This window comes from Argopecten irradians, chromosome 10 (assembly GCF_041381155.1).
Source record: "Argopecten irradians isolate NY chromosome 10, Ai_NY, whole genome shotgun sequence".
Taxonomy (NCBI): Eukaryota; Metazoa; Mollusca; class Bivalvia; order Pectinida; family Pectinidae; genus Argopecten; species Argopecten irradians.
This window is the reverse complement of record NC_091143.1, coordinates 22,840,867-22,948,719: the sequence shown is the minus strand read 5'-3', so window position 1 is coordinate 22,948,719 and position 107,853 is coordinate 22,840,867. Positions and strand designations below refer to the sequence as shown.

The window sequence follows — 107,853 nt, the reverse complement described above, 5'->3', positions numbered from 1 at the left end:
CAGCATGGAAATTAGAGTAAGCACCATCTTATTTGCCGAAAATAAAATCTTGTTTTTCAAATTTAAGACTTAATTATATAAATTATTAGTAATTATCGATATTCTTAATTGTTCAATCAAATTTGATACATGATTGTTTCTGGATATTTTTTACAAAAAGTACATAGATTGTTGTTTGATTTACCAATATGATTTTGTAGTTAGAATTCTGTGATTAATTCGGAATTGTAACCATTGAAGTTTGGAGCTGTGTTTATAAATATTTCCCCATTCATCTCGATCAATTTGAAAATTTTGATTCCATTTATTTTGTGAAATAGGTATTACTTCGTTTTTAATAAGAACAGTATATATATTTTCAACGCCTTTTTTACAATTGAAAATTAATATGAGATTTATTGGTATGTTGGGAAGAGCTATATATATTTTTCAAAGTCAAAATTGTGTTGATTGTTTTCTATGACATTGTTAATAGCGTTTTTTTTATCTAAGATGAAAGTTTCAAAAGATTCTGGAAATAGCTCAAAGTTCCACTTGTAGTACCGATTAAACTTTCGAAAATACTAAGTTGCAGTTCATTATATGTGTTCTAGTTTACGCGAGCATATTAATAAGGCGCAAAACAAAGTGCCCGTGTTCGATTTAATTGTTTTCTTTTTATTCCTATTGTGTTGATAAACGTAATTAATGTATGTGTTTACACTATACAAGCTTTCTATATACAAATCGACAAGGCCAACTAATGACAGAAATATATGCTATAAGAATATACAGTATATCAAGGACTACATCGTCCTTGACCATATATATACCATCTGGTACACGGATTTACATACATAAAAAGAACACTTCAAAGTATTTACGCATCAGAGAGATGGCTTATATAGGCATAGCCTGCTGCCCAATCCTTGTTAAATCGAATGACTTAATAAAATATTTTGAAATGAAATGTATTTACTCATGGTTAATATACACTGTATAAAACACATAAAACATAAAACTGCATTTATAAACATACGTGTATACCTTAATACCTTAATTTCGTTCAGACCCCGATGAAATCATCAATGATTAAATGAACGAAATTCACATTGATTTCTTAGAAAAGTTGACGTTACGTTCACAAACACGTAACGCCACAATTAATATCTACTGACAAGGGCAGACAACTATGTCTAACTACAGAATATTCTATTTGTGCAGTAATGAAGCATGGAAAAATAGAAATACTATACAATGTATTCATGTTACAATATTACGGACAGAATTTGATACTATAGTCTTTGTCCCAAACTGACCTACACCAAACCTTAAAGGGACACTTCAATGAGACTAGTTCTGTTACATAACCACGAAGCATGACATGAATCAAAATGTATTGTTCTACATTTCTTATGAAACATATAACAAGAAATATTGACAAATTTCACGACATTGTTAAGTATTTTGATTGATACCGTTGAAATTCCAAATCGTTGATCAATAAGATTAAGCAGGTACAACATGTACGCTGTACCCATACCCGAGCCAAAGTCACGCACGTTGAACAAATGCGATTCATAACCCCTGAGGAGTTGATGAAATTATTTTTAGACAAGAACATGCATCTAAGAAGATAAACGCACTACTGTAAGAGCAATTTGAGTGGTTCTAGACAATTTTTTTTACTACACTGGCAAGGGTCAGGTTTCCGCCATACAAGACATCCGACCACTATGTGTAATGGCGGAAAGTACGCGAGTTAGAACATTTCACATACATTTCACTACGGTAAGCTTTTCTGGCATATCACCGTTAAACCAACTACAATGTAATCTAATTTCTGTTAGAACTGGTTCGTTTCCGAAATATGTGCAAATTTTAATGTACTCTTAGACTGAATTGCCCCTTTAAGATTGTTTAACACAAATCTAGCAATAGATACTACGATTAAAAATATATTTCAATATTTTCCTTATGAAATCATACTTACATGTAGGAGTAGGCCCAGTCTCTCCTATAACACAAATTAAAGCAAAACTTGATGCAAATGAATCGGTAAATAATTCATATAACACATAATCAAAGAAATGAAATAAGAATATTTCAATAATTTTAAGTAAAATCGGGTGACCGAAAGAATAAATACGTCAAAATAAATTACGAATTCAAATCCCCTACCCCCCCACCCTCCCCCCTCCCAACAAATTACCCGTACTACCGGTGATACCATCTGCTCCTGTACTGCCGGTGACACCATCCGCTCCCGTAACGCCAGTGACACCCACTGCTCCCGTACTGCCAGTCAATCCCTGTGTTCCCGTACTGCCAGTCAAGCCCTGTTGTCCCGTACTGCCGGTGATACCATCTGCTCCCGTACTACCGGTGATACCATCTGCTCCTGTACTGCCGGTGACACCATCCGCTCCCGTAACGCCAGTGACACCCACTGCTCCCGTACTGCCAGTCAATCCCTGTGTTCCCGTACTGCCAGTCAAGCCCTGTTGTCCCGTACTGCCGGTGATACCATCTGCTCCCGTACTACCGGTGATACCATCTGCTCCTGTACTGCCGGTGACACCATCCGCTCCCGTAACGCCAGTGACACCCACTGCTCCCGTACTGCCAGTCAATCCCTGTGTTCCCGTACTGCCAGTCAAGCCCTGTTGTCCCGTACTGCCGGTGATACCATCTGCTCCCGTACTACCGGTGATACCATCTGCTCCTGTACTGCCGGTGACACCATCCGCTCCCGTAACGCCAGTGACACCCACTGCTCCCGTACTGCCAGTCAATCCCTGTGTTCCCGTACTGCCAGTCAAGCCCTGTTGTCCCGTACTGCCGGTGATACCATCTGCTCCCGTACTACCGGTGATACCATCTGCTCCTGTACTGCCGGTGACACCATCCGCTCCCGTAACGCCAGTGACACCCACTGCTCCCGTACTGCCAGTCAATCCCTGTGTTCCCGTACTGCCAGTCAAGCCCTGTTGTCCCGTACTGCCGGTGATACCATCTGCTCCCGTACTACCGGTGATACCATCTGCTCCTGTACTGCCGGTGACACCATCCGCTCCCGTAACGCCAGTGACACCCACTGCTCCCGTACTGCCAGTCAATCCCTGTGTTCCCGTACTGCCAGTCAAGCCCTGTTGTCCCGTACTGCCGGTGATACCATCTGCTCCCGTACTACCGGTGATACCATCTGCTCCTGTACTGCCGGTGACACCATCCGCTCCCGTAACGCCAGTGACACCCACTGCTCCCGTACTGCCAGTCAATCCCTGTGTTCCCGTACTGCCAGTCAAGCCCTGTTGTCCCGTACTGCCGGTGATACCATCTGCTCCCGTACTACCGGTGATACCATCTGCTCCTGTACTGCCGGTGACACCATCCGCTCCCGTAACGCCAGTGACACCCACTGCTCCCGTACTGCCAGTCAATCCCTGTGTTCCCGTACTGCCAGTCAAGCCCTGTTGTCCCGTACTGCCGGTGATACCATCTGCTCCCGTACTACCGGTGATACCATCTGCTCCTGTACTGCCGGTGACACCATCCGCTCCCGTAACGCCAGTGACACCCACTGCTCCCGTACTGCCAGTCAATCCCTGTGTTCCCGTACTGCCAGTCAAGCCCTGTTGTCCCGTACTGCCGGTGATACCATCTGCTCCCGTACTACCGGTGATACCATCTGCTCCTGTACTGCCGGTGACACCATCCGCTCCCGTAACGCCAGTGACACCCACTGCTCCCCGTACTGCCAGTCAATCCCTGTGTTCCCGTACTGCCAGTCAAGCCCTGTTGTCCCGTACTGCCGGTGATACCATCTGCTCCCGTACTACCGGTGATACCATCTGCTCCTGTACTGATCGTGAACTACCATCGTGCTCCCGTAACGCCAGTGACACCCACTGCTCCCGTACTGCCAGTCAATCCCTGTGTTCCCGTACTGCCAGTCAAGCCCTGTTGTCCCGTACTGCCGGTGATACCATCTGCTCCCGTACTACCGGTGATACCATCTGCTCCTGTACTGCCGGTGACACCATCCGCTCCCGTAACGCCAGTGATCCCACTGCTCCCGTACTGCCAGTCAATCCCTGTGTTCCCGTACTGCCAGTCAAGCCCTGTTGTCCCGTACTGCCGGTGATACCATCTGCTCCCGTACTACCGGTGATACCATCTGCTCCTGTACTGCCGGTGACACCATCCGCTCCCGTAACGCCAGTGACACCCACTGCTCCCGTACTGCCAGTCAATCCCTGTGTTCCCGTACTGCCAGTCAAGCCCTGTTGTCCCGTACTGCCGGTGATACCATCTGCTCCCGTACTACCGGTGATACCATCTGCTCCTGTACTGCCGGTGACACCATCCGCTCCCGTAACGCCAGTGACACCCACTGCTCCCGTACTGCCAGTCAATCCCTGTGTTCCCGTACTGCCAGTCAAGCCCTGTTGTCCCGTACTGCCGGTGATACCATCTGCTCCCGTACTACCGGTGATACCATCTGCTCCTGTACTGCCGGTGACACCATCCGCTCCCGTAACGCCAGTGACACCCACTGCTCCCGTACTGCCAGTCAATCCCTGTGTTCCCGTACTGCCAGTCAAGCCCTGTTGTCCCGTACTGCCGGTGATACCATCTGCTCCCGTACTTCTGGTCCTGGTTCCATCTGCTCCTGTACTGCCGGTGACACCATCCGCTCCCGTAACGCCAGTGACACCCACTGCTCCCGTACTGCCAGTCAATCCCTGTGTTCCCGTACTGCCAGTCAAGCCCTGTTGTCCCGTACTGCCGGTGATACCATCTGCTCCCGTACTACCGGTGATACCATCTGCTCCTGTACTGCCGGTGACACCATCCGCTCCCGTAACGCCAGTGACACCCACTGCTCCCGTACTGCCAGTCAATCCCTGTGTTCCCGTACTGCCAGTCAAGCCCTGTTGTCCCGTACTGCCGGTGATACCATCTGCTCCCGTACTACCGGTGATACCATCTGCTCCTGTACTGCCGGTGACACCATCCGCTCCCGTAACGCCAGTGACACCCACTGCTCCCGTACTGCCAGTCAATCCCTGTGTTCCCGTACTGCCAGTCAAGCCCTGTTGTCCCGTACTGCCGGTGATACCATCTGCTCCCGTACTACCGGTGATACCATCTGCTCCTGTACTGCCGGTGACACCATCCGCTCCCGTAACGCCAGTGACACCCACTGCTCCCGTACTGCCAGTCAATCCCTGTGTTCCCGTACTGCCAGTCAAGCCCTGTTGTCCCGTACTGCCGGTGATACCATCTGCTCCCGTACTACCGGTGATACCATCTGCTCCTGTACTGCCGGTGACACCATCCGCTCCCGTAACGCCAGTGACACCCACTGCTCCCGTACTGCCAGTCAATCCCTGTGTTCCCGTACTGCCAGTCAAGCCCTGTTGTCCCGTACTGCCGGTGATACCATCTGCTCCCGTACTACCGGTGATACCATCTGCTCCTGTACTGCCGGTGACACCATCCGCTCCCGTAACGCCAGTGACACCCACTGCTCCCGTACTGCCAGTCAATCCCTGTGTTCCCGTACTGCCAGTCAAGCCCTGTTGTCCCGTACTGCCGGTGATACCATCTGCTCCCGTACTACCGGTGATACCATCTGCTCCTGTACTGCCGGTGACACCATCCGCTCCCGTAACGCCAGTGACACCCACTGCTCCCGTACTGCCAGTCAATCCCTGTGTTCCCGTACTGCCAGTCAAGCCCTGTTGTCCCGTACTGCCGGTGATACCATCTGCTCCCGTACTACCGGTGATACCATCTGCTCCTGTACTGCCGGTGACACCATCCGCTCCCGTAACGCCAGTGACACCCACTGCTCCCGTACTGCCAGTCAATCCCTGTGTTCCCGTACTGCCAGTCAAGCCCTGTTGTCCCGTACTGCCGGTGATACCATCTGCTCCCGTACTACCGGTGATACCATCTGCTCCTGTACTGCCGGTGACACCATCCGTCATCCGCTTCCCGTAACGCCAGTGACACCCACTGCTCCCGTACTGCCAGTCAATCCCTGTGTTCCCGTACTGCCAGTCAAGCCCTGTTGTCCCGTACTGCCGGTGATACCATCTGCTCCCGTACTACCGGTGATACCATCTGCTCCTGTACTGCCGGTGACACCATCCGCTCCCGTAACGCCAGTGACACCCACTGCTCCCGTACTCGCCAGTCAATCCCTGTGTTCCCGTACTGCCAGTCAAGCCCTGTTGTCCCGTACTGCCGGTGATACCATCTGCTCCCGTACTACCGGTGATACCATCTGCTCCTGTACTGCCGGTGACACCATCCGCTCCCGTAACGCCAGTGACACCCACTGCTCCCGTACTGCCAGTCAATCCCTGTGTTCCCGTACTGCCAGTCAAGCCCTGTTGTCCCGTACTGCCGGTGATACCATCTGCTCCCGTACTACCGGTGATACCATCTGCTCCTGTACTGCCGGTGACACCATCCGCTCCCGTAACGCCAGTGACACCCACTGCTCCCTACACCAGGTATTGTGCAAATATGTAGTATGATATAGGCCAGTAACGTCCGCGATTTCTGAATAGAGAAAGTATTACGGGAGCAATCTTCCACGTTATACTTAAGTGATATACACGTGTAACTAAAACACAAATCTCCCTTGGAAAAGGCAGCTTTCGTATTACTTTCGATTACGACAAAATTCTTTATATTTGTTTTAAAAATGAATATTAAGAATCATGGCTGATGCCCAACGATCATAAATGGATATGGAGACCTAAGGATATTCCTACCCAAGGGTTATAAACAAGATGTTTGTTTAAAAATGTTTTCTTCGAGTATATCAATAGCCTTCATATCCGAACCATATACTTTTACAGATTAATTACCAATTTTCAGGTACAGTATGATATCACGAACCGCCATTTTGAATAAAAGTTCGAAGAAAAAGCGCGAATGCAAGTCAATATTCTCCATCCTTGAAATTTGGTATGATACTTCAAACATAAATCCTGTTGTTTGTGATCTTGATAGTAAAACCAGCCCAATTTCTGAAAATAACGTTAGAGTTTTTTATCCGCGGAAATAGTAAATTTTTGTTGCAGGGACGTGACAACGGTCGAAACAGCCTCAGGAGGGACAGGTGTGCAACGTGTCTTTTTGCCGCCCCCTCCCCCCTCTGTAACCCAAGAAGCTTCATTCTAATTAAAACAAAATCCCTTCATTTCACTTCTGAAGAATATTTTTTGAAGAATTTGCTATTATTCGGAAATTTCTCCTATTGGGCCCGCCCCTTGGGGACCAGACCCACCGTTTATACAAAATTGGTTTCCGTACACACTTGGGGCTAATCGTACAAACCGGGCTACGCTATTTACGCTTCTTTTACATAGAAAAATGTCGTCTGGGGGAACGTACATGATAAATATTTACTCGGTGTTCAATTCACGGTCAAGAATCCAAATATTCAAGTTGCCCACGGAACAGTAGAGTTTTTAGCCAATGCGTAGAAGCAAAATTTATGTTTTATTGTATTATACTTTGTCCTGTATTTCGCGCACAGTATAGGCGGATATGTCATATTATGGTTGAAATGTATGATTTTTGTTATATTATTCAAGCAGATATATATCTAAACGAGAAAACAGAGCTAAAAACCGGATTCAGTTCATAAAAATTATCGCAGATTTCAATGATTAGATGACTTTTTCTTGATGAATGTTACTGTTATAACTATATTTTCTAAATTACGCACGCGAAAAACGCTTACCAGCATAGTGAACAACATACAAGGCAGCGGATACATTTTAGTTCCAAATCATTTCTTCATTTTTCAGTAGACTGCTGCCCTATCGCCATGATCGAACAACTAAATATAGGTTCTTATCTTTTGTTCTATTTTATTTTCTTCTTCGAAACGTCTCCCTTGACACCGCCTGACACGATGTATGATTGTGACCGGTAAGGGTGTGTCTGCTTGATGTCTTCGTTAATATACTTATATAACTATAAACAGGACAAGAGTTTCCACTATACAAGAAGATATAACCACGAATATACCGCAGTCTCCAAAACAACAGCATGCACATGGGAGGCCGTCACTTACATTACCCTGGCCTGTTAGATGATTCAAACCAAAACAACAATAATCAAAAAGGTTTTTTTTAATGTAAAAAACAGATAAATATCCGCGCAATATTTTGTTTGTTAACATATCGTAGATTCTAAAGTAATAGTTTTCTCATCTGGTTTGATTATCGCAGAAACTTTAATTTTAATTGTAAGAATTTTTCCATACATGTGTAATGTTATATTTTCCAATATGGTATTAGACAATTTATCAAAATCTTCTGAGAATAGAATTTGCTACTATATAAATATACTATATAGGTTGAACCTGTGTTTTGAATTGGAAATACAGTGTATAAAGAATAAATTCAGCCAACGTTTTCGCATTGTAATGTCCAACCTATTCTGATTTTATAGCCATAACTGAAAACAGTTCAAACGCTTCATCTGTGAACACAGCGGATATAAAAATTTTGGGAAACATTCTCGTTTATATAAATTTTGAACCAATCACATTTCTAAGCAATGCATTATCTAAGATGACGGATAAGCGACTTGGAACTAAAACATCCTACTCCTCATTCGGGTTTTGGAAAATGATTTAATAAAACTATAAAAAAAAAATCCATATAAAATTGGACTTACCTGTGGTAGTTGTCGTCGGCGTTGTTTGTAGTTGTAGGTTGTGGTTGTAGTGGTGGTTGTAGGTGTGGTGGTAGTGGTGGTCGTAGGTGTGGTAGTGGTGGTGGGAGGCGGTGTGGTAGTTGTGGTGGGAGCGGTGTGGTAGTGGTAGTTGTGGTGGTAGTTGTTGTTGTAGTTGTGGTGGTGGTGGTGGTTGTCGTTGGGATATCAGGATCTGTAGTTAAGTAAATTTACAAGAAACGAATCAAAACATACAAGAAAAATATTGGTCATTTGTTAACAAAGGAGTAGATATCGGATTTTTTATATCTATACAAATGTAAAATGTCCAATAAAGTAATTAAATGGACGTACCGTAGATATACATTTTGCAGATTGAAAAACGATGATGGTCAAAATTGTTTTGTAGTCTCAAGGTTTACCATAACTCAGATGTCATGCATTAATTCAATAAAAGTCTGAGCACAGCTCAGACCAAAATGTATTTACTGCCAAATTCCTTGGAAATATCTTGACGGGATAACTGTTTTCTTATTATGCGTAAAAATAATACACTGAATTTCATTAAATATTATTTGGATTGAAAATAAGTCACTTACTTAAGTCAATTGTTGCCTGGATGGAAAAGAAGAAAGCTTTAACGATGTAGAAGTAAAACGTCTGACCCACGACCAGTTGTTCCCCGCCGATATAGGATATGAGGGTTCCATTCCGGGCCGAAAGACGCGTAGATATAACTGATCGGGCCTGTAGACTGGTCATAACTCATCCCAGGTAGGTTCTGGAGTTAATGAGGAGGGGACTTCCCACGATATCCACCTAAGGTCAGGTAAAATGGAGCTATTAGCTACCTGTCTAGAATGAATTCAAGATGTGTATGGAATAAAACACATTTTGTTACGAGTTTAATGTTGACCAGGTTTAAGTCTTGGTCCCCAATGGCGATTAGGAAGATTTGCGAATGCATTGCGCACAAAATAGATCCAGATAGAGATTGAAAAGTGTTTTGATTGCGTTAAAGGTGGTATGAACGGAATGGGATACAGACATATTCAATGTAGCGCTACTGTATCCCATTGAGCGTTCATACCACCTTTACGCAGATCAAAACACAGTTCAATTTATATACATGTAATCACATAAATAGGTCCTATTTTTACAGGTTCGTGATCAAATTTTAAAACGATGTTGGATGCTAAGCTAGTTAGGACTATGGATTGTCCATGATGGGCCGTATAGATGTAAATTCCGATTGTTGAATGTATAAACTGCAGTTTTGATTTGAAATATAAGTTAACAATGACAGCTTTCCATTATTTATGAAAAAAATTCCAGTTTTTTCATTTGTGATAACAATATAACAAGTTCATTTCGAATAAAAAAAATCAGATAAACCGAGGGCGGAAACGACCACCGATATATGTATCGTTGTCAGGGGAGTGATGCGGTCCGAAGTGGAGCCAGCCGCCATATTTGATTTTCAACCGAGGAAAGTTACTGTGATATAGCCTGTTGATGGTATGACCGTTGAGCTGTTGAATGTTTTTAATGTATGTATCGGTCTGCGAATGAGATATAGACTAAATTATTCATATTCAATATTTTTATTTTATAGTACGGAGGATAGACAAGTGTTTGCATTGTTTGTGTAAGCTTATTTTGAATGCAAAGACAGGGGGGTAAAGCTGATGATACTGTTTCGGAGAGGCTACCTGTAATGGGTTTTTTTTTTCTAGAATCCTGTACATGACCTGTTTACCTATTATTCGCTTAGACGCTCCCAGAGTTGTTCTCCGACAATCAGATATTCTGTATATTTAGGTGAGATGAGTTACCGTACACACATACTGACGTAACTATGGAATTTCCCGAACATTTGTGATTTAATTGGATCTAATAAAAACTCTTTATTGTCATTTTGAAATCCGTCAACTTATGACGCAAAAATTTATCGAGGCGTGAACTAAACGTTGTCCGAACCTGCACTCCGTTTATGTCCATACGTCATTGCGATTATACGCCAATATATTTACATATGCCCTAGGCTATATATAGTCAATGGGGAAGAGTTGCGTTCAAATTAGCGTAAACGCAACGACATATGAATACAAACCCAGAGTAGGATCGGACTACTTCTAGTTCACGGCTTCGGTAAGATTTTGCGTCATATGATAATCTAAATAAACTTTTGAATTACTTAATTTACACTCAAATGTTAAATTATGAAGGCGTTATAAGTGATGGCTGAATTTGAATATTCCGAAATGAAGACGAATGAAATAACTAATGTAATGATTAACGCAATGATGAATGAATTCATATACAAAGCCTTGTCCAATTTATTCCAATGCTTTAAAGTAAACTAATAAAATGTTGTTGCGTGTCTTTTTCATCAATAAAACGTATGTGATCCAGCAACGCACCAATCGATTTGTCCAAGTCATGCATTTGCTTTTAAGACAGAGAACAACACAAAGAGCTGTTTGAGACCATGGAGGTGTAGAATATTCCTGTGTCTTTCCAAACTCATAAAAAATGTTCAACTCACTCATCTGGTTTCCTTTCAGATCTAAAAAAACAAACCATTTTCAGAATAAAGATGACACGGACCTTGGTCAGTAACCCTGGGCAACAAGGCCCCTTGTATAAAATAAAGAAAAAGCAATATGCATGGAGGCGCAATTAGTCTATCGGACTGGCTGTGAGATTTTTCCAGACCCTGTCCAGCTTCACAATACCGGGTATAAACACCCTCCATTTGTCATGAAGAAATTAAGAGGAAGCTTCCATCTTTCCTGTCGTGTCCTTGAACAGACGCCTTTCTCAACGCTGATGCGGGTTTCTTCAACCACTCAAACCGCAGCGTTCTCTCGTTCTGATAATAAAGCTTCTTCATCGTCTCTATTGTCCGGGTTCTTGTTTTTCTTCTTACACGTTTTTTCCCTCCCTTTGCCAATAGCAGAAAGTGTCTCCGGTTCATCATGGGTATCAACTAGGGACCAGAAACTACCTCCATTCCTTTCCCAGTCCTGGTAGTCAACAGTCTGGGACTTGTCTGTATCTGAAGGTGCCTTCTTCCTCTACCTATCCTGCTTATTTGACATGTTGCTGTGGTGTTGTGAAAAAATTATGTGGGAAGGACTAGCACGCTTATTTTTTATATAACCGCAGTACAGATGACCCACATGCGCAACACAACCGTTTTTTTCCAATATTAATCTCCACAATCGTAATGTTTCCGTAACAATCGCAATTCTTCCAATCTCATTTCTCAATATATGCGTTTTATAGATTCCGTATTAATTGTTCGATACATATCCGCAATGTTGGACCAATTATACTCTTCATGAGAGAGCATCCAGAATCGCGAATTTTTGCTTTTATTTCGTAAAAATATCCGCATTTCGTTATCATATGTACTGGAAAATTTGTTATTTTTGGTCAATTTTGTTGCGGATGACAACGAACGGACGAAATTTATTAACTCAATTTGTGCATTATTAATCCGCTCTTCAGTGGGAATTTTGCTAATGCTGAAATATGAGTAGCAATAATGCATAGATTACAATTTTCATTGAAGCCATTTGAAAGTTTTACAAGCTGCCATGTTTTTGTGCTGGAAATCAACGGAAAAGTTTGCATGAAATATTTGAACAATGATTCCCATAAAATACTGTGTGCATCAGAAAATATATCGGCGCAGAAATGAAGATGGATTTCTAACCAAATAAAAGACTTCCTGACTCCAGACCTGAACTAGAGGCCTATTGGACATGTAATCCTCACCTGTTTCCAGGCTAAGAATACAAGCTACCAACTTGAAGGCTTTAGAATTGAACTTAATCTATCTTTTTTCTACAGAAGGATCTTAAAAAATGTGTTACATTTTCCATATTTGGTCCCAACCTCAGGCCCCTGGGAGACCAAACAAACCGTTTATTCAAAATTGGTTCCCCTTCACCCAAGGAAGCTTCAGACCAAATGAGAATTAAAACGCCTTTCATTCCCACAGAAGCAAAAAAATGATTGGCTATATGTCCCCTATTGGGCCACGCACCTTAAATCCCGGGGGTACAGATCCACCATCTGTAAAAAAAAATCTATTCCCCTTCACCAATAGACCAGATTAAAACTAATTCCCTTCAATCCTACAGAAGAAGGATTTTTAAAGAATTTGCAACATTTCCCCTATTGGGACCTGCCCCTCATGCCCCTTTGGGTAAGGCCCACCATTTAAACAAGATTGGTTCCCCTTCACATAAGGAAGCTTCAGATCAAATTAGAACCAAATCCCATTCCTACATGCAGAAGAAGGATTTTAAAGAATTTGCTGTATTTCCCTTATTGGGCGCCGCCCCTCATGCCCTAGGGGAACAGGCCGACCGTTTATAGAAAATGGCTCCCCTTCACCCAAGGAAGCTTCAGACCAAATTGGAACCAAATCCCTTCATTCATACGGAAGAAGAAGGATTTTAAAGAATTTGCTATATTTCCCTTATTCGGCCCCGCCCCGTTAATACAAGATTGTTTCCCATTTACCCAAGAAAACGTCAAACCAAATTTGGTCAAAATCTATCCAGTCATTTGTGACTAGAAGGAAATTTTGTGAAAAGTTGACGGAGGATGGACACCGCGCCATGAAATAAGCTCACCGATCCTTCAGGCCAGCTGAGCTAAAAAGTACATAAAGACATACCGTTTGGAGTCCTACAGCAGCGTTATACTGAAAAGGCTGCTTGAAGATGAGTGTATAATGACCCCCTGCGGAGTCTACCTCCCACAGTAAGATCTTCCCTGTGATGCCCTGGCCGAGATTCCTGTGGTTGTAGAATTGCACCTGGGTCAAGTTGGACGGAGCAGGCAAAGGGAATGCGAAGTTGATCCAGGCTGAAGGTTCACTCCCTGGTTCTTGGTAGTAAGTGGTATCCCGGGCCCACACTCGACCCGATCGTGCCCAGAACAGTCTCTGTAAAAATCAACATTTAAACAAAACTTTGTCATAAGTGTATCCCGGGCCATTCCTTGCCCCTCAAAACATTCGCAGATCGGTTTATGTAGCAATTTGATAACACTTTTTAATTTGAAGTGTATCCTTGGCGAACACTTGCACCTAAGAAATGATGATAACTTCTCTCATTGATGGTTGACCTACAAGTAGCATCACTGCGGACAATTCTACTCAACCTTATAAAAAGCAGTTTAAACTTGAACCATATTTAGTAAAGCTTGATTTCAAAGAACGTGTTATTATTAGTAAATTTAGAACCTCGACTTTAAAATTTCCTATTGAAACTGGTAGATGGGCTGGTATACCACGTGATAACCGTATTTGTTTACTATGTAATGACGGTATTGGAGATGAATATCACTACTTATTTCAATGTAGTAATGCAAGTGTAACTAATAATAGGCATAAATATATCCCACAATACTATTATACAAATCCAAGTTTATTAAAAATGGGAGGCATGTTTTGAAAACTGTAATCGAACTCTATTAACGAGAGTGAGTTATTTTCTTAAACAAATAGAACAGTTATGTATTTTAAATTGATCAAAAAGTACAGTGTACTTGTTATATACACCTGCATTTATATCACTTGTATGCTATTACTTATTATGCTGTGATATAGCTGATTATATATGTTATATGATATAGCATTGAATAATACAATTGTATAACCTACTACATTTTATGTTCAATTCTATTTATACTCTGTACAAAGTATTAAGCGTTCAAGTTCTATTAAAGCTAAAAGTATGAACTTAAGTAAAATTTAAAATATGTTTAGAAGTTATGCAATTGTATTATACTGCTATGGCTACGCTAAAGGTCAATGATATGAAGTATTAAAACAATATACCATTATAATATTAAAAATTGATATGGATGTTGTTCATACTACAATCATACATAACTAACGATTGACCATTGATTAATACTCTCCAATGTACGTAAAATATTTCATACACGGATATGTACGCTTGAGTGTATTATTATTCACACTGTACTATCAGTTACCCTGTCTGTCATGTATGTTTTGTATAAATTGACCTCTTGTGGCACACAAAGAATGTACCCAGAGTATATTAATAAAATCTGAAATCTGACTATGAAATAATTTAACCTAATTTTTGATGATATGCCGAAAATCTGAAAAAAACGCCCATGACTGCGTACATGTGTTTACACTTTCAAATTCAATGACACAGACTCTTTGGGGTCTGTCAAAATCAATCATTTTGTAATATTTCTCCGGAATATTATTATCTTTTATATTTTCTTCCGTCAATTGCATAATTAACATGTATCATAAAACTAACTGGTGTTTTCGCCTATATATCGGTCTGATTACCACCCATTACGTACCATAATTAATGGAACGAACAATGAAAACTCACAGCTGCCTCCTAAACACTTCAAACAAACTGATTTATTATTTGTTATTTGTTATACCTTTTAATGTTTTGTCTGCTTCTTTTAGGTAATAAAACCTCCAGATTTTCATATTAAATATTGTCTAACCTTTGGTTCATCAAATGGAGAAAAAAAATCATCAAAATGTACATTCTCAATGACTATCATTATACATGTACATATGGTATGTATAGTTTTTCATACTAATAATATTTCAAGTATTTCGTTGTTGAATTTATAAGAAATCAATTGGTAAGAATTTTGGCCAAAACGTAAAACTGATTCATCTTAAAAAATTACTCACGTGCAATTGTGACGTCGAGTCCACAGACAAGTGACATAATGAGAGGGATCATCACTACGTTCTGTAAAGGATGGCGACCTAGGGTAAAGAAACGAGATGACAAATTAATATTGGTAATTAGCAAGTCTTTGTAAGAATTGTACTGGTTGGCGACATATTATCGTATAGAACATATTATCGTGATTTTTGTTTTGCTGACTTTTGAATAATAATAAGTCATGGCCAGATATTTTTGCCAAATAAAAGTATTATTTGGTTATTTATAACACTCAAATTTCTTTTGATATTATAAGAACGATAACGTATTTTGCAAGTCGGACTTTAGCAAGTCTTCTTAAGGCTATACATTACCCGCCAATTTAAGTTAATTCATTTGTCACTCTTAGTAGCTCGTATATATTATAAATCTAAAATATATTTTGTAAGTTTATGCATGTTTTGTACTTTTTCCATATAAAATAACGCAGTTGTCGATAAACAAAAGGCACAATTAGCTCCCAGTGACAGAACAAGGGAGGAAACTCATAACTATTAACTTTTACTGCGCAATAATATCAGCAGATATAGTTCGTCAATGCCACCGAAACAAAAGCATCTATAACCGTTGTAATAACTTTCTTTTGCAATTATCTTCCTAACATTTCATTACATTAATCGATCAGTAGCAATGAATTACGTAAAATTGAAGAAAAAAACCATACACAATTCAAAATCCACCGAAAGCCTGCCGCGGAGGAAGACATCGAAGAAGGCGTTGTACGTGATTTTTGGGACCAAACATGACGCAGTAGGTAAACATAAAATTATAGAGTCCCTACTGAACACTTAAAACACATACCGTTCTGTTGTGCAAATGTAATGTACAAAATGAGAATGTTTGATATAATATTTTTGAAATACTGAGTTTCGATTTATTCATACTATCTAGTAATATGTAAAATTAACAAAACAACATTAAATTTATCATCGTGCGGTGTGGTTTTATTGCTTAGATGTGCACATTCATTACATAGAACACGTATACTAAATAAAAAAGCTTAATCGCCGATTACAAGGTCAAGGGGAGTAACTCTTACATGAGAACACGGAAATCGGCAGTCCGGAAAATTCGTAATCCGGACGATTTAGGGTTGGGAACGAAGGTGTCCGGATTATCGAGGGTCCACTGTATATCACTTCTTAGGTGAACTTGAACATAATAGCCCAGTTAAAATACGAAAAATAGAGGCTTAACCTCCAAATTATTGCAACAGAATTTGTTTTGTGCTTTTCGGGTTGGAGGATCTTAGTTTTTACCAAGAAAAAAAGTCGCCAAAAATCATATGTTCGGAAAGTCGTTTTTTTCAACACCCCAAAAAATAAGAAAATATAGATAAATCACACTTTTGACCATTTTTAAAGTATAATATCTGCTATTTTTGCAATACTTGAAATATGAAATCGGGTATATACATGTAGTAAGACAAACTTTAGGTTAGAACAAATAAGTTGAAATGATACAATAATTTCAGTCCAAGAAATAAAGAAGGATGAAAACGGCTCAAAACCTTTTGAATTTAGCTAGCATTACCGTTTTTGTTCTTTTTAGATGCAAGGATTTATAAAAATCTTACCCTGAACAATATCAGTTTATGTTTTATGTCCTAAAGGATTGCTTTTTCTTTGATATAAATGCATGATCGATAATACATTAGCTAGAAAAAAACTAAATATTAACCTGTCAAGTTGACTGATCGGGCCAATTTGAAGTGTTTTTATACTTAGATTTTTGGTAAAACGCCCATTTTGGTAGTTAATATTTCGGATATAAAAAAGTAAATGCTTGCAAATATGTTATATCCTTTTTTGTGTATTTTGTACTATTTTTTTGCACATGTAGATTCAGCCGTATTCAAATAGATACATGTAGCAACCAACTATGCGAAAGTCGTGATATTTTCCAAATTTCTACAGATAATATATAACGTATGATTATGTGAGAAATAAGTATCAGGAATGTCAATCAAAATTACCATGATCTTTTTTCATTTTTAATTATTCAACTTAATAAAGATTACGTTTTCACATCGCGAAGTAGTTTGTAAACTTCGCTCTCAGAATGCCAGGGGATACGATTTGCATCCGCAATGCTTCAACCCCGGCTACCTCCTTTGGATGTGAGGTGTAAGTGGGTGCTAGGGATAGGTGTATGGTATAAGGAATAAAGGCTAGGTATTCGGGGTGTTAGTACACATCGCAGGGTGTAGAGGAGGCCATGGAAATGGTTTTAAAGGGGGATGCAAGATGTAAGATTGCGCTATATATAGGTGGTGTTTGTAGTAGCTGGTGGTGAATTTGTTTACATCAGACAATAGATAAATTTAAAGGTTTACAAAAGTGGTCACATTTATTTCTACACCTCACAATTACAAAACTTTCAAAAAAGTTTTACGACTAAAGTCATCAATTCAGTGATGCTTACCTTTCTGTTTCGTCATCAATACCCCAGTAATTTAAGATCCGCCCCAGATATCATTATAAAATCCCCGCTATAATGGCCGAATTCACACACTGTTGACACATGTATTTACACATGACCTCGTGCACATGCTCGGTCCTACACGTACGAGAGCTATAGGTACCCGTATGTTCGTGAGTAGATGGCCCGTGCGTGTGTTGAGTAAAAAACAACACAAAAGTAGCTCGTATATATATAAATCTATATTATCATTATATTTTGTAAGTTTATGTTGATGAATTTTGTACTTTTTCCCTTTCAAAATAACGCAGTTGTCGATAGACAAAAGGCACAATTATCTCCCAGTGACAGAACAAGGGAGGAAACTCATAACTATTAACTTTAACTGCGCAATAATATCAGCAGATATAGTTCGTCAATGCCACCGAAACAAAAGCATCTATAACCGTTGTAATACCTTTCTTTTGCAATTATCTTCCTAACATTTCATTACATTAATCGATCAGTAGCATGAATTACGTAAAATTGAAGAAAAAAACCATACACAATTCAAAATCCACCGAAAGCCTGCCGCGGAGGAAGACATCGAAGAAGGCGTTGTACGTGATTTTTGGGACCATACATGACGCGTAGGTATACATTAATTATAGGGTCCCTACCGAACACTTAAAACATACCGTCTATTGTGCATATGTATGTACAAATTTAATGTTTGTATTTTTGAATACTGAGTTTCGATTTATTCATACTATCTAGTAATATGTAAAATGAATAAAACAACATTAGATTTTCATCACGGTGTGGTTTTATTGCTTAGATGTGCACATGCTCTCGGAGCGTACCAAAGAATGCTGTTTCACAGCATCAAAAACACCTATAAAACATATCAAACGAAGTATTTATTATAGAACACGTATACTAAATAAAAGCTTATCGCCGATTACAAGGTCAAGGGGAGTAACTCTTACATGAGAACACGGAAATCGGCAGTCCGGAAAATTCGTAATCCGGACGATTTAGGGTTGGGAACGAAGGTGTCCGGATTATCGAGGGTCCACTGTATATCACTTCTTAGGTGAACTTGAACATAATAGCCCAGTTAAAATACGAAAAATAGAGGCTTAACCTCCAAATTATTGCAACAGAATTTGTTTTGTGCTTTTCGGGTTGGAGGATCTTAGTTTTTACCAAGAAAAAAAGTCGCCAAAAATCATATGTTCGGAAAGTCGTTTTTTCAACACCCCAAAAAATAAGAAAATATAGATAAATCACACTTTGGACCATTTTTAAAGTATAATATCTGCTATTTTTGCAATACTTGAAATATGAAATCGGGTATATACATGTAGTAAGACAAACTTTAGGTTAGAACAAATAAGTTGAAATGATACAATATTTTCAGTCCAAGAAATAAAGAAGGATGAAAACGGCTCAAAACCTTTTGAATTTAGCTAGCATTACCGTTTTTGTTCTTTTTAGATGCAAGGATTTATAAAAATCTTACCCTGAACAATATCAGTTTATGTTTTATGTCCTAAAGGATTGCTTTTTCTTTGATATAAATGCATGATCGATAATACATTAGCTAGAAAAAAAACTAAATATTAACCTGTCAAGTTGACTGATCGTGCCAATTTGAAGTGTTTTTATACTTAGATTTTTGGTAAAACGCCCATTTTGGTAGTTAATATTTCGGAAATAAAAAAGTAAATGCTTGCAAATATGTTATATCCTTTTTTGTGTATTTTGTACTATTTTTGCACATGTAGATTCAGCCGTATTCAAATAGATACATGTAGCAACCAACTATGCGAAAGTCGTGGATATTTTCCAAATTTCTACAGATAATATATAACGTATGATTATGTGAGAAATAAGTATCAGGAATGTCAATCAAAATTACCATGATCTTTTTTCATTTTTAATTATTCAACTTAATAAAGATTACGTTTTCATCGCGAAGTAGTTTGTAACTTCGCTCTCAGAATGCCAGGGGATACGATTTGCATCCGCAATGCTTCAACCCCGGCTACCTCCTTTGGATGTGAGGTGTAAGTGGGTGCTAGGGATAGGTGTATGGTATACGGAATAAAGGCTAGGTATTCGGGGTGTTAGTACACATCGCAGGGTGTAGAGGAGACCATGGATATGGTTTAAAGGGGGATGCAAGATGTAAGATTGCGCTATATATAGGTGGTGTTTGTAGTAGCTGGTGGTGAATTGTTTACATCAGACACTAGATAAATTTAAAGGTTACAAAAGTGGTCACTTTATTTCTACACCTCACAATTACAAAACTTTCAAAAAAGTTTTGCGACTAAAGTCATCAATTCAGTGATGCTTACCTTTCTGTTTCGTCATCATACCCAGTAATTAAGATCCGCCCCAGATATCATTATAAAATCCCCGCTATAATGGCCGAATTCACACACTGTTGACACATGTATTACACATGACCTCGTGCACATGCTCGGTCCTACACGTACGAGAGCTATAGGTACCCGTATGTTCGTGAGTAGATGGCCCGTGCGTGTGTTGAGTAAAAAACAACACAAATGGGTGTTAGCAATGGACAATAAAAGACGTGTACAACAGGGAAATCAATGGCTCAATCATCTTAATTTAAAATTAAAGAAGTATTTAAAGAAAAAAAAAATATCTAAAGATCGATTGCAATAAGCTAATAACTTATTTTTATTTAGAACATCTCCGAGGCATATTAAAGGGGCTGTGTTTTTTCGCCTTACTGGCTGGTAGGATTTAGACAAGCCCTTTCATGATCAACTTTATTCTGTTTAATCACTTTTATCGGAAACAAATAGATATCTTGCAAACTGTTTTGTACAGTATTTGATAAACATTACCCCAATTTAACATTGGGATTTAAAGAGCAATAGGAACTTATACTATAACAGGTATGTGACAAAATAAAAGAACATTAAAACCTTATATTATTATAACAGCATGATGAAAGAATTGTAATTATAAACGTGAGTACCCGTACACGTCAAACCATCACATCCTGTACCTGTTCCGGTAAAACTATTACACCCTATACACATGAGTACCCGTCCCGGTAAAACTATAACACCCTGTACACATGAGTACCCGTCCCGGTAAAACTTCAACACCCTGTACACATGAGTACCCGTCCCGGTAAAACTATCACTCCCTGTACACATGAGTACCCGTCCCGTTAAAACTATCACTCCCTGTACACATGAGTACCCGTCCCGGTAAAATTATCACACCCTGTACACATGAGTACCCGTCCCGGTAAAACTTAACACCCTGTACACATGAGTACCCGTCCCGGTAAAACTATCACACCCTATACACATGAGTACCCGTCGTGTGTACCCGTCCCGTTAAAAACTATCACTCCCTCGTGAGTACCCTTTCCGGTAAAACTATCACACATGAGTACCCGTCCCGGTAAAACTATCACACCCTATACACATGAGTACCCGTCCCGGTAAAACGATCACACCCTGTACACATGAGTACCCGTCCCGGTAAAACTATAACACCCTGTACACATGAGTACCCGTCCCGGTAAAACTATCACACCCTGTACACATGAGTACCCGTCCCGGTAAAACTTATCACACCCTGTACACATGAGTACCCGTCCCGGTAAAACTATAACACCCTGTACACATGAGTACCCGTCCCGGTAAAACTATCACACCCTGTACACATGAGTACCCGTCCCGGTAAAACTATAACACTCTGTACACATGAGTACCCGTCCCGGTAAAACTATCACACCCTGTACACTGAGTACCCGTCCCGGTAAAACTATCACACATGAGTACCCGTCCGGTAAAACTCACACATGAGTACCCGTCCCGGTAAAACTATCACACACACATGAGTACCCGTCCCGGTAAAACGATAACACCCTGTACACATGAGTACCCGTCCCGGTAAAACTATAACACCCTGTACACATGAGTACCCGTCCCGGTAAAACTATCACACCCTGTACGCATGCATATGAGTAACCGTCCCGGTAAAACGATCACACCCTGTACACGTGACTATCCGTCCCGGTAAAACGATCACACCCTGTACACATGAGTACCCGTCCCAGTAAAACTATAACACCCTGTACACATGAGTATCCGTCCCGGTAAAACGATAACACCCTGTACACACGAGTATCTATCCCGGTAAAACGATAACACCCTGTACACATGAGTACTCGTCCCAGTAAAACTATCACACCCTGTAAACATGAGTACCCGTCCCAGTAAAACTATCACACCCTGTATACATGAGTACCCGTCCCGGTAATACTATACTACCCTGTACATGTGACTACCCGTCCCGGTAAAACGATCACTCCCTGTACACATGAGTACCCGTCCCAGTAAAACTCGTCCCGGTAAAACGATCACACCCTGTACACGTGAGTATCCGTCCCGGTAAAACGATCACACCCTGTACACGTGACTACCCGTCCCGGTAAAACTATCACACCCTGTACACTTGAGTATCCGTCCCGGTAAAACGATCACACCCTGTACACGTGACTACCCGTCCCGGTAAAACGATCACACCCTGTACACGTGACTATCCGTCCCGGTAAAACGATCACACCCTGTACACGTGACTACCCGTCCCGGTAAAACGATCACACCCTGTACACTTGAGTATCCATCCCAGTAAAACTATAACACCCTGTACACATGAGTATCCGTCCCGGTAAAACGATAACACCCTGTACACACGAGTATCTATCCCGGTAAAACGATAACACCCTGTACACATGAGTACTCGTCCCAGTAAAACTATCACACCCTGTACACATGAGTACCCGTCCCGGTAAAACTATCACACCCTGTATACATGAGTACCCGTCCCGGTAAAACTATACTACCCTGTACATGTGACTACCCGTCCCGGTAAAACGATCACTCCCTGTACACATGAGTACCCGTCCCAGTAAAACTCGTCCCGGTAAAACGATCACACCCTGTACACGTGAGTGCCCGTCCCGGTAAAACTATCACACCCTGTACACTTGAGTATCCGTCCCGGTAAAACGATCACACCCTGTACACGTGACTACCCGTCCCGGTAAAACTATCACACCCTGTACACTTGAGTATCCGTCCCGGTAAAACGATCACACCCTGTACACGTGACTACCCGTCCCGGTAAAACGATCACACCCTGTACACGTGACTATCCGTCCCGGTAAAACGATCACACCCTGTACACGTGACTACCCGTCCCGGTAAAACTATCACACCCTGTACACTTGAGTATCCGTCCCGGTAAAACGATCACACCCTGTACACGTGACTATCCGTCCCGGTAAAACGATCACACCCTGTACTTGAGTTCCCTTATGTTATACTTTCCCAACTTGGTGAACGTGACTTGAGTACCGGTCAATGCCACACCTTGACTGTTCGATACAATTTCATCATAAACTGTTGGTATTTCTGAAAGGCTTTTAATTTTCATGTGACATTAGCACAGCTGATCGATTCGACAGTGTCTACAAGCAGCAATGCATTTAGTTGGTTTGCGTTCCACTATCATATTGTCCTGTTGGCTATTTATTCCCTGTATATGAACAAGGGTATTGTCTTTCGTCTGCGATCTTATAACTATATTGTTGTGTGATTGGTCCATTATTTGCTCTCGAGACAAGGTCCCAGGACTCAATAGTGTCTGGCCAGTACCGGACACGGGATGGCCAACCTGGTTAGTGGGACAATTGGTACAGTGACTAATATGGTTAATGGGACCATTGAAGGCATGGTAAATGCAACAACTCCTAAAATAACCTTGACCTCAGAGGTTTCTTCCGGTGTACGTGATGGTCGCGTGCCTTCCCATGACGACGCCACTTGGATACTGACCAGTGCCTTTATCATTTTCACTATGCAGTCAGGTATGTTCATTATGTTTTTAAATCTTATACTAAAATCTAAATCAATGTACAATGTACATGTTGTGAACAATGCAGGAAAGGAGTGTCGTCCCATACATTAAATTCTACAAAGGAAGATGCATCAGTGCCGAAATGCAAGTACCGACGAATTTTGAAATGTTAGATATATTAACGTTTTGTTAACTCAATCTATCATAGAAAAGCTTTAACGGGAAAAAAGTACTACGTGTAGATTTGCTGATTTTGGTTTCCTTAGTAAGAAGTGATGTTGATTTTGGGTCAAAATCGCTTGCTTAGCACCTAGCGCTAGCTGCATTTGAATATTTTCATATCTATTATATCTTTAGTTTGAAATTCTTTGAAATAAATACACATATATTCATACTATACGTATTACTTACAAATAGAGATAGGTTCCCCTGTCCTATGTATCAATAACATGTAATTCGAAACATGATAGTGTCATAAGTTGGCGGATTTCAAAATAACAATTAAGAGTTGCTATTAGATCAAATTAAATATATGTATTTGGCATCAAAACAAAAGATGTGTTCAAGCATTGTAACGGTAATAAACAAAAAAAATGAATCGCTGGTCGGGGCTACAACCGAGGGGCTTTCCTCGGGAATGTTCGGGGGGAATTCCATACAGTAGTTACGTCAGTATGTGTGTACGGTCACTCATATCACCTAAATACACAGAACACCTGGTTGTCGGCGAACACGATGGGATACAGACATATTCTACATGTAGCGCATTAGCGCTACATTGAATATGTCTGTATCCCATTGCGTTCATACCACCTTTAACGCAATCAAAACACTGTTCAATCTCTATTACAATTAAAAAAATCAAGTACAAGTATACAAATGTATTATTGGAATGTTTAAGAGAACCACACAAAAACAAATGTAAAATATATAAGATATTAAAAATCACAGTTTATACATATATAATCCAGACTAGTTTTTTAGTATTGGCCGACTTATCACATGCGAAACTATAAAAGCATTCAATGTCATAATTTCGATTGCATAAATTCTTATTTTAGTTTCTATAACCTTGCTTTCATCTCTGAAAACAAAAAATCAATAAAAACACATTCTAATGTTGGAAGGAGATATATTTCATGTATTGCTGTTATTGGCATGATATGAAGTAAAAGTAAAAAAAAAAAAAAAACATTGAATGTTATGCCAATATTCAGAAAAGAAAATGGATTCGTAATTTTAAGTATTGGATTCTTCTACTACTAGGTATTCAATATTTCTATATAAGTCCCGTACACAAAGCGAACTCTTGTGATAGAGATGGCTACGTAACGTTATTCTATGTAAATCATCCAATATATGTAGAGTTGGAGCTAGAGTTTCTCAAAAACCAGAAACAGGAAGTCTACACAAGATCCAGCATCGCGCAAGACAGTTAGCATGGTGTCCTGGCCTACCCATGAGCATTATGGGTAGGCCAAGGCACCAGGCTAGCAAGACAGTATCCAAAGTCACACTCTCGCATGACTACAAAATCACTCTCGCGTGATTACAAACAATTAACGCTTGGAAAAAATCAAAATGAAAACATTAGTGAAAGATAAACCTTCCAATTTAATCTTACCTGAATCTAACAATTACATTTTGTCCCGAATCTTAACTTAAAAGCTGTTTTACGTGAGCAGTTGCTTCGGAATTTTCCGCCTGGTAACGGAGAATGACGTTGAGATATTTGTAGCCACAGTAACGTGTTTTTGCAGAAAGTGAAAGTAGAAGTATTCTATGTTCAATTGTTTTTCTTGTTACAAACTCAATGTCAGTAATTCAGCAAAGCTATGATTCTAATAATTAATAATTCTATAAATGGTTTCTGGCAGTTCAGTTATTCAGCGCACCCAAAAAACTATAAAAATAAAACACATGTTAATATCGATAAGACTGATGGGTAAGGGGAGATTACTCTTTCGCCGTTGGAAACCCTTTATTTACCTGGCATATTTTCTATTTAGTTACACATTTTAAAAAAAACAACAAACGAAAGAATGGATTAACTGCTGCGCTCTCAGATAGGCTAAAATTATATCATTAACTTGATGTACTGTATGGGTGAAATTACTAGTACATGTACATACATGGAAACTATTCTGACAGTACAGCTCAGCCTCTGCAAACTATTTTATCCCTTGCACAGTTGCAACATAACACGCGCCATTTTTTCATTCATTTTTTTTTCTTAATCTGGTTCCCTTTTGCGCTTGTACTTTCGTTTTCCTACCGGTTCAAGTGCTCAAGTGATCAGGATTTTGGCGTGTTTAAAGCACAAACCAGAAACGTGGAGGAAAAAACGGACTTTCGTTCTTCAGATTTCAGAGCGGCTGAAAAAGGGGCGGTAAAATGTTGTTTTTTTTCTCTATTTTTTCCTTGTAACTTTTCCATTTTAGAGGCGGGAAATCACGAAGAACTAGGTTTCAAATTGGTGTGGCCTTATGTGTCTGCTGAATGAGAGTTTTCCCGTAATATACATAGTCGGCAGTTATAGGACTTCGCCCAGTAACATACGGGTGTCTGTATATCAATGGGGACAACCTACGTCACCGGAAGTGATATCAGGCACACCAAAACTATGAAAAAACGCCCGCTTCAAGATGAAAATCGGCTGAAATTATGACATAAAAGCAATACATCTTCTAAACCTATTGTTCGTCAAAGACAGCGTATTGTTAGAGATTCTATAAAGCTATTAAATATCGTCAAACTAGCTCAGATTATGCAAACACCTCGACACAATATTTTTCGACAGCAGGGATGTCGGTCACATTTTATTCACTGAAACGTTATAAACTGCAAATAAATAAATTTTGCTGCCACAATACTGTCCCGTTTACTAATATGTAATATATGACCGTTGAAAGAAAATATTTCATTCATTATATCTGCTAGTGGAGAATCATATACGGTGCTTAATTAGAAATTATGAAAGTGATATCGGTCACACTTAGAACTTTAGGGGTAACGGTCACATCCAAACTTACGAAAACTGTGGTTAAGACGCCAAAATACTTTTATTGAATTTATCTGATCTTGAAAGACGATTTTTAACCCCTTAACAGTTCATGGTTAGCGAGCTATTGAAATCGCTCTTCGTCTATTGCTCGTCATCCGTCTGTCTTTCTTTTTCCACAGTGTGGCATTTGGTCTCATTTTATTCACCGAACATATGTGAAGCGTATTTTTTTTTTAACTTTACTGTTATTTACTGATATAAAATACCTTATATTTCAAGTATTAGCTATCGTTCATTTTATCCGCTACAAAAGTGACATACCAGTATAACCTAGTTGGTGATTTGTTGTTTTTAAAAAAGGATGTCGTTCACAGGGTTACGGTCACATCCAAAGATTTTGAAATGGTTTGTCGCATTGTAAAAATTGCTGAACTATCGCAGCGTTGTTTTCCCTAACTACTCATTCAGGTAAAGAGGAAATACTACCGAGATACATGATACATCATTAACTATTATCGTAACTTTTTTTTTTTTTTTTTGCTGAATACTTTGGTTATTCGTACACTGTATGTTGTTTCGTTTTTCTATACATGTATTTGTACACACCCTTTGTTCTAGCATTGTCTTTGCGTGGAATGTTTGCTGAAGCAAAGTAGAACTGAGGCTACCGTTAACAAGCAGACAAATTACATCTCCATGGAGTACCATTGTACTTTTATGAAGTACGTTTCTGTGTTAAAGTAAATATAACTTAAAAACTTCGCAGTGACAATATACAAGAAACTACCTAAAACTTAAAGATGTAAAGGCATCCGATGTAAACGAAAGGAAAAGCATACTGATCTATAAGCTACAGAAATATGTGAATACATGATAGACAGGATCACTGAGGGTTTTTAGCTGATAGCGTTAGTACAGTTCTACATGTCAGTTCACTAATAATTTCTCCACAGATTTAACACACAATAACGATTGAAAAGGTACTTAGAATATATCTTAACAACAATAGCACAAATGATCATATGCAAACAAATTATAAAAGCAAATCAGTTGATAACAAGAGGGCCAAGAGATATCGTGACGTTTACCATTGGATTTACAAATCGGTCAATTTAACATGTTGGTCCAATATCTTTAGCGCTTCATGTTGAATTAGCCGATGTCCAGTTGGCATTCATACTCACCTAAATGTCAACTGAATGCAATGTAATGAATATATTTTCATTTAATATCACTTGTATGATAACATCCCAAGATATTTGTATCTATAAAGAAAAAAATATGACATCACATAAAAATAAGCGGATAGCAGATCATGCACCCCTGAATGTCAAATGCGCTTGGTAAGTATACATATTAGGGTTGCAGTGAAAAAGTAAATATATGTATATGAATGCTAAAAAGCACCGTGGTAGTCAATTAATTTCAAGATAGCCAAATATTCATTATTTTGTTATCTTATCTGTCTCATAAATGAGCATTAATAAATACAATCCTATGTTAAAATGATTATCAAAATATCTATATCGAACAAGATATTTGATAATTGTATGTCCACATAGTAACGAACTTCAGGTTGTCGACTACCGCGTTTTCCCATTGATGCATTATGTACAACAAGAGTAAAGAGAGAGATACATGTAGTACTTATAAAATTCCAGAAAGGTCCATTAAGTATTAAGCTCACATGTGGAATTTGAACCATAGCAACAAGTCCATCTACTAGAATCAAGAAAGATAACTTTCTAAACATGAAATTTAAAAAAGATCCTTAATACTCTCTGGCAAATGCATGTAGCGGTATCGAAATAAATCGATTTCGAATTGATTCCGAAATATGTTATAAATAGCGCTAGCTGGGTCCACATATGAAACCCCTCCAGTACTTTCAGAGAAAAAAACAGAAATAAAAGACGGACGGATGACGAGCAATGGGGGAAGGCTATTTTTAAAGCTCGCCAACTATTTGCTGATAGTGGGTTAAAAAGATCAATTCAATTAAAGTATTTTGGCGGGGTATCCATTGGAGTTGCATGAATGCGTAAATAACGACTACATGTACAATGCTGTAATATTCAGTTTTCGTAACTTTGGATGTGACCGTTACCCCTAAAGTTCTAAGTGTGTGACCGATATCACTTTCATAATTTCTAATAAAGCACCGTCTATATTTCTCCACTAGCAAATATAATGAATGAAATATTTTCTTTCAACAGTCATATATTACATATGAGTAAACGGACGGTTTTGTGACAGCAAAATTTATTTATTTACAACTTTTAACGTTTTATTGAATAAAATGTGACCGATATCCCTGCTGTCCAAAAATATTGTGTCGAGGTGTTTGCATTATCTGAGCTAGTTTGGCGATATTTTATAGCTTCATAGAATCTCTAACAATACATTGTCTTTGATGCACGATAGGTTTAGACGATGCATAGCTTTTATGTCATAATTTCAGCCGATTTTAATCTTGAAGCGGGCGTTTTTTCTTTATTTTTGTGTGCCCGATATCACTTCCGGTGACGTAGGTTGTCCCCATTGTATATGTAACTGCCCATCAAAGCCATGTGGCTCATCTAACACTTGACATCGTAGAAGTTGGAAGAATGAGAAATACAACAAAATCAATAAAAAAACATATTTCGCTTGATTTGTTTTGCTTTTGAATGCATTGTTTTGTTTTTAATGCAATCAATTTACACCTTAGCACAATAGGTTCATATGACCCTACCTTCATAGACTTTATTTTGTATGGTCAACCATCTCACGAGTTTGCTGCTATTAAAGGATTTAGGTTTATCGCGTAAAACTATAAAGGAGTGTTTCAATTTGTGATGCTGTCCAATGTATTGATTGTATACTGAATGTCGTCACAGAAAACAAGATTGTCGTAAAAAGATCGATCTACCAGAGGATGTTATGTCTATAACCTCAAAAAGACACTACCATACCAACAGTAAAATGTCGGTCACCATACTATTTTTCGTTACAAAAATGTATATGAAGTTTATCAATGAAAAGGAAGCAAAAATATTCTGATCTATTTCAACTTTTTATCAGCTTGGATACTGGCGCAATCGGTATTGGCCTGAAGACATGAAGGTTGTTGCGAGTTCCTAGCTCCGACTTCCGACCCACTATAGAAACCACTGGGATCTAAGAATTAGTTACAGATTATATAATCATGGACCCACCAGAGTGCCCTAAGAGTTTTTTAGACGTTTTAGATCTCTAGATAAAAAAACCCGATAAAAATCATACTCTACATGGTATTATATACGAGAAGAGTGGCAAGACTTAGGCTCCAAATTTCTAACCCGCCTACATTTAACGGCTATAAAAACCCATTTCTAGTATATCGCCATAAAAACGGTTACTACCGTTGGAAAGAGCGATAATTTTCCTTTCGAAATCATCCTACACATCTATACAAAGTGCCGTCATTAAGACGATATAAGCCCCATTATGACAAACATCTTGAAGCCATCTAATTAAAAATGCATACTGGCTTCGTGGCTGATTCAATATACATGAGCGAGGCTTCGGCTGCAATCTCAGGATAAAGTGCCACGGAATTTTTTCGGGATGCAATTAATTATTTTTTATATTTTTAACTTGAAGTAAAATTATAAGCTCAAACTTTTCAGTGGTGGTAATTGTGTAAAGTAAGTGAATTTTGAAGAAAAATACTCAATCGTCTGTTCCTGTTTTTGATAGAGAAAAAATACCATTTGTCAGCGGTGGAGCATCTTTAAAGAGAAATAAATTATATTTCTATTGAGTGCTTGATGAACAAAATTGGCAAAGTATTGACCAAGTTATGACCTGATGAATCTGAAAATTTACGAAAAAATATGCTTGGTAGACATTTCCCTGTCCACTCGAAATGTCGTGGGTACCTAATCTACACTTGTAGTGGCACACAATATCCATAACTGTTCATCCACACATCCTCCTTTGGAAATATCGTGTCCCGTACTTTAATTTGTAGAAACTCAATTTAAACATCGTGTAGCTCACTTCCGTCAGTAGGCTGCCATGTTCATATTTTTCTCGGAATGCATCTTGATATTACACATCGTGACTGCATTATGCAAATTAAGTAGTGTCGTTCCGAAGAACAAATGGTTAAAGTAAGTAAGCTAAATGATGTTTAAACGGAGTTTCTACAAAGTACGGGACATGACACCTCCGAAGGAGACTGTGGATGAACACAGTTATGGGTACTGTTTACCACCACAAGCGTAGATTTTGTCATTTCGGCTTAATTTAACCTAAATTCCTGCTTGCATATACATTATTGATAAAGATTTTTACGAATATGAAAATTTTCATTTGATACCGGAGTTAAACTTCAGCCTTCAGGGGCAATAAAAGACAATAATACTGACTGAACTGACACTCAAACTCAAGTTAGGAAATACAAAATGTAGATGTAGAGGAATCAGACCAGAGATCCGTTTAAGCTCAAGCTTGTAAAGACGACATTTTTCTAAACGAGGTCAACACGATGACATAACGCACGTTTAAAATATATCATGAATAATTGTATTCTATATTTTTTCTTTGACGAAACACAAATTGCGCCAATTATTTTGAGTAACCTCACCTTTGTCAGCGTTTCATCCTTAGGCATCTGCTACTTACCAATTTTATTCATGATTAGATTCAGGAAACAATATTTTTATCTGGTTCTAGAGGACCTTTAATTGATTGGACGTCAACACGACAGAAATACTACCACCAACATTGAGGATCAGATCAGCCGACATCGATAATTACCAATACCGGATCTACGCTTTTATCAAAACAAGCTTTTTATCATTCTCATCAATAACTTCTAAATATTTAACAGCAGTAAGGTTTTCAAAGACCTGGTATTTCACGTAAGCAATTTATTTTTTTGCTGCTGAGATTGAATGATTAATGAGATATGCTGAAAATTTATCCATTCTAAATACGTGATCCTACAGCACAAACATTTTAAAGTGCACCCGATACTACACGTACAAAGATGTTCTAATATTTCACCCATACTAAAGCTTTCGTGGAAATCATACGATGGAAAATGTTACATAAGGCACTTTCTAATGCTTTCATAAAATAAACTATTCGGCATTTTCATTCTTAATTCCGCGATGTGAATTGATATTTCTTGATTTCATTTTCCCACTTACAAGAACTACTAATTAAAAATCGGTAACACATTCGCGCTTTTTTATTCATTTTAATAAATGCAATCTAAGACACAAAGAAAACATTTAATTTTTATGGAGGTGTTATGATGTAGTCAACAAAAAATGAAACATATTTCCAAAGGAGCCAATTTTTTTAAAAGAAATGATCTAAGGAATTGTATTATATTGAAATACAATATAAATTTCCTTTTCATAGTGCAGACAGTACACTAATAAACTGTATTTAACTAGATAATTATAATGACCGGACGGATAACAACAGTTACGTTATAATTGTTATCGATCTGATTTATATTCTTTTGATAAACGTTGTAGTCCTCCATGACCTGTTAATGCCATTTAGACTCCCAGGAAATGAATATTTCTATCAATTTTCAGCTTTTGATGTAAGTTAGAGTATCTGCGCTAGGTGAGTTCCGTCCCCAAGCTGTGATAAAATCCGTTAATGGAACATTGATCCGAAGGAAGACAGAACATCCCCACACTCAATATCCTTAAAGGCTTGTCTGGAAAATGTCGCTACATCAGTCTTTTTGACGACAGTGAACAGTGTCTCTACATAGATCAAAGAATATATATGATTGTCCGGATGTAGGTTTTACGCCTGGAAGTGTAAATAAAGACAAGATATTTTATTGAAGCCGTTGGTAGCGTATGATTTCTAAGATTCTGTGTATCACTTTGTTTTCTTGGATATGGTTGGTGTAATGTGTAACGTGATAACCTTTTGTATCAGTGATTGTTTCGCAATCTTTCCAAGAGTTCATTGCGGTCCCCACACGCAAGGCTGACGGACTGGCCGTCTGTTGACCTCGGGTAACAGAATATACGTCATGACGATTGTTTGATACACTGCGCCTCCTTTATATATGACATCACAGTGATTGTTATTGAAACGGCGGACGTCGTATGCTAATCGTGATTATTCGCAAAAAAATCAATTATTGTTCGGTTTGATATTTATGATCAAATTGTATTATGTCAGAACGGACAACCGTTTACTGGAAAAGGATACAAAAGGAAGCTTACAATTTGTATTAAAGAATTAAGTATGCGTCCGAAATACTTTTTTCAAGAATCTTGAAATTTCGCTGGGCCGTTTATAACAATCTCTCCCAGAGTTCATTGCGGTCCCCGCATTCATGAAAGCATTTCACCATTCGACAAAGAAACGAACTATCCCTTGTGTTATTAAGGATTATACTCAACTTAAATTCGGTAACTAGCTGGAAGCGATGCCAGAAATTGGACTCGGATTATCTCGAGTCAATTAGTGTATCGGACTTAAGGTAATGAGTATGTGAACCATGTCACAACGTCAGCAGGGAAATCACAAAGTACAATGTTCAATCGGGACACAAATAGCTTTGTTTTATTAAACCCTTAATCGAAATCGTTTAATTGAAAAAAACCACCCATGAGAACGGTGTATACCTTTAAGCTTCTTTGCTGATGACAACGAAATTGTGATATGATTATCAAAGATTTTCGCATGAGGTCAAGAAGACCCTAAAGAAAAATGACAAGAAAAGATACCGATAAGTAGATTGTGATCATTAAAAAAGACACGAGTTTGACTTCAAACAGCTGTAATAAAGCTAATGAAGGGTGGGCGCTCGGATGAAGGTGAGCACTGTGGTATCGATTTTAACAGTCAGGGCTAGACCGACAATGACTTTCAACACAAATGTCATATACAATGGACATACAACGGAAGTGACATTGTGGATCTAGGTATACAACCGGATGTGACCTGTGGATCTGGGTACACAACTGGATGTGACCTGTAGATCTGGACACACAACTGGAAGTGATCTGTGCATTTTCATGTACATACAACGGATGTGACTTGTGCGTCCAGACTTATAACGGAAGTGACAGGTGTATCAAGACATATAAAGAATACAAAGGGAGATACCCGCTTATCTGAAGATGTTCCGGAAGCACCTTGCAATCCTTATCATGAATACATCTTGACATGAAAATGTAGATATGCAATTAAGATTACGCATATCATCTAAACAAACGGTACCTCATAAATAATTACACTTTGGATGTGAAACGTGCCTAGACACAAAACGAAGGTGACCCATTCCAGGTAACACTTGGACAAACATGTAGAACGGAAGAGTCGTTATTCGGCCAAAGTATCTGAACGTATACCGGAAGTGATACAAAAACAGCGAAAGTGACGTTTAATCCAATGGCAGTCCTGTTTAAGTAAAGACACTTACGAAGAATAATTTCTGTAATAAAATGCTATTTCATTTACGATATATTCTTGAAAAGCTTAACCTTTTCGTATAACTAACCAGGTTGCAGAGCGGATGTAGCTAAATTGATCAATTAACGGTACTCAACACAAGGTATTGCTCTGATTCATATGGTACTCAAAACAAGGTATTCTGATTCATTAGCCTTTCATATGCGATTAATTGCGCACTCTATCTTTAATCTACTAGCAGTGTTTACGACACAAGAAAAATATTCTGATCACTTACTAAGACAGGAGGACTTTAGTGCGTTAAGTGACATGGATAACGTGAGCCAGACTTTAGGGGAACATTTTGAGGACCCCCAGACTGACAGTATCTGGATCTTATCGAGCACATTCATTATCTTCTCAATGCAGTCAGGTTGGTGACGATTTACAGAGTAACAAAAGAGTTCAGCGTAATCGTATTACTTATATCCCTACATGCTGGAAAACTGTAATTTTGTTTTTTTTATTTTTAATGTGTTTTTTATCACTGGTGGAAAAGGAAGTCCCCACCTTTCCTGTTTCTTACATTGTGGTCCGGGATCCACTAACATGGATTTCTATAACAATTTATTATAATATCGTTCTATAACAATGTTTTATAATATTTATTGTTTCTATCACAATATTTTATTAATATCAATTATTTCTTATATTAATTCCGGAACACTGTGAAATAATTTCAAGATCACTAAGAATTTTGTTAATTCAATTAAGCGTGTCTTTTGAATATTTTATCACAATTAAAGCATACAAAACTGCTTCATTTCTTTGATAGTTTTATTGCATGCTTTTGGTTCTAAATATAATATATATATATGGATACCCCCCTGTGTGATATTGTTAACACATCACTTCAGGTTCTGACCTGATTGAAACTAAAAATGTATATATTTAGGTTGATGATATTGCATAGTTAATATTTCAGGTTTCGGACCGTCGTAGTCTCAGATATTGCAAGTATTTATTTATTGCATATTCCCGGACGGGAGACAATACATGTCAATATGAAAACATTCTTTATAAGCTTTAATAACGACTTTTCTCTCGTAATAACGACGATTTGTCGTAATAACGACTTCTAAAACTCTTAATAACAAATTTTTTGTTGTAATAACGACTTTTAAAGATCGATGCTCCACCGCCGACAGACAATAAAAATATCATTTGGGCAATAATTGATATTTAATCGTGTATATACATTTGTATATGCTTATTACCACAAAAATACAATATTTTGTTATGCTTTTGTTGGTCATAGTGACATGGATTATTTTTTTCGGGACGCAATTAATAACATAATGTAGCTTTGATAATTTTATTCTGAAGTTAGTAAGAAGCTAAAACTTTTCAATGGACATTGGTGATAATAGTTTTTGTTACTAAAGAGAAATACTTTTTCGTCTGCATCTGTGTATAATTGATAAAAATATCATTCGTCGGCGGTGTAGCATCTCGTGATAATGACAAACTAAATAAAACGTCTCTTATATTATGAAAATGATCCAATCGACTTTTCTAGTAGGATATCCGTCATTCCCGATATTGCAGGGGTTACTACATTTATCACTCATTATATCCACGCCTGGAATATGGAATAACAAAATTGAAGGTCCTGTGGGTGACAGCTGATGAGCACTGAGCAGGTAGTTTGGTAATAACAAAATAGTGAAAGTAACCCCTGGATTATCGACCGTGGGTATTCCGGGGACTCCGAATGGGTGTTGGATTCTAACGAAATTCTATTTTCAGGTTTCGGACTGCTTGAGAGCGGCTCAGTCTCGGTGAAGAATGAAGCTAACATCATGGTAAAGAATGCCGTGGATGTAATATTCGGCGGTCTGACGTTTTGGGTGTTCGGTTACGCCTTCGCGTTTGGTGAGGATGGAAATTCATTCTGTGGCTGGGGACATTTCTTCGTGAAAGCTACCGAACAGAATATTGGCTGGGTTTACTCAAAGTTTTTCTTTCAAGCTTCTTTCGCAACCACGGCTACAACCATCGTTTCTGGTATGTTAATCTATTTATTTACATTACGAAAATACATGCATATAGCAATCAGATAAATAAACTTTTCCTTTTATAAAATGCTCAAATCATATTTCATCCACTAAAAAGCCGTTTATATAAACGGCAACGTAATTTCACATCATTTATTAAAGGGACATTGAACCTAAATAAACTATGTAAATTTGAGTAAAATACATATCTAACACGTGTCAGATACCTTACGTTTGACTTTTGACTTATCATTCTTACGCTAAATACAAATTGTTTTATAACAAATATGGCGTAAACTTCATTTTTCAACCATCGTAATAGAACATAATCTTAAATGTGGAAAACTAATATTCATTGTCATGTCAGCAAGTTTGTTGTTCATTATAACATCGCTTTCGGCCAGCTTTCGTTTCGTGTTCCAAAAATAGAATATGACGGTCTATTTTTATCATTTTGAGGTAGGTATTCCCCACGTTTTCCTGTCGTTTTAGATAACCAATCATTGTAATGAAATATTCAATAAAAATCTGAAAACCATATCTAAGCAAACAGAATAAATTATTTAAGGTTCATGTCCCTTTAAGCTGTTCGTCCGGTTGTAACAAACATTCTGATTGGTGTAAAATTTATGATCCTGTAAAACGATGTTGTTTGTAATGTTGCCTTTGATTGGCTGATACAACGGTTGAACGATTTTTAGTGGAAAGAGTCACTAAAGTCTTGGATTTTACGGTATTAGGTTGAATTACATAATTATGGTATAATTTTGACTATGGTGACTGCTATCGGCCATGTCGCACTGTCGCATAGCGGGAATATGGTTTCAAGCAAAGAGCGACAGTGCGACAATGCACCATGCATAGTGCGTCAAGCGAAGAGCGACAGTGCGCCATACGACAGTGCGACAATGCACCATGCGATAGTGCGTCAAGCGAAGAGTGACAGTACGACAATGCACAGGGGGCCAACTCAATGAAAATGGATGTTGTCATACATGTTTTTGTATTTGGTGGATGAACTGATGAACTGATGAACTGATTTTTTTCAGAAAATATGAGATTTGAAAAATTATTTTAAAAAATCGGGATATTTACTCTTTATAGTGAATATCCCGATTTTTTAATATTTTTTTCAAATCTCGTATTTTCTGAAAAAAATCACTTGACTGCATACTCATCAGTCCATCAACCAAATACAAAAAAAAATGTATGGCAACATCCATTCAGATGTATTCTAAATAAATCGAATCGGATTGGTATTGAACTTGATATCATCGGCACCAGATATACATGTATATTACTACTTATTAATTACCATATATTGATGTAGTTAATATTAAGCTATACCAAGACTATCTATAAAGATCTTTTACTAGTATTGGTAGAGCAGTTAATTGAAACTTTTGAAACTCGATGTTTATATGCATGCCTTCATTTTACACTGGCCGCCATTGCATTGCATAAAAGTTATGATTTACATGGATGTCGGAAAGTTCATGAACCGATTTCGTGCGTGTTCAGAAAGACTAGACTAGTCACGTGGTGGCTAGAGCTTGTTATTATTGAAAGGCTTTTTTTTTACAATTTACATTGTATTTGAATGATATCAAAACAATTCCGAATCGCTGCCGTCCATATTGATTCCGATTTAGGCTTATATATGCACAATTTACGACAGTTTTAGTCAAAATTCTTCTAAAGTAGAAAAACTTATAGGCAGATTCGTATATCATAAGGTTGCTTGATTGAGAGATTGTCATTTGGAAAACTCTCTGTAATTACGTTTTTATCTCAGAGAAATAACAAGTCATATCAGTCTTGTACCAAGTCTCCATAAATAATTTATTCCGTCACAACTTGAATTCATTTATCTCCCCTAGCCCATACAATATGTAATTTATTTGCTCTCACATACATCCATATATTTACATTTTCACTGCAGCCCTACTATATAACCTTACAAATCGCATTTGACGTTCACCAGTCTATGAACTGCCACCTGTTCATTATGACGTCATTATCATTGTGACTTCACAATTGTCGTGCGAACGATCACGGAAGTTGGCTGTTCTGTCATTGACAATTTTTTTTAAGGAACAAACGGTTCAGTCCCGTTGAAGTTTCGTTTCGACATAGATCAAAGAAACTATGGGATTTTCAAATAAAATCTATCAATATCTGTAGCATGTTGCCAGATGCAAATTTTGTCAAAAAAATTCATTTCTATTTTTAGTAGATTTTTATACGTGGATTTTAAGAAATGGCCAATTTTGCGGCCATTTTGAAATTGTGTCTTTGTTGCCTTTGAGTAGAGCCACAGTTTTACCATTTTTTACTGAAATTGTTTTCACTTAAATCATCACTGCGCCAGTATTTTAAGCTGTATCAAGCTAGTTTTTGCTGTAAATCTTTACTGAGTGCACGTTAATTAAAATATTGGGCATTAATGTGTGAAATGATACACTTTTGTCACTTTATTTTTACATGTAATGGTAATTTGAGCAGTTTTAATTTTTACTCTAAAATACTGAAAAATAACAAATATTCAAATGGAGCAAAATAGTAAGCACACGGCCCCCCATTTTTCTGCCTGATTTAGAAAAAACAACCCTCTCTGGTTGATACGCAAAATATTAAAAGTTTAATACAAGAACTTTTTCTATAAAGGGTTTAAGGGTTTTGTAGCACAAAATTAAGGGGTAGCATATGTTGTTATTCTGAGAAAAAAATGTTAGTCTTATTATTCAAAACTGGTATATTTTTAAAGAAGACTACTTAAAAATAAATTCTACAAACTTCCATACATATCAAACACCTCATTAGGAAATTATGGCTGGAATCTCTTGTGTAAATGGTGAAAATGGCAAAATTCCCATAAAATCCAATATTTTGTCATCTAGGAATCTTTGAGTGACAATAGCTCAAAAACGAGCGCACGGACATATGCTTTTTATTCCATTTTCTTTTTTGGCATGAACTCCTATTTCCAAAAATCTATATGAGAAAAAAATTTGATACTAGAAAATTTTGACTTCTCAGAGGAGTACATCCTGAAGGTGTAAGCATTGAACTGCATTCAGTTGGCAGTTATGGGGGTATGAATGCCAACTGGACAGCGTTTAATTACATTAAATATGAAGCGTTAGCGCGGCTTATTAAATTTGCTATTGTTTAGTAGGCATTAATACATGAACTCCCGTAATTGCTAACTAAATGACGTTTTATACTTTAGAAAAATACACAAAACAGTAATCGCGACTTTAACAAAGATATATATATATATGTGTGTGAACGTTATATGTTTTTGGAACTTGCTGTTTTGGTTTTAAACTGTGTATATATATATGTGTGGATTTAAAATCTAATTTTAGGGTCGATGGCAGAGAGGACCAAACTAGAGGCATACATAGTTTTCTCTATGGTAAACACCTTTATATTCTGTCTCCCTGCCCACTGGGTGTGGGCGCAAGACGGCTGGCTCAGAAAAATGGGCGTAATCGACATCGCCGGGGCGGGGCCTGTTCACATCGTGGGCGGTGTCACCGGTCTCGTGGCAACGTTGATGTTGAAACCGCGTCACAACCGATTTGAGAACCCTAAGAAGGTGACGGAGATGGGGTCCCCCACTAATGCTATCTTGGGAATGTTCATGCTCTGGTACGTTAGTGTTGTAAACTACCCGTACGTTCCTTTTGAAGATTCGTACCAGTTGTACTAAAAGTTACACGGCACCGTCAAATGGAACGCGTTTGGATTTTTCTATGATAGCGGCACTCACTTCGAATGTAAAAGCCCAGTTTTTTTTGTGTTAAAAATAAAAAGGATACAACAGTAAAACATAAATGGTTTCGGTATACATCGAAATAAATAATTCATGTAATTTCATTGGATATAAAAACTCTCTGTCTTGTTTTCAACTAAGACAACAATCCGATGACAAGAGAAAACTCTCTGGTCCGCCATCTTGGATACAAGTGGTATGCTGTTACTGGTACAGTTCTGCTGGTACGGCGCGTTCTATTTGATATACAGCAGACTGGTATCGCAACAACTGGTACGAATCCGCAAATGGGACGAACGGTAGATTAAAATGCTACATATTTTCACAAACCGACTCATAATTTGGTCTAGAAACATAAAAAATGCTTCATCTCAAAATTAAAGGACCAAACTACAAACATTTGGTAAAATGCTTAGTTAAAATGCAACCGCTACAAAACGTTAAAAATTGAATTTGTCCAGATTTACTTATATCAACACGTGAGGTACGGTATCAGGAACGACCAATTTTAATGTATATCTACCGCATCTATTTGTATCAAATTCTTTGGGGGTCAAAGAAGTAATATCAACAGGATTTTCCAGATGACACGGGATCCAATCAAACGTAAGTCTGTTGGATACGAATTACTTCAAATGGTAAATATGTGACGAAGAAGTAATTCCAACCATGTGGACAAAACAAAATTCTTTATAATAGTATAAAGTTAATTGATTTGATTTTGACCTTACTCAAAGTGAACAATTGTATATTTTCCAAAGGTGGGGCTGGCTTGGATTTAACTGTGGCAGTACTTTCGGTATATCTGGAGTAAAATGGATTTTGGCAGCAAGGTAAGATAACTGAGCATTGTCAAGGTAAGAACGTTTATAACTTCCTGATTTGACGTGTGTGTTCCACTAATCGAGTGCGCTCTTGTGTTTTGCACGAACATCATTGCTGCATTATTCTCATTTGAAACGGGTATAAGTAAAAAAAAAAAGTTACAAAATCTCAATTTAAATGTCATTTACAAAAGAAACAGCGTGCAAAACTTTACACAATATAAATATATCTAGGCATTCTTTCAATGTTGACATTGGTCAACACTCATACATTTTGCGTATGATTTCTGAAATGGGTTACTCTAATATTTTGTCGTGAACAACATTATTTAAGACGATACGATATAAGGGCTATTTTTTATTTTAAAGGTAGGTTTCGCCCAATGAAATATAAAGACTACGAAATTGAAATTTATCCTATACATAGATATAATTTTCAGATCATTTTCAATGCATACAGCGAACAATATGGGTGGTCAGTTGCCTAGCTTGACCAGGAAAATACTCCTCTAAAAATAGAGCGAAGTCAAGCTTTACATAGAACATGACGTATTTTTTCCAAAACGAGGCCGCAGCAACAAACGGATGCGTGCAACAAAATGTCATATAGAAGTGACAGTCTTGCCACGGCATGTTTAGTTAAAAAACAACAACAACAAGTCGAAGTGCGAGGGACTGTTTATACATATCATATAATCTAAAACACTTCATGTTACTTACATACGCTCGCTAACTTTGTACACCAAATATACATGTAGTTAGTCTGCGGCTGTTTGTGCGCTGGCATATGTGTTGAAATTTAACTCACCACGTGCAATGCCGTTACACGAGTCCCAACAGATCCCGGCAAGTTCCGCTTGAGATGTGGCTTCTGTTTCTTCTATTGCTACATGCCATCTCTGAATTTAATTCCCTATAGATATCCTAGGGTGCTACCGAATCCATTATAATTTCCTCCACTTTGTTGCCGATTCAGATATATTTTTTTCATCGCACACACTTTCGTTCAGCCATTTTGTTTACTTTTAGTGCGTGACAATGCGCATGCGCCAAACTTCGACAACACAATCCATCGCAGCTTCATTTGCATATTATTTTGTCTGACGGACACCGTAATAAATCAAGGATTTCCTTCAATTTTGTATTCAAGACACATTTGTTGAATCTCAAACACATAAAGAAATTAAATTGAGATATTTTAATATGTTTTTTATCTTTTCTTCCGCTTATCGCAATTCACATAACGACACGATATAAATGCTATCTTTTATTTTAAATGAAGTTACTGTAAAAGCTAAAATGTCAAAATTGTCAATCAGCATTAGTTCAATCATTTCAAATACGGCACTTTTTGTTTGGGTTTCATTCAAACGTTAAAAATCATCAAGGTAACAATTGTTAGGTTTTATTCCACCGAAATATCACTTTGTTGTATATAGTTGGCATTGTTATATTATTTTTAGTACGAGTTTACTAGTAAGAGTTGTTCCCCTTGTCATCGGAATTTTGTCAATGTGCAAATATAAAATATCATAATTATGACGAAAACACATATTTAACTAAAATATTTCCACACTCACATATTGTAACTTTTTTATGTCATTGCTGAACTTGCCTTTACCTTTCAGGTCGGCCGTTTCTACGATCACAGCCTCGGTAGCGGGAGGGAGTGTAGGGCTGACACTGAGGTGAGGATTCTGTGACCATCCACATGCTAAAATAAACCGATTTTTTAGTAAATTTTTAGACATTGTTTGCCACAAAACGTCTCATAACTCATCTTTTGATAAGAAATTTGATACTAATTTACAAAACAAACAAACAAACAAAAAATAAGAGTTTTCCCGTTATAATCTGATATTTGATAGATTTGTGATTCTGGATTCCAGCTACCTGATGAAGCAGCGTCGGTTTGAGATCTCCTATCTGATAAACGGAGTTCTGGGCGCTTTGGTCGGGATCACAGGTACAGAGTAACGTCTACCAGTTATCGGTCCTTACACTCAGTTTATCACTTATCGGTTCTTACACTCAGTTTATCAGTTATCTATCCTTACAGTCATTTTATCACTTATCGGTCCTTATACTCAGTTTATCACTTATCGGTCCTTACACTCAGTTTATCAGTTATCGGTCCTTACACTCAGTTTATCAGTTATCGGTCCTTACACTCAGTTTATCAGTTATCGGTCCTTACACTCAGTTTATCATTATCGTCTACATCATTTATCATTCTCCTTACACTCAGTTTATCACTTATCTGTCCTTTCACTCAGTTTATCACTTATGGGTCTTTACACTCAGTTTATCAGTTATCTGACCTTACACACAGTTTATTTATTTATCTGTCCTTACTTTTACACCGTTTATCAGTCCTTACAGTCAGTTTATCACTTATCGGTCCTTATACTCAGTTTATCACTTATCGGTCCTTACACTCAGTTTATCAGTTATCGGTCCTTACACTCAGTTTATCAGTTTTCTGTCATTACACTCAGTTTATCATTTATCGGCCCATACACTCAGTTTATCAGTTATCGGCCCATACACTCAGTTTATCAGTTATCGGTCCTTACACTCAGTTTATCAGTTATCGGTCTTTACTCTCAGTTTATCAGTTATCGGTCCTTACACTCAGTTTATCACTTATCGGTCCTTACACTCAGTTTATCAGTTGTCTGTCCTTACACTCAGTTTATCAGTTATCGGTTCTTACACTCAGTTTATCACTTATCGGTCCTTACACTCAGTTTATCAGTTTTCTGTCCTTACACTCAGTTTATCAGTTATCGGTCCTTACACTCAGTTTATCAGTTATCGGTCCTTACACTCAGTTTATCAGTTATCGGTCCTTACACTCAGTTTATCACTTATCGGTCCTTACACTCAGTTTATCACTTATCGGTCCTTACACTCAGTTTATCAGTTTTCTGTCACTACACTCAGTTTATCACTTTTCTGTCATTACACTCAGTTTATCATTTATCGGCCCATACACTCAGTTTATCAGTTATCGGCCCATACACTCAGTTTATCAGTTATTGGTCCTTACACTCATTTTATCAGTTATCGGTCTTTACTCTCAGTTTATCAGTTATTGGTCCTTACACTCAGTTCATCAGTTATCGGTCCTTACCTCATTTAATCAGTTATCGGTCCATACACTCAGTTTATCATTATCGGTCCTTACACTCAGTTTATCACTTAACAGTCTTTACACTCAGTTTATCATTTATCTGTCCTTACACTCAGTTTATCACTTATCGGTTCTTACACACAGTTTATCACTTAACTCAGTTATCCTTACACTCAGTTTATCATTTATCTGTCCTTACACTCAGTTTATCACTTATCGGTTCTTACACACAGTTTATCATTTATCTGTCCTTACACTCAGTTTATCATTTATCGTCTTACACCAGTTTATCAGTTATCTGTCCTTACACAGTTTATCATTTATCGTTTATTTTATCAGTTATCTGTCCTACACTCATTTATCATTATTGTCCTTACTCAGTTTATCATTTATCGGTCCTTACATCAGTTTTTTCTGTCCTTACACTCAATTTATCAGTTTTCTGTCATTACACTCAGTTTATCATTTATCGGCCCATACACTCAGTTTATCAGTTATCGGCCCATACACTCAGTTTATCAGTTATTGGTCCTTACACTCAGTTTATCAGTTATCGGTCTTTACTCTCAGTTTATCAGTTATCGCTCCTTACACTCAGTTTATCACTTATCGGTCCTTACACTCAGTTTGTCAGTTTTCTGTCCTTACACTCAATTTATCAGTTATCGGTCCTTACACTCAGTTTATCAGTTATCGGCCCATACACTCAGTTTATCAGTTATCGGCCCTTACACTCAGTTTATCGGTTATCGGTCTTTACTCTCAGTTTATCAGTTATCGGACCTTACACTCAGTTTACAAAAGTTATCGGTCCTTGCAATAGTCTGGGATGTATCTGATTATGGTATTATTATATCATGCATTCATGTATTGGTGATAACTTCTGGGTATTGAATCTGAGTAAAACAAATCGCATGTTACTAACATTGAATCGAACTTTTGAATGATTGCGTGGATTTCTGATAACTAAGTAATCAAAATATGATCATGCGGACAGGCGACATTGTCTCCTGTCGATTGATCCTGTAAAATGGATGGATTCTGGCCGTAAGATAACCTGTATATATTATATACTATATATAATATATTACGTAATCATAGTAACCGATACGTTTATGTTCAAGCTAATTGCGCTGTGGCGGAGCCCTGGGAAGGACTTCTGATCGGATTTGTTGGGGCATTAATTACCAACCTGACCGTGGAACTCTTCACTAAACTCCGGATAGACGATCCTGTCGGTATGTCACGTCCATTATAATTCTAATTACACAACCACTTGGTCAGGACGGAAATCGATCCATAAATTGAAAAATAGCAGATATTGATTTACCCTGAAACTTCCATAGGATATAGTTTTCACCTTTTATCTTTTTTCAGTTCAGCTAATGTTTTGATTTCATAAAAATTGGTTATGTTACGAAATATATCGATATCATATGTGGAGCTAACGGGGAAAATATTTAAGGATTAACTTGAATAGATTTTTTTATGTTATGGAGATATAACACAAAAAATGAGTGTACTCTTTTTGTTGTTATGGAGATATAATACAAAAATCTGAGTGTATTATTTTTGCGGTTTATGATGAGAGTACACTCAGATTTTTGTGTTATATATCCATAACATAAAAATATATATTCAAATTAATCCTTATAATTCAATTTCCTAAAGATAATCTCTTCAATATTCAAAATTCATTTTGGGACTCTTTTGTCTATGAAATCATTACGCCGTCATCTCAGCCAATCAGAAGCAACGTTATAAACGGCGACGCCATTTTTTCCTTTATGGGCTGATAAAGTAAATTTTTAAGCCAATGAAAATAATTGTAACAAGCAAAATTGAATTATGATGAGAGTACATATCAGATTTTTGTGTTTTTCTCCAAAACACAAAAAAATCTATTCAAATTAATCCATATAATTCAATTTACTAAAGATAATCCCTTCAAAACGCAAATTTCATTTTTGGACTTTTTTGTCGATGAAATCATTACGCCGTCATCTCAGCCAATCAGAAGCAACGTCACAAACGGCGACGCCATTTTTTCCTTTATGGGCTGATAAAGTAAATTTTTAAGCCAATGAAAATGCTCGTAACAAGCAAAAATGAATTATTTATCACATAACTAACCCGTCTGGCCATGTCATGCGGCCATATAATAAATATCGTAAGACACGTGTGTAACAACACTATTATGAGGTTACAGGTAGTGTTTACGTCATAATATTTAGATGACGTCGCATGATTATCTCAGTAGACGGAAACGTCACATCCGAGCCGGATTTCTACTGTTTCAGTTTTATAAAAAGAATCTAAAGTTTTGCTTATATTTATATTAATAAAAATTATGTGATAAATAGAATATCTAACACTGGTGACTATGTAAAGGTTCGTGGCATATCAAATTATTGAATTCGTTTGATAAATTTCATATCGCCTAGCCACTCATGTAAGTCTATTTATGTAATGATCCAAGATCGAATGAGGGGAGATAACTCATACATGATTTGTGACATTAACACTTACTATACAATTATATCGAATGATTGTTGTACATGTATTTTATAGTATGTATATATAGTATGTATTTTTCTGTTTTCAGGATGTGTCGGTACGCATGCGTGCTCAGGTGTGTGGAGTTTGTTGTCGGCCGGGCTCGTTACGAAGACTGACAGTCTGACATACGCCATGCAGCTAGACAACTCCCGACATGGATTGTTCCACGTATGTGTCCATACTTAGACTTTCACGTCATAGATTCCTTACACGTGGTCCTAAATATGTCTTATTACATTTTATACAATGTTTAAATCGAACGCTGTCTTATTAGGATAATTAGTCCGTTTTTACATTAAGTATTTACCCTTACATAATCCTGACTTTTCTATCTATTTTTTGTAAACCGGTTCCATTTAAGTTAAAACATCCTCTACATTCCAAATGTTACTATTATTGTCGTAATATCTACTTATGAACTATGTCATAGCAAAAATGAAGTTTCTGTCTGCGACAACGGACGAACAGTTACATGTAATTTGGTCATTTGATGTACATCAAAAGAATCGAAAATCAGTTTTGTTCTCCTGTGCTGCCTTCAGTTCTAATTAAGAATTAACTTAAATAGATTTTTTATGTTATGGAGATATAACACAAAAATCTGAGTGTACTCTAAATAAACCGCGAAGCGGTTTATGATGAGAGTACACTCAGACTTTTGTGTTATATCTCCATAACATAAAAAAAATTCAAATTAATCCTTATAATTCAATTTACTAAAGATAATATCTTCAATACTCAAAATTCATATTGGGACTCTTTTGTCTACGAAATCATTACGCCGTCATCTCAGCCAATCAGAAGCAACGTCACAAACGGCGACACCATTTTTCCCCTTTATGGGCTGATAAAGTAAATGTTTAGGCCAATGAAAATAATTGTAACAAGCAAAATTGAATTATAATTACATAGTCCAAGAATAAAAACAGTGAAAGAAAACCTGGGAGTATCGAGGATGGTTAAAAAGGGTCGTGACTTTTAGACTAATGATAAATAGCACCAGTCTAGATATACCTTTTATATATGTCCTCGTGGTTCACAGGGAGGCGATTTTTACCAGCTCGGGATCCAGGCCCTCGCTGCTCTGACCATCGTCTCATGGACCCTCGTTAACTCTTTCTTCTGGTTAAAGTTGATCGACTTGACCATCGGGATCCGCGTTCCACTGGAGGAGGAGATCCTTGGGGCTGACATTGTGGAACACGCTGTGGGCGGATACGTCTATAGCAAGGCTACCAAGACAGTCCTGCACTCTCCAGATACCGAGCCATCCCCATCCCCCGGGGAAAGGGACATCGAAATGGAACTAAGCTCCGATAGACAAAGGAGCCGACGTCACAGCCTTGGCTTTCGGGTTGGCCAATGGCGCGACAGATACGAAACTACGAACAAACTCCGGCAACGAAAAAGGAACAAAAAGATGGTCAATTTCCCGAAATTATTTCAACGTCTAAAACGAGATATCAACCAGAATGAGGATATTCCGAGAGGACAAGACATTTACACTGTGAACGGGGATGTCTGCTGCAGGACGAGTACCGATCTGGAGGCACAATCTTTTGATAATAATCTGGATAGGACATTTACAAACGTAATGTTTTTACCGGAACCGGAAATAGAGAATGAAATGGGATATAACTCTGATTACACATCGCCACATCGAAATGATTTAAACCGAAGTCTGCCAAATAAAATTATGACGTATCTATAAGATAAGTGAATGTATTTGACATCGATGTGGTGCGGTAGTCTTTACTGTTCCAACTCATTTTGTTACGAACAAGTTCGCGTATTACTGATATTTTAGTCAACTTGGTCTCTATGCCATACCGTAGCGTCCGGTGTTTGGGGTTCAGCATCTTACGCTGGTCTAAAGCGTCATATAAACGACTTTCTCTCTGAAAACAAAAGTTGGATAGTACTTTAATCAATTGCATTGGTAGCACCCTTATGGTGTGGGAATTTAAAGGTGTACAATTAGTTGGACTAACCCTACCCCACTCCCATGGGCCTTAGGGATCGGGCTTAAAGAGGTCACTATGACAATTTCTATGATAATGTCTTCTTCTCTGAAACTAAGCATTAGTAAGCACTCATTGGTAGAAATTATCAAATTGTACAATTTGTTGGTTCACACCCCCTGGAGGCCTGAGGGGCGGTGCCAAAAGTGGTCAGTTTATCATGATAGCGAATTTGTCTCTGAAAATGAGCATGGATATCACTCCTATTTGACTGGTAGCATCTCAGTGCTACGTGGTGGAACAGATTACATCTGTAAGAGTATTGTGATAAAAATAAATCAGGTGAACGATCCCTTTTAGCCTCTTCATTTAATTTGTTCGTGTGATCGACTTGATTAAATGTGTTTTCATTTTAATAACGTCACCGTTTTGAACGTCGTCTCTAATTACATGATAACACGGCGTAACGCGATCATAAAGGAAACGGGAAATATTAGTGGTGTGGATTTCAGCTACACAGTTTCAGAAAGACACAGGTATGTACAGTACTGTAATACACATGTACTGCACTTGGATCGTGAAGCCCTAACGACGTTGTGACGTGACGTTAATGCGAGTTTTATAAGTGTGTGTGGACCGGATATAAACTTACTGTACGTGTAACTAGATCTACTCTGGTTTTCATGGCAAAGACAGTAAATGACAGAACAAAAACATCCGTGCGTCTGTGACATTCTTAAAACAGAATGCTAAACGGCTCTGTTGAGACTGGTTTAAAATGTGTTTATTTATACAAATAGAGACCTGTTCATTGCAAGAGAAATTAACATGAATGTAAAACATTTGTGATCTACTATTGACAATATTAAGTTGTCTGTGGTTGTCAGTTTAGGCCAATGTTTTGTATTTGGCTTTCTGACACTCATATTTCTATAATAATATAAGATTTTACCGAAAATAGTAATGAAATGCCTTTGTATCGAATGTCAAGACGGTGTAAAACAACGAAACAATCAGTTCCTTGTATTACACAATACAGCAGATACAGTACCTCATTATAGAGAATTGATTTAAAGCGCCAATATCATACTTAACCCGTATGTACACGTATGTTTGTATGCGTTGTTCCAGCCAGGCAAGGTTTATTCTGACTCCACATAAGATATGGGTCAATGGTAACCTTTGTTGAGATCAATGTGATGTTTTACCAACCTAGTAGAAATACAAGACTTCGGTTATTATTTGTAATTCTTAAAGATGCTCCACCGCTGACAAATGACATTTTTTTACTATCAAAAACGGTAGCAGACGATTTAGTATTTTTCTTCAGTTACAAAAGTTACTTACTTTACACCATTACTACCATTGAAAAGTTTGAGCTTCTAATTTTACTTCAAGTTATAAATATGAAAAATAATTAATTGCATCCCGAAAAAATTCCGTAGCACTATATCCTATATGGAATGAAGTAATGATTGCGCATGCACCAAAGGCGGAATAAATTATTTTATGTTATTTTTTGTGTTAATTAGGCACATTTATACACGATTAAACACCAATTATTGTTCAAATAATAAATATCATTCATGCTCTGTCGGCGGTGGAGCATCTTTAAACATTTCGTACCCAAATCAAATGCCCTTAATATCATGTTATAAGTTTTGAAAATGTCGATTTCATTAGACGATGGAAAATCATCAATTTCGCTTGACTTATAATAAACAGTATTTTACCAGAATTATAAAATCTCACACGATTGTTATTTACATTGTATATACCATCAACAACGTAAATATCTCAAAATCAGTATCTATCGCAACATAACGTCAAGTACAAGACATCGTTTTCAATTCCGAATAATTCAATTTTGCTTGTTGTTTTACAAGCATTTTCATTTGATAAAAATGTTTTTTTATCAACCCATAAATGAAAAAATGGCGTCACTGTTTTTAACGTCGCTTCTGATTGGCTGAGATGCCGGTGTAGCGATTTCATAGAAAAAGAGCCCCAAAATGAATTTCGAATATTGATGAGATTATCTTTAGTTAATTGAATTATACGATTAATTTGAATATAGTTTTAATGTTGTGGAGATATAACACAATCTGATTGTTCTCTCAAAATCGGTATTAATCGCAACATATAGCGTACAAGTACAAGACATCGCTTTCATTTCCGAATATTTTATTGCACAAACTGTTCAAGAATAATGTGACAATTTGTTAATTCTTCGTATTGTAATGTTGTTTGTGTATATCATTTGTGATATACATACAGTACTGTATCAATATCTTCATTGGAATGTTTATAAATAAGGGTAGTATAACGAATAAAACTGTCTGCCATCTTCATCACCAAAATAAATAATAAACCAATATGGCTTTACAACGTACTAAATGAAAAGGAACTTGGTACAAGTAAGAATATCAGTCGGAATCTCTTATATTTAGTTAACACATATAGTAAGCAAACTTGGTCATAACGAAATTTTAAAAATAGATAAATATAGTGAAAATATATAAACATACAAAAATGTGTACGAAAAGGCACCTGTCTTTGATATATATCTGCATAAAAAAAACCCAAATGGATCCTAAATTTCACTATGTTATGTGGAGTTTATATTTGTAATATGAATTAAGCTTAAAGATGTACTGTCATTAAACTTAAAATAATTCCATGTTTTATAGTGCATAAGTCTTTAATGAAAGAATTTGTTAAAATACATCTCGATTTTGGTCACTGAGGCAGATCGACTTCCGGTTCCAGACCGTAGAAGCTCTAATAAATACCAAACAAAAACTTATCGTCATCAACATCACTTTTTTCTTTACACTACATTGTTATCAATTAAACCAAAAATGCACTCGTTCTACACAGTAAATATCTCACAACTCTCATACTGTCACGCCAATTTATCGCCCTGCACCCATCCGTGTGTGCCTCCGTGTACGCTAAAGAAATTTATAATCCTACACGTATTTCTCCTGTTGTTTGATGTACTAAACAGCAATCGCATGTCTGGAGATTTTCTCGTCATTAGGTTATTTTCACAAAAGTATCGATAAATACTACGAACATAAATATCTACTTTCGGTAGGATTTCTGTAAACGTCCCTATAAGACCGTAAGTTTCCGTCATTCAATACCACAGTATTACGCAGTCGTCACGCCTGAATTATCATACCTAATATGAATTTTTTTAGCTAACGCATAATGTCATTATCACAGATGGAATATTTCACGCAAAGACACGACTTCCAAAGTGACGACACCCATCCCCTTCCTATGACCGGATGTCGCCATCCAACAGTCATTTACAAGTGGTAGAACGTCTCACTCCTTGTGGTAAACAGACACTGGGTTATGTTTTGATTCATATGAATGTCATTTCGATCTCATTCGCATGTGCATGTTTTACTCACACGTGCACATTTCAGACGCACAGAACTCCGAGTTACAGTTTGACGCACACCACGCGTCCATGGCGGCGTCAGTCCAGCCAGGGATTCCCCTACATTGACTGGTCATCCCTCGGAAGTTACGGCTCATTTGGTGAAGAATATTGACGGGGCACGTGCAGCCACACACGGCTGCTGGACAGAGACCTGACGGACACATGGACTGACACCATTTTCCTATTTGCGGAAGTTTGTCCCAGGATGGGAGTGCCGAACACGTGGGTTTGGTGTAGCCATCTTGGCAGGTCTCAAAGTTGGCATTGTCGTTTCCGTCCGGAATGCTGTTGGCATAAGATAGTATGGTTGCGGTGAGTGCCCGGGGGTCTGTAGGTAGCTTCACAGAGTTGGACTGAGGCTGAGAGTAGCGTATCTGGGGTCGGGGTTTAGGGGTAGTTGGTGGTGCAGGCTGGGAGCGGATGGATTTCATTGCCATATTCATGTAGCCCATGTCGCCATCAAACATATTTCTGAACATGTTTTGCATACTATTTTGCATACTGTTACCATACATTCCGAATCCTGCAGGGAAGATTTCGTGAGATATTTGTGTGAACATGTTCTGGGTTGGCACTGGTGCTGGGGCTTGAACTGGTTCTGCCGGTCGCGAGGGGGCACTGTAAAGAGCGGCCGAGTTCTTGCTGGATGACTTGATCTCGTATGACACAGCGCTGGACGCTTCTGGTTTAATGGCCTTGAACCTGACCACAGCCCCGCCACCAGGGGACCGGGTAAGCGGAAGAGGGGATGAACTGTAAGGACTTATAGATACATCTGCACAGTTGATGAAATGTTCCTGAGGTCCACATCCAAAACATTCTCCTCCCTTTCCATCAGGACCACGATTTTGAGCTACAAAAGATAATGAAATAGACATTATCAGTAAGTTTTATCAAGGGTTATTCAATTAATTTTGTTAAACTGACGCCAACCGATGCTTAATCCAAATAAGCTCCTAAATAAACTCTCCTTAGTCATCATAACATATCTTTTACAGAGTCAATCATTTTCGGTATCTTTTTGACCGAACCAATATGAGCGTATACCATATGTCTTAGCTTGAATTGCCATTATCTGAGGGAGTCGATCAATGGAAGCATGTTAATCTAGTAACTATTTACCTGCACGCCATTTCCACTGGAGGACACAGTTAGAACAACTGACGCCCGGGGGTAGTTCCAGCAGCAGATCGATGAAGACATTAGAGTCGGGAGCATCTATATGGTACTTGGTGCCCAGCCCAACAATCCTCAGAAGGTACTGGTCGAAGCATGCTTGTGTCACCCGCATCTGACCATTGTTGTTTGGACATAATCGAAACTCGAAATAGCCTTTATGGTTACTGGTCAGTTGGACTGTGATGTTGATGGTCTGACCGGAAGCGTACTGTCTCGTGATCACACCAGTAGAGTACTTCCCGCCAGCCTCGTTATCGCGAGGCCCCTGCCATGGATCGCCGCACGGCCCACATCGTCCTCCTTGGCGCATCATGTTCTGGGGAAAATGTAATTGAATATATATAAATTTAAAATTATAATAATAATTGACTTTATTTTTATTCGATTGCACATTGAGCCAAAGACTCTTCTTACATGTGGTCGAACATGCAGATCGTCATACCAATGTGTTTACATTGCATCGCTTTCTAGAAACGACCCCATTCTAAGTAACGCTTTAAACCTTTATCGACCATATATGTTAGCAGTGTTTACAAAGTAACGCCGCAGACCTGTTACCAACGTTACAACCCTCCTAACAATGGCATACAAATGACAGAATTATAAAGCTCTATGCAAAGTCACCGACATCTAAGCAATACAACACATCTTATAATAATGTATTAGTAATAAGACGTGAGCAACATCAGAAATATCTAGGCAAACTCTAATTTCCATCAACGTTTCAATTGTTCTTGCAGCATCACACATGTACATCACCAACTCTTAGAAGCCCTTCAAACTTCTTATCAACACTGCAAACCTCTTTTCAACGTCGTAGATTACTTAGTACATAATGCAACAACACATATGCCTTGGGGAAAGTAACAAAGCTCCCAGTACAGCCAAAAACCACAAGTTACATCAGCTCTAATAACCATCATCAAATGCCACAAACCTACGTCCAATAGTTTCCACTCTCGTATCACTTTTATGAAACTAAGCGATGTAAATAACTATTTGCAATATCAGCAAGACAGATACATATGTAAACCATATATAGTGTAATAATCTAAGTTGAAAGCACCTCCAGACGTCAAAAAAATATTTAACATTTTCTCATTTCTCAAGGACAATTGTGTTTATTTATTGAAAATAGGGTCAAATTGCCGTCCTTCATATTTGTTTAAAGCTAAAACCGTTTTATTAATAAATGAAATTTGAAAGCTAAATTTTTGATTACATATTCATTACAAATTAGGCAAAAAGGTTAACTGATTTATGATCTCGCTTTTATTTGGTTTATCATTTTCGGGTTTTGTTCTAATTTGTTTTTGACGCGTGTGTGGGGTCTCTCTGACACAATAAATCTTAATGCAATAACTCATTTTACCCTAATTTACAGGAGACAGAACAATTAGGGCATTCCTTATTAATTGGATTTTAGGTGGTCACTGCCCTATACGACAACATAAACCATTGTTGGTCACCTGTATGATGTAGTAAGATAGAGAACTACTGGCTCTGTGATCTCTGGATCAAAAGTCCAACATTACTCACACACCGACTGTCCATTATGCCACCACAGTAAGTGTTTTTACCCATATCCTATTTGTCACCCCGTGTTATAATACCAGAGGAATATGACGTCGTTCTCGTGCCAGTATTTATCATAACTCTGTGTATAAGCTATATATAATCACGTTACTTGGTGTATATATACCGGTAAAATATAATTATACACAATATGGAAGCATGTCGGCTATTTCCTTTTCGTTGGTCATCATTCTGTCCAGGTAAGAACATACAGGAGTCATTACCTTGTTAGTAGGACTCATCAATCACAGGTGTAAAACACAGGTAGACTGACGCGGGAAGGTGTCTAAAGTTTTACCTATATACACCTATATAACTACAGAGGTGTCAGGGGAACCGGTGGACGTAATAGACTTGGAGCACATGTAACGCCATTCGGACTATTGTAACGTAACCAACAGGACCCTATATAACTCCATAACATCTCACAGGTAGTGGTGTTGGGCAATAAATGACAAAGATTTTCAGATTAAAGTCACGCGAACTAAAGTCACGCGAACTATTTTTAAGTGTAGAAATGACACAGAAAATTTGATTGTGTTGTCGGAACGCTATAAGTACTATCTCTTCTGTGTCGAGACAGCATATTAAACATTTGTTTTAGTTGTTCCCATGTTTTTTTCTGTGAAAGCGATGAAGAAATACCGACATTTTAGTGTTACCCCCAATCACACATCAAAATATACCCGGCAGTTAACTTTATTGGTCAAATCCTCTTCACAAAAGCAAAAACAATCGTTTGTTCCCGAACTGTTGAGCATTGAAAAAAGTTTAACGAAACAACAAGAGTGCCAATGGAGAGAAAGTGAGAAGAAAACTGAGAAGGGTAGAGACTGAAACAGATGTATTTGTCCGTTAGCAAAGCAGTTCATATTGCCAGTGCAAAACAGTAGGGGACACGGTCACACAGGTCATATTCTGTCATGGTGGATTGTGTTCCCAGAAATCGCGAGGACTTTTCGGAAACTGTCAACTCGATAACCAGTTAAACTGTAGAACATATATTTGTTATGGTTTGTTCTACCGTGACAAATTTATAATTGAAAACCATATAATATTATTGTCTAAACTGTATTTGATAATCGTCATTCATCATCATGATAAGGGACAGCAAATCGAACAAACCATTTCGCTGTATGCAAGTGCAAATGAAGACAAGGCTTCAAACCTGACAATCGCCATTTATCATTGTTATATGACATAGAACTTACCATTTTGATGTATGCAAATGCAGAAGAGAACAAAGCATTACACCTTTACTCAATAATTCGTGTGGGCAAGACCAGATCACTATGGACATGTCACGTGGACATTATACCATGTATACGGTTCCGTAATAAATCAAACAATAAACAAATCAAATATGTGTTATTCGCGCGGGTGAAGAACAAGACCAGTGTATAACAGCATTCGAGTGAGCCAAATGACACGAATTATCAGTAAACATGCACTAGATATTACATAAAGTGACCAGGTAATTATATAGACATTTACACAACCGTGTACGTCATTTCTCCATGATAGCCACTTTTACTGTACATCAAACACCAAAAATATGTCATCTAGTACAAAATAGCCCGCCATCAAAATAGCCCGCCATCAAAATCACGACATCAAAATACCCCACCATCAAAATAGCCCGCCATCAATATCACGACATCGGCAATATGCTTAAAGTTTAAAAATAGCTTCAGTAAGATTCAGGATGTTGCACAAAAGTACTTATTTTACGTGTAATGCGAAAATATGCCATCAGCATTTTCAAAATCAAGATTTTAATTAATGCCGTTGTCTCCACCAGTTAGAACTACTCTTCCCTTGGCTGTAAAGAGTGTAAATAAATGATGTGTCTTTATGTCATATGTCTGACTTAAAAACGTTTATGTTAATTGTATAATCATAAGTTTTCACTAAGTGGGTCTTATTCGCTAAAAGCAACGTCTCTTAATATAATAGACATAAATCATAAAATTAATCTTCAAAAGTACATATCTGGGAAGTAAACATTAGTAAAATCAAACAATATGTCATTAATGACCTAATCTACTAAACATACATCTATATAAATACAATACAATTTTAGTATAACAATTATGCACTATCATATGATATAATTGATTGATTGATTTTAAATATCATTTTATGTTAGAACAACATATCAATAAAAATGATTTATTTCTGAATGTACATATATGTATCTAAATATATTGGAAGACTTTCAGAACATAATACAGAAAACTTGCAACATGTGTAGCACTTTCGGATTAAATGCAGCAACTGTGGGAATGTGAAAGGAAATGGTTTTTTACTCTCCTTCTTTTCTCTGTTTAAATATGTACTTTTGCATGATTCTATTTATTTATCTATTTTTCTCATAGAATGTCATATGTAATTGTCATTTTAAATGCATACAGATTTTGTACAATTGATATGCCTTTTTGTAATACTTTTGTATTGTATTGAGTTTATGTGACGACTAAAGAGAATAAAAAATAAATTAAGAAAAAGTAAACAAACAGCTGAAACATTAATTGCAATAATCAAACAGTATCAAAAAGATGACGCAGTTTGCTTATCTTAGAGAAATTCCCTAACTTTAAAATCATCCATAAGAAGCCTTAAATTATGTAAAGAAAGTTTCGTGAGTTTAATTATCAACTTCTGGAATGATCGTATGTGGATAATCTAGAGTTATTATGAATATCCGTGACACTTGGGCCTGCTACATCAGGCATCAAGGTCTTAGGTACATTGTACATTAGCAGAAAGGCTCGGAAGGTTGTTTTCACCGATTTGAAATAGAAGAAAACACAGAGTAATGCAACGATTATTTGGGGTTAGAAAAAATATTAAAAAGTGTATTTAAAAAGTGCTAACAAAATTAGTGCAGATTCATAACGTAAACGATTTAGAATTGTTTTAATAATTTTGTATTAAGGTTGTCATTCTCCATGTATGGTGTTTGATATGTGCGGGTGATAATTATTGTGTATAGGTCGCCCTTTGTTGATATTTATATAGGTAGCTGACAAGGTGTATGTGTGTTAATTAAAGTGATGACATTAATGAGGCAATACACAAAAGAATGTTTAACATATTAATTGTGATTGGTAACCCGTCTATTGGGTTATACATGTGATTGATTTATAACTGTAGTTGATGTCGACTATGCAGTGAATTCATTCTACTACAGCTGAGGACCCTGTCACCTGTACATACATATACATATACCTGTACTCCTAATTAAACCCCTGTAAGGTGATAGAAAACATTTGTTTACCTTTCTGCAACTATTTTTGTTTTGTCAAATCTTAAAGTGAATATTCGAGCATGAGAATAGCTGATAGCTTGTCTCTTTATGATGGTTTACATGTGTGTCTGATGTCATTTTCTATAGTGACATATAGATATGATACACATGCAAACAAAACATTTTTGATCGATTATTTAACCCCAACATATGTTTGCTTATAGCTTAAAATATCCTCGTGCATGTTTTAAGCGATATACTGAATATCATATTTACATTTAATATGGTTTGAAATGAAAAGCAAAATGTCATTCTGAAATTCTGTGTTCTTTGAAGCAGAGTTTGCTAATCACGGGAAATACCATAGAACAAACGGAAGATCCGTCCTAGACTGCCGTCTGCTTGACAGCTAAACTATTTTGCGGCAGGAACAGCCATAAAAGTACTATAACGAAAGATTATATAATTTTACATTTTGTATTTATTGCTTCTCATATCCTGTTTTCATTAATAAACTCACACCTTATGAAATAATGTTGCGTTTGTATGTTTTAAACTATTGTTAATACTCAATGCAAATTTCCAGGCTCATATAAGTGACGCTCGTTTCCAAAATTCAAAGGAAAAGTTTTGAAATATTGCCATTGTACATTTCATAAAAGGTAAATTTTCCCCTTAAACAATCTGTCATGGTGTCTGTACACAATATTTTAGAGCGAGGCAAAATTTAATTAAACAAAAGCATGTCCTCCCAGATTGATATTAATTTATTACCCACTGACCATTTGTGACCAATAACATTAATTGATTTTGAAAGGTATGACCTTTTTCGATATATCACTGGAGAATTATTTAAGTTCGTATGACATATTAATACAGCTTAAATTTAATGTGTCATGATAATATGGGCGTATTATTATTAAAAACATGTCAGTTATGTAATGTAGTGCCTCCTACGTTACAATGACCAATAGAAAGGTGCTCACAATGTTTTTTACAGATTGATCAGTCTCGACTGGTCACTGACATTACGTGAGTGTCGGGTGTTCCGTTAACACGATATATTATTTTATGGATATATTAGTTTGATATTTTGAAAGCAAAACATTTTTTCATGGAGACACGCCTTTCAAAGCAAAGATGGATTTCCTAGTTATTAATCATTAGATTGTCATACCTTACTATTTTGTAAATTCACAATGAATAACCAGTTGAAGTTGCGTTTAAAAAAGACAGGAAACTTTCTGGTTGGCCAGAATATTCTAAAATATTTGTTTTTAATTACTTTTATTTATTAATGAATTAACATTAAAAAAAGTGTTAAGCAAATAAAGATTTATTTCCAAAGTAAAAAATCGATATATATGAATAAAATCTATGTGAACTGGTAAACGCAACGTATTCCAAAATAACTTCTTTTTTTGAAGCGGGGGATACTATTTTAGTTGTCATAAAAAGGTAATTTTAACCTGCCATAGTAAAAGTCTAAAACAATTAAAGTATGGAAAATAACTTTTTGACAAAAATATACAGCGTATCATATTATCATTTATGTAAATACATTAAAAATTCAGCATAATGTATTTTATCTACAACGCTTTTATTTTGGCGATGTCTCGGGGCACAAAATGTCCTATGAGGAAGTGGTCCCTTATTGAAAACAAATGACTAGAGCATGATTATGTATATTTTTTTTGTCAAATATTGCCCCGATAAATTTGCATGACTCCACAAGCTAATGAATTTATTTGAATATGATCTTAATAATAGTTTATCATTGTATTACCGGTAAATTATGAGGGAAAATAGAAAAGAAATCCGGGGAGGTAATTTATAATAATAACATCAATAAGTGATTCTGGATATTGACTTTTTTATTAACCGACTGGTATAAATTATTGACCTGATTACTCTATAATCAATCCGAGACAAAGACAGACTAATTCCTAATGACGTGGCCATGTCACCGTGACCAGACCCGTGACGGAGCGATGAGTACCCTATAGCTACTCAATCAATCGTCTGATCTGTGACGTGAAACATCGTAACGATGCCAACAGTTATTAAGTTTTTATCATCACACAAAATAATCCCGAAATGACTAATGCCAGCTCAATGTGTCGTCACACGATTGTTCTTAAAAAAAACAATGCTTTGTGAGACTCTATTGTTCTGTCTATCGGAATGCGATTAATTATTACATAAAATCACTTCCAATTATGCATTGATGTATTTGATTAAACGACACATTAATTAATTATAAATTATCACTGAATCTATTTAATAACTGTGCATCAAACGAGACAATTTCGTGATAGCTTTGTTACAGTTAGTAATAAGGTTTTATCTCATTAATGCGTTGATATATCAATTATTTTATGATAAATTATATATTTGATTTAGTTTCCTCAAGTCAATATTTACTGAACAATACAAGGCGTTCAGTATTTCATACGTTTTCTTTTCCATGACAATGGATATGTGTTTTCTTTACGTCATGATATATCATTAATAAAGCGATATATGAATATATCTGATATATACCGGTAGATACAAAAGTCTTACAACATTCTTCCATATCAAATGAATGATTTTGCATCAATTTATGAAAACTTTATAAATATTATAGAAAACCTGATGTACCAGCCCCATTATATCTTTACCTAGTTATAATGCATCATCTAAGTATTTATTCTTTTTTGTAACATCCCTACTCTCTCACCTTTAAATATACAGGAATGTTCTTATTATCATGATTACACAAAAGCTACTAACTGATGACTGTAAAAAATTACCAAAAGTTCATAAAAAGTACTGGACCGAATAATGGCCGACATTTCTTTGGAATCTGTCTATTTCCTTATGCGACACGACGTGGTATGACCCACGCTCGTAAGAATGACTTGTGGTTTACAGTGCACACTGCGTCATGCCGTCGTCCAAACATCAGTTCCATGGGTACAGTATAAAAACCTGACCATTTATTGACGTAATGGTAGTATGTCTGTACTGGACCAGATCGGGGAGCGAGGGAAAAACCAGCAATTACGAGGTCATGTCAGTCGAAATGTGTGGCATTGTCCTGAAAGTGTCCGTGGTTTTGTGTCTTCTACGTATAAATAGGAACATGATGGGAATTGGTGTTTTTGTAACTATTTCTGCAGTAAAGATATTTCCCTCCTTTTATTATATGGGCATTTCTTCGACACTCTACTTGATACCGATTTGACACTCGGCATATGAAAAACGGTTCGTTGTTTGTCTTCGGTCAAAGATAAATCAGAGGCAGCTTAATGAAGCGTTGCCATGGATACACCCAAATAAAAGGTAAAAGTTTGGAGGTATCACAGAAAAATAATAAGGCGAAGACAAAGCGAAGAAAAACGTAGAAATAAAAGAGCATGTGCTGTAAAAAATGTAGATGATGACTTATTTAAAGGCCCCAAAGTGCAGAGGAAGAAATGCTTTATACTTCTTTTTTATTATTTCGGACATCGAATAAATCAACACTCGATGATATCCATGAGGAACTTCTTTTCGCATAAGGATAATTCAGCAATTAGAAAAGAAAAGCTGGTCATTATGCTGAAACAGGATCCATTTCCAGTTTAGAAGCTTATGTTAAAAGCTATACAATAAACACAAGGTATCAAACACCTTGCTATTTTACTATACTGTCTGTTTTGTCCTTGTAACTATCATAAAATTATTTCGAGACGACTAAAGCCTAACCACAATTATCTAACATAATATTAAGATCAGGAGTGCCCAGGTGTAATAGGCACAACACAGCCAGTATGAAAATGTTGATGTTCAACTTTTTTTAAAATCTGCTATTGTAGCAAAAAATTAATGAGAAAACATATTCTGTTTCATTCAATTCTGTACTTTGTAAATTTATCAACAAAGGATTTTATCCCGCTGATTTATTTTTATTGAATAAACGCCTGTAACGTAATACAGTATATGGGAATGAGATAGGTTAATGTTCCATTCCTAACAGATAACATACCAAACATGGGACGTCACTTCACGCAACAAGCACTAATAGTCGTTCCTCGGGACATTAGTTATAGCTAACCACCGTTTGTAGAGCGAAGACAGGAAACAGAGCGAACGTAAACACTCTCAGTCGTGTGTAGCGACTTCGCCGACATCGACTAGGGGAGATAAACGATAAACGATAAAAACATTATGTAATTTCCTTCAATTACATGTATTTCTTTTTTAACATTACTTAAACGCCATATAAACTATTCTTTTGTGTTTTTGAAAACATATGTAAATCGTTTCCTGTATAATTTTCCAGGAAATATTAAATTACGTTGCACAATGTAATTCTCAGCGGTTTTCTAGCAACATGGATTTCAGCTACGTACATCGATAACATTCTGATTAAAACATCTGATCATTACTTGTCTGATACCTTCATTGCCTGAGGCGTACATGTAGGTGTTTGTAAGCGAAGCTATGAACAGATTATTTTTATCAAATTGCCGCAAAATCTGCATTAACTCGTTGTGTTTCATTATTGTTACATCGTCATACATCAGATTTAAAAAAAATAGAATTATGCTAAAATATTATTTTTTCTAATTTCAAGAGGAACAACAAAGCATCCCTTAACACTGACTTTTAGTTACGACCAACTGTAGCTACTGTTGCAACGGAAAAGATATCCCCTTCTGACTGACTTTTCAAATCAGTCAGAAGGTGATATCTGTAGCTACGACCAACACTATCTCTTTTATCGTCTGACAATAATTAGTGTTTTAAGTGGATAGAATTTTTTTTGCATAAAATGTCTATTTCAATAAAAAGAACTAGGTTTTTTTTCTTTCCTCGTTTTTGCATTCATTAAGAGAACATTTTGCCATTTTAAAGTGTTGTGACATCAACATTATTTTTACTTGCCTCTTTCGATTTGTACCATTTTGCATTTCCCCCACTATCACCTATTTCCTTTTTATCTTAATTATTATTTCTCACTATTAGTAAGACTTTCTTTCAAGACTGATTTTCAGTGACGATCAATTATTGCTTGACAAATCCTCATTTTACTTGCAATTTTATGTAACGTTTACCAGAAACAGAGAAAACACGTAAATATAAAATTGTTTATTGTTTAATTGCCATTAAGGTTAAAACCACGTGTCTAAAACTGGAAAAGTAATAATGTATGTTAATGTACAGTAATTAAACTTTTAATGAAGTGTCAGACTAGCCGCGCTGTACCACGATATATAGCACTAGAGTGACGGCCAACGACATAAAAACGACGTCATTTCACCCTGTACTATTACATTGTATAGGTTTCTCGCCTATTTGGAACATTTATTCTGCACGTTTGCAACCAATAGACGCCAAACTGGGCCAAAAGAACGTCTAAAATGACCAAACTGTCAGGATAGATGTAAAATGCGGTGAAGTTAAGTATCCTCATCCTGTATATGAAGTATCATCATGTTATCGCCCTGTAATAATGTCATAGTTAGCATTCATTCTATTGCATCCAGAATAAGACAATAATATGAGCGAGATTACGAGAAAAATGAGATTATAATGATAATCTTATGAAACAAGTATGCAAATTGAAAATGAACTTTTAGGATTGTCAAAATAAATGTAGACCGCAGAGAAATTTAGTATCTTCAAGCAGGCACATCATTACTTAGTATTAATGACATGCTTAGCATTCATTCTTTTGCACTTGAATATAGCAAATGATAAGATAATGATAAAAAGGGGAAACGAGAAAAGTTAATTATATGTTAACGAAACAATAATGCAATTCTGTACAGCACATTAATTAGATACAGTTTTCCGATACCAGAAAAGTACAAGAAGAAAATAAAACGCAGAACCATTTACATGTACTCCAGAAGAATGAGCGTTATCTGATCTAGGTTAATTATAGAAACATAGTAGTAAGAGTTTAAGGATGACACCGTACTTTTTGTAGAACCGAAGTTAGGATTTTACAGTTTATAAAGACAGTGATATTGAATGTTACTGTTGGTGTAAACAACATAAATGAAATCAAAGCCACGTTAACGACTGATTTATTTTACAACAAAATTTGTACCAACTTCCCTATCAAATAAGTAATGTCTTCGTTTATTTAACAATCACAATGCGACATTTAAAATGTTATAGCTGTTTCTTAGGCAACAAAGTCTTTCAACAGACGTTGGGGAAATATTTTTGTCCTTAGACAATATTTCCTTTTCATTAATCTTTATCATTTTGACCTTAATCAGTCACTAACAAACAGCCATTAGTGCCATGTACTGTTATACCAACAGGACTAGAGCCCAACATCAATACAAATGTATCCTTACATTGGACACCGTATTATGTGTATTACACATTATTTCCGTGTAATAAGTAATCCATATTTACATATTACAGAGTTATCTGTCCTTTTGGGTAGGTATTGATTGTGACGTCATGTGTTTGCTAGGGTAACGTCACACATTTCAGAGAAACCAACGTGATTTTCGCTCACAACATCATGCATTACAGTGGATAACTATCCACAAGGGAGATAACTCTAAAATACGCAAAAACGGAATACATGTTCAATATGTCTCGTCTTCATTATTTCTAACAGATTCGCGAAGATACATATTATCGATTAAGGCCTCTCACTGACTACCATACACGTACAAACAAAACATGTAAAAATATTTGTACAAGTATATGTACAAGCATTTGTACAAGTATTTGTACGAGTATTTATACAAGTATTCATACAAGTATTAATACAAGTACATGTATTTGTACAAGTATTTACACGTATACAAGTATTTATACAAACATTTATACACGTATTCATGCAAGTATTTATACAAGTATTCATACAAGTATTTATACAGTATCTATACACGTATTCATACAAGTATTTATACAAGTATTCGCGGAACATTTCACGTCGCGTTAGAAACTACCTCGTGAAATAGCGCGAAAATATAATGGTTTGCAGTAAACAAATACCAATGTCAAAGAGCACTGTCATTTTAACGAATCAGTCGCATTTATAACTGTAGAAATTACAACTTACAACAACAATGAAAAAAAATATTTGAATTAGGAAAAAATACAATGCTCGACGTGTTCTACGGTATTTTTATACCAGATAAAAGCAGAAAGTGATGAGCGAATGTGCCGGTGACAAATGTTCCTTGTCTTATTGTTTTACGGATTATAAATAAGCCTAATTAAGGCATCACAGAAACACAGAACCTGTCAACTTTTAAAGTGTTAACACGTTAAAGATGGTGGATAATAACATTGTCTTTTACACTTGTTTGTACAGCTTAATTTTAAAAGAAAATATCAATCGTATCATTAGTGTGATACATTATACTAATGTTACAACTCTAGAACTAGAGAAGGTACTTATAACGGCTTAAAGATGTCGAAATGATACTAAATGGGAAATTTATTTTTTTTATCATCCGCGCAAATGTTTGGTACCTTATTATGCGTTCAGGCCCCGGTTTTTCGAAACAAATTAAATAACAAAGTAAATAAAAAAAAACTGAAGTCTAAAGTTTTCGTATACGTTATAAAGAAGAGGAAGTTTTGACTTAGGTCTACTACACTTTTGTTTCGGGACACCGGAGTCAGATTAACACAAAGTTCTTCTAGTAAAATCTTTTCATTGAAATCGAACATACTATTTACTGCACAAGCCACATCTATTCCTATCACTTTTTTATCAATTGTATCACTATAGGGTTTTACAACACGATTAATAAAACTTTCTAGTAACCCTTTTATGTTAAAATTTGAAAGCCGTCCATGTTGTTCAAATGAAGGAATGTTTCTTTATGGTTTACGTCCTATTCGAATGCACCCATTTGTGGTAAAACGTAACAAAAAGGACATCTCACCTGAAAGTTAAGAAACACATACTATGTCTTTCTATACAACAGAAAACACTTATTTCGAAAAAAAACTTTAAATACAATAATGAAATAACTATAGAGTCTTTCACCATTACCAACCCATACAATAGAAATTATTAATTTTGAAAGACCTTAGATTCAAAAATGAAATGGCTATAGTATTTTCCAATCTGACCAACCTGTTGGTATAGCCTCCCTCTAAACCATTTGATCCTCCGACCCCACACTTACCGGGAATCCTCCACAGTTGAGTTCGTTGTCATTGTAATTTTTTGGAGTTGGGAAGCCATATCTCCAAGCTGACGATCTCATCGGTGGTTCTATGAGTCTACCATGGCCGTGACCAGTGGGTAACCAACAGTACAGAACCAACACCATAAAACACCATAATCTCTCCATGTCGGGAATAGCGGACTACTTAAAATCAAATGTAAAATTCCAAAATAATTTTGTTTTAAGAAATTCCAGAAAGTCCCGATTTGACGAGTTGTCGTTATCTTAGTCAGTGCGTTGAGTGGATGTGTTCCCGCAAGCTTCCAGGCGTACAACTGTCACAGAGCACAGCGCCGTTATATATAAGTGATGTTCCGCGATGTCGTAAAAAGTCGCAGGAGGTCAACTAGGGTCTCTTACATACAGAGTTACAAGGTCAGAGGTATAATGATTTTAATTACTAGTTAACCTTAATTATTTAATAGCTATATGTAGCGATTTAATAAATCATGAACCACATTAGGTTAATGTATTTGTATTTATATGCATTGTTTATAACACCGTGCATGATAAATACTGCCTTTAATGAAATGTACACGGAGACAGTTCCTTTATGCTTTCATCTGGTGCCTAATTTTTCATATCGTTTAAAAAAGTGTTGAAAACAACCAGCAGTATACTTCACCTAGTTATTTGTTTTTCTTATTTGCATTTATCAATGAATGACACTAATGGAATATGCCAGGTGACATTCACGTTATTAGATAATGTTTGAGGGCGAAGTGCACTGTACATGGGGTTAATTGTCAAAAGTTTTTGCATTGATAATATTAATTTTAGACGTTGTAGTCGTGTTGAACAAATCAAACGGAGATCAAACCAAAAGATATGACGTTTAAGGTTTCCTTAACCTTGCATGTTGTGTAATCTTTTTGTTTTTAATTTCATTGACACCTCTAGAAGACATTTATGCCACGACATACCGTGACAAAACAACTTGGATAGTGACGATCTATTTCTCCCGAGAGTCTGATCTTAAAGAAAATATCAACTTCATATCCCTGCAATATTTACCGTAAGTAACAAACACTTATGAATGATTTGAAACGTTGTATTATTCTTTTACAAATGTAATATGAAGGCTAATGAACTAATCTTATCAAAATACATGTACATCCTGTAAAACATTATAAGATAAAACGTATTTAAAACATTTTACATTTGATTATAACTTAGGGTCATTGGGAAGTTTTATATGCTGTGTGGATTAGAAGTAATCGTGACCTTGAAGCTGTGAACTACGTCATCACTCCGAGCGTGTATACTTGTTCCTAGTTGTTGACGTCACACACTTTGATGTTTTAATGGCCGCTCTCCGTCATTAGCTCACGTTCCTGATAGCCTTTATATGTTATGTAACAAATGGCTACCAATGCCAACTCCGATTACAACAATGAAGACGAATTTATACTTTCTGTATGTTTTCATTATCATAAGTATAATAATATTGTTTTTGTAAAACAACGTCAGAAATAAATGCATATCTGGTTGACCTTACTATCAGAGTCGTTCGCAATTCTTTTTTAAAATGCCACAAACGTAGATGTAAGCGATCATAAATTGCTAAATGTTGTTTTGATGTGACCATCGCATGTGTATAAATTTAAAAAAATAGACACATACACACACTTGAAGGCCAATTGCTAAAGCGGGACACATTATTGGTTATTCAACCGAACTTGTAATGGTGTTATGTTCGAAAGTTAGCAATAATGGACATTCACTATCGTTGGTTATATTTACTTATACAATTAGGTATGCTTAGCTATGTTAGACCCGACATTTTTTCTACGGACTATCTAATGTTCTTGGTGTTTGTGAAAAACAATCAGCTATGCCTAATGGTTACTTTGAATATAGAGCAAACAGACAAACGACACGGACTTTGTGTTTATGAAGAAGACAAAGCAGCGTTGTATAAAACAAAGCCTAAGTGCTGACTAATATAATGGTCGTGATCGGCCGTAATGAGACTGGACTTTGATTGGCAGAAAACATAAAAAGTGTCACTTGGCCCGGTCTTTTTCTCTGACCAATCTAATTTTGGACAGGTGTATCATAAAATAGGCCAGGTAAGTTAATTACCTCGGCAGGATAGGTGTGTACGTACAGTGTGTTATCAGGGTCAACGGACTTCCCGCTGTCAGATCCAACACCTATATATAGAGTTTTGGTGATATGATGTTATTTTTTATATAGCAGTTTGGTGATATGATGTTTAATTTCACATTGAAATGATAAAAAATATCATAAAAACAGTCTGAAGGTAGATTTGGAAGATGAGACATTTTACTTTTTCGTACACATCTACATTTTTTTTCATTTATATTTTCTCTTGGCAAATTAATTTCAAACTATGTATGTTTCATATCTCGCATATCATACGTGCAAAAAGAATGGGAAATCATATCAACATAAACAGACAGCTCCGTGATATTGCCCCTATAATATGAATATGTTTACGCTCGTTTCGGTAGATGAGTGTCGTAAGCTACCATATCACACATTTACCTGTACACTATGATGTAACACACAATAAATGATGACATCACAGTGTTGTAGTGTATTATTGTTACATGATGGTCGTAATTGGTGTGAACATGAACACACATATAAACAGTGCTAGGTATGAGTCAGGCTTGTCTTCCTTGTCCTGATTATGTCAGGTTATGTAGAAAAATATCCGATAATGCACAGGTTATTTCACAAGTCAAGACAATACACGTATGGAGGTATTTATGACTTACTGGTCAGCTTTGAAGCATGTTTATGATGGCTTCTCGTGTATTTGCGCTCAATTTTCGTTCCTTTCACCATATTTCTGTATTGTCCTAGATCGGTTGGTTGATGGAAGTATTAATCATTCATTATTGATATCATTATTCTGTATTCATTATATTTAATTGTATATACTGAGCATTTTTATGTATACTTGACTAAAAGTTAGACGAGTCTAATAAGACTTTATCATTATATTATTATGTTTTTGATGAAAACATTCTGAAAATGAGAATAACTTATTCATTATATCTGATTAATTCACTTAAACAACGAAACAATACAAAAATATCAATGAATTAAGTTTGTTGAGATTAAAAATGAAGTGCAAATACGCGGAAACCAATCTATAATGTTTCTAAGTGACACACATTGTGATGCATTTACAGGAAATGGCATACTTATCGTCACAAAACTTGAACGTCTATGGGAAATGGACCTCATCGAAGATGGCATGCTTCAGTTATTGATACAGAGGAAACTGAAAAAGCGACCATTGATTGGGATGAATTAATGATGAACGAATGTAAAAGTAACATTGGAAACGAACCTAAAATAAAAGGAAGTAATATTGTCATACAGTAGTGATGAAAACGTCCAAACCCCGCATACTATTTGATATGGTGATGGACTACACCATTATAATAATATTTGCCGTATAAGAATAACGCTAATGACATAAATACTTAAACCAAAGAATTTAGTATAAACTTGACACCTCCTTCATCATCAATACGAATAATCGCAGGGCAAAGACCGAATTACAGAACTACCGTATAGTAACTTTATTGTTGTTTGTTTGTTTTTGTCCGGGTTTAATACGACATCACGGGTCAGCAACCCCTTATCTTCTGTATTCTCATGATATCGTGTGGGATCGAAAGTACATGGTTGATTGGCTTTTTATACCCATGTAATACCTCCTAGGTACAGAGAAAATAGACCGACCGAGGAGGTAATCAACCCAGGAAGTTGAAAAACTCGCAGATCGATAATCTAGAGACTGCATCATGTTAAAGTTGCGTTGCACAGAAGTGTGCGTGGATAAAAAGAGCTTCTTACTATGCATAAGATGTAATGTTTTCTGATGACCACGTCCCTTGCAAAAGCTTTCTTGTTATTTATTCTCTTTATTCTATTTTACGTTGTGCACCTGTAAATGTTGCAGCCTTGTGTTTTAACGCCATTAGTTTACACCCGTGTTTAAATTTCAGCAATCTGAATCTGTATATGTCCAATTTTGATATTCTTCCTCGTCAACATTTTACCACCCCTCTCTCGGTACTGTGATTGACTATAACCAAAACGAAGTATCCGATAAATTACTGTAATTGTCGATATTTTCTTGGGTGGGTATTTTCGCCTAGTAAGCCTCCAAACTTTTCGCGGTGTAGTAATTTTCTCGCTGTGTATCGACGTATAATAGAATTATTCACATCTGCATTTGTTGATATCTTCGCGCGTAAACACATTCGTGAAGATAATGGGGGAAATTCCCATGCCGATAATGTTCATTGGCCTACCACATACGGACACAGAAAAGGAAAATATATCTATTTCATAATAGTTGTTCCTTGCTACCTTCACTTTATAACAAAAAGGTATCTAAAAGGCTCCATGAACGATTTTCGTTTGTGTTTATGCCAGGAAAATAAGGATGCTTTGTCCTCATTGCACAAGGCTTGTGATTGATTGTATAACTGATCACTATCTAGACATTGTGTCTACAATCGGACAGTTTTCCTTACTGCCCTCCTCATATGGTCCTAACTATCCTTGTTACTAAGCCTGTTATAACTGATGAACGTAGGTTTATTGGAAAATAATACTTTCTTACTTAATCGACGTCTTGTATTACCAGGACGTTTGAATATTGTCAATATAACCAATTTACATGCATTTGTCGTCGAGTTCACCTATCATTAAATCAGGTGTTACAATGAACGTCATTGTCATGTGTGTCAAAATATCACAAAGAAGAAAAACGAATAAAGTAACAAAACCTTCATGAATGATACAGGGAATTTGAATCTATCGCGTTTTTGTTGAACAATTAACATTAAATCATGATCAGATAAATTGAAATGTCTGTCAATTAGATTAGCAATATCATCGTGTGGTTTGGTGCAATTGGCAGATAATTGAGCGTAATTATACAATATGATACAATCATCATGTACTTATAAGTTCACAAGTCAAGGATTTCAACACGATGTGAGTGGAACTTTTCCATTTATGAATTTAGCCCTTCACCTTAGACAATCTTACATTCCTATGTTCCTATGTCACGTATCAAATATGTTACTAACAATAATACCCTGTCTTTCTTATACAATTAGGTCTGCACATTCCTAGCACTTTTTATATGTATTTTGGACATGTATTACCTTATGTACCTGTATCAGATTTCAAGTGCATACTAATTCTGATTACATTTTATCAACATGTATACTGACAAACGAAAGAGAATGTTAAATCATTTCGTCTTAATCCTTTATAGTATAATACACGGAGGGAAAAAATGTAATAAAAATAACGAGTGAGATTTTAAACTACTACAATGAGGAATATGTTTAATTAACTTTCCTTTCAATTACGTAGATTTAAGTGTATACACCATGGCGGAGGATTAAAACTACGAGTAGGTAAAATAGGACCTATTTAACTTGTGTGTATTACTAATCTGGTCTCGTTACAATGAGTGAGGATCATACAACCCTCTCATTATATCATTAGCTCGATACCAGGTATGGTTTAAACGTCCTTATTACGGGTATTTACAAGAGAAAATTACCTGGTCGTACATTCCACTTAAAATGTGTGTCTTGGCTCATTTTCACCTCGACTGACGCGTTACCTCTACTACCGAAGAGACACTTTTGTTGTGATGTCATTTGTCATTGGTAACAAGAGAAATTATAAGACTTCTGTATGGAGAAAGTGCACATGTCAGCAGGCGTAATGGTGAGGAAACGGGGTAACACAACAACGAATAAGGAGTATAATATTAATGCTTTTTTTGTATTCTGATCTTAAACGGAGAATCGGAGCACCGGACGGAGTAGCATTGTAGTGTGTTACCGATTGACATTCAAAGTTCTGTTGTACGTGCATTTTACCTGGAACGCGTGTGTCCGTTGATATTGAAGGACTAATTAAGCGAGATTTGTGAGGTGGGCCTTTCTGATATCGTCTTGATCCTATGTGGATACATGTTATCGGTCCGTGTAAATGTGGTGCGATATCAGTGAAAGTGATCCCGGACTTAGATCGGACTGATAAATCGTGTCCCCTTGGTACCTTTATTGTAAGCTCTGCAGATAAAATGACTGAGGTCACTGTTAAACTAAGAGCCAATTTTACTTGATTTTCCATCTGTTGTGTAATTAATGAATGGATTACATTTGAGGTAATCGTGAACGAAATTATACCATAGGCATTCGGTATGGTGCGACTCCGTGATACCAGGATATACAAGATTCTGGCGGATGAATGTCTGTCACAGATCACGTCAGAATGCATCAGACACGTACAAAGTGGTAAGAATGTCAACTTACGTGATGAAGACACGGGGGAGACATATCTACACCTCTTGGCCGACTATATAGAACACTTTCGGTCCCCTCATGGCGTCTCCGTCATCTACATCATGGCCAGCAAGGGTATAGAACTGGACATTCTGGACAATGAAGGGAACGCATTCCTCCACAGGATCATGTGCAAACCTCATTCATATCGGGCTGTGGTGGCAGTGATTAGGTTCGTAATATAAATGAAACAATAAATAACCCTATATATTAAGGGCAGAAACAATACATAACCCCATATATTTAAGGTATAAACAAAACATGTATATAACCCCATATATTTAGGGTAGGAACAATAATAACCCTCTATATTTAGGGTAGGAACAATAATAACCCTCTATATTTTTAGGGAATAAACAATAAATAACCCTATATATTTCGGATAGAAAAAATAGATAACCCTATATATTTAGGGTAGAAACAATAAATAATCCTCTATATTTAGGGTAGAAACAATAAATAACCCTCTATATTTAGGTTAAATACAATAAATAACCCTTTATATTTAGGATAGACACAATAAATAACAATTTAGACACAATAAATAACCCTATATATTTAGGGTAGAAACAATAAATAACCCTACATTTACAGGATAGGAGGTAATGATGGCATATTTCCTCGACCAGTTCAGTGACACAATATCCATTTGACGAAATAGAAGATATTGCGCGGTATGGTACGGTATGATGCGATTCGTTTGTGTCGAAAAGAAGAAAGTATGGGGATGCTCATCCTCGATACTCCAGGGGTTCCGATCACTTACGATCTCTACACCTCTGGACTATCTCATAGTAAAACTATGGGGGATGCTCGATACCTACGTTTTCTTTCATGCTGACCTTAGATCGTTACTTGTTTTCTTGGTAGTGGGTACTGCTGTATTCCTCCGCCAGGAGAACCTTGCAGGCTCTGAACACATTACTGTTTATAGAACTGTAAATTTTGTGTGTTGTATAATATTTGTAAAGAGCACTATAAGTGGCCCTTTTCTGATCAGGTTGAAAGATTATCCTCTGGTTAGTTTATTTTCGGTGTTACCTTCTTGACCTTTCAATGTACAAGTAGATCCGATTATACTAATTCATTTGTTATAACTCTCAATAATCCAATTATAGTAAACGTATTATACTAAGTTCTTTGGTACACATATAACACATAGTTCTCCATCACCTGTAAATTTGTTACGTGCTCTGTTTATATTCTCCTTAAACGAAACTAAAGATATTTGGTTCATAATCATAAGTTACTAGTTTTTGTCATGTGACAGATGCGGCGCCGATCCATTGATTAAGAACAGAGAAGGTATGACACCCCGGGAGGTTCTTCTACAGACCAAACCTGACGGATGGCGGGAAACGCTTCATTGGTTCGATAAATTCTCTCCAGGTACACTTTATATCTACCATTAAAAAAGATGTGAATACAACACTAAAGAGGATATTAATATTTATTTCAAATATACAATCAATGACACAAAACTCAATACCAGGGTGAAATAATCACTGCTTACTTCATTGATTCGTCATATCAACAAACTTACCTGTTGGAGCACATTACCACTCCAGTATATTCTGCGCTAATATTCCCTCCTCATGATCAAATTGTTAGTTTAACGAAAATGATAATACAATGTACCGTAAAGCGGCCAAATTTGGCTAGGAGGCTTATTTTAGCTATAGTTTTACTGAAACCCGCGAAGTATAACCACCAGTTTCAGAAATAAATTAATGTAACTTAGTAAGAATAATAGCGAATATGCCCTATAAAGGAAACCACGAAATAATGACCCGCTGACAGTAAACAACTCGCCGATCTTATTTAGCGTATTCTTACGTCATTCACTTGTTATTGCCATCTTGATATTACAGGTTTATACCGGGCCATGACGGAGGCGAGACCTGACAGGAACATTGTGAAGAAGCTTCTAACATATCTCTGTCGAGCAAGTGTTGTGAAAAATGGAAAACTCATTTGTCTAAAAACAATCGCCAAACAGATTCAGGATCACTACCTTGTGGAATTGTTTGAAAAATATGAAAATACTAATGAGTTTGCTTTGGCCTTGTTAACGGGCAAGGAACTTGCCCTCCAATCCTTTCTTAAAGAAGGTATTACAATATCTCCATGTGGTAACGGTCAAATATTGGAATAGTTCATGCTGTTAAAAGCTGATGAGGCCTTTAAATGTTTTAATCGTGATGCTCCTCGCCCTTCACTTGAGCAAATGCTTCATTTCAGCAGTCGTTTTTCACGTAATCATTTATTTAACAAAAATATTATAACGCCGAATGTATTAATTTAAAGGGGAAATCCTTAACAAATTGTGATTGTGAAAAATATCATAACTTGCATTGTCATTACAATAATTTGAAAAAATACTTATGTAACTATAGAAAAACTGGGATGTTTTAAATCTTATATTAATTACTGGGGTTTTAAAACAAAGAAATTATTATTTGATCGTTAATAGTGATCCAATTTTGTTTCAGTTCCAAATGCCATGGGCAGTATCGATGTTAACGTTACTGACCACAGTTACCAGTACCGGTATCCGGATTACCCAGAATTTCCACTTCCGATTCTGGCGGCCATGTTGGAGGGTGATATGGACGAAAACATTAGATCTCTACTTGAGATGGGAGTTGACACATCAGTAGTGTTTTCATACAACCCAGATGTCGAACCATGTAAACCTTTATTCTTCCAGGTATTGTAACACCTAGCCCCGATTTCTCGAAACAAATAGTAGACTTAAGTCAAAACTTAAGTTTTTTTTCTCCTTATGTAGCTTATATGAAAATTTATGACTTAAGTCAGTTTTTGACTAAGGTTTGTTTCGAGAAATCGGGGCCTGGCCTTATATTTCATAGTTGTCTTACTTCATCACTCGACAAAGATATCAAAGCCCTATCGTTCTCATACACACAATTAGATAAAGAGGTAACTCATTTTCACAGATTATATATATATATTAAAGTCGGTCTAAATTATCACAACACAGATTTGCAAATTAAAGACAGATTTTCAAAAATATCTTTGTACGATTATGATTTCCATTTTCAGTTATTGAAATTAATTATTATTAATTAATGTTTTACCTTGATATACATATCGAGTGTCTCTGTAAAAGACGCTCTCTTTGCCGAAATGTCTGGTGTTATTCCCTTAGTATTTTTCAGTGAATTACAAAATTTCATCTTTTATTACATCTTCCATTCCTGTGTTTTCATTGTTTGCAAACGTATCTCCTTCGTAATGACGATTTTCTTTATTTGTGTATTGTTTACATCCTTATTGTCTGTTTTAGGTGTTGGGTGACATTATGAAGCCTACCGATCCTATAATACACAGGGTGTTGGAAGCCTCGGATTTATCAGCACGTAATTCAGAAGGACAGACAATTGTGTATGAGGCTATAGCACGTGATTTCTCGGAAAACTTCATTATAAGTCTTTTCAAATATGGCGCTAATATTGCATCACGTGACAAACATGGTCGCACAGCACGTGACTACGCAGAATCCATTGATAAACCCCATTATTGTAGACTTATAGACACTTGCGTCGTGGAAATGGTAAAGGAATGTAATATGGAGGGGGTGGAAGAGCTCTTACGTCACGGATACGACCACCTCCTGGATGTTAGAGACAAGGACACATCCAACTCTATTGTGGACATTGCTTGGGCACGGTCATCTGCGATGGGCAGGCTCCTGAGGAAGACTGAAGCGGTCAAGGTCAGAATATAAATTCCCGGACACATAAGAATGCATATTTACAGTGTATATTGACAATCTTGTGTATAAATAACAGACTGAAGGTCATTAATAGCAGGTCAAATCACAGATATCGACACAAAAATCACAGTTCTTCGGCAATAAGTATGTTGAAAAACTAAACAAAATGTATATTTATATCATATCAATATGTTGGAACTTTTCTATTTTAAAGGAACAGAAAAAGTTAGAAGTATATCCTTGTCATTTTTGTTTACTGATAAAATAATTACAGGAACATATTAGAAAGATGTTTAGAATAACGGAGGCTGGAAATTTGGGGGAGTTACGGCATCTTTTAGGAAGAAAATACTTCTCCGCAGTAGACCGCTGTGGGAGGACAGTACTACATATCGCCATATTTAACAAGAAGGGGAACATCATCAGCTACCTGGCTAATAACTACCCACAGCTCCTCAATACACAGGACAATGTACGTATCTAGTATCAAAAAACAAATATGTTAAAGGTGAATGTGGTGAAACAAGTCCTAATGATGCCAAGAAAGTTTTATAAACTCATCTGTAAAAGTAATCGCATAGCAACGAAAGACATAACAATGTAAAAAAAACTGTGGTTTTCTGTGAAGCTAGAAATCATTGGCATACTACTAAACAATCAGAATTATGTCATTATCTCGTTAAGACATTATTAAAGTGAATAGTCGGGCAAAGAAAACCAGTCTAAATGCGTTCATTGGCCTTCCAAAAGTTCTCATATATTAATACAACGGTCAAGTTCTGCTTAGTTTCCCAGTTCTGACCATTAAAGTAAAGAAAAGTTGAAAACATTGAAAGCGAGGCTGTGTGGAAATGTAACCACGGACATAGTGAGACGGGAGGACGTTTTAGAATTCCCATACTTTAAATTAATTTCTTCGTACGCAGACAGATTTTGACGAGAGATTTTATTTTGCCATTTCATAAGAAATTATACATTCACACCATTTTAACCGACTTTAGCCACCCTTGCCCGACTGTTCACTTTAATAAGGTATTGTTACGACTTTATTGTTGAAAATAACTCGATGTTTTTACGTGCAACCTTTGATAACATTTTCTAACATCAAATAATTTCTATGTTTTTGTGAATACATCTCTTTAACATGCCATGCCAATTGTTAAGAATAGGTATAAAAATACCAAAAAAATGAATTGCTTATAAGTAAGACATGTTCGTAATTCAATTTTAAGATCATCTGTGTACTATTAGGAACAGAACAAATTTGTGTTTTGACAAAGATGATTTATAAGAAATTTAAGAATAATTGTTGCCATTAAGAGAATTTTTAAATTTTATGTTAATATTTGTATTAAAATCATACTTTGATGTTGACTTTAACGTTATAAATTAAACAATATCATATTCTGGCTAACTGAGACTTTTGACATCAAAATACCAAAAAATGAATTGCTTGTTAGTAAGACATGTTCGTAATTCAATTTCAAGATCATCTGTGTACTTTTAGGAACAGAACAAACTTGTGCTTTGACAAAGATGATATATAAGAAATTTAAGAATAATTTTTGCCACTAAGAGAATTTTTAAATTTTATGTTCATATTTGTATTAAAATCATACTTTAATGTTGACTTTAACGTTATAGGTTAAAGATCATATTAGGGCCAACTGAGACTTTTGACATCAGATTGGAAAACAATATCGGATATTATTTGCTAAGTGAATTACGTCGTCACTTATGATGACATTTAAGTATTACCTGTGTTTAACAGTCTGGGAGGACCCCTCTCCACTACGCACAATTGTTTATGGAAGGAGACCCACTCCTGTCCGTTATTACTAAGCTAGGGGACATGCGCATCAGGGATGTGGTAAGTCCTCCGTGAAAAAGGAGGTTTTTACTTCATGTCCTAAACCTACAAAATGTAATATTTTGTCATTAAGCTTCCTGAAAAATAAAATGAGATCCACGATGCAATATTTCTATTTCTTAACGAATTCTTTAAGCCACTATCGCTATAAATAGCATATCATAGAGAGTCGAGGTAAAGTTATTTTACAGCAGCTACATTTTAACGATGCTTTCGGAAAATTATATATATCTTAAATAAGAGTATTTCAAATGTTTCTTATTTGACTGTCATTTACTTTTCCGAGATTCTGCTGTTCGATATTAAATTGAAATGAAAACAAAAGTGGACGAATTATCAAAATATTAAACAACTTCGTAACCATGATCAACTTACAGCAAGGATTGACGCCACACGATTATAATGTGGAGGTGTGTGGGAAGCGAACCTTTACCATCCAGAAAAAGGAAGTTCAGGAGATGGCGATGGAGGTGTTCCTCAGTCAGACAGAGTTCAGTGAGGCCATGACGACAGCGATACAGGTAAAAGACGCTATCCAATAAATACAGAAAGTCTATCTAAGAGAGATAACTCTCATTCTCATCAGGTAACTGCGTTTTATATTAGCCGTTCCATGATAACCATGAGATCAGTTGATGAAAATTAACCGATAAAGGAATTATCGTCATCCCTCTCTTCAAATCACTTTGACTTCTAAATAAAGTATCTGTTAATTGGTCTCATTATTGAAAGGATCCAAAGTTTGTCTATACAAGTCATTGACCTTTAAAGCAAATGTCGAGAGCTACACTGGATAATAGAGTTACATGACTGCTAAATGTTGCTTCCATAATTGTTGATCTGACAAAATGCCAAAAGTAATTGCCAACAAAAAGCTGCAATAGTATAATAAGAATTCTGGTCTTAATGCTAATTCTACAACACATAAAAATGACTATTTAAGCTCACTCAGTACTCAGTGTTTAAAAGAATATATTATTATCTTTTATTTTTGAGACCAAATTTTCCAGCAGATAATTTTAAATTGCCTTTTTGAGTTGTTTCCATAAAATTATTATAAGAATTTGACACAAGACCCCAATTTGACGTATGTCATGCTAAGGTAATATCTATGAAGCAGTTATCACTTCTTTTTAGTGTACCAGTAGACTCCTCTACCAGTCTTCGTTTTTGGGAGTCTCCGCCTACTTTTGAGAAGACACTTCAAGAACATACCGTAGCCTCCCAAAACATATGCGCCATCACCACACGTACCACATTGCATACAGGATAGACTGTCCTTCAATGTGATCTGTGAAAAGGACGTTAAGCATTATCAAGCTACCAACGCCATCTACATTGTTTAGATACTTTTATCCTTAGCTATTTTGTTGCTATTATGTTGTTTACTGTTTCGTGTTTATTACAGAATGAGGATCTGATGAGGATACAGTGCCTCATCCGGGGTCTACGGGTCCATGGGGACATAACTCGCCACAGTTCACTACTGTTTTCCTGTATCGAGTTGGACAAGGAAAGGGCTGCTATACAGCTGATACAAGACGGACTTAGTCCAGACATATTCAAACAGGTAAACACACATTCACAAATCGGAACATTTATTGTGAGTTTTATTGTCTTTATGTGACAACGTTTAAGAACAGTTTCCTGCGCAAATATCAATGTGATTGTGTAATGCTATTTCTTTAGCATTTTAATACCATATTTTATGAAAAAACACGTTCGTTATATTTTATCATATCTATGCAAATAAAAACCAAATACACAAAATGTAGTTACATGTACTTCACCATATGTGACAAATCTAAATATGTTTTTATGTGCATAAGAGATAACGATTAGAATTGTGATATAATGCATAATATCATAATAAGTATAAAACACGTGTACAATGGTCATTAATATGTCAAACACGTGTACAATGGTCGTTAATATGTCAAACACGTGAACAATGGTCGTTAATATGTCAAACACGTGTACAATGGTCGTTAATATGTCAAACACGTGTACAATGGTCGTTGATATGTCAAACACGTGTATAATGGTTGTTAATATGTCAAACACGTGTATAATGGTCGTTAATATGTCAAACACGTGTACAATGGTCGTTAATATGTCAATCACGTGAAAAATGGTCGTTAATATGTCAAACGCGTGTACAATGGTCGTTAATATGTCAAACACGTGTACAATGGTCGTTAATATGTCAAACGCGTGTACAATGGTCGTTAATATGTCAATCACGTGAAAAATGGTCGTTAATATGTCAAACGCGTGTACAATGGTCGTTTATATGTCAAACACGTGTACAATGGTCGTTAATATGTCAAACGCGTGTACATGAACAATGGTCAAACACGTGCACAATGGTCGTTAATATGTCAAACGCGTGTACAATGGTCGTTAATATGTCAAACACGTGAAAAAATGGTCGTTAATATGTCAAACGCGTGTACAATGGTCGTTAATATGTCAAACACGTGTACAATGGTCGTTAATATGTCAAACGCGTGTACATGAACAATGGTCAAACACGTGCACAGTGGTCGTTAATATGTCAATCACGTGAAAAATGGTCGTTAATATGTCAAACGCGTGTACAATGGTCGTTAATATGTCAAACACGTGTACAATGGTCGTTGATATGTCAAACACGTGTATAATGGTTGTTAATATGTCAAACACACTGTATAATGGTCGTTAATATGTCAAACACGTGTACAATGGTCGTTAATATGTCAATCACGTGAAAAATGGGCGTTAATATGTCAAACGCGTGTACAATGGTCGTTAATATGTCAAACACGTGTACAATGGTCGTTGATATGTCAAACACGTGTATAATGGTTGTTAATATGTCAAACACGTGTATAATGGTCGTTAATATGTCAAACACGTGTACAATGGTCGTTAATATGTCAATCACGTGAAAAATGGTCGTTAATATGTCAAACGCGTGTACAATGGTCGTTAATATGTCAAACACGTGTACAATGGTCGTTAATATGTCAAACACGTGTACAATGGTCGTATGTCAAACACGTGTATAATGGTTGTTAATATGTCAAACACGTGTACAATGGTCGTTAATATGTCAAACACGTGTACAATGGTCGTTAATATGTCAAACGTGAAAAGGTCGTTAATATGTCAAACGCGTGTACATGTCGTTAATATGTCAAACACGTGTACAATGGTCGTTAATATGTCAAACACGTGTACAATGGTCGTTAATATGTCAAACACGTGTACAATGGTCGTTAATATGTCAAACACGTGTACAATGGTCGTTAATATGTCAAACACGTGTACAATGGTCGTTGATATGTCAAACACGTGTATAATGGTTGTTAATATGTCAAACGCGTGTACAATGGTCGTTAATATGTCAAACACGTGTACAATGGTCGTTGATATTCAAACACGTATGTCAAAACACGTGTATAATGGTTGTTAATATGTCAAACGCGTGTACAATGGTCGTTAATATGTCAAACACGTGTACAATGGTCGTTGATATGTCAAACACGTGTATAATGGTCGTTGATATGTCAAACACGTGTAAATGGTTGTTAATATGTCAAACGCGTGTACAATGGTCGTTAATATGTCAAACACGTGTACAATGGTCGTTGAATATGTCAAACACGTGTATAATGGTTGTTAATATGTCAAACGCGTGTACAATGGTCGTTAATATGTCAAACACGTGTACAATGGTCGTTAATATGTCAAACACGTGTACAATGGTCGTTGATATGTCAAACACGTGTATAATGGTTGTTAATATGTCAAACGCGTGTACAATGGTCGTTAATATGTCAAACACGTGTACAATGGTCGTTGATATGTCAAACACGTGTATAATGGTCGTTAATATGTCAAACACGTGTACAATGGTCGTTAATATGTCAAACACGTGTATAATGGTCGTTGATATGTCAAACACGTGTATAATGGTTGTTAATATGTCAAACACGTGTACAATGGTCGTTAATATGTCAAACACGTGTACAATGGTCGTTGAATATGTCAAACACGTGTATAATGGTTGTTAATATGTCAAACACGTGTACAATGGTCGTTAATATGTCAAACACGTGTACAATGGTCGTTAATATGTCAAACACGTGTACAATGGTCGTTAATATGTCAAACACGTGTACAATGGTCGTTAATATGTCAAACACGTGTATAATGGTCGTTAATATGTCAAACACGTGTACAATGGTCGTTAATATGTCAAACACGTGTAAATGGTCGTTAATATGTCAAACACGTGTACAATGGTCGTTAATATGTCAAACACGTGTACAATGGTCGTTAATATGTCAAACACGTGTACAATGGTCGTTAATATGTCAAACACGTGTACAATGGTCGTAATATGTCAAACACGTGTAAATGGTGTTATATGTCAAACACGTGTACAATGGTCGTTAATATGTCAAACACGTGTACAATGGTCGTGAATATGTCAAACGTGTGTACATTGGTCGTGAATATGTCAAACAAGTGTACAATGGTCGTTAATATGTCAAACACGTGTACAATGGTCGATAATATGTCAAACACGTGTACAATGGTCGTTAATATGTCAAACACGTGTATAATGGTCGTTAATATGTCAAACACGTGTACAATGGTCGTTAATATGTCAAACACGTGTACAATGGTCGTCAATATATCAAACACGTGTACATGAACAATGGTCAAACACGTGCACAATGGTCGTTAGTATGTCAAACACGTGTAATGTGGTCGATAATATGTCAAACACGTGTACATTGGTCGTTAATATATCAAACACGTGTATAATGGTCGTTAATATGTCGAACACGTGTACAATGGCCGTTAATATGTCAAACACGTGTAAAATGGTCATTAATATGTCAAACACGTGTACATGAACAATGGTCAAACACGTGCACAATGGTCGTTATTATGTCGAACACATGTACAATGATCGTTAATATGTCCAACACGTGTACAATGGTCGTTAATATGTCAGACACGTGTAAAGTGGTCGTTAATATGTCAAACATGTGTACAATAGTCGTTAATGTTACCGTTTTATCATCCACAGTATCAGAAGTGTGACCCCAACAGCACTGCATGTGTCACGGGTCAATGTCACCACACTGTGACGTCATTCAGAGAGAAAGCGGGACAGTTGAAGAGAACACGGGTATTAGATTATCTAGACCAGTTACAGGCTGACGATAATAGGGTAAGTATTGAGTTATCTAGACCAGTTACAGGCTGACGATAATAGGGTAAGTATTGAGTTATCTAGACCAGTTACAGGCTGACGATAATAGGGTAAGTATTGAGTTATCTAGACCAGTTACAGGCTGACGATAATAGGGTAAGTATTGAGTTATCTAGACCAGTTACAGGCTGACGTGACGATACATACGATAATAGGGTAAAGTATTGAGTTATCTAGACCAGTTACAGGCTGACGATAATAGGGTAAGTATTGAGTTATCTAGACCAGTTACAGGCTGACGATAATAGGGTAAGTATTGAGTTATCTAGACCAGTTACAGGCTGACGATAATAGGGTAAGTAGTTATTGAGTTATCTAGACCAGTTACAGGCTGACGATAATAGGGTAAGTATTGAGTTATCTAGACCAGTTACAGGCTGACGATAATAGGGTAAGTATGAGTTATCTAGACAAGTTAAGGCTGACGATAATAGGGTAAGTATTGAGTTATATAGACCAGTTACAGGCTGACGATAATAGGGTAAGTATTGAGTTATCTAGACCAGTTACAGGCTGACGATAATAGGGTAAGTATTGAGTTATCTAGACCAGTTACAGGCTGACGATAATAGGATAAGTATTGGGTTCACAGACGGATAGAACCATATCTACATCATTTCAAAGTAATGATAATAGTTTTATTTGCTCAAACCCCTCGTTTTTCTTATGATATAAGATATTATATGTATTTACAGTTAGACATCCATCTTTGGTTACATATATTAAAGAAAGGCTTCTTAGTATACCTATATGTAGCTTTATTTTAGATAAAATTAACACTCGCGTCATTTGTTAATTCAAAGTTTCACTATATAATTAATATATAGAGTATGTAAATTTAAAAGTATAGAGTATGTAAATTTAAAAGTAATGAACTGTACTAGATATTTGAATATGTATATAAAAGTTCATATTCCATAAATTTGATATATTTATAGGAATTTTTCATTAATGAGACTAATTTGATTATTATTGTAATCCCTAGAACGACTTGCTGTCGCCCAGGGCCACTCCTGATGTCAGTAACTTTGAAAAGTTTGGAAAGGTGTGAAAAGAGAATAACCTCAGACTCAAGAATCTAGACCTTTGTTATGTCATGTGACGCCTTCGTTGTTTTGCAGCATATGGCTGAAAGAAAACGTTAACGTATAAGTCGTCAGTATCAAAGACAGACTTCTGCAGTAACCTTATCACAAACGACTCAATAAGTAGTGTAAGGGGACTGGTGCTAATTAGCATCCTAAACAGTTAACAGACGAAAGACTAACAAGTACACAACATATTCCGTTCTATATCAGGATACTTTGAAACAAGTCTTACATACTGCTAAATGTGGATGATATCACAAAACCAAAAACCGTGAAACATGAAATGAGAGAAATAATCTGATGGAATGTTTAGAAAACAAATAGCAAACTAAAAATGTTAGTACGCGCTGAAGTAATTAAACTATACCCGTCTACATACTAAGAGTGGTACTTGTTATACTCTCTAACGACTCTTAGTGAAATCAGAATGGAATGACTATGTGAGTACATTTTGTAATTTACATCTTTGGTTTCCCTTTGTGTAGAAAATCTCGAAATGTCATCATGTAAACCGCTGTGCGTTCTATTTTGTAACAACCGAAATAAATTGCTTATATACTTGATTTTGTTGTAATTGATGTCGTTTTATTAACAGTAAAAGAAATTACTGTATGTGTATAAATTCTCTTGCGAAAGTCTACTATCTATTTTGGTTAAAAGAGGAAATACTAACGGACCTAATACGAACTTTCAATTCTTAGTACCACATGTAGGTACTTGCATAACGACAAATAACAGGAGAAGTGTACATGTTTGTTACTACAAAAAGGTTTGCTTTTTATTTTACATATTCATCACTAAATTAATTTCTCTATTTCATTATTAAAACACCAATTGAGTACTATGAAGACAAGTTGTCAAATGTTGTACAAAGAATAATTTTGAAAAGTAATCATTATTATTCTCTTTGTTTCCTCTAAATGTGAAGATTACATAAAGGAAATAACATTCAACAATAAACATTTACTCTGATAACTAACTTTAATTTGATTTTAAACACATTTATTGCTGAAGTCATTTTTCACTTTATAATTTCCCAAAGTCATTTAAGATAAATAGATAGTTGCACATGAATTGCCAATATCAATACAATTTACAAATAAACAGTCTACACTGTTATAAAAATGATAACTTCTAAAGCATTGCAATGAATTAAATTCCAAAATTATTGACAAACAAACACAAGTATTAATCATGAATTTCGCTATTTGTCACGTATGATATGGGGAATGAGCATTTAAACCTATTCCACAATACTGACATGTTTCTTTACATGTATTATCACGATTCTGTGATTGAAAGATTTCGGTAAGCCTTGATGCTAGAGGTGTCATATACTGTATTATGTGAGGTATTTTGAACAAAACTTTTATACATATTAAATACGTATTGGTTTCAATTGTTTTAAGAAGTTTTTTCTTCTTCTACTTTTTTTTTTTTTTTTTTTGTACAAATTTTGAAAATATATTTTAAAACTATAAATAGCCGGCGTAGTTAATACAAAACATTGTCTGAAAATCAAAATTCATCATTAAGTTCATTAACCGCAATTAAATGACTCTCCAATTTGTATTCATTATTCAAAGTCCTGATTTCGTGATTTTTTTTTTCTGCAATGATTTTTAATTATTGGATTAATTATATATCAATATACACATAGTATTAAATGATAATGTATAGATTGGTTCAGTTTTGCTATTAATATATCAGGTAACAATTATTATACAAATTGTAAGTAAATATGAAAACACACCTTGGATTTATACGTGTAATCATTATCATATGATACCACAAACAATTGTTGATTATCGACGTGTATGAAACACCACACTCCAGGTCCAGTTTTTATTATGTCCCAGCACGGTATATATACATTACGAGGGTTACCTGATGTAAACAGTAATCAATGGACACATACAACACCAGATGGGATAGACTCGATAACTCTCACGCAAGGAGTACACAGAAGATGGGGTCTCTGTCAAAGGCATATATATACAGGGGATGGTCACTGTCAAAGGCATACATACACAGGGGATGGTCAATGTCAAAGGCATACAGACATGGGGGATGGGGTCTCTGTCATATGTATAGAAACAGCAGAGTGGGTTCTGTCATACATACAAAAGATGGATCAGCAGGCATACAAACAGGATGGGGTCTCTGTCAAAGGCATACATACACAAAGATGGTCAAGTCAAAAGGCATACAGACATTGGGGATGGGGTCTCTGTCATACAAACAGGAGATGGGGTCTCTGTCAAAGGCATACAGACACAGGAGATGGGTCTCACTGTCAAAGGCATGCATACACTTGAGATGGGTCTCTGTCAAAGGCATACATACACAGGAGATGGGGTTCTGTCAAAGGAAACAGGAGTGGTCTCTGTCAAAGACATACAGACACGGGAGATGGGGTCTTTGTAATAGGCATACAGACACAGAAGATTGGGTTACTGTCATAGGCATACATACACAGGGGATGACGTCTCTGTCAAAGACAAACAAGAATAGGGGGTGGGGTCTCTGTCAAAGGCATACATACACAGGAGATGGGGTGTCATGTCAAAGGCATACAGACATGGGGATGGGGTCTTTCAAAGGCATACATACACAGGCATGTCAAAGGCATACATGGGGTCTCTGTCAAGGCATACATACACAGGAGATGGAGTCTCTGTCAAAGGCATACAGACACAGGGATGGGTCTCTGTCACAGGCATACAGACACAGGGGATGGGGTCTCTGTCAAAGGCATACAGACACAGGAGATGGGGTCTCTGTCAAAGGCATACAGACACAGGGGATGGAGTCTCTGTCACAGGCATACAGACACAGGGGATGAGTCTCTGTCACAGGCATACAGACACAGGGGATGGAGTCTCTGTCAAAGGCATACAGACACAGGGGATGGAGGTCTCTGTCAAAGGCATACATACACAGGGGATGGAGTCTCTGTCAAAGGCATACAGACACGGGGGATGGGGTCTCTGTCAAAGGCATACAGACACAGGGGATGGGGTCTCTGTCAAAGGCATACATACACAGGGGATGGAGGTCTCTTGTCACAGGCATACATACATGTACACACAGGGGATGGGGTCTCTGTCAAAGGCATACAGACACAGGGGGATGGGGTCTCTGTAAAAGGCATACAGACACAGGGGATGGGGTCTCTGTCAAAGGCATACAGACACAGGGGATGGAGTCTCTGTCACAGGCATACATACACAGGGGATGGAGTCTCTGTCACAGGCATACAGACACAGGGATGGAGTCTCTGTCAAAGGCATACAGACACAGGGGATGGGGTCTCTGTCACAGGCATACAGACACAGGGGATGGAGTCTCTGTCACAGGCATACAGACACAGGGGATGGAGTCTCTGTCAACAGGCATACATACACAGGGGATGGAGTCTCTGTCACAGGCATACAGACACGGGGGATGGAGTCTCTGTCACAGGCATACAGACACAAGGGGGATGGAGTCTCAGTCACAGGCATACAGACACAGGGGATGGAGTCTCTGTCACAGGCATACAGGCACAGGGGGGATGGAGTCTCTGTCAAGGCATACATACACAGGGGATGGAGTCTCTGTCACAGGCATACAGACACAGGGGAATGGAGTCTCTGTCAAAGGCATACAGACACAGGGGATGGAGTCTCTGTCTAAGGCATACAGACACGAGGGATGGAGTCTCTGTCACAGGCATACAGACACAGGGGATGGAGTCTCTGTCACAGGCATACAGACACAGGGGATGGAGTCTCTGTCACAGGCATACAGACACAGGGGATGGAGTCTCTGTCACAGGCATACAGACACAGGGGATGGAGTCTCTGTCACAGGCATACAGACACAGGGGATGGAGTCTCTGTCACAGGCATACAGACACGGGGGATGGAGTCTCTGTCACAGGCATACAGACACAGGGGGATGGAGTCTCTGTCACAGGCATACAGACACGGGGGATGGAGTCTCTGTCACAGGCATACAGACACGAGGGGATGGAGTCTCTGTCACAGGCATACAGACACGGGGGATGGAGTCTCTGTCACAGGCATACAGACACGGGGGATGGAGTCTCTGTCACAGGCATACAGACACAGGGGATGGAGTCTCTGTCACAGGCATACAGACACAGGGGATGGAGTCTCTGTCAAAGGCATACAGACACAGGGGATGGAGTCTCTGTCACAGGCATACAGACACAGGGGGATGGAGTCTCTGTCACAGGCATACAGACACGGGGGATGGAGTCTCTGTCACAGGCATACAGACACGGGGATGGAGTCTCTGTCACAGGCATACAGACACGGGGGATGGAGTCTCTGTCACAGGCATACAGACACAGGGGATGGAGTCTCTGTCACAGGCATACAGACACAGGGGATGGAGTCTCTGTCACAGGCATACAGACACAGGGGGATGGAGTCTCTGTCACAGGCATACAGACACAGGGGATGGAGTCTCTGTCACAGGCATACAGACACGGGGGATGGAGTCTCTGTCACAGGCATACAGACACAGGGGATGGAGTCTCTGTCACAGGCATACAGACACGGGGGATGGAGTCTCTGTCACAGGCATACAGACACGGGGGTGATGAGTCTCTGTCACAGGCATACAGACACGGGGGATGGAGTCTCTGTCACAGGCATACAGACACGGGGGATGGAGTCTCTGTCACAGGCATACAGACACGGGGGATGGAATCTCTGTCACAGGCATACAGACACAGGGGATGGAGTCTCTGTCTAAGGCATACAGACACGAGGGATGGAATCTCTGTCACAGGCATACAGACACGGGGGATGGAGTCTCTGTCACAGGCATACAGACACAGGGGATGGAGTCTCTGTCACAGGCATACAGACACAGGGGATGGAGTCTCTGTCACAGGCATACAGACACGGGGGATGGAGTCTCTGTCACAGGCATACAGACACGGGGGATGGAGTCTCTGTCACAGGCATACAGACACAGGGGATGGAGTCTCTGTCACAGGCATACAGACACGGGGGATGGAGTCTCTGTCACAGGCATACAGACACAGGGGATGGAGTCTCTGTCACAGGCATACAGACACAGGGGATGGAGAGTCTCTGTCACAGGCATACAGACACAGGGGATGGAGTCTCTGTCACAGGCATACAGACACGGGGGATGGAGTCTCTGTCACAGGCATACAGACACAGGGGATGGAGTCTCTGTCACAGGCATACAGACACGGGGGATGGAGTCTCTGTCACAGGCATACAGACACGGGGGATGGAGTCTCTGTCACAGGCATACAGACACGGGGGATGGAGTCTCTGTCACAGGCATACAGACACGGGGGATGGAGTCTCTGTCACAGGCATACAGACACGGGGGATGGAGTCTCTGTCACAGGCATACAGACACGGGGGATGGAGTCTCTGTCAAAGGCATACAGACACAGGGGATGGGTCTCTGTCAATGGCATACAGGGGTGTCTGTCAAAGGATACAGACACGGGGGATCGGGCCCTTACACTTTCAAAGGAATACTAAATTACACATGGGGGATAGGGGTATTCGGATCATAATAAATAGGGTAACACATAGGATACTAGTCTTGTTTCTAAGTCATAGTTATATAAGTATTGGTCTGTACTTATGTATGATATAATCTGGACATTGGGTATTAAAGACAGTCATAGTGATGTCATGATATCGCATTGTGTGGATTTCTGACGTATAGAATCGTTTTATGGCAGTTAAATTAATTTTTGCTTTTAAGTCATCGCTTTAGACTGCATTAGTTTCTATCTTCTTAGTTTTATCTTCAGAATTCAAATACAATATAATTTCCCCTTGCCAAAATTAAGAGATGATGTTTGATATTGAGGGGAATGGAGTCGAGTTTACTCTTACATTTAATGAAGTGGTTATAGTATCCCCACTGTACATATTGAGAGAAGAGGTCATTGACGTAGTCATGGTGTAGGCATGCATGTTACTATTGGTCTATAACGCGATCTGACGGTTAGATCAGAGATACACAAAGAGAATGAGATTTGTTTTATGTCCGCATACAATCTCTGATGTTACACACACATAAGTCTCGAGCACTGACGTTACCAAGCGGTGTTGCTGACATGCAACACAAATGTAGGCTTTATGTCTGCATGCAGTCTCTAATATTACACAAACAAATATAAACATATCGGGCACTAGTGATACCAAGCGTATTACGGACATGCATCAATTATATAACTGCTACGTTAGAGATATCTTTGCTAGGTACATATGTTTTTGATGTTACACTAACAAAAATATAGGTATCTAGCGTTATCAATAATTTTTACCACAATGTTCAATGTTATCAATTGAGATTCGTGAACAATTGTAAATAGAGCATTCTGTATGAGGTTTTCCTATTTCATCGAATAAATGGCATAACACCTATATTAGATATATTATGTTATCCTATATAAAGTGTACATTCATTTCCATGGCAATAAATCAAATTTGCTATGAAAATAACAGCCTATATGGACGTTGACCTAGGACATTGACCTCCTTAGGGTCCCTACATACCTGGTGTTAAAGGGGCGAGGTGAATGACCTGTTCCAATCGATAACCAGACGTGCTTATTTACTATATACACCCGGCATGTCTGACTGATTCTGACTTTATAACAACAATCACGCTGGATTATACCTCAACCAAATGATTTAAAGTAATGTCTCTAAAATCTATAAACTAACACTTGTATTAGAAATTATTCACGATTAAAAGAAGTAGTTTCGAAATCACAAAATAATACTTACTGATCATGCATGAATTGCAATAAAATTGTTAAAAATAGATTTTGATTGTATTTATCATTTGTGGTTTTAATAAGTTTTCAGGTCAAGGTTATCTTCAATTGTTAAAATTTTCAGATAAAACTTTTTTTCGATTGAGGAAGAGTTTGGATAAAAATAATTATAATTGCTATCATGTTTTGGCCAAATTTGACCTGGAGTTGTATGGTAATTGAAAAAGGAATATGACATTATTGCACAGTTTGTTTTAAACCTGTTATTAGGTTAAATTTGAAATATCGATTTCATCATCGATAAAATATATAGGTATGATGATTGTATCTTCACAGCTGCGTCGCTATGATAATCATCCTAAACATTGACTATGAACATGAAGATTGATTGGTTTTTTTTCAAGTTTTACATAATTCTAGAAAGCATAGAGCGCATCTTTAAAAACTCTCTTTTTTTCTATAGATGTATCTGAAAAACATCAGTAAAAAGAGTTTGTAAAGTTTGTTAATGATTGTGCTCCGTTATTCATTTCTTAGCTGACAACTATCAAAAATAAACTAAAAAACTAAAAAAAAATCACCTGATTTATGCATTTTTTGGATGGTTATAACGCTAACTAAACACTCTCTCCATAACAATTGAATCAGGAATATACTAAATATTTCAAATGCGTCAACTTCTAACACTTAGTTTAAAAATCGAGACATTTGTGAATCAAAATATCTGGTCCATTGACCTTGATGTGTATGTTAATTTACAAGATGTGACATAGTTCCATGTAACGATTGAAAATTACCTAGATTTTGAGGAGAATTGACATGTTTGGCCCACATTTGTGTGGTGGTTTACTCGAGTTGAGCTTAAGACGTTTTCAGGAATCTCAAAATAAAAATAGATTTTCAATTTTGATCGGGACTCTATGTTTATGTTATGTTTTCACACCAGATACGTGGATATAGTACAGTATTGAAAAAAATCTTGGAAATAGCTGGATTTTTAGCAACAGAAATATATAAATATGTTCTAAAATATGTACGAGGTTATTTTTCATATAGATAAAGATTTGGCTGAAGGAAGCAAAGTTCAGTAAGAAGTAAAAAGACCGCTATAGCCAGAGGTAATGTAACACTGAATTACGATGGATGGTTAACACAAAGGCAATCATGTAGAACGGCCTACTGGCCTAGAGATCAGATAAAATATAGGTGATAGTACGAGTCGTGTGATGGTTATGTAAAGGATGTGTAGACTGCAACCCACGGCTATCCGAATAATCTGATAAACACACATTTATCTACCGGCATGATCTTACAAAAAAAAACCCACACTTTTTGTGCTTAAATTTATGAAAATTTAACTACAATATATCCAAATGTAATTCTCTAATTGAGGATTTACTTGAAACATTTTAAATCGCGGACCGCCGCAATGAAGAAAATAAAATTCATTTTTGTGTTAAAGATACTCCATCGCTGACAAATGGTATTTTTTCACTATTAAAAACAGAAGAAGGAGTATTTTTTTTCAGTTACGAAATTTATTCACTTTACACTATTACCTCCATTGAAAAATTTGATTTTCTCATTTTACTTCAAAAATATTAAAAATAATAAATTGCATCCTGAAACAATTCTGTGGCACTTTTCCTATAAGGAATGAAGTACTGATTGTGTACGCACCAAAAGCAAAAAATTATATTTTTTGTGTTACATATATATGATTAAAACACCAACTATTGTTCAAATGATGTATATAATTTATGATCTGTCTGCGATGGAGCATCTTTAATATTCCATAACATAAAAAATAATCAAATTAATCTTAATTACCCAAACTAATATTGTTAAACTCATATTGTTATGAAATACTAATAATTCACGCCTTTGATCTGTAACGACGTAACCTAATATTGCCTTGATGATATGAATTTGTACGTTATGAAATGATGTAATTTTTCATTCTAATGCAAGTCGTATTTCATTATTTTTTAAAAGCATTGAAGTCACTATTTTTTTTTTATTTCATCGGGGTATGAAAGAATTTTTTTTCCAAACTGTGTGAATCCGCGTAGCGGATTCTCACAAAAGTTTGCAAACAAAATTTATTTTTTTATGAAATTAAAAAAAGTGTCAATGCTTATTATTAATTTTCCAGGCTACTTTATCAAATGAAATACGTTTACACGTACGATTCCATTGATTTTTTCCAAGGGATTATTTTTTCCAAATCGATACGCAACGTCAATGTTACTATTGTGACGTCACGATAACGTCGGGTTTCCGCGCCATTCTCGGATTTTTTTTTCATTGTGGAATGAAAAAAATGAAAAGGCCAATCAGAAAGCCAGAAACAAAGAGAAAATTAATTATTTAAGCATTGAAGTCACTATTTTTTAATTTCATCGGGGTATAAAATAAATTTTGTTTGCAAACTTTTGTGAGAATCTTTCTTCAAAATCATTGGCAATGGCAAGGGTTTACTTTCATAGATATTATAGTTCAGAATATTTAAGGATAACTTGAATATTTTTTATGTTATGGAGATATAACACAAAAATCTGATGTACTCTAAATAAACCGCGAAGCGGTATGATGAGAGTACACTCAGATTTTTGTGTTATATCTCCATAACATAAAAAATCTATTCAAATTAATCCTTATAATTCAATTTACTAAAGCAACATTTAAAATGACTATGAAATTATTACGCCGTTCTCAGCCAATCAGAAGCGACGTTACAAACGGCGACGCCATATGGGCTGATAAAGTAAATTTTTAAGCCAATCTCGTAACAAACAAAAATGAATCACTTAAATACTAACCTAAAGACAATATACTCAATAGAGTAACTCTTATTCACTCCAATCACACATCATCAATTAACGTGGGATGCGTGCTATAAAAATATCCAGGGATTTTTTTTATTTCTTACAACTAACATTTTATAAACTTAAAAATACCATCGCATAATTGTAAAATAGTGTAGGCGTTTGTAGCTTGGCTTCAGTTTGACTGATACAGGAGCGTTATGGATACATTGTTGAGGTATTGTTTATGTAACTAGTAAATTTAATAATAATAATAATGAACCTGAATATTTTCTAAGATATGGAATTGAATTTTAACTAAAACATCAGAGTGTAGTATTCCCATCATACACCTGTTCACCACTTATTTATGAGTACAGTTTGGGTTATAGGTTATTTACATAAAACAAAAACTATCGAAGTTATTCCTTAAACGAACTAAATAAATACAGATATTATCTATCTAAGATATTAGGTTATTTTGCAAACATACCTTACATCTCAATATATGGAATGAAAACAATGGTCCTCTCTTTGTTTGGGACGAACGTGTTCTTTGCCTATAAAGATATAAAAGAAAGTTTTATTTTTATTTCGCTATTAGTATGTCCATACCTATAAATATTCCGTATTGGTTTTCAGAAACTATAAGGTTTTTTGGGGTTTTTTAACAAAAAAAAATATTTTTCAATTTCAATTAGGCCAAATTTTATTGCAAAAAGTAAATGGATTTGTGATCAGGCATACCGTATGTTAGCCATCTCCAAACAAATACCGTATAGTACATTTTTTAGCACATTATATTAGTGCGTCTCCCTAACCCATCAAACACAGAAGGAAAAGGAGGAAGATGGAAAATTGTATTGTTCATCATTATGTTTAGAAATATTCTTCAAATCTATATTGGACCAAGAAATTTACACGCAGACACTACAATTAACGAACAGCTAGCCATGGTGTCAAGACAAAGGTCAAAAGAGACAGAAATTGTTTGAAATCTTTTGCATTACATATATGTTTCCGTCATTGACATTTTTGTCAATATCTCACAGATTCTTTCTTGCTTACAACAGCAGCGTATATTTATCTACAATGTTGGACGAATTGATTTAATCAATTGGTAACCAGATCATTGTAGAACGTTGTAAGCTTTTCAAACAGGTTTAAAGACTTCTCAGTCGGTTATAAACCCATCGCTATGCCTTGTTTCAATAGGTATAGTACATTTGTGTACATGTCTTAAAACACACATCAGACTTAACAGGTTTTCGATAAAAACATCAAAACCAATACAATGGTCCTATAGTGTACCTGATACAGGGTTTGGAGCAGTGTTTGCTATGGAGCATTTTCTCTGATGCCCTCTATCCGAGAGGTGGAATGCACAGAAGGTGTATCCCATGGTGTCCGGTGTATTTGTAACAAAGTCGGCTTTGGTCCCATACTTACTTACATGTATATCACGTGACATATAAATATACATAACGAACACGTGACAGACTTGACTATACAGACAAACGTATATACGACAAGCTAACAATACTTATAGACGAACATCGCACGCGCGGCGCGCTATATCACACGCATACAAAGTTAAAATAAAACAATCATTAATTAATATTTCAATTAAAACTCTGCTTCATATTCTTGCATTTTGATCTTAGAAAGACCTTTTTCCGCTTATAAGATATTCTCTGGATTGTTGAGCACGTAACTTATATTACATTTGTCAACAACATGTTCACTGCTGAATTAAAACATTGTACTTGTTGGTTAGAGCTGGACTGGTTTTTTTTTTATAAATTTCAATATTTTATGCAAAATCCATTTATCTTGTACGATAAAATATGTTTTAATCAATTGAAACGAAAAGCTATCATTGGCAACAAATACGTGCCATGAAAATTATAAATTGATTAATGGCTGTATTTATTCAGGCATTTAATTATATACTAATTAAGGAATAATGTTTATCGACCTTGTATAAACAGCTGACGTGTTATTGTTTATTTGTACAATGGCTACCTACCTCCAATTTATCATTACATTGGTCGGCATCCACAGATTCATGTGCTGCCTCCATTGGACACATCATATCAAAAACAATAATTTCATTATTTGGTAATTTCGGCTTTGAACATCAGTAATACATCCTCGCCACAAAGTTAGCATAGGACAGAAATAATCTTATATAGGGCGTTAAAAATCATAACTAGGACGCGTTAAAAATCATAAGTATGACCGCCAAAATCAGTGTTGATCAAAGAACTAATTCTGAAAGAATAGAAGAGATATAAAATAGGTGGTAATGACGAATATTGTCGATGATTTCAGGAATGGTTAGCATAGTTTTCCGTCTAACCTTAGGTCCGAGAGCTGATCAAGACAAAGCGTCCTTTTGTTTTCAATTCGCATTTAACATAATATTATTATTAAAGAAAAAGCAATTTTGAATACTACAAGACCAATCACTGTCAATGGGGAAAAAGGAACAAACAAAACTGACAAGCGCCAACATAGTCATGCGTCTCATCAACTGTCAGAATAGATATAGTATTTACCGGTCATGTTATATACAGTCGTTCTGATCACTGCTATACATTGGCCATGTCGTTCCTTCACAATGAAAACATATCTTCAATAAGTTTTATAAGTATAATGTTTTTTGTTTAATTTTAAAGATGCTCCACCGCCGACAGAGCATAAATGATATTAATCACTTGAACAATAATTGGTGTTTAATCGTGTAAATATATGTTTAATTAACACAAAAAATAATATAAAATAATTTATTTTGCCTTAGTACATGCGCAATCAGTACTTAATTCCATATAGGATATAGTGCCACGGAATTTTTTCGGGATGCAATTAATTATTTTTTGTAACTTTAACTTGAAGTAAAATTAGAAGCTCAAACTTTCCAATGGTGGTAATGGTGTAAAGTAAGTAACTTTTGTAACTGAAGAAAAATACTAAATCGTCTGCTCGTGTTTTTGATAGTGAAAAAATACCATTTGTCAGCGGTGGAGCATCTTTAATATATTAAAATTTGAATTGATGAAGGATGATGTGAATGTATGTGAGATGTGTTACAATACTATATCTGGTGTGAGTGTTTTGTTTGTGTGTACTTGTATATTATTGTTTGCGCTGTACTGTTTATATTTGCACCAATGATGAACCAAATGCTTTAAGTAAAAAAGACCTAAGCTCTATGAGTTCTAATGTTATTATCATAAAACTACTTCAACCTCTATAGATGATAATAGACAAATAAATATGATTAATGTGTTCCATCGTCCGTGTACTAAGAGCACAATGTTAAAATGATATGATAATATCTGTGCTACCCACTAACGCTGTAATGCAGCTGTGCGTGCCAGCTATTTACATCCGTGTGTGAAGGTCTGTACACATAGTGTGCTCACGTGAGCGCACATGCACGTATGTCCGATCACAGAGAGAGGGACTACGTGTGTATGATCACAGAGGATACATGTATACGTATCATGATCAGTACGCATCATAGATTACGTGTTATGTGTATGTGTGATGGAACACGTGTGGTGCGTTAATGTGATAGATCACGTGCAACTTGTACGTGTGATAGAGCACATGTGATACTTACGTGTGATAGAACACGTGTGATATGTACGTGTAATATAGCACGTGTGATGCATACGTGTGATGGAACATGTGTTATGCGCACGTGAGTTAGAACAAGAGTGATAGTACGTGTGATAGAACAAGTGTGATACTTGGGTTGCTATAGTCCTATTAACAGCCAGGGTCATGTAAGGACGTGCCAGATTTGTTGGGGAAGGAAAGCCGAGTTACCCGGAGAAAAGCCACCTACCAGCAGTCAGCACCTGGCAACTGTCCCTTATGGGATTCGAACTCGAAACAATTGTGATGCGTATGTGTGGTAGAACAAATGTGATGCGCACATGTAATAGATTACGAGTGGTGCGCACGTGTGATATGTAAGTGTGATAGAACACGTGCAACATGCATGTAGGTGTGATAGAACAAGTGTGATGTGTACGTAAGAGAGAACACGTGTAGTGCACACGTGTGCTAGGAGACATTGCGACGCGTAAGTGTGATAGAACACGTGCTATAAATCAACAATCAATGGTATATTAGATATCTATGTAAATGTATATTAGAACACATGGGATCAACATTTTAGAGCGCACATGATGTATACATATACCAGAAATATATATTATGTATATATGTTTCTTCTGATATGTACTTTGGAACGCATGTGCTAGAACAGATGTGGCCCATACACATAATATGTCAAGTCTTGTTGGGCATGAATGCGTGTGTCAGAACGGTAATTTGATGTACATATGTGCGCATCTGTCAACATGATAATGTGCACGTGCATACTCGTGTTATCGGAAACATATATGTTGCTGGTGTTATTAACAATAAGCAAGTTTTAGAAAGATTTTGTAAATCACATTCAGTAACATTTATGAAAACAACAATATTGAATTCTTTATTTATAGATTGTTGTAAATTTAGATATACATTTTTTTTTAAACATTGCACAGTTTTTTCCTAACAAAAAACATATATGAATTAGCAATTTTTTTTAATTTCTGAAATTAGCAATTTAATGCAATTCTTTTTCATTGTAAAAAAGTAACTCATAATTGAATTCTTGATAATGAACGAGTTGTAGCATCGTATAATTAATTGCAAATTGTAGTTTGGTAATAATTAATGTTCGAAAAATAAACTTATTTGACCAAGTGTAACTTACAGTTATAAATGGAATTCAAATGAAAAAGAAAAAAAATAACCCCAAAATTATTGTTTTATAAAAGGACAAATGCAACTAAGTGACAGATGGACTTTCGCCATCATCATCAAACTTTATCTCCCTCGTATGGAGACATAAATACAAAATTAAAATCTACAAAACAAATTAAATAAACAGTGGAGTGTATATATCAAAGTCGCTGTAGTACAAGATACAATAGCTTCTCAATAAAGAAAAGTTGTTTTTGTTCACATAAGCATTGAAGTCACTAATTTTTAATTTCATCGAGGTATAATTAATTTTCTCTTTGTTACAGGCTTTCTGATTGGTCTATTCATCTTTTTCATTCCACGATGAAAAAAAAATCCGAGAATGGCGCGGAATTCCCGACGTTATCATGACGTCACAATAGAAACATTGACGTTGCGTATTGATTTGGAAAAAATAATCCCTGGGAAAAAAAATCAATGGAATCGTACGTGTAAATGTATTTCATTTTATAAAGTAGCCTGGGAAATTAATTATAAGTATTGAAGTCACTATTTTTTAATTTCATTGAGGTATGAAATAAATATTGTTTGCAAACTTTTGTGAGAATTTGCTACGCGGATTCACACAGTTTGCAAACAAAATTTATTTCATACCCCGATGAAATTAAAAAATAGTGACTTCAATGCTTAAATAAAAGAAATTTTGTTTGCAAACTGTGTGAATCCGCGTAGCAAATTCCCACAAAAGTTTGCAAACAATATTTATTTCATACCTCAATGAAATTAAAAAATAGTGACTTCAATGCTTATAAATAATATTCAAAACTACTTTACAAAACGAAATGCGTTTACACGTACGATTCCATTGATTTTTTCCAAGGGATTATTTTTTCCAAATCAATACGCAACGTCAATGTTTCTATTGTGACGTCACGATAACGTCGGGTTTCCGCGCCATTCTCAGATTTTTTTCTTCTTTGTGGAATGAAAAAAAAATGAATATGCCAATCAGAAAGCCAGAAACAAAGAGAAAATTAATTATTACGAAATAAATGAAATTTTGACACCTTACATTGAAATAAGTACCTTAACATGTTTGTGCTGCACATTGAATCGTGTCATGACATTTGGGGACAATATGTTTCGCAAAAACAAAAATGTTATTTTTCAGCTTAGGTCATTTTTCTTTTTTTGTTTTGGTTTGTTTCGAAACTGACATGTATGTATTATGATTTAATCTGTTAACACATTATTTATTTATCGCTTCATATTACTGTGTGAAGTGGTATTCCGTCATCTTCTGCAGTTAACATAAAACACTTAAATTATCTTTTCGTGTAATTGTTTTGTTTATAAATCACCTATTGTATTAGGAAGAATTTATAAAACCTGAAAGATAAAACTAAGTTAAGATCGTTTTAGAATCGACTACACCTAGGCTTTTATGTAGACATGACTCACATAAGTGTATTGTCATCACGCATCGCTAATTAGTATAACCATTATGATAATAAATGATAATTAGAATGAAATAATTTTTGAAAAATTACGTAGAGTTTTACATTAATGTCAATATATTTCTGACATGCTACGTCGAATAGTCAGTATTGAGTAAAACTGTATATGACACCTGTAAATCCTAATGAGTAGCGGTCATTATTTCTAATCACGTGTCGTTGTGTTGACCTCCTCCTGAGCACTCCGCACGACTTACAAATAATCGCCAGTCTACAAAACCAAACAAAAACTTAATAAGATGAAATCGAGTTTGCCTCATCGAATGGACTATTATTTCAATTATATAGTAAGTTATTTATTCGTTCAGTAAATCAGTATTCAAAATGAAGTATTATGTACATTATAAGTTTGAAAATATATTTTCAAAAGCGCAAATTCAGCGTTTTTCATCGGTGTGTAAGAGAGAACTTTTATTTACATGGCAATATAAATAGATCTTGTTTTATCTACTCTGTAAGGACATAACTTACATATAAATTGTAAAAATTCGAACGTAAGGGAATGCTGGATATAGTAAATTTAAGATATATTCAAGGTGCATGCTGGGTAACAACATTTAGGAAAAAAATAGCTTTATCTAGTATTTTCAAAATATAAACTATTGAAAATACATCAATAATATCTGAAAAAAAGTCTTGTCAATGAAAATGATAATTTTTGAACACCTTTATACTTTGAATTTGATATGTTTTCTTAAAGAGGATAAAGTCAGTGTTGTAAGAAAAAAATGTCAGAACTACTAAATGTGGTTTAACCTTGTTTTTATTCAATTTAATTAATAAAGAAATATAATTTTCGGTTAGAATCATATTTCTGAGACATAAGTGATACAACTTCCTTAATAAATTGATATGGATTTGTCAGAAATGTGCTAATAACAAAATAGATCTATCCTATTCATGTCGTTTCTAAATATAGCATTGATCATACCCATTATCTCGATCGTAGTTTGTACCAGACAAAAATGTCAAATTGCTAAATAAATACAAATTCCGTTTAAATAAAACAAACTGTTTTCTGACAAAAACATAGATGATTATCATTTTAGGTGTTACTTTTATAAAATGTTGACAATGAAGCGAGTAAACTTGGATTTCTTGTGCTTGGTTATGTGTTGTTTACGTGTTGATAATTCCGAGACGTGTCCCGGCCGGGGCGGTATTTACATGTGGGTTTCTTGTGGTTTTCTCTCTCGATAAACTATAATCAAAGTGAAACAGTGCTTAACTTTACAAAATGACACCATTTCTTTCCCTTGAGCATAAATTCCAAACACCAAAAAGCTTAGAAACATGAGTTTCTGAAAAAAATTCCATAGGTTTTACATTATATCTACTACGTAAAATGGCGGAAAACTGCAAAGTTGTGTTTCCTTCGCTTTGGAAAAATAGGCGCTATTTAAATATTATTCGACGGAACGATGTTTTCTTTTTGTTTCGTAAATTTTGATATCATTTTCTAGCGATAAGATAATCGAATTCATAGCGAGAACGCACAGTATCAAAATTATACATGTTTAAAGTTAGAGATTTTGAGTACGAAAACATAAACTTCGTCTTTTTCCTCGTATTTTATTTAATATCTGAATGGTAAGTGTCAATATCTTTGCATCAAAATGAAGATTTCTGTGTGCAGATTCAAATACAACTGGGTTTCATTGAATAAGAATAACGGTTATCTGTTAAAACAGTGTGTTTTGAGGTCAAGAAACACAAATATTCGTTCTATCATGAAAACATAGATTTCAGGACCGAAGTTGTAGGGGGTGTCTTCGGCCAGGTTCGAGCAAAGTTTATTTGTATATGGCGTTCAGGACCGATAACTCATTACTGATTTTGTGACTGTACTGATTGAACGTACCAAGCTCAAATCAACAATACACAATGTCTGCAGCTGCAACACCTAAAGCGAAAAAGGCCACCAAGGCTAAGAAACCAACCCATCCTTCATACAAGGCGATGTTGAAGGCTGCAATCACCGAACTGAAGGACAAGAAAGGCTCATCTAGGCAAGCTATCAAGAAATACATTCTGTCCAAATACAAAGACTTGAGCGACGAGAAAGTCAGCAGGGGTGTCCGAAATGCCATCAAGAAAGGGCTTGCCGACAAAAGCATTGTCGCCTCAAAAGGATGCTTCAAATTAGGAGCAAAGGCAGAAAAGCCCAAGGCTAAAAAGCCAAAGGCAATTAAACCCAAAGCAAAGAAAGCCGCCAAGCCAAAGAAGACAGGAGAGAAGAAGGCTAAGTCAGCAGCAAAGAAACCAAAGAAGCCTAAAACACCAAAGAAGAAAACCGCAAAGTCACCAGCAAAGAAGGCAGCAAAGCCTAAGGCAGCTAAAAAGCCCGCCGCAAAGAAACCAGCAAAGAAATCCCCAAAGAAGGCAGCGAAAAAGCCAGCAAAGAAAGCAGCAAAGAAGTAAACTGTGAGTAGACAAACTTTTCTGAGTGATACGTATTCGTTGGATTTCTTCGTAAGGCAGCATTTTATGTGGCACGTGTGAAATACTGATCGGAAAAAACAATGCTCCGGTGGCCGTTTCATAATTCATGGATCATCATTAACATTATTTGTGTTTTGTGCATCGATGCCACAGTTGACGCGAGTGCATAAAGAGTCCAAAGGATGGACGCCGGACGTCATCAGTGCTGGACAGTAAAGGACTCGTGGTTCGGTGTATTTTATTAACACTTATGTCAGTCATTCATCATTTAATTCATTCATATTTTCATCTATTCATTCACCATTTCAATCGTTCATTCATTCATCACTTCATTCGTTCATAATTTCATTTTGACATTTTCTCATCTCCATAAACCATTTATCATCGGCGTTGTTTTTACTCACGAACATTTTAAAAGTAATGAATGGCATTGTTATACCATCTTGTGCTATTTATTATGACCCGTTGTTTTATTTCTTCTATGAAGATCTTTATATTTATTGTCATATTTTAACATGAACTATATAAAACTTTTAAAAACCTTTATTTGTATTTATTGTTGTGTTTAGCATGGTATAATTGTTACAAAACATCCACGGAGTCGTGAAATGATAATTTAACCATCACCTGAGAAATGACCGAAGGAAATGTAATTTAAACACCAATCTGACCCTACACCTACTGTTTAAATAAAGTGAACTTTTGACATATCCGAGTGAGATGCATAATGGCTTTATACCCAACATCAGTTAGAGTTATCTCGCTTTTGTCATCAGACATCCATATGATACAATGACGCCACGATAGAATGCCGTATATGGTGCCAACGGTCATAGAAACAGCACTGCTAGATACTGGACACCAAATGACTGACCATTTATATAGTATTTTGACTGTATTATGACGGATTTATCTGTGTGTTCTTAATAGTATTTTTTTAGTGTTACCGCCTGTCACTTAGAGCAAAACGTCATTATCAGGGAAAACATTGTAATTTCTGCTCAAAACCAGATATTAATTATTGATACACAGAATTTCCTCATGATCACCTTCAAGGTCAGAAAAACAATAGAAATACAGAATAGGCCTATGGTGACATGTGACTTCAAGATTTCAAAATTATTATTTACACTCTTCAACAATGGTTGTGATAAGAGGTGACGCAAACAGCGGAAGCGGACTGGAATAGATTCCAGCTGTAGAAACAAACACGTATTATATAAAACAAACTTTCTTTCGCGGTTATTAAATTCTGCGATTTCCGTTTAAAATTAAAAAAAAAGTTTGTGAAGATAATAATTCACGGACTTTAACATTAAATGGGAGTTCAACTTGATAAATATCTTGTAAATGTTAATTCGCCAAGTGAAAAGCCCACTACCTTTCCGAAGCAAAATTTGAATGTTTTTAAAATATTAATAACATATGAAAATACATATCGATGGCCTAAGATGAGGTAACAAAACCAAAAATATGCAAGATAACTGTGGAGATTCATTTCGCTGTTTTGACGTCTGGTGCAATATTATTCAACTAACGCGCGGTATTTCGGACGACGGCAGGAAACATGAGACGACTTGCGTTATGAAAATAAACATTTAAACAAACAAAAAATAAAGTTTCAAGAAGATGACATTGAGTGTAGTATTAACGGTAAGTTAATTACTTTGCGACTCTACAAAATTATCGATCTCGTTTTACATTCCTATTGTAATAATTAAAAGACGTTTTGGAAAAGTACGGGCATTCGCGAATGTACTTTGATCAGGAAATTCGTGAAAGTAAATCGCACCTTAAAAAAAATTGTTTACGGTAACTAAATACAAAAGTCATTGGTAAAACTTCAGATTGTTTCGAAGTAAAGTGATCAAAGCACTACCTAGTCCAGACTTCTCGAAAGACAAAAACAACGCAGATTTCAGACCGCAAAGTATCGTCCAGCAATCTATGTAGGATTGTATTAAGTTAAAGTAAGTTTTATTTACTTTGAGTCTGCTGACTCACCAGTTGGATATACATACATACATTAACCATGGCATTTTCTTTTAAGATATACGAATTCATGTCATTTAGAACGAAGTCTCATGGTGACCTTTTCTAATCGCTTCTTGTCCGTCGTCGTCCGTCGTGCGACGATAAACTATTTATATTTTTTACTTCTTCTCCAAAACTGCTGATGTTATTTCAATGAAATAATGCCTAAAAAAAGAGTAAGGCCAATCAAGATTGTGAATTATAGGGTCCCAATCCCCATGGGGACTGTGGGAGGGGCCGAAAGGGGTAAAATTTACTAAAATTAAAAAATAAATCTTCTCTACTCATGCACAGATGTGATAGAATCAAATACTCTTAATAGATAGAAAGGTATTTAAATCCTATACAAAACTCGTGAATTATATGACCCTGGGGGCCCTAATTTCCCCCTGGGGAGGGGGTTAACTTTACTATGATTTGTATAAGGAAAAGACATTTTTTGAGCATTATTTGGTCATTTGCACAACGGGTAAATCTTTTTAAGCTGAGCGTAACTAGAGTACCAATTGTATCTATAGTCTGTGGTGTGTCCTGGCAATTGTTCTGGACAGGACATTAACGTATCCCAACAGGGGCGAGCGCTGACCAGCGCTAGGCCAAAAATGATGTCAAGGGAAACAGGAATAAGGAAGAAAGAGCAAGATAGGAAGAAAACAAAACCAGTATCCCAAATAAAGTCGGCTTTTACGATCCATGTCAAAGGAGTACATGTACAATTCTTACCATGTGTATTTGTTGAATTAATTTCATATCATTAAAGGTTTAAAATCTTGGTTAATTTTGTATCGCTACTGTAAATTGGAATAACGTACAATAAAGCAGGCAAAATTGGCAAGGGAAATAACTCTAGCAACGTTGTCAGCATTTCATTGCACAATGAGAGTTATCGTTCTTCTGTTACTGTATTGTGTATTTTATTTTGAACAGCTAGTGAAACCCTCTATTCCGACTCCCTATAGGACCAGCCCGAGTGAAACACACTATTCCGACTCCCCATAGGACCATCACGAGTGAAACACTCTATTCCGACTCCCCATAGGACCATCACGAGTGAAACACACTATTCCGACTCCCCATAGGACCAGCACGAGTGAAACCTTCTATTCCGACTCCCTATAGGACCAGCCCGAGTGAAACCCTCTATTCCGACTCCCTATAGGACCAGCCCGAGTGAAACCGTCTATTCCGACTCCATATAGGACCAGCCCGAGTGATACCCTCTATTCCGACTCCCTATAGGACCAGCACGAGTGAAACCCTCTATTCCGACTCCCTATAGGACAGCCCGAGTGAAAACCTCTATTCCGGCTTCTTATAGGACTAGCTCGAGAGGACAAGCCCGAGTGAAACCCTCTATTCCGACACCCTATAGGACCTGCCCGAGTGAAACACACTATTCCGACTCCCCATAGGACCATCACGAGTGAAACACTCTATTCCGACTCCCCATAGGACCATCACGAGTGAAACACACTATTCCGACTCCCCATAGGACCAGCCCGAGTGAAACCCTCGACTCCCCATAGGACCAGCACGAGTGAAACCCTCTATTCCGACTCCCTATGGACCAGCCCAAATGAAACCCTCTATTCAGACTCCCTTTAGGACCAGCCCGAGTGAAACCCTCTATTCCGACTCCCTGTAGGACCAGTCCCAGTGAAACCCTCTATTCCGACTCTCTACCAGGACTATCTCTATTCCGACTCTCTACAGGACCAGCCCGAGTGAAACCCTGTATTCCGATTTCCCATAGGACTAGCCAGAGGGAAACCTTCTATTCCGACTCCTTATAGGACCAGCCCGAGTGAAACCCTCTATTCTGATTTCCCATAAGACTAGCCAGTGTGAAACGCTCTATATCGACTCCCTATAGGACCAGCCAGACTGAAACCCTCTATTCCGACTTCCCATATGACTGGCAAGAGTGAAACCCTCTATTCCGGCTTCTTATAGGACTAGCCCGAGAGGACCAGCCCGAGTGAAACACACTATTCCGACTCCCTATGGGACCAGCAAGGTTGAAACCCTCAATTCTGACTCCCCATAGGACCAGCACGAGTGAAACACACTATTCCGACTCCCTATAGGACCAGCCCGAGTGAAACCCTCTATTCCGACTCCCTATAGGACCTGCCCGAGTGAAACCCTCTATTCCGACTCCCTATAGGACCAGCCCGAGTGAAACCCTCTATTCCGATTTCCCATAGGACTAGCCAGAGTGAAACGCCCTATTCCGACTGCCTATAGGACCAGCCAGACTGAAAACCTCTATTCCGACTCCTTATAGGACCAGCCCGAGTGAAACCCTCTATTCCGATTTCCCATATGACTAGCAAGAATGAAACCCTCTATTCCGATTCCCTAAAGGACCAGCCAGACTGAAACCCTCTATTCCGACTCCCTATAGGACTAGCAAGAGTGAAACCCTCTATTCCGACTCCCCATAGGACTAGCAAGAGTGAAACCCTCTATTCCGACTCCCCAAAGGACTAGCAAGAGTGAAACCTCTGTCCCGACTCCCTATAGGAACAGCCCGAGAGGACCAGCCCGAGTGAAACCCTCTATTCGGACTCTCTATAGGATCCTTCCAAGTGTCTAAGTACTTTATCAGCTTCAGGTTTATAATAAAAATTACAGAAGTTACCTTTATAACTTAAAAAAATAAAGCGCGACCTTACTTCAACAAGGTCAGCGTGTAGTGTCTTGACACCCTAAGGGCTAATGTACGCCCACGGAATTTGGCTGTAAAATGAATAATTACGAGTATTAATTGTTTTTGTTCATAAAACATATCTGATATTCGTGTTTGTGTATTGAAAATCTCGATTCCTAAAACCAAAAGTAAGTGATAATCACGAATTGACGGCGCTGCCAATCCTCTACCATTGTGATAGACGTACGGTCGCGCGAATTGCGCGTGCTGAACTAGCTACGTCCACAGGGTCTGCCCACATCTTCCATTTACTGTCATGTTAAATGTTTAATGTGTTTTGACACTTGCCATCGGGAAATGGC

The 107,853-nt window shown here is 36.8% G+C and overlaps 6 protein-coding genes across 6 annotated transcripts in view; 3 read left to right on the top strand and 3 right to left on the bottom strand.

Moving 5' to 3' along the window:
• Positions 1-5,971, bottom strand: part of LOC138332608 (collagen alpha-2(I) chain-like) — a 15,129-nt gene extending 9,158 nt beyond the window's left edge. The window contains exons 1-4 of the mRNA XM_069280607.1: positions 5,967-5,971; positions 4,064-5,928; positions 2,210-3,736; positions 1,973-1,996 (exon numbers count right to left, since the gene is read on the bottom strand). Of these exons, the coding sequence (XP_069136708.1) occupies positions 1,973-1,996; positions 2,210-3,736; positions 4,064-5,928; positions 5,967-5,971 (3,421 nt within the window). The remainder of the gene's footprint in view (positions 1-1,972; positions 1,997-2,209; positions 3,737-4,063; positions 5,929-5,966) is intronic.
• Positions 5,972-5,974: 3 nt separating this feature from the next.
• Positions 5,975-6,906, bottom strand: LOC138332607 (collagen alpha-2(I) chain-like). The gene is made up of 3 exons (XM_069280606.1): positions 6,901-6,906; positions 6,200-6,500; positions 5,975-6,168 (listed from the first exon to the last, which is right to left on the bottom strand). Exons 1-3 carry the CDS (start codon positions 6,904-6,906, stop codon positions 5,975-5,977), a joined length of 501 nt encoding a protein of 166 aa, XP_069136707.1.
• Positions 6,907-34,490: 27,584 nt separating this feature from the next.
• LOC138333408 (putative ammonium transporter 3) lies at positions 34,491-49,709 on the top strand. The gene is made up of 9 exons (XM_069281762.1): positions 34,491-34,612; positions 35,989-36,246; positions 39,608-39,893; positions 40,779-40,850; positions 42,470-42,529; positions 42,731-42,807; positions 45,102-45,215; positions 46,583-46,704; positions 47,579-49,709. Exons 1-9 carry the CDS (start codon positions 34,510-34,512, stop codon positions 48,245-48,247), a joined length of 1,761 nt encoding a protein of 586 aa, XP_069137863.1. The 5' UTR covers positions 34,491-34,509; the 3' UTR covers positions 48,248-49,709.
• A 951-nt stretch (positions 49,710-50,660) lies between these two features.
• LOC138333406 (uncharacterized) lies at positions 50,661-66,399 on the bottom strand. The gene is made up of 3 exons (XM_069281761.1): positions 66,103-66,399; positions 53,077-53,449; positions 50,661-52,807 (listed from the first exon to the last, which is right to left on the bottom strand). Exons 1-3 carry the CDS (start codon positions 66,268-66,270, stop codon positions 51,915-51,917), a joined length of 1,434 nt encoding a protein of 477 aa, XP_069137862.1. The 5' UTR covers positions 66,271-66,399; the 3' UTR covers positions 50,661-51,914.
• A 5,259-nt stretch (positions 66,400-71,658) lies between these two features.
• LOC138333405 (uncharacterized) lies at positions 71,659-85,041 on the top strand. Its single transcript, XM_069281760.1, has 11 exons — positions 71,659-72,681; positions 73,780-73,898; positions 74,381-74,620; positions 75,002-75,219; positions 75,820-76,248; positions 76,523-76,720; positions 78,020-78,118; positions 78,496-78,639; positions 79,527-79,688; positions 83,205-83,348; positions 84,376-85,041. Exons 1-11 carry the CDS (start codon positions 72,368-72,370, stop codon positions 84,439-84,441), a joined length of 2,133 nt encoding a protein of 710 aa, XP_069137861.1. The 5' UTR covers positions 71,659-72,367; the 3' UTR covers positions 84,442-85,041.
• A 17,144-nt stretch (positions 85,042-102,185) lies between these two features.
• Positions 102,186-103,348, top strand: LOC138333404 (late histone H1-like). Its single transcript, XM_069281759.1, has one exon. The coding sequence runs from the start codon at positions 102,247-102,249 to the stop codon at positions 102,781-102,783; it is 537 nt and encodes a 178-aa protein (XP_069137860.1). The 5' UTR covers positions 102,186-102,246; the 3' UTR covers positions 102,784-103,348.
• The last annotated feature ends 4,505 nt before the right edge of the window (positions 103,349-107,853 follow it).

What these genes read in the sequence shown, in the direction of transcription:
- LOC138333404 (XM_069281759.1), top strand. Translation starts at nt 102,247, where the DNA reads ATGTCTGCAGCTGCAACACCTAAAGCGAAAAAGGCCACCAAGGCTAAG.
- LOC138333406 (XM_069281761.1), bottom strand. Translation starts at nt 66,270, where the DNA reads ATGGAGAGATTATGGTGTTTTATGGTGTTGGTTCTGTACTGTTGGTTA. An exon ending in TCAACTGTGGAGGATTCCCG is followed by an intron (nt 53,450 to 66,102) that starts GTAAGTGTGGGG and finishes CATTTTCCCCAG; the next exon opens with AACATGATGCGCCAAGGAGG. An exon ending in CCAGTGGAAATGGCGTGCAG is followed by an intron (nt 52,808 to 53,076) that starts GTAAATAGTTAC and finishes TATCTTTTGTAG; the next exon opens with CTCAAAATCGTGGTCCTGAT.
- LOC138333408 (XM_069281762.1), top strand. Translation starts at nt 34,510, where the DNA reads ATGGATAACGTGAGCCAGACTTTAGGGGAACATTTTGAGGACCCCCAG. An exon ending in TATCTTCTCAATGCAGTCAG is followed by an intron (nt 34,613 to 35,988) that starts GTTGGTGACGAT and finishes TTCTATTTTCAG; the next exon opens with GTTTCGGACTGCTTGAGAGC. An exon ending in GGCTACAACCATCGTTTCTG is followed by an intron (nt 36,247 to 39,607) that starts GTATGTTAATCT and finishes ATCTAATTTTAG; the next exon opens with GGTCGATGGCAGAGAGGACC.
- LOC138332607 (XM_069280606.1), bottom strand. An exon ending in CTTGACTGGCAGTACGGGAA is followed by an intron (nt 6,169 to 6,199) that starts CACAGGGATTGA and finishes GTACGGGAGCAG; the next exon opens with TGGGTGTCACTGGCGTTACG.
- LOC138333405 (XM_069281760.1), top strand. Translation starts at nt 72,368, where the DNA reads ATGGTGCGACTCCGTGATACCAGGATATACAAGATTCTGGCGGATGAA. An exon ending in TCCTCAATACACAGGACAAT is followed by an intron (nt 76,721 to 78,019) that starts GTACGTATCTAG and finishes TGTGTTTAACAG; the next exon opens with TCTGGGAGGACCCCTCTCCA. An exon ending in CCATGACGACAGCGATACAG is followed by an intron (nt 78,640 to 79,526) that starts GTAAAAGACGCT and finishes TGTTTATTACAG; the next exon opens with AATGAGGATCTGATGAGGAT.